The following is a 108,052-nucleotide window of genomic DNA, read 5'->3' as shown; positions in this document are numbered from 1 at the left end:
TTTTGTCAATTTTTTGCCACTTTTTGCTTCTCAGGCACATTTTTTGTCGCTCTTTTGCCGCTTTTTTTGTCAAGTTTTTGTTGCTTTTCCGGCACGTATTTTGTTGCCCTTTTGTCGCTTTTTGTTTCTTTTTTTTCATACTTTTATGTCACTTTTTGCCACGTTTTCATCACTTTTTTGTGGCTTCTCAGACACATTTTTTGTCGCTCTTTTGCCATTTTTTGTCGAGTCTTTGTCAGTGTTTGTTGCTTTTTCATTGTTTTTTGTTGTCATCCTCGGTTTGGTCGCTATTTTGATGCCTTTTTGTGAAGCTGTTAGATTTAGGTAAAGCTGAACTGGAGAAAATGCGCAGGCCGGGGGATAAGAGGTTGAATATTTTGCACCTTAAAGCCACACCGTGTAAGATTTTACCCAAAAAATCAAACTGGAATACAAGCATTTATTTTATGACAGATATTTTCATCATTGAAAAGTACCTCATAAATACAAACAAACATGTGCTTTTGCTGTGAGCGGCTCACGAAAAGAAAATGAAGATGAAAACACAACAAAAAAGCGCTAAAAAGGTGCCCAAAAAAAGCGACAAAAATGACAAAAACTCAACAAAAAAGTGACAAAAGAGCAACAAAAAACTGACAAAAATCCAGCAAAAAAAAAGACAGAAATCCAGCAAAAAAGTGACAAAAATCCAGCAAAAAAGTGACAAAAATCCAGCAAAAAAAAAGACAAAAATCCAGCAAAAAAAGACAAAAATCCAGCAAAAAAAAGACAAAAATCCAGCAAAAAAGTGACAAAAATTCAGCAAAAAAAAGACAAAAATCCAGAAGAAAAAAGACAAAAATCCAGCAAAAAAAGACAACAATCCAGCAAAAAAATGACAAAAATCCAGCAAAAAAGTGACAAAATTGAATCAAAAAAGTAATAAGAAGGTGACAAAAACACATAAGGGAAATAAAAAGTGACGACAATGGCAAAGAGGAGAGAATGCATTTGGTTTTGGCGGGTGGTAAGAGGTTAATCAATAACAGGTTTTGCAACGGTGCTTGAATTACATCAGCTTCTATCAAATCCCTATTACTGCCATTTATTTGGACAGCAGCTTGTTTTGGGATCGCCGCGGCCGCTGTTGCTTTGCGGCTCCATTTCAGCCAGAGTTCATGGATTATTCTGTGTACTTGTGGGTGAACCTTAGGACTATTGAGCAACTGCGACTCTGATGCACAATAATGCTGACCTAGTAATTGTACACCCCGTTTAAGAGAACTGAGAATCGCTTGGGCATCGTGGTTAACCCGTGTTGTGGATGGAGCAATGTGAACTATCAAATAGCAATAATATTTTGACATAAGTGAGAAGAAGGGATATAAAAACAGAAATATAATTGGGACTGGTCGAGAGACGTGACCTGTTGCAGCATTTCTGGTTAGTCACCCCTAGGTAAAGCTCTATGTATTAGTTTACAATACCCTTAGGATTTAGGGATGCATTCAGTCAATATGCAATGCAATTTCCCAAGGTTTACTGACAAGTTAAAGCCAATTATCATACAGTTAATATCCAACTCCTCACCATAAAGTTCTACTCCTACCACTACAAACAATACTGTATTTTAGAGACAGCTATAAACAACATTTTACTGCACAATATATATTATTGTTCAGTAGCTATTGGTCCAGTTGGAGGAGGGGGCGTGGCCTCGCCAAGGGGGAAAATAAGATAAGATAAGATAAGATAAGATAAGATAATCCTTTATTGATCTCACAAAGGAGAAATTCACTTGTTACAGTCGGCGTTCAAGAAGAAGAGTTAATAAAGTGCAGCTGATACAGAGATTATTGCACATGTTACTTTACAAATAGAATATTTTGGTTTTGGGAAGCACACTTTTCCACTCTTTTTAGCCATTTTCTGGTGGAATATGAACTTATTTACCTCACATAAATAAAGTAAAGTGTAACTCGGGCCCATGTGGATATTTTCTCAGAGCAGATTGTTCAGTAGAAGAGGAAAAACGGCAGTTGTAGCTAGCTGTTAGCATTAGCACGATGCTAACATGAAGCATTGTGTTAGCATTCTCCATTATTTATGTATATATAGGCTCCAATGTCCACTCCATGTCTTTGTATCTTTATTTAGTAGAAAACTATGTTCATAATTCAGCGTTTGTTAAAGGGGCGAGATGCAAGTTATTTTTATACTCACTACTGCCACCTCAGGTCTTTTGCGTAACTGCACCTTCTATATTAAGCTCGTGCATGACGGCACTTCGGACCCGACGTAACGCCTTTTTGAGTGACAGTGCGGGATTTTAGAGGCAGTTGTGGTTAATAGGTCGGGGCTCATTACAGCGATGCGTCTGTATCTATGTCAACTTATCATTAACATTTACAAGCCTTACAACCTTCCCCCATAATCTGCAAACCCAGTATTGGAACATTGAAAAGTATAGTAGCCCTATATTGAGGATACTGTAAACTTAAGAACTTAATACAACAGGCCCAGTACCTGATCATTTGTTTGCTTACATTGAAAGCATTGGCAGAATTAAGGTTCAATGGCTAGTTGTGGCCTGAACTCAATCCTGATTTTATTCCTAATTCCCATTTATTCACAGAGACAAGTTTATTAGCACATCTTACAACATTCAAGGAGCTTTAGATTTACATTAATGAGTCTGCTTGTTCACTATCAGTCAAATTAGTAAACTAGAAAAAAAGAGTCTGGTACAGGGCCTAAAGTAAAGTTCTAGGTCCAGGTTTGCAACATTCAATTCCAGGTAAAGACACATGTTGCTACTGTGTGTGAGACATTGTTTATTAGACCTACTTTTTATGGATGTGGGCAGAGGAGCTCATAGCCTGTAATTATAGCCTGCTTTGTTGACATAGTTAGACAAATGCAAGTCATCCGAAGTTTGAAATACAATGGATGTCTGCAATGGGGGGGGTTTGGCGATATTAATATGGCTTCTTGACCGGACAGGCTTTAGACATTCACTGTAGCTGATGAAATTGGGATTTTGTTCATGTTTTTGCATTGTATATACTCAGAGTTAATGTTTAACAACAGTAACCTCTGAGCTTCTGCGCCGTTTGTATTTGTCACTACAGTACTATTGATAATGGAGTGGGCCTAAATATGTGTATATGAAATGTGTAATAGATTTCAGAAGTTTATCACAGGTTATACTAGGCTTAGACTTGGCTATAGCTGCCAATTTATATTGAAATGGGGAATACTGAGATGCTTGGTTAGAGGCCTGTTACATTCAGTTATAATGAGTCAAACACATTGCTTGAATAACTTTTTGATGTATCTATACTTAGAGTAGTTTATCACACAATATTTTTTTTTCTATAGAGTTATCAGTTTGAAGTAACAACACTATTTCTTGAGTAAAACATCTTTTCTTCCCACTGAGTAAATCTGAAGTAAAAAAAATAAAAGGAATCAGTGGTGCATTATTTGAAAATATCAATTAGATATCATATATTTAGGGCAGATATATGTTTTGTCTGTCCCCTAATATCAATATTAAAGCTTTTTTTACACTTATTTAAAGGCATACTGCGTAACATTCTGGACTATAGCGTTGCCATCAACACAAAACATGCTCCTATTGAAAAGCTCGACACAGAAAATGCTATTACTGCAGCGGGAAATCAAAGAATGGAATGGATTTGGATGAGGACCTAACCTGTTTTTTAAATTGATTAGCCATCTTTTCTGGGAATGTTCGTGCACACAAGTATTTTGGAAAGACATCAATATGTTTGTGAATAGAAAACTTAGAATAGATTTACAACTCAACCTTAAAGATGTTTTGTACTTTGTTAAACTTTTTATTATGAATTTCATATTAATAATGGCCCAGTATCATACCCATCGCTGTAAGAACCTCAACCAAAAACCCAAGCTTGTTGTATTTGAATGTGACCTCCTTGTATTATTGCACAAATGCCAAAGCCTTGAAGATAAAAGTTTTATGCAGCGAATTTGCACTGTAAAACTATTCAATTTATTTTTATGTATTTTTGTTTACGTTGAAAACTGAAGCTTTGCACACTTGAGCCTCGAGCCTTGTTTGTGCTAATTTGAATATTTCAAAAAAAAAAAAAAATTCAAATTCAACCAACGAGTCGTACCCACTCCCGGTAAAGTTAGTCATGTTTTAGTAGAGCTGAGCCGCTCACAACAAAAGCTCATGTTTGTTTGTACATTTATGAGGGATTTTTCAATGATGAAAATATCTATGATTAAATAAAGGCTTGTATTTCAATTGTATTATTTGGGTAAAATTCTACACGGTGTGGCTTTAAAGCAAATGTTCACACTCAGACGGCCACTCGAGTAGTATTTTCACCAAATACATTTTTTACTGTAACTGGACTCTACTTCAATAAAACTACTTTTAAAATAATGTTACTTTTAGATTATTTTGTGATGAATGCAATAATGTTGTGTTTCTGTTGTGTGCTCTTTGTATTTTTTCCTTTGTTGTATGTTGGTATAATTTCTTAAAATATTGTGTTTTCACTTTTGTACTTGTTATGCGCCTTAAATAAAGTTGGGAAAAAATAAAAAATAAAGGAACTTAGGTAAATATTTTTGGCCACTAATTAATAAATAATGTTGAAACCCCACAGTAATCTCACAATGACTCCTTTACAGACATGTCATTACTCTCATTTTGCAACATTAGCTTCATGTCTAAAACACACAGTGGCTAAAACAAGCTAATTTTAGCATAGAAAAAACCATAACAATAGCGGTCGTTGCGTTAGCTTATCCTCCTCTTGACCACTTTAAGCCCTCTTACTCACAATCCCACGGACAAACGCGCCTTTTTTATCCCCAAAGCAGCCCGCAAATGCCGCTCTTTTCGCCCTTTTCTGCGCTCGTTTTGAACGGGAAGAGAAAACAAGCTAATGTTTTTTGACAGCGGGTCACGTGACGTCCAGGGCAGTATATCCGCGGCGTAAACACTGATCCGCACAAGCGTCGCAGACCGAGCATCTGGATGGTCGCGCTCAGAAAACGGCTCCTATCCTTCCCCTCTGGCGCCTGACAAACCTCTACCTTCATCGGTTATTTCTTTCCGACTTCAGCTACAGTGTTGGCTAAGTTTGGAGAGGGGAAAAGGGTGGAAGAGCGTGTTTGTTTTTGTTGTCTTTTTCTTCTTCTTCTTCCTTCACCCGTGCGTCGCTGCAGCGCTTTAGCCCCCGGAGCCGACCTCTTTTTTTTCCTTTGACAATTACAAAAGAGGAGAGATAACCTAGAAAGCACGGGGTGGGAAGGCAGTATTAACCTAAATATACTTGCCTTTCGGATTAAAAAATGGATAACCAAGGATCAAAGAAGACATGCTGCGGTAAGGCTGCCATAGATTGCATGGGAAATCTTGCACCTTAGGCTACATTATGTGGACCAGGAATGGGGTGTTATTAATAATGTATTGTCATCGATCCTGTGTGTTTTACAGAGGCTGTCCGGGACTTCTTTACTTCAGCCAAATTCCTAATATACATGGGACACGCACTGTCAACATGGGTAAGTGTAATATGCAATTACCACGTTATTATGTGGGAAAACATTGATTACACACCTCCTTGTAGTTTGTACAGGATTAAGCATTATAAAAACAGTGGTTAATGCGTTTTTCTGTCTACAACAAAAAGCTGTGGGTTATTATGTCATGAGCTATTTGTAGATTTACTCACAGACAAATAAGTGTTACAATCAGGTGGAATCTATTAATGAGTTCTTTGTTATCCCACACTTTTCTGCTAAACCGAATTATTAATTGTTCACCCCGGACCAGGCCTTGAACGGATACATAGATGTTGAGTTTATTTGTTCTAATTTCATTCCCAGGGTGACCGCATGTGGAGCTTTGCCGTCGCCGTCTTCCTGGTGGAGTTGTATGGGAACAGCCTGTTGCTCACAGCGGTGTACGGGCTCGTGGTGGCCGGCTCCGTCCTGCTCCTCGGGGCCATTATCGGGGACTGGGTCGACAGGAATCCACGGCTGAAAGGTAAAGTCCAAGTTCAAGATATGGGGCCGACTCGCTGTGCCGGCCAAATTTTCTTCTTGAATTACAAATGGAGTATTAAAACTATCTGTATGTGACATTTAATATGTATAAAGTAGGGACCGTGTCTGTAAAAGAGCATTAGAATATACACAGTTGGATATAAAGGCTCTCAACATAAAAAGTAGGGGAGGGAAGACTCTCTTTATGCTTTGTTTGCCAACCAGTTAAACGTTATATTCTTCAAAGTACGAGCTTTACTTGTTGCATTCATTAAAATAGGGTCATTTTTGTTCTGAACCGTGTCTATAAACCAGGTTCATGTAATGTCAGTCCACCCTATAACCCCTCTTTAAAGCAAATAAACTCTTGCCAGTGTTTATCCAGAAGAACTGTGCAGAAACTGACTGAAAATGCTCCATTCTGTCTTTTTTCCAATGTTGCTCTATCGATTATGTGTTAACACTAGTAAAGTACTAGTCAATATTTACGAATTAGCTCGAGACGAATGTGTTACCTTTCAAAGTAGTTGTCCCTTGAAACAATCCACACCATTTTCATAATAGGTTGCTTTCACCACATTTAAAAAAAAGCCAATAGATTTAATGGAAAGTGTCTTATTGCAGCTGTTTGGACGCGTTATCTTTATTGGGTCTTTTCACACAAAGCAAAACTGATATGAAGTCCAATTTCTCAACACAAATACACCGTTATGAAGTGATGGCATTAATAAATCACACAGGCTTGGCGGTACAAAAGGAAAGCCGTAAGATTAATGCAGAAAGTTTGTGGAGCTAATCCCTAATGAATAACATGCTCAAAATCTGTTACATGTGTTTGTAAATGGGTGAATCATCCATGTACTCCCCGACTGCACCTAACGCTCCTAATGCCCCTGTTGTCATGCCCCGAGTGCTCCAAATGCCCCTGTTGTCATGCACTTCTTGTTGTTTCCGCAGTGGCCCAGACTTCGCTGATTGTCCAGAACAGTTGTGTGATCCTGTGCGGGGTCCTCCTCATGGTGGTGTTCCAGTTCAAAGAGCAGCTCGCGGCCCTTTACAATGGATGGATTCTGGTGAGATCCCGTTTGCTACATGTACCTGCGTTAGGAATGTTCCCGCAATGCCAGAGCGTCTGTATATTACATTATAATTGAGATCCATAGCTGCAACAAGGGTGTGATTATTTTTGAGGGAGCATCATAGTTAACAAATCACAAAGGCTGCAACTATTTGGTGATATAAGAAATTAAAAACCTGATTTTTTATTTTTAGTTTAATTTACAAACAATGAAAGAGGGAGAACTACACTATAATTGTTAATTGTGGGCAAAACCTTTATGACATCTAAATTCTTTGTCTCTCAACTTTCAGGGAATATTGTCTCAGGGATGTAAACAACAATTACTCAAAAGGCTTTAGATGCACAGGTATTGATGAAATGGTCTTTAAAAAAAAAAAAAAATACTTAAAGGCTATACAGGGTTTAAAAATGTTAAAATTAAGTATTTTCCTCCCCCTACATGTTCCAGCCATGTCCTAATGTGTAGAATGAGCCCAGACCTGTTCACCACAACGGCCTCTAAAATCCTGCACTGTCACTCAAAAAGGTGTCACTTCGGGTCCATGCACGTGCTTAATATAGAGACCGCAGTTACACATAAGGCCTGAGGTGGCAGTAGTGAGTATAAAATGACCAACTTGCATTCAGTCACTTTAAAGACAAAACAAATTTATTCCTGTTCTTAAAGCAGAAGCAACTTATGCCCCTAGAGGCCATAAGCGCACCTGCAGTTGTTGTTGCATGCTGCTTTTTTTTTTACTCATTACTTGTCTGTGAAAGTAATTACTACTGACAGAAAAGACAAAGGGAGAGAGGGATATTGTACATTGTGCCACAAACCAATTACACAATGGAGATATTTTTTTTCATTCAAACTTGGCTGTAAATACTTCTAAATTGGCGCTAGCCCGCAGTTAGCTTTGCCCATTAGCCTGTTAGCTTCTTCTTTGTGATTCTATTAGTGTGTATTGGTGCTCTGGGTCGGAGCAGGGAAAGCTGCAAGAGTGGTTTTCTGGCCAGAGACACCAGGGGAGATGAAAGACCCCCCAATCATCCTATTAACACTTGTATAACCCCCAGGGAGAATACGAAAAGGATTTATTTAGGTAAAACAGTTACTTAGTTCTGCTTTAAGAAAATCGTGTTTAGAGCCTTTTATTCTCTTCAGTTCAGTCTTCATCTTGCAACTTTCTTCCATAATGACGGGAATCCAAAAGGCATATTTTACAACAGCTGATGTGTAAAATGAGCCGGCACACTTCATATGCTTCTAAGGGCCGGCCGTGTCCCATAAAACTATGTGAATCACAAATACTTTGACCTCAATACTGTAACGGCGTTAACTTGCGTGATCTTCTCCTATTATCTCCAGTATGTCCAGAGTTTTTAAAAGCAAAGGAGTGCCCTCACCTCCCTGACCGACCTACGACACAGACTCAATTTGAATGAGCGTTTATCCTGATTTGACTTTACTCTCCGTGACCCAAATCATTTAATTACATCCTGCTGTTAAGTTTGTGGCCGCCCGATTCAGGAAGATAAGGATTGATTTGCATTACAGGAATTTTACATCACTTGACTTGACGGACAAACCTTCTAGATTCAGGAAGTCAAAGTAATAGAGTTCGGGAATATCCTCCGTTACCATGGGGATCCGCCATGTTTGTGGCTGTTAGCATACATTTTCCATAGACTAACATTAGCTAAAAACATTATAAAAAGTGGAGAAAAAAGACGTGGAATAACTCCATAGCTGCTGAGGCGCTACTGGTACATCTGACAGACTGTGGTGTCCAAGTGTTTTAATGTGATCAATAACTCCAGTATTTAACTTTTTAAAATCTCCATTAGTTTATTGTTGCTGCTAATCCCATGATTCTTAGTGATATGACATCACAGTCTTGAACTCTTTTGCTTTGTTGCACTAACACAGAAGTTAGGCCAATGATTATAGCTCTGGCTGTTATTAGGGCTGAAAGATATATCGTTATCGAGATATGAACATTCAAAAAATTTAAATAGAAAAAAGCAAGATATAAACGATATAGATTTTCATCAATAAAACTGCACTCTTTATTATTATGTTTTTATTTTTCTGGAAAATGCTTGGTTTTCACCTAACCCATAGTTATATCGTATCGTATCGATATCGTGGCATGAATATCGAGATATGAAATTTTGCCCATATCGTTCAGCCCTAGTTTCTACCACTAAAACATGTACAATAGGAGCCTCATTTGGGGTTAGGTCACCCCTTAAAGAGAGATTCTGAATCATAGTGGGGCTGTCCTGGTTAGATATGATCAAATCATAGATATAATATACAAATACATGTATTAGCTCTTCTTATGTCTTTAGTTTTAATCTTTTTTTTAAATTTATAAGCAAATATATATTATCAGCAAGTAAGGTTGACAAGATTCAGGTCACAGTTCACATTTTAAACATGCCTTTAAAATCGAGAGAGCACTGACATGAACCTCTACACTAATGCAGAGGTCAAGCATTCCAAAACATGTTTGCAGAGAGCTGAAAATACAGGGTGAGCAGGTTTGACCGATAAAAAAGTTTATTCAGAGGGAGTGCTTTGTTGTTTGCAGAGGTCGTGCATTAACTAAATTACTGCAACCTTTGGGATTTGCAAATGGCGAACAAGAAAAGAGTGGCGTTTCAATCCGATTGTGACTAGATTTTGCAGCCCTGTCATATCACCAAGTTCTAAAATTACTCATTGACAGCAGCCTGTGTTTGTGCATATCAACATGTAGCACACAGTGTTTCCGCAGGGCATTAAAAAGCATTAAAAGTTAAACGTTAATCATTAGAAATCTGTCTAAAACTGGCATTAAATCAAAATTTCACAGAAGATATAATTTTTCCTTAGAGACAGAACCCACAACACTGATATAGATACAGACGGCAACTCGTCATAAAAGGGGGCGTGGCTTCGCCGAAGGGGAAAATAGAATCTTTTGGGAAAATCTTTTTCACTCTTTTTAGCTATTTTCTGTTGGAATATTAACTTATTTATCACATACAAATAAAGTCAAGTGTAAATCGGGTCCATATGGATATTTTCTCACAGCAGATTGTTCAGTAGAAGTGAAAAAACGGCAGTTGTAGCTAGCGCTAGCTAACCGTTAGCATTAGCCCGATGCTAACATGTAGCATCCTGCTAGCATTCTCCGTTTTTTTAATGTATTTATGGGCTGTTGAACCACTTTGCTCCACTACATGTCTTTGTATCTTTATTTAGTAAAAAACTATATTCATAATTCAACATTTGTTAAAGTGTTTTTTGAATAATTAGAGAAAGTTCCGATTTTTACAAAATTGTTTTCCCCCTTAACTGTTTTCAAACATGACCCTATATGGGCGCTGTCTGTATGGATACAGACGGCATCTCGTCATAAAAGGGTGTGTGGCTTCGCCGAGGGGAAAAAATAGAATCTTTAGAGAAACACAATTTTCCACTCCTTTTAGCCATTTTCTGGTGAAATATAAACTTATTTATCACATAAATAAAGTCAAGTGTAAATCGGGTCCATATGGATATTTTCTCACAGCAGATTGTTCAGTAGAAGTGGAAAAAACGGCAGTTGTAGCTCGTGCTAGCTAACCGTTAGCATTAGCACAATGCTAACATGAAGCATTCTGTTAGCATTCTCCGTTATTTATGTATTTATGGGCTGTTGAATCACTTTGCTCCACTCCATGTCTTTATATCTTTATTTAGTAGAAAACTATATTCAGAATTCAGCATTTGTTAAAGTAGTTTTTGAATAATTAGAGAAAGTTCCGATTTTTCCCCCTTAACTGTTTTCAAACATGACCATATATGGACGATTCAGAGATGCCATCTGTATCTATCTATGGTTCATCTATTTTCACTGCATGAATTTGCCTGCATTACAAAGCATTGCATTGACTTTCTGACACCTGTAGAAACCCCGGACACAGCACTGTCCAAAATTCTACATGAACTTCTCGTTTTACTCAAAGAGCATCAAGCGCTGCGCAAATTCAAAACCTCAAACTAGGCGCTACAAGTTGTTGATGTAGTGATTTGTAGCCGGGATGAAGGCGGCTATTTGTCCTAAGCTCTCAGCCTTGTTTTGCCGATGTTGTCTCACTGCATGGGCTTGTTTACACATGTCGAGCTATGTAACTGTGCAGCTGACCACCTCTCAAGCCAACATACTGTATATTATTTAGATTCAGACTCGGGCGACAGACAATGGGCTTCCTGTGTCGAATCCCACTCCTTTTCAAGAACTCGTAATTCTGAAGGGCAAAAAGGAACTCGATGTCGATGCATGAGCGATCACTTCTTCTTTCCCTCTACTGGGAGGGCAGAAAACGTGGGAGAGGTGAAGGGTCTCGCGAGGGGAGTGAGTGTTAAAAGTGGAGGTATTTTTGTGAAACGGGAGATGGTATGTGCGTTAGTCTGTGTCAGCAGCAGCAAAGTCACATGACACACAAAGGAGAGGCTGGCCAGGCCTGTTTTAAAAGCACTCTCGGGATTATGACCCACAAAGGAGTGCACGTAACTCATTATGTTAATATTCTTTCGTAAAACTACTGTTGTATTATTAAAGTCTTAAGGTGGGCATTTAGTTATATATTTACATCTGATTGGCCTTTAACCGTCTTCAATTTTACCTTCTTAAAGTTTCTTACTCTCTCACTCATTATCAATTGTGTTGCATCACGGCTTGTATTTGTGCTGTATCAAGATCCCCATATACAGCCGCTATTACTGTGTTGTGCAACGAGGATCACAAGAAATAGATGTAAAAATAGATTAGTCACTGAGTGTGAAAGTAAAATACAGCATAGGGCTGAATAAACTAATCGATTAATTGACAACTAATCGATTACTAAAATAGTTGTCAACTATTTCAGTAATCGACTAATCGCTTTTCTTAGTAAACACAGACTAAAATAGAGCAAAAAAGACATGACAATTATGTAATGTGGATGAAAACCTACTTTGTTTTTTTAAGTTGGGGTCTGCAGTGTTTTGTACATTGTAAATTTCATAAATATCTGTCTTTGTCTCGTCCAATCAGAAAGTAGAATTAGCACAAATAGCCTCCCACAAACGTTTACTTTAAGTTTACTCCATCAACATGTCTTCAAGCGCCGCCATTTTAGCTCTATGTGATAAAAAAATTGAAAAAATACAATTTCCATGCACCTTTCACAGCCAAGCGATTAATCGATTAATCGTAAAAATAATCGGTAGATTAATCGATTACCGAAATAATCGTTAGTTGCAGCCCTAATACAGCATGTATAAAGATGTGTAGGTTCTTGACAGGAGCCAAAGGTGGGTCACGAGCCTTTTCCAGAAAACATTCATTTTAGGGCAGGGCGATATGGCCTAAAATCTATATCACAATATAAAAAGAAACATCATGATAAAGATATGTGAGGCAATATAATTGACAATGGACAAGTTTCTTCAAAATCCCCGCCTTTCGCCTATTGGGAAGATTAATTCAGTGATATTTTATTCTTTATGTTTAACAATAATTTCCTCGCAAATATGATCTACTCAAACAGGTTTGCATCCTTCACTTCTTTTTACTTTTTAAGCACCTGCAGTCAGTGCTTATGCTGCTCTGACGGAGCTGAGCACAACGATGTCAAAAAATTATAGCACGATAACAATATATGATATGGCCCAACCCTAATTCCTTTTAATATTTAGTTAGTTATTTAGTTATTTAAATTAGTTTAAAAATGTTAAAAGGATGTATTTTCTCCCCCTACATGTTCCAGCCATGTCCTAATATGTAGAATGAGCCTAGACTTATTCACCACAACTGCCTCTAAAATCCTCTCACTCGAAAAGGTGTTAATTCGGGTCCGAAGTGCCGTCATGCATGAGCTTGATATAGAAGGTGCAGTTACATGTATGACCTGAGGTGGCACTAGTGAGTATAAAAATGACCAACTTGCATCTAGTCCCTTTAAAAACTATTAAAAACCATTCAATTAGATTCAGACTGGCAATACATCTACATTTATTCGAAAATTATGACATTGCTCAAAAATTTCTCCTGTATAAGCGTATGGTTTATAACAGTGGTTCTCAACTGGTGGGTCGGAACCTAAAGTGGGTCGCGAGCCTTTCCCAGAAAACATTTCTTTTAATATTCATGTACAGAAAAAGTATATAATCTGCTAAAATGACCGTCATCTGATTGTTTGATCATAATTTCAGCTTATTTGGCTTATTTTACATTGTATTCTCTAAGTCTTTTTAGTATTTGGGTCGCGGCTTGTCGTCCCAGGATGATTGTGTGTCCCGACGCCATAACAGTTCAGAACCACTGGACTAAAACATACACAGTTTTGGCTGAAATTCATCACATATTTTTGCTGAAAAGCTGCCCATTTTGTCCAATTCTCTTTCCTCTGTTTGATGAAATGTCTTAAGATATGAAAAATGGCAACTTCTTTCACATTTTATTAACCTTCTTATCATGTAAAACAATCCTATTTTTTGCCCCCTATTTTTTCTTGTTTTCCCATTTTTCCCCATCATTTTTGCTAATGTTCAATGACTAATGTTTTTTCCCTCTTTCCCTCCATTTTTCCTATTTTTCCCCAATTTATTCTAAATTTTTCCATTGTTTTTGCCTCTATTTTCCCATTTTTTAGCACATTTTTTTGCCCCAATTTTTCCTCGTTTTTCCATGTGTTCCCCCTCATTTTTGCTAATTTTTCAATACTAATATTTTTCCCTATTTCCCCCCATTTTTCATTTTTTTCAATTTTTTCCCCTAAATTAGTCCAAATTTTTCCCTATTTTTGCCCCATTTATTATTATTATTATTTTCATTTTTTTTTACACACTTTTTCCTCATTTTTGCCACAATTTCCAATTTTCCCCCAATTATTCTCCAAATTATTCCCCATTTTTCACACATTTCTTAGAGATGAACCCGAACCTGAACATTTGCAGATCTTCCACACATTAATGTTCTGTTTTCTGGTTCAGCACCACAGACAATAAGGCATGAACAAATAATAGTGTATTGTATTAGGTGTAATCTGACCACTGCCCCAACACTGATATGTGCCTTTGCTGCCATGTTTTTAGGGTGATATTTATGAACATTGTGTCGTTTCAGACCACCTGCTACATCATGGTCATCACCATCGCTAACATCGCCAACCTCGCCAGCACAGCCATGTCCATCACGATACAAAGGGACTGGGTGGTGGTCGTGGCCGGACAAGACAGCAGTAAATTAGCAGGTTTGTCCCATTCCTTTGGTGTAATAATATGTTGCTTTACCAGGTTCTAGCCGGGACTAATCTAGACTTGAGGCTAGGGATGGGCGATACCACATTTTTTGGAATCGATACGATACCGATACTTCTAGGGTCATTTTTCTCGATACCGATACTGGTCATTTTTATCTGGGTGAATGTATTTCAATCAATATACATTTCTAAAACTGGTTATTTTATATAATTAATAGGTACATTGAAATGATATTACTTTCACTGGTTAATTATACAATGTTGGTGTGAAATTAAATACATAAACAAAGTTTGAAAGTAATACTTTAATGACAAATAGAATCTAAACCAGAATGATATGGCTGGGTTAATTCAATCCCCTGCTGCTGATGTAAATTGTCCTTTTATGTTTAACCTCTTAACTCCCGCCTGAACCGAGAGGATCTTTTTCCTCACGTTATCAGATTTTTTTCCATCATTTTTTGTTGGGTATTCAACTAATTTGTGTAACTTTTTTGTCATTTTTTTTGTCATTTTGTCTCATTTTTTTTTCTTTTTTCTTTTTTGTTGTTGTTCATTTTTTAGTCAAATTTTTGTCATTTTTTGGTCAATTTTTTATCAATTTTTTGTCATTTTTTTGTCACATTTTTGTCATTTTTTCGTCAATTTTTTCTTACTTTTTTGTCACATTTCCATCATTGTTTTCATCTCAGTGTTGTTGCTTTTTCACAGCTTTTTTCCAGGAGCTTTTGGACTGGGGTAAAGCCAAACTGGAGAAAATGTGCTCGGTTCAGGTGGGAGTTGAGGGGTTAAATTGCTGCCACGCCTACTTTTTACATATGCAAATTAGTATCGATACTTTTTGCCCAATATCCATACTGAGAAAGTAGCCGTTTGGTATCGATATATCGAAACTGTGTAATCGATCCGCCCCTACTTGAGGCTCTTTTGGGACTCAAGAAGGTCTAAACCACCTCATCATAACCTCACCCCGGGCTAAACCAGGACCATGCCATCGCTAACCCAGGCCTGAACCAGTTCCAGTCAGATAGCATCCAATAATCAGATTCCTCTTATCAAATGTAGGCCTCACGTGACCGCTTTTTATCTGATACGTTTCCCCGTTCAGACTTTGAACCCCGGATGCTGACTCTGACTCTCTCAGGTTTTTTTCCTCGTAATGTTCCAGTCGCTTTCAACTGATTGTCATAAGCTATTTAAGAGATTTCCTCACATGATACTGAACCTTCATTGCTCCTGTGAACCTGCTGAACCGGAGCAGCGGGAGAGCTATCGGTGCAGTAAACCTGAGCCGCACGCTGCTCCGGTGCTGCGTTCACAAGCTCCCTGATCTGTAGGAAAGAAGGAAGTTTTCTTGACCTGATATTGAATGGATTTTGTGAAGAGCTGGTATAGATTTTCAAAAGGAAAGTCCATTTTCTCTACATTTATCCATCATGGCTCCTGCTTTAGGCAAGACACTCACCATGCCTTCAGTCTCTGTGTAAGACTTATGTGTGATGGACGAGTGGTTCCTTAATTTAAAAGCGTTTGAGTGTCTAATGTATTAAATTCGGACCATTTATCACGATTTAAGCCGTCCCTATTTCAGTCAATATAAAATGCATTTGTCTTTTAACGCTCTGTTCTAACTTCCAGACGGTCAAAACCACTTTACAGTTTCATGCATTATTGATTCACTTCCCATAGTCCATGTAGAGCGTGGAGAGTAGCTGTGCCCTGATGCTCAATGTCAATTAAAATGTTTAGGCTTTAACCTCATACCACCCGCCTGAACCAAATGCATTCTGTCCTCTTTGGCCTTTATATAGGCCTCTGTAACACCTCATTTGAAAGCTAAGACCCACAAAACTGATCTTTTTCCTCACGTTGTTGCTGTGTTGTGTCATGTCACCTTTTGTATGTTTTTTTTTTCTATTTTTTTTTTATTTATTTTTTTGTCAAATTTTTGTTGATTTTTTGTCATTTTTTGGTAGTTTTTTGTCACTTTTTGTTGAATTTTTGTCATTTTTTGTTGAATTTTTGTCATTTTTTGTTGAATTTTTGTCACTTTTTGGTTGAGTTTTTTGTCACTTTTAGTTGAATTTTTGTCATTTTTTGTTGAGTTTTTGTCACTTTTTGTTGAATTTTTGTCATTTTTTGTTGAATTTTAGTCATTTTTTGTTGAATTTTTGTCATTTTTTGGCACATTTTTGTCACATTTTTGTTGAATTTTTGTCATTTTTGTTGAATTTTTGTCATTTTTTGGCACATTTTGGTTAAGTTTTTTGTCACATTTTTGTTGAATTTTTGTCACGTTTGTCGCGTTTACATCCTTGTTTTCTTTGCTTTTTTCCCAAGAAGCTTTTTGATTAGGGTAAATCCAAACTGGAGAAAATGGGATCCGTTCAGGTGGGAGTTAAGAGGTTAAGAATGTGCTCTCATACACTGCCCGACCAAAACAAAACAAAAAGATCACACACTCTCATATTTCATATTTTTGCCTTCAGCTTTGATTACAGCCATTGTTTCAGTCAGAGGCAGGTAGTTCTCAGTAGGGCTGGGACGATACACCTTTGTCAATCAGAAACATATCACGATACACAGGGGCCGATCCGATACGTATTGCGATACTGTAAGTAATTATGATGAGTAATACAGTATGCCATCCATCCATTTTCTTCCGCTTTATCCGGGGCCGGGTCGCGGGGGCAGCAGTCTCAGCAGAGATGCCCAAACTTCCCGATCCACACACACTTCCTCCAGCTGTTCTGGGGGGACCCCGAGGCGACACCAGGCCAGCTCGGAGACATAGTCCCACCACCGTGTCCTGGGTCTTCCACGAGGCCTTGTCCCACTAGGACATGCCTGGAACACCTCCCGCGGGAGGCGACCAGGAGGCATCCGAAACAGATGCCCGAGCCACCTCAGCTGGCTCCTTTCGACGTGGAGGAGCAGCGACTCTACTCCGAGCCCCTCCCGGGTAGCTGAGCTCCTCACCCGATCTCGGAGGGTGCGCCCAGCCACCCTGCGAAGGAAACTCATTTCGGCCGCTTGTATTCGCGATCTTGTCCTTTCGGTCATTACCCAAATCTCATGACCATAGGTGAGGGTGGGAACGTAGATCGATCGGTAAATCGAGAGCTTTGCCCTCCGACTCAGCTCCCTCTTCACCACGACAGACCGATACAGCGACCGCATCACTGCTGACGCTGCACCGATCCGTCTGTCGATCTCACGCTCCATCCGTCCCTCACTCGTGAACAAGACCCCGAGATACTTGAACTCCTCCACTTGAGGTAAGGACTCCCCACCGACCTGGAGAGGGGAAACCACCTTTTTCCGGTGGAGAACCATGGCCTCGGATTTGGAGGTGCTGATCCTCATCCCGGCCGCTACACACTCGGCTGCAAACCGCCCCAGTGCGTGCTGAAGGTCCCGGCCTGTTGAAGCCAACAGAACAACATAATACAGTATGTTTACCTTAAAATATCCATCCATCCATCCATTTTCTTCCGCTTTATCCGGGGCCGGATGTTAAAAAGAATGTGTCCAAAGTTAATACACAAAATGCTATTTGACATTTATTGAAGTGTAAGATTGAAAAGTGTATGTAACAAAGCGCTACTGATAAAAGTGCTTCAGAACATAAGTACTGAAAGTATTGTACTGTAGTTGATGTTGTAGTTGATAAAATATTGATACTTGATATTGCAGTATTACCAATCCAATCCAATATTTTGTCCCGGCCCTAGTACTCAGTTACATTTTGAAGACTTTTTAGAGTCTCATGCAGTAGATCTAACTAGGGCTTGACAAAATCAGATCGGACTTGGATCACAATACTTTGTGCTGCAATACCAAGTATCGATACTTTATCAAGAAATTTTAATACTTTTAATACTGTAATACTGTGTTTTTGTGTTGATGCACTTTTCAATCTAACCACTTCTGTAAATGTCAAATGGCATTTGGTTTAAAAACTTTGGACAAATAACTTTTTACACATTGCGTATCGGATCGGCCCCTGGGTATCGTGATATGTATCGGATCGTGACAAAAGAGGATCGTCCCAGCCCTACTTTTACTTCTACTTTCATAATATTGATATTACTTGTGCCACTGTAGTAAACTGAGTCAATTTTAAAATTACAAAAGCTTCCTAAAAATATATGTAGTTTGTGTTTTGTTCCCGTTTCTCTTTTTTTTAAATACATTTTTATGGCAGTTTCTTTTAAATATTAGGATTTTCACTTGATACTTCTCCAAGTACTATTTTTTTACTCTTACTTGAGTAAATATTTTGACTACTCTACACACCTCTGGTTTCAATATTCTTCTGCAATGTTTTTTTTCTTGTACACTGCAAAAAGTGATCATCAAGCATTGGCTTAAATGACTTGAATTGAGGAAATGTTTCTTGTTTTGAGCGGTTTTCACTCATTTAGACACTTTTCCTGATCGGACCAAGTTTACTTTGCTTGTTTGAGGACATTTCAGACCAGTTCTCGGGTAAATCTCGCTTGAAATAAGAAAGTAAAATTGCCAATGAGATAAGACCAATTTTCTTACCCCATTGGCAAAGAAAATGACCTGAAATAAGGACGAAATGTATCGAAACGAGTCAGAAACATCTCAGAACAAGTGAAATAATCTAGGACAAATGCCCAAGAACTTCTTAACTAGTCAAAACAACTAAAATTTGGATTATTATGCTCAAATTGAGATGTTTATACTGATCTAGTTAATTACTTTTTGCAGTGGAGTGTGGCCACTGTGCAAACCCTTCTCCAGCACATCCCAAAGCTTCTCAATAGGGTCAAGATCTGGACTCTACGATGGCCCTGACCGCTCTTAAAAGTGAAAGTAAAGGATGGCTCAAATGTAGAGGAGGCGATAAAGTTCACCTTTTCTTATTTGTTTATTGTTTTACAGACATGAACGCCACGGTGCGAATCATCGACCAGCTCACCAACATCCTGGCCCCGATGCTGGTGGGGCAGGTGATGTCGTTCGGGTCCCACTTCATCGGCTGCGGCTTCATCTCGGGCTGGAACCTGGTCTCCATGTGTGTGGAGTACGCGCTGCTGTGGAAGGTCTATCAGAAAACCCCGGCGCTCGCGACCAAGGCCGGGCAGAAAGACCCAAACCAACAACAGGAGATGAAAGACCTCAGCCCCGTCAGAGGTAGAGAACATGCGCAGCTTTCACATTCACTTGTTCATTTCAGCCTGCTCTTATTCAAGGAGTCGTGTCATTTGACGGCACGTGATTCTCAAAACAAGGGGTGGGGGGACTTTAAGCTCAAATGTTTTATTAGTTTGATGAAAAGAAAAACTTCTCATGATTGACGACCGAAAACAAATCTTATATCTTTAAATCCAAGTTTTGATGCTGTTGGTCCTTGGAGAGCATTTAAGGGAGCGACTTGGTTGTTTTTGCTCAAAAAAAAAAAAAACATTCCCCACATATTTTTCCCTATTTTTTGCCCCCATTTTTTCTTGTTTTCCCATTTTTCATCATCATTTTTGCTAATGTTCAATGACTAATGTTTTTCCCCTCCATTTTTCCTATTTTTCCCCAATTTATTCTAAATTTGTGTGTGTTGTTTTTGCCTCTATTTTTCCATTTTTTAGCACTTTTTTTGCCCCAATTTTTCCTTGTTTTTCCATGTTTTCCCCCTCATTTTTGCTAATTTTTCAGTACTAATATTTTTCCCTATTTCCCCCCATTTTTCTCCCCAAATTAGTCCAAATTTTTCCCAATTTTTGCCCCTTTTCTTTCTTTCTTTTTTTTCATTTTTTTTACACACTTTTTCCTTATTTTTGCCACTATTTCCCCCAATTTTCCTTCATTATTCTCCAAATTATTCCCCATTTTTCACACATTTCTTGGAGATGAACCCGATACATTTGCAGCTCTTCCACACATTAATGTTCTGTTTTCTGGTTCTATATTATATATTTTAGTATCGGTATTGTAAACTGAGTATCGGTATCGAAAAAAAATGTAGCAGCTCATGATTACTATAGCCACATTTCCTGGTAATTGAACTCATGGTTTGACCAATTATCTTGAATTAAACAAGGTGTGTGTCCTGTTTCCAATAAATAATTACCATAATTATTACACTTTAAGTTACTGAGCTATTTCATCCTATTGCTGTGCTATTATTGTGTTAATTTGATCACGCTGCTATATTATTATATTTTATAATGACTTTACACCCCTCCTGGAACCGCCACCTTAACGTGGTGGAGGGGTTTGAGCGCCCGAATGATCCTGGGAGCTCTGTTGTCGGGGGCTTCGGGACATGGTAGGGTCTCACATGGCAAACAGGTCTTAGGTGATGGGTCAGACAGAGCGGTTCAGAAGCCCCTTATGAGAGACCAACAGGCCCGGTTAATCGTGAGGCCGTCCTTCTGTGGACCCACCACCTGCAAGAGGAGCCATAAGGGGCTGGTGCAATGTGATTTGGGCAACTCCAACAGCTGCCCCCGGAAACGGAAAAGTGGAAGAAGATGGATGGATGGATGGATGGATGGATGGATGGATAGATAATGACTTTACAACATCCACGTCTTCAGTGCTGTTTTGTTAATCTAAAAGTTTCTTTATTCTGTTGTTTCGCAGAGATCGAAAACGGCCAGAGCCCCGAGGAGTCCTCTCAGCCGCTCATGATCGACTCCGCTGCGGTGAAGAACGAGTCTCCAAAGAAGCGCGGCTGCTGCTACCAGGTCACCGAGCCGCTGCGCACCCTGAAGGCCGGCTGGGTCGCCTACTACAACCAGAACATCTTCTTCGCCGGCATGTCTCTGGCTTTCCTCTACATGACCGTCCTGGGCTTCGACTGCATCACCACGGGTTACGCCTACACCCAAGGCCTGAACGGGTCCATCCTGAGCCTGCTCATGGGCGCCTCTGCCATCTCGGGCATCTGCGGCACGGTGGCCTTCACCTGGATCCGTAAGAAGTGCGGGCTGATCCGCACGGGCTTCATCTCCGGAGTGGCTCAGCTGTCCTGCCTCACGCTGTGTGTCGTGTCCGTCTTCGCGCCCGGGAGTCCGTTTGATCTCAGTGTGTCGCCTTTCGAGGACCTCTACACGCACCTGGTCGGGGAGACGGTGCTGCCCGAGGCGGAGCACGCTCTGGCGGGAATCGTGACCGGTGCGAACGCCACCACCACGGCCGCGAGCATCACCACGGCCGCCCAGGAGATGCCGCCGCTGCAGTCCTACCTGTCCGTCAGCCTGCTGTTCGCCGGGGTCATCGCTGCTAGAATGGGTGAGTCACTTTGTGTGGAACTACTTCAGTCATGCACAATCCAAGTTATATTTATCCTAATATAATGAACTTTATTCTGTTGAAGAGGGTGCTTTGAAACCCAAACATTTTGTTGCTGTGTTAAAGCCGCTGTACTAGAAAGTGCTGACTCATATAAATCAGTTCCTCCTATCGTTTCCTTTACTTGTTTTATAGGAAGTTATAACAGGCAATAATGTTTTGGCGGAAGTAAAACAAGTCTAAAATTAACCTTTGCTATCACTCCCAGGAAACTACATGCAATTAAGGGTGAGCCTGTGCAAAACAATTAACCCCTTAACTCCCACCTGAACCGAGCACATTTTCTCCAGCTTTACCCCAATCCAAAAGCTTCTGGAAAAAAGGTGTGAAAATAGCGACAAAACTGAGACAAAAACAAGGATGAAAATGTGGAAAAAAGTGACAAAAAATGTACAAAAAATTTACAAAAAAGGTACAAAAAATGAGAGAAATTGACAAAAATTTGACGAAAAATTGAGAAAAATTTGACGAAAAATTGAGAAAAATTTGACTAAAAAGTGACTAAAAAGTGACATAAAAATGGACAAAAAAAAATCGAAAAAGTGATGAAAAAAAATCTGATCATGTGAGGAAAAAGATCAATTTAGTTTTGTAGGTCTTTGTAGGTCCACAGTTTTGTGGCCTACAGGATTTAGGTAAAGCTGAACTGGAGAAAATGCTCTCGGTTCAGGCGGGAGTTAAGAGGTTAAAGAAAAAACAGGTGTAAACAATGTTTCTGTTGGAAAAGCACTGCTTGGTATCATTCCTGTTATTGCTGATATTAGTGTTGTGAATGGAAGCAGATTTAAATTCAGTTTTGCAGTACTCCTGTGAAGCACCTGTGAAGTTAACTTGCTGTTCATATTTCCAATACAAACACCAGTGGTTCTCAAACTATAGTAGAGGTTTCCCTGTTTGTTCGCAGGCTGCTCCTGGTGGTCAATACAGGGAGAACTCGTAAAATTAGAATACAGCTAAAAAGTGCATTTATTTCTGTTATTCAACTTAAACTGTCAAACTAATATATGATAGACTCATTAGTTTGTTCTTTGACCTGTCTTTGACCTGGTTTAGTCCATCTCTGGTGATATGTGCTAATTGAACAGGAGGCCTATGAACTAGGACTGGGTACCGTTCATTTTTTTTCCATACAGGTACTTTAACAATACTTGGTTTACAATACGATGATAGCTGAACAATACTTTTTTCGTTACCCATACCAAAATATTCCATAAAAGACTATTTCTTTTACATTTCTATCATTTATTAGAGCTGAAAGAACCAAGTAACTTCCTTTAATGCCTCCCTGGACCAAACAGGCATCAAAACCTGGTCTCTAAGATATAATATTTTTTTGGCTACCTGCTTTCATTCTGGAAACTGGAACTGAATAAATATTTTTCTGTGTAGCAGGGTAGGGTTTTATATTTAACTCCAAAGAGAAGTCAGATCTGTGGAGCACCTTTCATGTACAAGTTCAAACTCAAAATGCTTCAAAAATAAAATCAACAATCCGACTGACAATTATCCACATGAGAAGGACACGTATTAAACCTAGAGCAGAATCTAATTATGAGCTTTGAAGATTTGAAATGAGGTCTCAAGGAAAGGATTTTCAGGCAGTGAGTTTCAGATTGTGAAGCATAGAAAGCAAACTACTGATACTGACTTTTTTTCAAGGTACCAACTCAGCTCTTTTCTTAACCCAGAGCCACCTCTTGCCCCCGATCATTTGAAAACCACTAAAATACAGTATTTTCAAAGGAGCCCTTTGAACTCTGACCCCCATAATGTCAATGTCACTATATACAGTTCAAACCCTGTTGTAAAAACGAAAGAATCTCGCTGACCCTCCCGTTCTCTCTCCCTCTGATCCTCCCGCAGGCCTTTGGTCCTTCGACTTGACCGTGACCCAGCTCATCCAGGAGAACGTCATCGAATCCGAGCGCGGCATCATCAACGGCGTCCAGAACTCCATGAATTACCTCCTGGACCTCCTGCACTTCATCATGGTGATCCTCGCCCCCAACCCCGAAGCGTTCGGCCTCCTCGTCATCATCTCCGTCTGCTTCGTGGCCATGGGTCACATGATGTACTTTCGGTTTGCTTTTAAGAGCCTGGGCAGCCGCCTTTTCCTCTGCTGTTCGCCGGAGCAAAAAGTCGAAAACGTGGATAGCCCCTCCTCACTTCCTGCCATTGTCTAAACTAAAGAGACTCAATTCTAGTTACATTTTACGTCGTTTCGTTTTTAATATTCCTTCAAACTTTTCTTACTTCGCCTTTGCAAGAGCTTAAGCAACTCAAACTATGCACATTAAACGCAGTAGGAATAGCACTAATGTTTAGCCGGAGAGGATAGAGTCACGGAAAACTACAGCCTGACCAGCCATCGTAATAGAAGCTTATAAACATCGTCGACTGGACTGGGTTAGTTCAGTTGAGGACGTTTCTCTTCTATCTTCTTAAGCTTCTTCTCTTTCTTGTTGACAAGTGACAAAGGCTCCGATGTTAGAGATTTTAGCACCGGAAAGGAGCTAGATTGAATCCCAGTTCTCTGTCTGTCCTTGAGCAACACACTTCATCCTCATCCTGCCAGTGTGAGTGGTATGTCGTAGTCGGGAAGAGGCCGATGGCACAGACTGGCAGCTTCGCTTCTGTCAGTCTGCTCCACGGCAAGCTGTTGTCAAGCTTGTAAGGCCCAATACAAGTGCAAGCCATTATTATAACCACACAAGAATGAAACACGGTCTCAGTTCACCTCATTCCGCCCACGTTTTCCCATTTTTGCTTGTTATCTGCACTTCCGTTGAGCTGACACTAAGTCCCGGTAGAGTGCGAAGCCCGTTCACAAAGTGGAGAACGAGGGCAGCCGTTAAAACATGATGCACAGGAGATTGATGAGGTGAACAGGGACTACAGGACTTCACCAGATCACCTAGATCAGGGGTAGGCAACTTTGCTTGGTGGACTCTGTGTACATCATATACACTGGAAAAATGTCCATCTTATTTTAGATAAATGATCAAAATTCGCTTGAATAAGGTTTTGTTTTATGTTAAATTTGAGTCGGTTTGAACTAATCTAAGATCTGATAAAAACGCTGATGCCGATGGAACAAATAGAAATCTCACTGGAAATCAAACAATTTAACTTTTACTGTAAAAATTATTTATTTTTCACTTGAAATTATACAAAATAATCTGAATTAAGGAAAAAACTTGTGCTTGTTCCATTGGCAAGAATAGGTTTTATCTGCTTTAAGGCCAGACCAAATCCACTCAATCTTTAGATTTAATCTCTTAATTCAAGTAGATTTAAGTAATTTCTTAGTATTCTCTTAGGATTATAGTCTAAAAGGGTGCTCTGCTAAGACATTTTAAGGAATTGACAGTATTTTTCACATTTCTAGAGTACTTCAACAGGCATTTGATCTCTGATTTGGATCATAATATTTCTCAAATTCATCTCGAGGGCCAGAGTTTGATGATGGAGGGCTGGTTTGGGCCCCCGGGACTGACGTTGCCTACCCCTGACCTAGATTGACAGAAACTCTAAAAAAAAAAAGCCAAAAAGACACAAAAGCAGGTCTGAAAAGCTGCGTGTGGCTCTGAAACCATAGGCCAGGAGTGTCAGATATGGCCTCTCCCGCCAACACCAATTATCAAAAGTAACGCCTTTATACAAGCAACAGTATGTGATTACTGCGCCAAAATCCTACAATTACTTAGGAACCCTTTGCTTTGAAAAATCCGACGGGTCCGGCTGATCTGGCTGCCTAACCTGACTCACTACATTCTAGTCGCAGTTTTCTGTCAGTTTAGCTGCTGAACAACATGCAACATTATATCTGGGCTTGCCTTTGTATTTGGTTATAAAATCAGGCTTAAGACACGGCATTCGCTCCTGCCTCAGCTTTGCAGAGTCGACGCACATTATTCGACCTCTGGAAGCCGTAATTTCTCTTGCTTGACATTAGTCGCGCTTCTATGGCTTGCCTCGCTTTCTTTCTTCTCCTTTTCTTAACTCTGGTCGCGGTTCTCATTATATTTAAACTAGGATTTAGTCTCTTCGTTGTGCACATAAGTAAAAACAGTTGTATTTATTCTTCAGGTAATGTTGGAGGTGCCACGATGCGAGTGCCATTTTTTTTTTTTTTTTACTTTTTATCCGTTTCATCAGTATTGTGCAAGTGCTCGGACCATACTAAGCGAATGGTGAGCTTCTATGCACCCTCTGCGCTCGCCTCCGTTACCAAAGCCAAAAATATTAGCCCATAGACTGTTTGTGGTATTCAAGGAAGTGAGGGAAACTTGTTTTTGTCTTTCTAAAGCATTCCAATGTTTTTAACAGCATCAGGTGACAGTAGATGATTGGTGGAGTGTTCATGTCGTCCCTTGGAAAAGGAAAAAAGAGGATTTGTCTTTCAGAGATGAGGAACAATCGAACAGGAAAAAATGTATCCATTAGATCAGGGCCACATACAGGAAAATATACAAACAACTGGGCCACAGTCAGTAGAAGTCAGATATATAACTCCACCTCTATTGTATTAAAGTGAGCAATTTCAATAAAATGTCAACTATGCTTTTAATTGAATATGCTTAAAGTAAAAAAACAGCAGCCTTCATCACAGCTTTATATTAATGGATTTTCATCTATTTCGTATATATTCAATTAAAGCAAAAAAAATGAAGAATAATATTTTAATTTGCAGTGGGCCAATTAAAAGTGGGCCGTGGGCCGCAGTTGGCCCGCGGGCTGTAGTTTGGAAACCCCTGCATTAGATAAAAGTTGAAAGAAATTTGTAGCTAGGGCTGCCTTATTTCAGCACAGGGCTTACCATTAAGTTTATACGAAATAACTTTAAATCTGTTTTCAATTAGACTGTCAAACGAGATTGAATACAAAATCATTCAGGATCAGAGCAAGGCTAAATTGGAACTAAATTAGGAAAATCGTGTTTGAAACTGAACTTTTGCACCTTTTAAAGATGCCGTACATTATTGTTTTTAGGCTGTAAAAAAATTCTCAAACTCAGTCCAATTTTGCAATATACAGTGGCTTCTTGCGATATGGATATTGAGTCTCCAATTATTTAAGTCCTAATTATGTAAAATTGAAAAAAAAGATTAATACTGAAAAAAAATACTGCACTGCAAAAAGTAATCTTTAAATTTTGGCTTAATTTGAGTGACTAATTTCAAGAAATCAGTCCACAGGAATGTTATTGGTTTTTTTACACTTCAGTCAAGTAAAAAGATCTCATTGCTGCTCAAAATTTGATGAAAAATAATCTTCATTTACTTTTTTTAAGATTGTATGTTTTTTTAAGTGTAAAAATCCTGCCAGATCGACAGATTTCTTGAAATAAGTTACTCAAATCGAGCTAAATGCACTTATTTCAAGAAAATTTAACCTATTCTATTATTAACCTATTCTATTATTTTACCTTTTGCTGCAAAAGCCACGAAGAAAAGAAAAAAAAAAAGCGCAACTCACTTTGTCACATTGTGAGAGCTTAGGTGAATCTTACAATAGTAAAAAATACTGTACATTTCTCAAATCTAGTTTCTCAATTTCAGGCAAGAAAATTAGTATTAAAGGCAAACTCAATAAATTAACATTAACATGGAAGAATCTGTAAACATCAACACATTTGACCCTCAGCACATCATTTAAGAAACTGCTGAAACTTTTCCCAGTCAAATCAACTCCTCAACTCTGAAACACAGGCTTTCCAATTCCAAAATGGACGCCATGGCTTCACTCAACACGTTTTCTACCAGCAATAACCGTCTATTTTAACAAGCCAGACGCCGTACTACACCCAATCTTTTTTTAGTTTACTGTGATCTCCTTTGTCACCTTTTTAGTTTTTGATTTTCCAGCCGTGATTGTTGTTACACAAGCACTTTAAAGTAATTGTTGATCAGTACTTTTTTTGCACAATTCCGGCCCCGCTCCCCTCCGTCCCAGCAGCAGCAGCACCGACACAATCTCGAAGAGCGGACAGTGGGGAGTTTAAGAAGATGACAGGCACATATTTTATAACCACCCCAGCGCTGTATTGAGAGATTGTGCAAGTTTTCTGAATATGTTCAAGCAGGCAGAACGGTCAGCAGCCCTTTTACTACAGTACTTACGGTACGGCATTGTCTCATTGCTTCATTTTTAGATCTACACTGCCAGTTCAGGGATGAATTGCCTTTTGTTCATTGTGCCAAAATCCTTCCCTATGTCTCACAGTGATTTAAGAAATAGACCAGTTTTCAAGGCCTTTAAAGGGATATTTCAGGATTTTTGACATAGGGCCTCGTTTCCTAGTTATCCAGTGTTGTTGATTTCTGGAGATATTTTTTTTGTAATTTATGCAGCTCTTCTGTTTGGAGAGTTACGTGGCGCTAGGCTAGTGCAAGGCTAGCGCATTTCTATGGTATCAGCTAGTCTGCATTAAAAAGAGTCTGACCCGCTCCACAGAGCACCTGAGGCAAATCACTTATAACGCCAGACTAACCGTATAAATGTCTGTGTCCATAGAATGATTTTTTAGAATATAACAGACCTTGCATCACATGAATGATCGCATTTTGAGGGACTATTTTCTTGCTGATCACTCCGCCGCCGCGTAGCTTACAGCCACAAAGCTGATGCTGCTCAAATATAAACTCTTTTAAATGCAAAATGGTTCAAATTATTCTATCGACACAGACATTTATATCGTATAAGTGATTTGCCTCAGGTGCACTGTGGATCGGGTCAGACTGTTTTTAATGCAGGCTAGCTGATACCATAGAAATGCACTAGCCTAGCACCACGAAGCTCTTCAAATACAAGAACTGCATGAATTACAAAAAAATATATCTCCAGAAATCAGCAACACTCTGGACAACTAGGCCTCATGTCAAAATCCTGAAATATCCCTTTAAGACTTTAAGACCTATACCTGATTTTCCTGTGAGTGGCCTTCATAACTTTGCATCAGCATTTGTAGCATCTCAGCTCTTCACATTGATGAGTTTCTAAGTGCATTTCACAACTTTCAGGGAGCAAAGTGGTGCAAGCCTAAACTATACTGAACTATACTGAAGGACAAACCTCATTTAATTCCACTGTTAAAGAAATCAGGTATAGGGCTTCAAAGATTTGGAACAAAATGATCATAAGCGTCATTTTTTTTATTGAGATTTCTTTACAACTCAGTCTCTCAGTGAATGTGAACGCCTACACTTGGACTAGGAGACTCTTTCAGTGAGTTTTTGACCTGGTTTAAACTTCCAATGGGCAATAACAGCGACGCTTGTATCATATTTCCTTTGTAACTTCCAGGGGGTTCATTGGAAACATGCCTTCACAGCTGCTCAACGCACACATGTGGCCCGAGTTCAACGGTCACGCCCCGTACAGTGGGGAAAGGGGGGCAAAAAAAAGAAAAAAAACTCTTCATTGACCTGATTGTGCTAAGCCATATTTAGCTTTACATCCAGGAACAACAAAGTACGATATGTTTCCTTCACAAGATGCTTTGTTTCCAACCACTACTACTTTTGTAATACTAAACCGACTCAAAACTTAAATCCAGCTTTTTACAAGTTGGTTGTCTCATTCAGGAAATGATATATTTTTAATGTAAATACTTCAAAGCGTCTGTCAGTAGAAAATGTTAAACTATGTGTGTGTGTTTTTTATTTGTTTTTATATATATATATTTACAAAAAAAATTGTCTTTGAAGCAATTCTGGTTTGCATATGTGAACGCATATGTGCCTGCTTTAATCTTTGCATTTCTCAGTGTTATTATTATTTTACTACAGTGAACAAAAGCAATCAATAAGAAATCAGTTATTTGTAGTAATCGCACTCCACTTTTACTGTACAAAGCCGTTGGTACTGCTTGTAATGCATGACGTCTTGAATAAAAGAGATGTATGGAAATGTTTCTTGTCTGATGACTGTCGGTTAAAGCGGTGGTTCCCGACCTGAGGGGGCGCCTGGGTTTTGTTTGATATAGATGCTTATTTGGGCATTTAAATGGCATTAGAACGCATTAAATTGAACTTGCTTCTGCCTGTATAAGCCCTGCCCTAACTCTTGCATTGGGGGCTTCAAGGAACAAAGGCTGAGAACCACTGGGTTAAAGCATCGTTTTTCATCCGTGGTGTGGGCGGGTTCCAACAGCTAAAAAGGTTTTACACTCAACAACAAAAAACTGTAGCAGGGGTAGGCAACGTCAAATCCGGCCGTCCAGCACAGAACCTCTGGCCCCCAAGATGATTTTGTGAAATATTATTGTGCAAATAAGAGATCAACCCCTTCTAGAACTACCACCTTAACGTGGTGGAGGGTTTGAGCACCGGAATGATCCTAGGAGCTCTGTTGTCGGGGGCTTCGTGCCCCTGTAGGGTCTCCCAGGGCAAACAGGTCCTAGGTGACAGGTCAGACAAAGAGCGGTTCAGAAGCCCCTTATGAGAGACCAACAGGCCCGGTTTGAATCGTGAGCCCGTCCTTCTGTGGACCCACCACCTGCAGGAGGAGCCATAGGGGCTGGTGCAATGTGATTTGGGCAACTTCAACAGCCCCCAAGACCCGAAAACTGAAAAGTGGAAGAAAATGGATGGATGGAATTAAGAGATCAAATACCTTAAAGTTAAAGTACTCTTAAAATGCAAGAAATTGTGTCAGTATTTTAAAAATGTCCTGTCAGAACATCCCGTTTGGTCATATATAATGTTAAACAGTGATTCTCTACTGGTGGGTCGGGACCTGTTTTCAGTGGGTCGCGAGTCTATAGGGAACTTTTATTCAATATTTTCCATCTGAAACTGCATGGAAAAACTGTGTGTTAAAATGAATGTTTTTGGGTTGTTTTGATCATAATTTCAGTCTTAAAGGGATATCTACTGCTTGTTCAACAAAAACATGTGTGGAAAATACAATATTTTTACGATATATGACAAATTACAGTATTTTTTGGGTCCTCAGCTTGTCATCCGAGGGTAATGGCGGGTCCCAAAGCCCTGCCACTTGGGAACCACTGATGCAAAACATTGGCATTTGCAGAAAATAGTTCTTTATTTTAGGCGACAGTGTTGAGGTTCGGCCCTTGGTTGTTTTGGGAATGATGAAAATCGGCCCTCCACGATGCAAACCTGCCTAACCCTGAGCTATAGTCTTCATCATTTTAAAAATAGGGTGAAGAGACAAGTCTCTCCCACAGAAGCTCAGAAGCCAAATGACTTTTTGTTCCTGTCGCTTCCCTGTGGAGGCGTGTCTGGCATGGCCCACAGGGAGGAGGCCCAGAGGAAGAGTAACCTGTGAGAGACAAGTGCTCAAACTCCTTGGAGGACAAAAATGGAAATGTACCAATGGACAATGGGTCAAACCGCACACTAACTACTAAGATCCTGAAATTACTGAGCTACTTAAGTGGACCTAATGGTTTAGTGTCCCCAGTAACTATTGACAGTCTATTCAACAAATACAAATCAAAGTGGATTCTCTCACAAATCTTGCACCATCTCGAAGGCCAAGTCAAACCCCTTGGAGGGCTGCCCGACACCCCACCTCGGAATCCACCCAAAGCTAAAAGAGGTTTGCATGGAGAGGGAAGTCTGGACATCTCTGAAAAGACAACTGCCCCCGGGTCCTCGAATTTTATTTATAGCACTTTTTGCAGATATACCGGCCGCACAAAACCTTTCACAAGGGACTGGCTTCAGCGTGGCACTCTTTAGTGGGGGTTGCAAACAGCATGAATTCTGCAGGGTGCACAAACTCTCTGGACATTTTAGGTTAATATCATGTTTGAAAGAATGTAAAAGATGGATATAAAACCTGATTTCTATAGATACAGACGGCATCTCTGGAGTCGCCCATATATGGTCATGTTTGAAAACAGTTAAGGGGGAAAACAATTTGGAGAAAAATCTAAACTTTCTCTAATTATTCAAAAACTACTTTAACAAATGCTGAATTATGAATATAGTTTCTACTAAAGAAAGAAACAGACACATGGGGAGGAGCAAAGTGGTTCAACAGCCCATAAATACATAAATAACAGAGAATGCTAACTTGATGCTACATGTTAGCATCGGGCTAATGCTAACGGTTAGCTAGCGCGAGCTACAACTGCTGTTTTTTCACTTCTACTGAACAATCTGCTGTGAGAAAATGTCCTTATGGGCCCGATTTACACTTGACTTTATTAATATGTGATGAATAAGTTTATATTCCACCAGAAAATGGCTAAAAAGAGTGACAAATTGTGTTTCTCTAAAGATTCTATTTTCCCCCTTGGCGAAGCCACTCCCCCTTCTATGACGAGATGCCGTCTGTATCTATTGGGAATGTCATGGGAATGTCCCCACTGTAACCTCTTGCCTTTTGGAGGTCAAACACCAAACATTCACATCCCACCATACAGAAAGCTCCCACAGCTGGGCTAAAGTGACAGAAGCAAAGTTGCCAATCTGCGCCATTGTCACTCACTGACAGTCTATTCTTGGCCCATGCACAAGGATGCTCCAGGACCTACTGTAACAACAGCATGCACTGGAGCTGGATTTGAACCATTGACCTTTTGGATCTGTGGATGAATGCTCTAATAACTGAGCCTCAGTCATTCCAAGTTACAGCACCTGGTTTGGTTTTTACCAAGGTCTACATTGTTTGACATCAGATGAACTAAAACCTTCTTAGGTTTGGCTGCATAAAAGAAAACTAATATTGAAAGAATGCTTTGCTTGAGTGTTTGGTTATTGTGGAGCCGTATTCACATAAACTTATTGTCTGTTTGGTCATATTTAAAGAGGGGGTATTATGCTTTTTTCAATCACATAGCACCAGTCTATAGCACACTACAATGATGACCAAACCTTCTGTTGGTCTGTAAATGCAGTAAATTAGAATAACTGCCTTGTATAAAATTGCTCTTTCAAAATGGCTGTAGTGTAGTGAATGTCTTGAAATAGGCCTCTGTCTCTTTAAGAACCTCTGACCCTTTCAGACACGCCCCCTCCACACGCTGTCTGTGGCATCAGTGGGGAGGGGGTTCTGCTGAGGAGCAGTGGTTGGTTACTCGGCTGGTGACCAAAGCTCGGAGGCGTCTCCAGGAGGTGGGGGCGTTCCTAGGAGGACTCAGGCAAACCTATCCCTAAAATGGCCGCCATCAGAGTTTTTACAGATGACTCAAAAATACGTGAATGTGCCAAGGCAACACTTCAGGCATGTTTTTTTTAATGAGGGAATGACATAATAACATGATGTAAAGCTTGAAAAAGTCGATTTACTTTAAATTAAAATTAACACATCAGCATTTTCTGAGTGGACTTCTTTGTGCTATTGACCCAAATCCAAGGGAAACACTCGTTCTTCGTGTTGAAGGAGTTCACATACCACAGACTTAGCAGTTCATTTGTTGCAAAGAAATGACTCTCACTCAGGGCCAAGCTCTCTGACTTTGAGTCGAGCTGCAGAAGCTTAAAACAAAGAGCCCTTTAAACAGAAGCCAATGTTCGAGAGCCTTGACATAACATTGGGCGACAGCTTAACATTTTTCATTCGAGGTCTGTGGCTTTCTTTAATTCCTATTTTAAGTATTTAGGAGTGAGCAGAATTTGGGGGGAAATTGTAAGTTGTTCAAATTAACCTCTTACAGCGGCATTGAGGTCCACGTCTCCATTTTGTAGCAGCACTAAGCCCAGAAAAAATCCTTTCAAGTCACTATAGAAGGCAGATAAGGTGGTATATGTATATAAAGTGCCTCTCTGAAGTATTCATACACCTTGAACTTTTGCACATTTTGTCATGTTTACAACCCTAAACATAAAGATTTTATTTTGATTTTTTTACTGAACGTTCACACACAAGTAACAGACAACGTGAAGTGAAAGCAAAATGATACATGATTCTGTTATTTTTCAAAAAATAGAAAACCGAAAAGTGGGGCGTGCATAAGTATTCATACAGCATGAATTAATACTTTGTGGGACCCCCTTTTGCTTCAATAACAGCACAAGTCTTTTGGGATCTGACTACAAGATTTGCACATGTAGAGACTGACATTTTAGCCCATTCCTCTTTACAAAACAACTCAAGCTCTGTCACATTAGATGGAGAGCGTTTGTGAACAGCAGTTTTCAGATTATTCCACAGATTTTCAATAGGATTCAGGTCAGGACTTTGACTGGGCCATTCTAACACATTAATATGTTTATTTTTAAAACATTCCATTGTAGATTTATCTATGTGTTTAGGGTCATTGTCCTGCTGAAGGTGAATCTCCGCCCCAGCCTCAGTTCTCATGCTGACTCCAGCAGGTTTTCCTCCAAAATGTCCTTGTATTTGCCTCCATTTTTTTGAAAAATAACAGAATCCTGCATCATTTTGCTTTCACTTCACAGTTGTCTGTTACTTGTGTGTGAACGTTCAGTAAAAAAATCTAAATAAAATCTTTATGTTTAGGGTTGTAAACATGACAAAATGTGCAAAAGTTCAAGGTGTATGAATACTAACGGGAGGCACTGTATATGCATGCTTTGAAAACCTCTAACTTTGCTTCTTCTGTGCACTATTAGTCACAATCCTCTCTCATGATTCAGGTTGTCTAGAAAGTTGAACCCATGATAGTACAGTCAGTGTTTTCTAATAAAGATCACATGAGGATATTGCAGCACAGATCGCAGCTCGGCAGGTCAAAGTTGTGTTTGTTTCCAGGTACTACAGGCTTTAAAAATTTACAGTCATTTCAAAGGTGAACTATAGCGCAGATAGGAGAGCCGGGCCTTGGAAGAACGTGCCTGTGAACATTCATGGGACCGTTGGACTTATAAACCGTGTTTATGACGGGATGCCTTACAGTTTTCCTGTGGGTATTTTTGCATTGAACTTCTGATCTGGGTGTGACTGTGAATCAGGGACAAATTGTGCCAAATTAATTACTTGATAAGGATTTATGAGATGACCTACATGGTTGGTATAAAGGTATGAAGCCAGAAGACAATCCACCAAAACATTATGACCATTATGACCACTAAAGGTGAGCAGTTTGTTGTATTAAAAGCAGGAAAAATGAAAATAATTTGAGTGAGTTTGACAAATCGAACTGGACAGTGAGACATGTACAGACGTTTCTTGAAAAATTTGAATATCATGGAAAAGTTTATTTACTTCCATAATTCAAAACGTTAAACTTGCATAGATTATAGATTCAGGGCCCACAACTTTAACGATTTCAAGTATTTAGCTGTTTATTTGTACATAATTTGGGCTTCCAGCTCACAAAACCCACGAAAACAGGATTTAACCCCTTAACTCCCACCTGAACATTTTCTCCAGTTTGGCTTTACCCCAGTCCAAAAGCTTCAGGAAAAAAGGTGTGAAAATAGCGACAGAACTGAGACGAAAACAATGATGAAAATGTGACAAAAAAGTGAGAAAACTTTGACAAAAAAGTGACGAAAAAATGACAAAAATGTGACAAAAAAAAAAAAATGTGACAAAAAAATGACCAAAAATGTGACCAAAAAATGACCAAAAAATTACAACAAAAATACAAAAAAAATGACAAAAAATAAAAAAATTAAAATAAATTAAAAAAATGACAAAAAATGACCAAAAAATGACCAAAAAATGACCAAAAATTATAAAAAAAAATGACAAAAAAATGACAAAAAATGACAAAAAAATTACAAAAAAATTACAAAAAAATTACAAAAAATTACAAAAAAAATTACAAAGAAATGACCAAAAACTGATGCAAAAAATGCTGATAGATGGAAAAAAAAATTGATGACGTGAGGAAAAAGATCCATTTGGATGAGTTTTGTAGATCTTTCAGATGAGGTGTTACACTGGCCTACAGGATTTGGGTAAAGCTGAACTGGAGAAAATGCTCTCGGTTCAGGCTGGAGTTAAGAGGTTAAAAAAATTTCAATACTATGAAGAAATCAGCCCAAATTTGACAGGGCATGAATGTTTTAAACTGAGTTTCACACACACTCATCTACTAAACTCAAAGCACCGGCACAGGTTATCTCCCAGGTGTCATTAAATTACTTCACTTTGGTTCAATTGTCTCAGTTAGGATCAATATGGGGAAGACTGCAGACTGGACAACTGGCCACAAACGTTCATAGCTAAGGAGGCAGGCTGCTCACTGAGTGTCCAAGCAGATCAATGGAAAGTCTAGTGGAAGGGCAAAATGTGGCTGGAGAAGATGCACCAGCAGAAGAGTGGACCGTGGGCTTCAGTGGATCATCAAACAGAGAACATTCATGAATCTGGCAGAGATCCTGAAAGAGTGGAATGAGGCGGGAGTCACAGCTTCAAAAACCAGCACATTCAGACTCACCCGGGAGACGGGCTGCTCGGGTTCCTTGGGTCAAACCGCTTCTGAGCCTGAGCCGATAGGAAGCGTCTCAACTGGGCCAAGGAGAAGGACTGGCCAGAAGGTCCAAGGTCCTCTTGAGGTCCAGTGTGAAGTATCCACAGTCTGTCATGATTTGGGACTGAAAAACGGCCCTGGACTCTGGACCAGCCTGGCCCAAACTAGCGTAAATGCAACACTTTTCACAAATACATATTTAACCCTTAACCGAGTGCATTTTCTCCAGTTCGGCTTTACCCAAATCTAAAAGCTTCTTGACTGAAGAGCAACAGCGTGATGCCTGATTTGAAAGCTAAGACGTACAAAAGTGATTGAAACTTTTTGTCACGTTGTCGCCACATTTTTGTCATGTTTTTGTTGCTTTTTCGCCACTTTTTTGTTGTGTATTCGTTGTGTTTTCGTCACTTTTGTGTCACTTTCGTATTGTGTTTTTGTGGCTTTTTTTCATTGCTTTTTTTCCATTGCTTTGTTGTGTTTTCGTCCCATAAAAACCCATAAAAACCTCATGTTTTTATGGGTTTCTGTTGCTTTCGTGGCACATTTTTCTTCCGTTTTCATCCTCATTTTCGTCGCTATTTTGATTCTTTTCCTTTAAGCTTTTAGATTTAGGTAAAGCTCGGTTAAAACCTCTTAACTCCCACCTGAACCGATCACATTTTCTCCAGTTTGGCTTTACCCAAATCTAAAAGCTTCTTGGGGGAAAAAAACGTGAAAATGGAGGCAAAAAATGAGAAGAAAAAATGAGGATGTAAACGCAAAATGGCGCAAAATAGCAAGAAAAAAGCAACCCGAAAAAGCGACAAAAACTCAACAAAAATTTGACAAAAGAGCAGCAATAAAGTGACAAAAAAGTGATGAAAGTGCAGCAAAAAAAAAAAGAGACAAAATGTGACAATAAATTGAAACAAAAAAGCGATAAAAGGAGACAAAAAACTCAACAAAAGAGCGGCAAGAAAGTGACAGAAATGGAACAAAATGCAACAAAAAAGTGACAAACAGTAACAAAAAAAGTTTGCAAAAATGAGAGGAAAAACAACATATTGACAAAAACAGAGCAACAACTCGAGGAAAAACATCAGTTTTGTGGGTCTTAGCTTTCAAATGAGGCGTTACTCTGGCCTTTAGGCAAAGAGGAGAGAATGCATTCGGTATAGGCGGGTGGTAAGAGGTTAAGGCGGGGGATAAGAGGAGAAAATGGAAAGGCCAGACCGGTGGCCCAAGAGCCAGTTCGGGGCAATGTCCAGTGCATTTGTTGGTAAACTCTGCTTCCTTAAATCCAAGGTCAAAGGTCGAAGGCTGAAGATTGACGTATCATTTTGTAAGTACCATATTTTATTTTATTTTTCTGCAAAAACTGAGAAGTAGATGCTGATTTCTTCACAGTATTGTGAACTGGAAACCCAAATTATGTACAAATAAACAAGTAAATACTGGACATCGTTGAAGTTGTGGGCCCTGAATCTCTAATCTATGGAAGCTTAACGTTTTGAATGGAATTGTGGAAATAAATAAACGTTTCCATGATATTCACATTTTGAGTAAATGTAACTCTGCAGTGGACTCATACATGTAAACGTGCCAGGCTGTTCCGTGGGATAATCTGTTGTCCCAGGTGCACACACAGGCACGCTCATTCTTTGGCCATGTGTGCATGTTTTTAATGGTCGGGGAAACCAGAGCACCTGGAGGAAAGCTGGGCCTGGCCTTGGACCTCCTCGGTGTGGAGTTTTCCTTGGAAAGAGCAAGATTTCCAGTTTTATTTCCGTAGTCAGTCAGTCAGGCAGTTAGTCAGTCAGTGCTCTATTTTACTTTTTAAGAAATGCATCGGCTTCTCTACCACCTCTGGGCCCTGGTTTAGCTCTACAGTAGGTCAAGCCCTTGGTCAGAATCTGTGAAAAGTGAAAAGAAAGTGAAGAGACACGACTTGCTATGAAGACCAGAAACGCATCATCATCTGAAAAAACGAGGAATTGAAAACACAGAGACATACAGTTATTTAAGACTCCAGAGAAACAGCCAACTCAACTTCTTCAAAGTGTGGGAAGAATGAGCTCGGCTTCCCTTCTTCCTCATGGGCAGCAACTGTGTCAAAGTTCATTAGATTATACAACAAAAGATCTGTGCTGCGTTCGTAACCTTGACTCACACGCCTGACTGGAGATAAGTCGTCCGGCCGTCGTGACAATGGAAAAAGAACTGAAGAGGCAGCGGACTTTGGACTCATTTAAATTGTTTCTGAAGCTTTGAATTATGAGAAGAACATTGTGATTTAACCTCTTAACTCCCGCCTGAACCCTTCCTTACCCAAATCCTGTAGGCCAGTGTAACACCTCATTTGAAAGCTAAGACCTGCAAAACTAAATTGATCTTTTTCCTCACATCAGATTTTTTTTCATCACTTTTTTGATTTTTTTGTCCATTTTTTTGTCACTTTTTCGTCAAATTATTCACATTTTTTTTGTCAAATTCTTATCACTTTTTTGTCCATTTTTTCTCAATTTTTCGTCAAATTTTTCTCACTTTTTTTTTGTACATTTTTGTCATTTTTTTGGCAAATTTTTCAGATTTTTCTGGTCCATTTTTTGTCACTTTTTCGTCAATTTTTTCTCAATTTTTTGTCAATTTTTTTTTAATTTTTTTGGTCAATTTTTTGTCAAATTCTTGTCACTTTTTAGTAATTTTTTTCTCAATTTTTTGTCAATTTTTTCTCACTTTTTTCTCACTTTTTTCACATTTTCATCCTTGTTTTCGTCTCAGTTTTGTTGCTATTTTCACACCTTTTTTCCCAGAAGCTTTTGGATTGGGGTAAAGCTGGAGAAAATGTGCTCGGTTCTGGTGGGAGTTAAGGCGTTAATGCAATGTAATGGTCTATTTGGATGTGACCTTACTTTGAAACTCCATATGAGGAAAAAAAAACTAAAACCCACAAACAGCTTCTTATGCTTAGAGGAATTACAGTATGTGTGGGACCAAGGCAGTGTAGCCAAAGAAATGTTTCCCCTCGCCTCACACTTTCCCATATTTACTTTAATTTGCGCAGATTGTGTTAAGCGTATTCATTACTCAGTCAACTCAGCTGCACAGACAAAATGCCTCGATACATCGGCTTCTCCACGACAGAAGTTAAATTCGACTCATCACAATAATGTAGTAATGTGCAAAGTCATTTCGGAGCTGAGGAGCTAATGGTGACTCAAGGTGAGCCTGAAAAATATAGAGCTGAATGAATAACATGAAACTGCAAAATAATAAATTACAGACTACACATAGTCAGTGTGTCTTACTAAAAGAACAATGTGTAAAAGTTTTAACTAAGAAGACAGTCTGAACCTCTTCCAAATACAATACTCAGCACTGATGATCTTTGGCAGCAGAAGGGCCAGTATTTTAACTTAGGCATCTCTATTCTGTAAAATAAAAGTTAAAATACACATTAAAGTGGCAAGTTTGCTTGGTGGAGGGCCGATTTTCTTCATTGTGTCCTTACCGTTAAACGATACCAGTCTGGTATCGGGGAAAAAAGTTTATGCTCTACTGAAAAAGCAGGTGTTTTTCTTTTTTTTCTTTTTTTCAATGTTTGCCTCATTTCACACAATCTTTTATTCTTTCTTATTTTTCACAATTGTTTTTCTTGTTTTCACAATTGTTTACCCTATTTTTGCCCCTTTTTTTCTCCACATTTTAGCCACATTTCCCCCATAATTATTCCCCATGTTTCACACATTTCCTGTCATTGGAGATGAACCCAATATTGTAAATGTGCAGATCTTTCACACATTATTGTTCTGTTTTCTTGCTCTAGACGACACATATTTTAGTATAGATATTGGATATAACGCTACCCTTCCCTATACATGACCTAATCGGGTGTTTTGTTTTGAAATTTTGAACGATTTTACTGTATTTTGCACATTTTTAGAATATTCAAACAGGCATTTGACCTCTGATTTGTGTAATAATATCATCTTCAAAATCATTCAAAAAATCTTGAGGGCCAAAGCTTCTATGCTGGAGGGCCGTTTTTGGCCCTCGGGCCTGATGTTGCTTACCCCTGCATTTAAGTAACTGCTTGACCCAAGTATGTGCCTGTGTAGTACTCACAGTTGTCCTCAGATGTGGCTAGAACTGTTACATTTACTCAAGTACGTGTACTGCAAGTAGTTTTATCATACAGTTTTGTACACCTTTGACTTCTACGAGTAATATTAAAATATATATCTGTACTTTTACTTGAAAACATGTTTTAACTCATGACACTGAGTAAATCTAAGTGACAAATCTTCATTTTGATGAGTAAAAAACATTTGTTTCATGTTTACATTAAATTGCTATTTATCATACTGGGTCAAGCTCGTACCATCTCTGTCATAGTATGATAAATAGCGATTTAATGCTATCCTCTAACAGTGTACTTAATAAGTTTCTTGTGGTATTTTCTTTAAAAATATTATAATATATTATTTGATGTTTTGTTTCTCATCATTTACGTCACAACTGAAACAAATCAGACTTTAATGCTCAGGTACTCAAGTCAAATTTTCTCCAAGTGCTTTTTTACTCTTACTGTATTAACCCCTTAACTCCCACCTGAACCGAGCACATTTTTTCCAGTTTGGCTTTACCCCAATCCAAAAGCTTCTGGAAAAAAGGTGTGAAAATAGCGACAAAACTGAGATGAAAACAATGATGAAAATGTGACAAAAGTGAGAAAAGTTTGACAAAAAAGTGACGAAAAATTGATGAAAAAGTGGCAAAAAAATTACAAAAATGTGGCAAAAATTTGAATCTGATGACGTGAGGAAAGAGATCCTCTCGGTTCAGGCGGGAGTTAAGAGGTTAATCATTTGGGCCAGTACTTTTACTACTACTTAAGTAGAATTATTCTAAAGTAACATTACTCTACACACTCTGATTGACCTATGACGCTCACATCAATATTTTGAGAGTTTCAGCCTGAAAATATTGAGACACCCTGGTCAAAACTAAAAAAAGTATTACCTCCAACTAAAGCTGCGGTGGTTCTTGCATCAAGAGATAATGAGCTTTAAATAAAAGTTGTCAAACAACAGTCCAAACAGATGACATTTGTGAAATATTTATTTAAAAAAAACAAAAGCTTGTACAAAGAGTATTTCAGTTCATGTTCTGTACATACTGTGTGTACACGGTCTTTGACATCAGCAGATTCATGTACAATGGAAATAAATGTCCTTTTGTTCATGTGGCTTTGTCACATGAGGAGAAATATCAGTTTCCAAGTAGTAATAACCTTTGCATCGTTATTACTAGTTATTACTAGTCCAATACATTTATTATGTTATAAATGACAAGTCACTATCCAGATTTTGCACCAAAATAAATATTTCCGGTGTATATTCATGTAGATCTTAACCTTTTAACCTTCAGGAAACCGTCTGCATCCGTGAGACTGATTGGCTTTGGGGTGAGGTGGATATCGCCTAGTCTGAGCAAAAACACAGAAGTAAAGCTATGGAAGGGATCTCACAAGAATGAAATGGACTTGGCTTGTAATTTATGCTTCTTTGCTCCAACATGTAAATCAGCAGAGAAAAATGCTTTGGAATTGGCTCCTTTCATATTCTATTTCATGTTGTTCCCCATTGCCGTTACTTTTCACACACATTTACGGTCGTGACAGATTTTCCCTTCAGTCCGCCAAGCCCCTGAGCCAGCTGTAGTCCAGTTTTCGGAGGCGTCTGAGTTCTTTAGACTGGGCCTTGGTTAGACCCGGGTTGGGCTGGTCTTCGGAGCGGACTTCTCCTGACGCCTGGTCCCGTCTCGCAGAGGCGCTCGGCGTTTCCTCATCCTCAGAATCCGCTTCCTCTTTCTCACTCTCCATTTCCTCCTCGGTCACATTGGTTTGTTCCCTAAAAACATGGGAAAAACATAGACTGTTATGAGATAAATTAGACCTGGGGATTTAAACTCTAAGGCCTGATTTGTCACATGAATTAGTTGGATGCATGTTTCGGGCGCGTGTGCAGAGTTGTCAGATGGAGAAGGAGGGTGGACCCCGATACAAACAAAATACATGGATTTTGGTTAGCTCCACTCTAGTTTAGCTTTCATTGCTCTTTTTTTGAGCAAAGAAGAGACTTATTTTTAATGAATACACGTTGCTCTCACGACACCAAATTGATCAAATTCATAAAATGTCCCTCCCCTGCTCCCCTCTCCCTCTGACTGGAGCGCGGCAAAGCTTTCCTCGTAGGTTTTCTGTGGTTACTCCAGTTTCCCAATAGATTCATCCTCCAGTCAGGTGATTGTAACCATTAACCTGGCTGCACATCTGCACTCCTGCAGGCTTCACCAGACAAATTTACCGACGTGGATCACCGCGTTCCAAATTATGATGCAAATGACATTTTTGTGTTAAATAAAGCAGCTTCAAAATTCTTCAATCCATTAACCCCTTAACTCCCACCTGAACCGAGCACATTTTCTCCAGTTTGGCTTTACCCCAGTCCAAAAGCTGCTGGGAAAAAGCTGTGAAAATAGCAACAGAACTGAGACGAAAACAATGTGACAAAAAAGAGAGAAAACATTGACAAAAAAGTGACGAAAAATGTCACACAAATGTCACAAGAAATTGACAAAAATTGACGAAAAAATGACAAAAAATTTGACAAAAAATGACACAAAAATGACAAAAATGTGATAAAAATTTGACAAAAAAATGACAAAAAAAAAATTGACAAAAAAATGACAAAAAAGTTACAAAAATGAGTTGAATACCCAACAAAAAAATGATAGAAAAAAAATCTGATGACGTGAGGAAAAAGATCCTCTCGGTTCAGGCGGGAGTTAAGACGTTAAACTTGTGAGTGTTGAGAGTTTCTGCTTGGATTTCTTTGTCAGAATAGCCTCCCAGAGCTGCTGTTTGGATGACAACTGCCTCCCACCCTCATAGATGTTTTGCTTGAGGTTCCAAAAGTTCTCAATAGGGTTGAGGTCAGGGGAGGAGGGGGTCCACATCATGAGTTTCTCTCCTTTTATGCCCATAGCAGCCAGTGATGCAGAGGTATTCTTCACAGTATGGTGCATTGTTTGGAAAAGCACGGCTCTTCTTTTTGTACCATAAAAGAAAGTGGTCAGTCAGAAACTCCACATATTTTCACACTTTCAGGAATCCTAAAGGAGCCGACCAGCTCCCTCTCCATGATTCTGGCCCAAAACAAGACACTGGTGTAACACCATAACCTTAAACTCCATGTGCCGATAAAAGTGTATCAGCTTCACTATATTTAACCATGAGAGCAAGAAATGGCCACCGTGTAACATCAGGGAAGTGTGTGCGTCGCTGCATTGACATGGCTCTGATGCTTGTTGTACCGTAATGTGAGTACAGTAAGTTTGAACAGCTGGTCGTGTTATCGCGGCTTTTGGAGCAGAGTACGTGAGCATGACTGAGCGAACTATTAAATACAGTTGAAACTAGAGCGCTCTCGGGTCGGCCCACAAAGTGCTCCAGTATGTGTGAAAACACCATGTACAGGCCAACAGCGGAGTTTAGCACTATTTTGATGGTGGTTAAAACTCTCTCCCATTCATTCTCAATGGTAAATATGGATGCAGTACACTTTTTGACCACCAGCATCAAATTGGGGGCGCCGTTTCTCTCCTTTTAGAAACATCGCCGTTTGGCCTGCGACTCACATGCACTTTTTCATTTGGGCTCTTGGAGACAAAAAGTTTGGGCATCCCTGGTATAGAGCTTTTATTTTGGTAACTAACTTGAAACCGGAAGTATGGTAACTCGCTTTATGAATGGAGAAAAAAAGATGAAAGGAAAACATTCTCGGTTAAAAACGTAAAAGGGTCAAAGGGTTGAAATGTTTATTGTAAAATGTATAATTTGAAAATGCTGACGAAGAAAACAAATGTAATGAGCTGTAATGGTCGAAATGTAATAGTAATGTCTTGCTTAGTTTATGTTGGTTGATGACACGAATGGTGATAAAAGTCATTTATACATCTCTGTAAAAGGCACCAAGTACTGGAATAGTCTCCCTTTATCAGTCAGAGAGACTCCAACTCTGGCCACTTTTAAAGCACGTTTTAAACTGTGGCTAAAGGAAAACCAGGCCTGTGAACACTTTTAGTATTTACTGCATGTATTGTTGTCACATTATGTAATTGTAAATTGTGTATGTGCTGCCTGCCGAGGGACTACAGATGGAAACTAGCATCCCCGCTATAATCTGGCATATATACAGTGCTCATGTGCAACTGTTCATCAATATGCATTGTCCCTATCAAATAAATAAATAAATAAAATAAACCATCAGTTCTGGCTTTCTCAATACTGACTGGATGTTTCACGCCCCAAGACTCTTCCCCTGTTAGTGACTGAAAAATGTGATGTATTTAGACACAAACAGTTGGACAATATATTATTTAAAAAAAAGAAAACAAGTCGGGTACCCCAGGTCACAATGAGTGACTATAACAAAAGCAGCTTTCTGTGAGGCAGGATATTTGGGTCCAGTTTTTTGCCGACTCATCCATCTCTGGAAAAACACATGAAGAAACTGAACGCGAGGAAGTGGTTCACATGACGCAGCAGATCTCATGTTCCACTTCACATTTCCACCACACGTGGACCTTTATTTAACGGGTTGTTCAGTTTTACAGAGTGCAAACTGCTCGGTCATGTTTGCCTTATTTGCTGATGGAGAATACTGAGAAATACATAATAACTCCACAAGCATTTGTAAGCATTTTAAACCAGCGCGTGCAAAATGTCACTGGACTTGGGGTCAATGTTCTCTGAACTTTACATCCAGGGGCCAAAAGCCAGTTCCAGTAAATACCTGCAAATCAAAGTAATGCCCTTTATTGAAACTTTCCGTTTAATATTGATAAGTTCAGTGGAACCTGCAACACACAATTTCTTTCAAAGGAAGAACCGGTTAAACATGGTGAGTGACACACAAATGACCGTGTTAAATCGCTGTTAAACAGTCCTATGCAACAACAAAGTTAACAATATTGCAAGTTGCTGGTCACAAAAATGTGTTTTCTTGCAGGGTGTTAAAAACCGGAAGAACTGCACTGACTAAGATAATTATCTTGTGCACTTAACGTGATCTTTGGAAATACTTAACGTGATCTTTGGAAATATGACGAGAACGTTTGCACTAAAAGCCTCTTCAGGCGAAGAGATAACGAGTGTCATGTCGACGCAACAGTGAATCTGACACATTTGGTTTCTGTTGCAGTTGCACAAAATGTCAAGGGAAAGTGAATAAAAATGACTGTTACCTTTTGTCTGTGGTGGAGATGAGCAGAGACTGAACGAACATAGAACAGAGATAAGACGTCGAAGGCAGGACATGAGCTGGAGTCTGCAGCAGCTGGTGAGGGAAAAAAAGACACCATTGTTAAGGCCTTAAAGTGGACATTTCATGGGCGTAAAAATAGACTTAAACACATTATTTCGGGAGCCTCAGAATTTATTGTTTAATGTTTACAACTTGAAATGTCTAATAATACACGCTCTTGGGCTTGTGAACACTCCTCCTGCTGGCAGACGTGGGAATAACTTATTGAAAACCTTCAGTTTCGATTTACAGCGTGCTTCACAACTTCAGCACGGCCTGATAAACACACTCAGAGCTGATATGTTAGATTATAGGTTTTAAAAGATGGAGGACTGCTTTGGTTTTTAACAATGACGCAATTGTATCCAGAAAGTACAGAATGAAGCACCGACGCCGGAGAAGAAAAAAATGAATGTAGTGAATTACTACTGCAAGTATGTCTTTGATGAGGGATGACATGGTTTAAAGCAAAAAAAGAAGTGAATTTTGCATGATGAGTTTTGTTTAACCCCTTAACTCCCACCTGAACCAATCACATTTTCTCCAGTTTGGCTTTACCCCAATCCAAAAGCTTCTGGAAAAAAGGTGTAAAAATAGCAACAAAACTGAGACGAAAACAATCATGAAGATGTGACAAAAAAGTGAGAAAACTTTGACAAAAAAGTGACGAAAAAATGACAAAAATGTGAAAAAAAAATAAAAAAAAATAAAGACAAATATGACCAAAAAAATGACAAAAAATTGATTTAAAAAAATTACAAAAAAGTTACAAAATTAGTTGAACACCCTCCCCAAAAAAAGATGGAAAAAAATTTGATGACGTGAGGAAAAAGATCCATTTAGATGAGTTTTGTAGATCTTAGCTTTCAAATGAGGTGTTACACTGGCCTACAGGATTTGGGTAAAGCTGAACTGGAGAAAATGCCCTCGGTTCAGGCGGGAGTTAAGAGGTTAAGGCACCTCTGCATTGATATTTCACATTTTGTAATATTAAATCATGTCTATGGAAAAGACACGATACGAGTGAGGACTTCTCTTCCAAGAATTACATTTCTTGCCCAGAGCGCTCCGCTATTTGCAGCAGATTCTGCAAACGTGCATAAACACACAACTCCAAAGAAAACTACCATGAAGATATGCATTGTAGAAGAGGCAATTTGACGGCTGAGCACCACCTCATGACAACAGGTGGAACAGAAGGAGACTTGATCTGAATCTGCTGAATGAAGGTTACAATATTAAATGAAGCGAACCTCTCTAATGGCGGTTGACCCCTGTGGAGGTTGAACCCGATGTGACCCCGCGGCGACCTCTTGACCTTCACTTTGACCTGGTTTCCCCAGCAAAAGGTAGAACGGCGTCATGGCGACGTGGTCATCAATCACAAGCTGCAAACAAAAGCAAACACTGGTTCATAGCAGAGAATGACTCCTTCTTTGTACATTCACTTTTGAAGATTAAGTACCTGTTTGCTGGAGGCCACGAGTCTGTCCTCCTCAGCTTTGGTGGTGAACGTCATGAGATCCTGACGTGAATAAGACACGATTAATCTCCAAAATCATCAAACTATATAGTCAGTATTGAATGCCTTTCCCGGATGAGACGTCTCAATGTTGGACTTAAAAATTGAAGAAGCCAGCCAGAAAACTCATATTGTCTGAGACCTAATGTGCTCAGAGGTTTGGCATTCTTATTAAAAATACTCATGTTACACCAGGATTCATTTTAGCCTTTGATAAATGTGTCACAATTAATGAAACGATTCCACAACTGCCTTTACCAAGACATTTTAATAACATTTCACTCGTGGTTTTGCTCTGCTCTAGGGATGTCACGGTAACCGGTGTAGCGGTAAACCCCGGTAAAAATTTTGACGGTGAAAATTACCGTCTTGTTTTGTGTTTTTATTATTATCTCTGTGAATAACCGCACCCGTGGTGTAGGCACGGTGAGCCTCACCAGCCACCGTCTCATCTGCTGCAGTTTCCGCGGCTATTGTCAAATATAAAGCTACAGGCATCACAAAACTTAGATCAGTTTGGTGCTCAGTCTCCTGCACAGTTGCGCGCTGTGTCGGCGTAGCTTTGTTGTGCAGATGCATTAGCCGCTCCCGCTAGCTACGAAGTAAAAGCAGTAAAAGTTCACTTGTCGTAATATAAAGCCGTATAACTTTCACCTCAGCGTCAGCGCGCTGTCTCATGCGGTTCATCGCCCTCAGTGGTGCGTCTGTTGGAGCGGGGTTAGTTTAATATAATAGATCCATGGGTTAGCGAGTAGACGAGCCTACAGTCAGCCGGCGGATGCGGGCGGCTGTAGCGCTGCTCAGGTGAAGTGAGGGAGCGAGAGGGCGAGCGTGGGGCAGCGGGGCTCACTCGGCCTGGAGCTGGAGGCTCCTACGGCTGAAGCCACAGGGAAATGGCATAATTGTATGTTATAGCAAGTAAGTTAGCGTTTTAGCTGGAATGCTGATGTGGGACTTTGGGTTGAAGGAGAATGTAACGAGTCGCCCCATAGTGCGGCTGCAGCGCCACCGCCAGTACATAAACATGTCGCGGACACCTCCGCACGATGGCCAAGTGCGTTACGGGGCTCCCGGTGGCATTTGCAATAGATTCACTCTCGCCGCAGTATTAGGAATTTAATAATGATGGTATTTTCCCAAATCTGCAAAGCGAAAGCTCACTGAAAGTACAACAACAATTTTCCTGATATAGACGGTTTATCTTCGTTTCTGACGCTATAAATAGTACATGTAATACCCTCGAAACGATCAACACATCGTTATAGTTCCTTTACTTTGATGTGAAAAGGCTTTGTCTGTATTTTTTTATGTAACAAGCACTGTTAAACTGTTTTGAAACTATTTCAGTTTGTGCAGGACTATCAATGCTTTCTGAACATATTAACACACATTTAAAAAAAAAACCGCAATAATACCGAAAACCGTGATAATTTTGGTCACAATAACCGTGAGGTAAAATTTTCATACCGTGACAGCCCTACTCTGCTCACATGTTTCTAGTGTTTTTGCCCAGTTATATTTGTGCAACATTGCAAAAAAAACAGACAGACACATAAAGATCTGGCTCTTTTCAAAAATGGGATCCAGTTCAACGAGCCGAGTTTGGTCACATAAGTCAAGGGGTGTAACGGTTCAGCTCTCACGGTGCAAGACCCACAGTTCGGTGCATCAAGGTGCAAATGCAAAATAAATAATAAGTACTTTTTTTAAATAATTAAAATAGCCTAAATTGGGGAAGGGAATCGTATTTGTATAGCGTTTTTCATATGACAAGTCACACCCAAAGCGCTTCACACATGAAAGGGAGGGGGGGGTTCCATGCTGTTCCATGCCACAGTTTCCCCTGAGGCAGACCGACAGAAGCGAGGCTGCTCACATCTGCACCAACGGTCCCTCCAACCACCACGAACCACTCACACATAGGCATTGGGTGAAGTGTCTTGCCCAAGGACACATCGACAGTCTGCACCTGCAGGAGCCGGGATTCGAACCCCCGACCTTCTGATCATGAGACGACCGGCTCTACCATCTGGGCCACTGTCGCTCCAAAATAAATTGGCAATGCTCTGGGCTCAGAATATAAAACAAAATACAAAACCAAATAGTAGTGTTTTAAAGTAAAGTTACCCAAGTAAAGTAAAGTTTTGGTTTAGCTTTAGACAGCAGCTAAAACACGCACAGAGCAGCGCCTTTAATTTGAGGCTTGTGTTTGGGCTGTACCTGGGCAACATTTTGCTTTTGTACTTTTTTGGAAACAAAGCTTTTGAGGCGGATTTTGACCAGGATCTTACACATTTGCCACATTTCATTACTTTTTTTGTTGGGCAGTCATCTCATTTTTGTCAAATTTCCGTGACTTTTTTGTCACTTTTTCGTCAAATTTTTCGATATTTTTTTTGTCCAATTCTTATCACTTTTTTGTCCATTTATTGTCACTTTTTCGTCCATATTTTCTCAATTTTTTGTCAAATTTTCTCACTTTTTTGTCCATTTTTGTCTTTTTTTTTTTTTACATTTTTAAATTGTTTGGCACTTTTTCGTCCATTTTTTCTCACTTTTTTCACATTTCCATCATTGTTTTCGTCTCAGTTTTGTTGCTATTTTCACACCTTTTTTCCATAAGCTTTTGGATTGGGGTAAAGCTGGGTAAAATGTGCTCGGTTCAGGTGGGAGTTAAGGGGTTAAGTCCTAATAAGACTGAAGTATAGGAGACCCATAAAATAATCTAAGGTCTTATTAAAATCCTAAAAAATGTCTAGATACTCCTCAAACTGTCGTTGTGTGTGAGTTTACCATGTTGGGAGTGAAGTAGTGTAGCTGCGAGTGGTTGAGCCACTGGCAGCTCTCGTCACTGCCCTCCAGCAGCTCCTGCCTGGGGACGAACACGGCTCTGCTCACTCGCCCCGAACACACGGCCTTCTGGGAGAACAGAGGGCGCGGCTCACTCGGCTTAAACACAAACACTGAGGAGAGAAATTAAAAACTGTTAAAAATTGGACTATGTGACGTTGTATATATTAGTCAAAGCTATAGACAAAAAAAAGCTCTACACTCCATGGGATCTCACCACAATGATACCGTTATTTTTATACAATAACGTGATTCTTGCTTGCACTCACAGTCAGAGCTGCCGGCCTGAAAGCAGAAGGCGGCCATGTTTTCTGAGAGCGGATCAGCCAACAGCAGAGTGATGTCCATCGAGGTGCTCCACTCCACTGACGGAAAACAAATGAAGACCATTGAGAAAGTCAGGCTCATGTAAATGTATGTAAATGTATGTAAATGGATTAGTCAACGTATAATCCTAACATAGTCCTGGATAAAGGTAGACAAACATTTTGAGGCCGATGCAAATTTCAAAATCCAGAGCAGTCGATAAACACAGCCTTAAAGCTATAGTCGTCCTGGAACAGTGTTTGTTTAGTCTTGATTTAAAGCTGGGTTCAATCCTGACTCCTGGTTCTGTATTTTTTTTACTTTTCCATCTCTGGTTTAGCAGTTAGAACGATTACCCAAATCTAAAAGCTCCTTGAAAAAAATGTGTTGAAAATCAGACAAAATCAAGAATGAAAATGCAACAAATGAGCAATGAAAAAGTGTTAAAAATGCAACAAAAGAAATCCACAAAACAACAGAAAAGTGACAAAAATGTGACAGAAAAGTGACAAAAAAGTGGCAAAAATGTGACTAAAAAGTGACAAAAATGTGATGAAAATTTGATGAAAATGCAACAAAAAAATCCACAAAAAGAACAGAAAACGCAAAAAAAAAAGTTATGACATTTTTTTTTTAAAAGTGACGACGAAGCAGCAACAACGCAAGGAAAAAAGATTCATTTAGATTACTTTTGTAGGTCTTAGCTTTGGGGGGCATTACACTGGCCTATTCACCTTATTCCGGAGGTTCGCGTGGGCGCCGCCATGAATTGTGCCCGCCCCTTTTCTCCTATGTGTTAACATGGGGCTGGAGAAGTCCACATAAAATCAGTCACTACAGGAAAACAAAGCCGTTTTCAGGCTGCACAGAGAAACGCTGCAGTGTCGACTTGTTGGTGCAAATGAACATTGGACATTTTACACAAATCAATCGACTAAACATCAGATTTGAGCGGAGAATATTTTCCCTCGTTCTCTGTTAAAATGAACGGGCTTCGCACTCGACCGGAAGTGTCTTGAAAACGAGGTGCCGAGACTATGCAAAAAGGGGCAAAAGTGGACGGGGCGGAATAAGGTGAATAGGCTGTGACCTTTTAGATTTGGATAAAGCCAAACAGTAGAAAAGGCACTTGGTTAAGAGGTTAACAGCAGGTCTAGAACTTACTTTCATTCCATAAACTAAGGTAGAGACATTTTGCATAACTGAGGCTTGAAACAATCCTTTGTACTGGGCAGGATTATGAATTGGCCTGAAGCGCCCTCTACAGGCTACAGTGAGAACGACATAATAAAATTGAAAAGCTTTCACTTTCAGCTAACTGTATACTATAGCAAATCTATAAATTAAGTATATAAACGTAGCTTTGAACGGTTATTTCTTAGTCGTGAAAAACGTATAAAATGCAGTGAAACGCAGACGAACTCACAGGAGCAGGTGAGGAGGTTCCAGCAGCACAGTTGGTTCTTGGTTGTGGTGCCCAGCAGAAACTTGGAGCAGCTCAGTCGCCCAAAACAAAGATTCCTACAAACGGCAATGAAAAAGAAAATACAACTTACCACCAGCTTCGAATACCAAGTGACTACATTCATGGGTTTAATCGAGCGGCTCTTCACACGACACATATTTCACTGGATTAGCGTTAAACATTCAGCCTCGGACACCCACAAAGAACAAGTCTGGCTGCCACTACTTAAACATCCTGGCCTGTTGTGCACTGGAAGTGAAATGGACAGTTAACACCCGATCAAAACTATAAATTACATTACAAGTGTCGCATATCAAGTTACATTTTTGCATTGTAGTCCTTAAATGCTTAAAAACTTTGAGAAGTTGTTGCAGGTTTGTGGTGCTGGACTTTGGCATGTGACCCCACTTGACGTGCCCATAGGCGGTGGTTATGCAAGTGTAAAGTGGGCAGCTGTGAAAATATCTGACCACTAATGTTAGTCTTTCTATTCTCGTGTTATTTCACTCACAAAATTACCTTCGGGGGGTCGACATTTTTTACCATGTCTGAAAATTCAAAGCAGATTTGATTCATTTCTAAACATCCCACATTAGATACATTGTAAGAACCACAGTCGAAAACATGTACAGTATAATAACCCTTTAACTCCCACCTGAACCGAGCACATATTCTCCAGTTTGGCTTTACTCCAGTGCAAAAGCTTCTGGAAAAAAGCTGTTAAAATAGCAAGAAAACTGAGACGAAAACAATGATGGAAATGTGACAAAAAAGTGATGAAAAATGTATGAAAAAGTGGCCAAAATGTCACAAAAATGTCACAAGAAATTGACAAGAAATCAACAAAAATGTGACAAAAAAAATGATCAAAAATGTAAGAAAAAATTGAAGGAAAAAATGACAACAATGTGGCAAAAAATTGACGATAAAATGACAAAAATGTGATAAAAAATAACAAAAAAGTGACAAAAAATGACCAAAAAAATTATAAAAAATGGACGAAAAAATGACAAAATGTGACCCAAAAAAAAGACAAAAATGTGATAAAAAATAACAAAAAAATGACAAAAAAGTTACAAAAATGAGTTGAATACCCAACAAAAAAATGATGGAAAAAAATCTAATGACGTGAGGAAAAAGATCTTCTCGGTTCAGGCGGGAGTTAAGAGGTAAAAAAAAAAAAATGTGTTAACCTCTTAACCTCCCCTTATTCGAGTGCATTTTCTCCAGTTCAGCTTTACCCACCTCTTAACACCTATCGTATTGCCTCATTTGAAAGCTAAGACCTACAAAAGTCATCTAAACTAATCTTTTTCATTGCTTTTTGTCGTTGTTCTGTTCATCTTTTGTGGCTTTTTGTCACTTCTCTGTCGCTCTTTTGTGGCTTTGTTCTTGTTACGTTCTCATCACATTTCTGCAACTTTTTCGTCCCATTACTGTCACTTTTCGTCTCTCTTTTGTTGCCATTTTGACACTTTTTTTCAAGAATCTTTCAGATTTGGATAAGGTCAAACTGGAGAAAATGTGCTTGGTTCGGGTGGGGGTTAAGAGAAACCACACGCCTCTTAAAAGGGACTGTACAGAGTTTAAAAATGCTAAAAATTATGTATTTTCCTCCCCCTACATGTTCCAGCCATGTCCTAATGTGTAGAATGAGCCCAGACCTGTTCACCACAGCTGCCTCTAAAATCCTGCACTGTCACTCAAAAAGACGCACGAGCTTAACCTCCAACCACCTGCCAAAACCAAATGCATTCTCTCCTCTTTGCCATTGTGTTTTTGTCACTTTATTTTATGGCACTGGCTACTTTTTTGCTGGATTATTGTCACTTTTTGCTGGATTATTGTCACTTTTGTGTTGCTGTTTTGTCACATTTTTTGCTGCTCTTTTGTCATATTTTTTTGTCTGGATTTTTGTCTTTTTTTGCTGGATTTTTGTCGCTTTTTTTGCTGGATTTTTGTCGCTTTTTTGCTGGATTTTTGTCATTTTTTTATGATTTTTTGTCTCTTTTTTTTTTTTCTGGATTTTTGTCACTTTTTGCTGGATTTTTGTCGCTTTTTTGCTGGATTTTTGTCGCTTTTTTGCTGGATTTTTGTCACTTTTTGCTGGATTTTTGTCGCTTTTTTGCTGGATTTTTGTCACTTTTTTGCTGGATTTTTGTCACTTTTTTGCTGGATTTTTGTCACTTTTTTTGCTGGATTTTTGTCGCTTTTTTGCTGGATTTTTGTCACTTTTTTGCTGGATTTTTGTCGCTTTTTTGCTGGATTTTTGTCACTTTTTTGCTGGATTTTTGTCACTTTTTTGCTGGATTTTTGTCGCTTTTTTGCTGGATTTTTGTCTTTTTTTGGCTGGATTTTTTGTCTTTTTTTTGGCTGGATTTTTGTCTTTTTTTGCTGGATTTTTGTCACTTTTTTGCTGGATTTTTGTCACTTTTTTGCTGGATTTTTGTCGCTTTTTTGCTGGATTTTTGTCATTTTTGTCAATTTACGTCCTCATTTTCTTCTCGTCGTTTTTTTTCCGCTATTTTGAAGAAGCTTTTAGATTTGGAGAATTTGGAGAACAGGAGAAAACATGTTCAGGTGGAAGTTAAGAGGTTAATATAGAAGGTGCAGTTACACATATGACCTGAGGTGGCCTTAGTGAGTAAAAAATGTGGAAAAACTATTTTCTTAGCAGAACACCCATATACAGTGGGGCAAAAAAGCATTCCCCATAGACTTCCTATTGGATTACCTTTTTTGCCCCACTACATGATGTACAACACTGGCATTAGTAGAAAGGTGATGCTTTACTACTCCTACAGTTGGAGTGTCTGGGAACAGGTCTTTTGTTTGCTTGAGTACCACCGTTTCCACTTCCTGTATTCCCAAACCATCACAGACTTTGCTTTTGCTTAGTCGGCACTGGCTAACACTTGAATCTGCGTCCCCATTGACCCTACAGCGCTCCATTTTAGGGGAGGACGACTGCCAGCATTGCTAAGACGTGAGCCACATTGCGAAACAGCCCATCTCGTGCCTGGGAAGCTCGCTCTCACTCTTTTCCTCCTTTAATGCAGCGGTGGCCAAAGAACACACTGGACCGTAGCCAATGTAGTGAAAAGGTGACTTTAAAAGAGGAGGTTTCTAGGGTTTTGAGCCATTTTTGAATCTGCCGGGATTATACTTTCAAATTTCAAAACATCTGCCATATTGTGATACTGGTTAAATCCCCTAGTCTGTTTTGCCCATACCGTATTTCTCCAGGGGGCTGGGACAAGGTGGTGAGGAGGTCCCAGGACGCCAGGCTCCAAACGGTCACCACTTCCTGAAAAGCCACCGCCAATAGAGACCCGTCGGCCGAGAAACTGCAGCACTGAGGAGCCAGGCCGTGATAGGACCCCACGAAGTCACAGGACCACGACGGACATTCATCTGAGGAGGAGAACGAAGGGGAAGGGATTAGTACAGGGTAATGCGCGTCTAGTATAGGCTTAGTCTGCAGGCGAAAGTCTTAAGTCATATTCAGATGATGCAGATGAAAGAGCGCTTTGATCGGTGATTAAAATAGTTTAAGCTCCTTTAGACGCATTTCAATTTGATTATGTCTTCTTTTTTTTTAAATCTATCCAAAAAGAAAACATTTTTATCTTGTTTATTTGAAAGACAATGTGCAGTTGCATTAAAAAGATGGCTACTCTAGATTTACCACTATGATTTTTATTTTTATTAACATTTAGGCCTGAGGTAAATGTACTGCACATGCTGTAAGGAGCAATTTAAAAAAAAAAAAAAGATTATTCAGGCTTTTCAAATTGTTAAGCCTGAAAATACTTTTTTTTACGGGGAAAAACAGTATACAGTTATATTGGCTTAACCTCTTAACTCTCGCCTGAACCGAGAGCAGTTCAGCTTTACCCAAATCCTGTAGGCCAGTGTAAACGCTTCATTTGAAAGCTAAGACCTACAAAACTAAATTGATCTTTTTCCTCACATCATCGGATTTTTTTCCATCACTTTTTTTGTTGGGCAGTCATCTCATTTTTGTCAAATTTTCGTGACTTTTTTGTCACTTTTTAGTCAAATTTTTCAGATTTTTTTGTCCATTTTTTGTCACTTTTTCGTCATTTTTTCCCTCAAACTTTTCTCACTTTTTTGTCAAATTTTTGTGCATTTTTTGTCACTTTTTCATCAATTTTTTCACATTTTCATCCTTGTTTTCGTCTCAGTTTTGTTGCTATTTTCACACCTTTTTTTCCAGAAGCTTTTGGATTGGGGTAAAGCTGGAGAAAATGTGCTCGGTTCAGGTGGGAGTTAAGGGGTTAAAGTGAAGACTCTCAGCTTTAATTTGAGATGATTTGCGGAGGAAAGGATCAGAAATGACAGTTCATTAAAGTGAAACATTAACGGGACTAGATGGAGTTTAAACATTTTAAAATTAAGTATATTTTACCCCCTTACTTGCTCCAGCAACGTCATAATGTGGAGAATGAGACCATCACAACCGCCTCTCACCTCGCGCTGTCACTCATAAAGCTGTTAATTTGTGTCCGAAGTGCCGTCATGCATGAGCTTAACCCCTTAAATCCCACCTGAACCGAGCACATTTTCTCCAGTTTGGCAGGAGAAAATGTTCTGGGAAAAAGGTGTGAAAATAGCGACAGAACTGAGATTAAAACAATGATGAACATGTGGCAAAAAAGTGAGAAAACTTTGACAAAAAAGTGACGAAAAACTGACAAAAAAAATGACAAAGAATTTACAAAAAATGTACAAAGAAAAGACCAAAAAATGTGAAAAAAAAATGTGTCAAAAAAGTGACAAAAAATGACAAAAAAAATGATTTTTAAAAAATGACAAAAAAATGATTTTAAAAAAATGACAAAAAAGTTACAAAATGAGTTTGAAATAGATCTGATGACGGGAGGAAAAAGATCCATTTAGATGAGCTTTGTAGATCTCAGCTTTCAAATGAGGTGTTACACTGGCCGAGGTTAATATAGAACCTGCAGTTACGCGCAAGACCTGAGGTGGCAGTAGCGAGTATAAAAATGACAACTTCCATTCTAGTCCCTTTAAGTCTTTTTCAAGCATTCAGAAGATTTAAGAACTTTAGACAAAGAGGTACCAAACAAAAACTGCTATATTTGGGTCAGTATTCTATTTATGGAGTAGCTGTATGCGTATGAAGAATCAAGATCAAGATTCAAACAGAACACATTTAAAACGCATTATGTACTATAGGCATGAAAGAACCCTAAAAATGTTAATCTCGCAGCCGTTTACCCTCAGCGTCAGTGGGAGCGGCCAGAGCCCAGGCCTTGAAGTGCCCGTCTCTGCTGGTGGAGACGACGAGGGTGGTCTGGTCTGGGCTAAAGCTCAGGTCCGTGATCAGGTCTTCGTGTGGAGCCGAGACTGTGGTGTTCAGCACAAAACTGCGGGTGATCCAACCAGACAAGAAGAAAAACACGATCAGCTGAGTCATGAAGGTTGTTGGCAAACCGTAGTTCCTGTGTAAAACTCTTGGGCTATTTTTGGGGATTGAAACAGAGGCCGAGCCCAAATCAGAAGACTACGGTACTCTCAAAGTGGAGAAACAACTTTAGTCTAAGGCTCTTTATCTTTCTTATGGAGGAGAGTTATTTTCAGCTACTACATAAAACAGATCTACCTACTCATCCTACATCCTACCTCTGCGTCTGCTCGTCAAATGCCCAGAGTTTCAAGTTAAACTCCACTTCGGCAGCGTTCTGTTTTCTTTCCTCCACAGTCGCCAGCCACTTTCCACCTGCGTCAAAGTCTGCTTTAACCACGTCGAACTGGTCCAGGCCGGCCTCGTGGACGTACTCCTGCTGCACTATGTCCAACTGTATCCACACGAGAAAGACATTAGCAATCAGTAATTAGTAATAAGATAAAAAATTAATCGATTTTTCACCCTCACACCAAGAATCTTGAAAAAAATAACTATTCCTGTATCTAAAACCAACCACTTTGTGCCCACTTTCAATGCATCAATAAATGGTCCTAATCCTGGGATCTTTCTACTAGTGATGCACGATAATGCCAATTTGAACCGATAATGACACCGATAATTATGTATATATATATTTGCACTATATTTTGTGACAAGAACTCAATGTAACAGTTCACAGTTCTGCCCAAAATGTATTAACTCTACCAAGCAATATACAAGTGTATAAACATAAATCAAATAATGAGTTTTACTTTGGGTTTGAGTCGCCACCTTTTTCTAAAGCTCTGTTTTTTTACAGTTCCATCATCTGAGCAGGTCTGACTCTGTTCATCTGTGTCACATCTTATTAAAAAAAGAATATTACTACTACTACTTCCTTCCTAGTATTATTCTTTTTGTTGACATCATACTAATGAATTCTTATTTACAATACTGGAATATAGACAGTATTACAGTATTTCACTGAGTCTAGAGGCGTCTCTGACATGAGAGAGAAGTGATGCCAGATCTGTGACAGATTCAAGTATGACTAATAATCTGATCCTACAGCACAAAAACAAGACTCTCTTGCATTGAGCTCATTTATGCATTTGTGCCTCATGTGGTAAAAAAAAAAAAAAACATATAGCAGCGTGGCTCATTTCATCAATGTAAAACTTCTCTCGTTCATAGCGCTTCAATCGCGGGACTATCGTGTTTATTTGATCAGAAATACGAAGATAATACATGGGTGCTCTTCCTTCACGGAGAGCGCCTGCACAGCTGTTTCGCTGGAATACTCGTCATATTTTTCAGCTAAAGGCGTGCAGAAGTCGGCCGTGGAGAGCGTATATCTGCTGCTGTAAATGTGCCGTCCTGAGTCTGCAGCAGCTCCGGGCTGCAGGACGTGCGGGGCGGCGCCGCCGCAGCGAGCTGGAGCCGCGGATTCAATGTAATTTGAGCTTATAATTATCGGGCGAAATTTTTTTTAATCGGCTTTATCGGGGATGGCGCCAAAATGCCGATAAATGCCGATAATTATCGGCGGACGATATTGTCGTACATCCCTACTTTCTACCCATATACTGTATATTCCCCTCCCCTCTACATGTCCAAATAATCTCGGTTTGGATTTTGCTGAGTGAAAAGTCGTGATGAGCTTACGTTGTACAGAAGCTTGTCTCTTTGAAGGGAGTAAAACTGCAAATGTCCCGGTTTTCCATTCAATACCAAAGCTTTACTGCGAGGGTCAACTCTCAAATCTGTCCTGCACCGGTCACCTGCAAAACACACACAAAAAGGGAATAAAGGTTAGGTTTTCTTTAAAATGAAGTATAATCCAATCTGTGCCAAAGTGTAGACAGTATCGGTTTACTTACTTTTTACCAGGCCTTGAATGACAGCCGACACTTTGACGTAGCTATGGATGATGGTGATTTCTGAAATGGTAAATCATAGTTAGAAGGTAATGTAAAAAAAAAGTCTTGAGAACTCTTCCTCTTCTTGTGTTAAAATGAACATAATCCGGTTTAAGGATATTCCCATTGAGATTAAAAACCTATTTTTCAAGGGAGTCATTGCCAAGAGATAGATAAAGATATAACATAAAAGATATAATTCAGTTACAATCCAAAGAAGTCGTCTCAAGTACTTTCACTCTGGACTTAAAAACGTTAAATAGATTCAGTTCAGTTATTATACGATAGACTTGTCAAACTGTATGTATTAGTTTGTCCTGTTTGTATTTTTAGGACATACAGTATGTTCAGGTCTTGCCCATGTCTGCAAAAATTCTGGGCGTTCATGTACACAGTTATTATCCAGGTATCCAGGCATTATCCAAATGTAAAAGCTTCCTGAAAAAAAGCTTTTACATTTATTAAAGTAATAAAAACTTTAATAGTTTCATTGGCTTTCAAATGAGGCGACACACTGGCCTGTAGGCTGTAAGAAGCTTTTCCAGATTTGGGTAAAGCTAAACTGGAGAAAATGCATTCTGTTAAAGTGGGAGTTAAGAGAAATATAAAGAATATGTCCTGAAAAATAAATAATAAACTAATATAACAAAGGAATGACTTAAACTGTGTCAAAAACTCCCCAGCACATTATTTGCCTAGTAGCCACAAACGGTTTTGTTTCCTTGGATAAAACGCTTCACCCACCACACGGTTACAGTAAAAGCCATTAGTATCTGCCCACTCCTTTTTGGCTGATATGTTACTACAGTATAATCAACATAGCAGTGGACCATGTGCCAAATGGGAGAATAACAGATCCAGATATGAACATCAACCTCTTAGCTCCCGCCTGAACAGAGAGCCTTTTCTCCAGTTCAGCTTTACCCAAATCCTGTAGGCCAGTGTAACACCTCATTTGAAAGCTAAGATCTACAAAATTAAATTGATCTTTTTCCTCACATCAGATTTTTTTTCCTCACTTTTTTTGTTGGGCAGTCATCTCATTTTTGTCAAATATTCGTGACTTTTTTGTCACTTTTTTGTCAAATTCTTCGTATTTTTTGTCAATTTTGTGTCACTTTTTGGTCCATTTTTTCTCATTTTTTCGTCAAATTTTTCTCACTTTGTCAATTTTTTTGCCATTTCTGTCATTTTTTTGTAAATTTTTTGTCACTTTTTAGTCAATTTTTTAGTCAATTTTTGGTCACTTTTTCGTCAAATTATTCAGATTTTTTGTCAAATTCGTATCACTTTGTCAATTTTTTGTCACCTTTTCGTCAATTTTTTCTCAATTTTTCCTCAAATTTTTCTCACTTTTTTGTCAAATTTTTATCCATTTCTGTAATTTTTTTATAAATTTGTTGTTACTTTTTCGTCAATTTAAAAAAAAAATTGTCAATTTTTTGCTCACTTTGTCGTCAAATTATTCGCATTTTTTGTCAAATTCGTATCACTTTTTTGTCAATTTTGTGTCACTTTTTCGTCCAGTTTTTCTCAATTTTTCGTCAATTTTTTCTCACTTTTTTGTCAAATTTTTATCCATTTCTGTCGTTTTTTTGTACATTTTTTGTCACTTTCTCGTCAATTTTTCCTCACTTTTTTCACATTTTCGTCTCAGTTTTGTTGCTATTTTCACACCTTTTTTCCAGAAGCTTTTGGATTGGGGGTAAAGCTGGAGAAAATGTGCTCGGTTCAGGTGGGAGCTATGGGGTTAAGGATCGAGCCTCTTACTGTTGTCAGAGTGCGACGTGGAGAAGAGGGATCCATCGGGTGAAACGGCGATGTGTGTGATGGCGGCTCCGAGACGAGGCAGAAAATCCCTCTCCGTTTCCTGGTTGTATCTCCACTGAACCAGCACCGACTCCACTCCTCCGCTCAGCAAGTTTGTGCCTGGAAAAACAGACGAAAACGGTTTCAAACAGAGACTTTAAAACAAAAAGGTGTCATAACATGTTCTCAGGTGTCGCTTCTAATACCTTCTGGGGTGAAGCACAAGGCGCCGACTGCAGCGTGATGCCAGTGAACGGTTGAATACGTGTACTCTTTCTTATGATCGAAGTTTCTCCTGCAAGATAACACTCTCATAAGACCATATTCAAACATGTTTTTTCCATCACTTTCTAAAAGATCTTCGCCAAATAGCTGAAAAAATACATATCAGTGCATCATGAAGGCCTTGATAAATCTTTTTTATTACTATTATTACTCACCACAAGCGTATCTGTCCGTCTTCATGCCCTGTGGCGATGCAGTCGTCTTTAGGGTGACAGGTGACGCACATAAATGTACTCTTTGTCCCTTTCTTCTTGTTGTCTTTCAAAGAGAACCTTCAAAATAAATCAGAAATTCAAATCATTTTTACCTCATTTATTGTTTATACCAATTTCTCATCTATCATTTGACTGGATTTTATTTTGACAATTAGCTGTTGAATTAAATGTCTATGAGCAGCAACTTGGTGATTTTTTTCTTTTTACTATATAGAAATAAAGTGGATAAGATGGCAAAATAAAAACAGATTGGCAAACGTTCTTATTCATGAAACTTTGTTCATAAAGTTGCTCAGTTTACCTGTATGACTTCTGTTTTTTGAAGAAGAATACCTCCAGCTGCAGGCCGTTGACTGAAGCGATGTATTGACCCTATGAAGAAAACAAAACAAGTATGATCATAAAGCTGCAAACATATTACTTTCTCAAGTCTCAAATCACAAAGCACTGCTCTCTTGGGTCCAAAAATGTGGTTTGTGCAAGAAACAAATTGTGAAAAAGCTCAAATGTGCCCAGTGCTCTGACAGAGAGAGTGATTGACTCCGCCCAAGAAGTTACTTCCTGTTTTGATCCAGCACACCAAAATAAAAGCACACAGCTCGTCTCATTGATTAGTTCAGCAGGTACTTGCAACATTACAGGATTATAATTAAATACACACATTTCAAGTGTTTTGTCTGTTAACCCCTTAACTCCCACTTGAACCGAGCACATTTTGTCCAGTTTGGCTTTACCTCAATCCATAAGCTTATGGAAAAAAAGCTGTGAAAAAGCAACAAAACTGAGACGAAAACAATGATGGAAATGTGACAAAAAAGTGACGAAAAATTGATGAAAAAGTGGCAAAAATGTCACAAGAAATTGACAAAAATGTGACCAAAAAATGTGACAAAAAAAATGTGACCAAAAAATGTGACAAAAAATGACAAAATGTGACCAAAAAATGACAAAAATGTGATAAAAAATGGACGAAAAAATGACAAAAATTTTACAAATAATTTTACAAAAATGTGACAAAAAATTACACAAAAATGTTACAAAAATGAGTTGAAAACCCAACAAAAAAATGATGGGGAAAAAAAAATCTTATGACGTGAGGAAAAAGATCCTCTCAGTTCAGGCGGGAGTTAAGAGGTTAATATTTAGGCAGAAAGAAAGTTGAACTAATGAACTGCTGAACTAATGAATATGATGGTGCTTTTATTTTGATGTGCTGGATCGAAACAGGAAGTCACTTCTTGGGCGATGTTGTTATGATTTAAGTTATGCACAGGGTCAATTTGGGAACTGCGTGCAAAGTGGTTTTGACAAATGAATCCAGTTTTTGTCTCATCAATGAAGGAAAACTGCAACACAGGGGTCACTTCAGGTCATTCGGGATGTTCAGGTCGTCAGCTGATCTCATTCTTTGGGCACATAGTGTTGCTGAACCTAGACCTTACCAACTGCAGCAGCCCCACGTCAGTAGTAGTTGTAGTAGTTAGTTAGTTATATCTAGGTGCTGACTTTCTTTTGGTCAGGCAGTGCATGCATTACATAGACAGACATTTACTCGTCATTATTTGTGAACATACCGCTCCTCCGAAGCTGATCGCCCCGGGGTTAGCGCTGACGTCTGAGAGAACAGCAGAGAGCTCCTGAGCATCGACTAACTGCTCCCCGCTCTGAGGCAGATGCACCGCAACCAACTGGAATATCTCTGTGAAAAATATACAATCATAAATGACAATATCAAGGCCACCTGCCCAATATAGAGCTCCGAACACCGCGGTCAGAAGATGAGCTCTCACTCTTTGTTTGGAAGACATTGATATTTGAAAATCTCTAACATGAAGGATATCCCTGGCGACTGAGAAAGCAGCAAAATTAAGTCAATCGGTTTATGACATACCTGATCCTTTGTCATTCTTCGCTGGTATAGTGAGAAACAGGAATCCATCATGGCTTCCACATGCATGAATTGAGTAAATCGGAAATCCAATTGTAAAAGTCTGAAAGAAAAGAAACGGAAAGTTATCTAAGGCTCCGGCTTATCACACATGAATATTGTGGTTTTGTATATTTTATTCTGAGGCATTAATCTGTCAATATTTAACAGAAAATACATCAGCCTTACTATACCTTAATAAGAATACCATCACTGTAGTCCCACAGTCTGACAGTGCCATCTACTGAGCAAGAGAAGACCTGCAAAACAAAGTGCAATTGTGAAAACGAAGCTGAGCTGTAATCTCTCTACATAATTTGGTATTTTAACAAGCCTAAATTAATGAATTAAAGGGCCTATTGAAGAAGAGAACCAGCAGGCAAGTTCAGTGATTCAATCCCTTACTTTAAAAGGTGCATTATGCAATTATTTATCTGGGGGGAAAAAATGTGCTATCTGTGCATATTTGACCCTGTAGTGACCCAGGGGTTAGGCCTGGGGCGGTAACCGGATTACAGCCATACCGCGGTCACGTGACGCACACACCACGGGTCTGAGTTCCTCACAGCCATCACCGCCCAAAAACAAAAAAAATTGCCTTTAAGTAAACGAAATTTAACCCGAAAAGGAACTAATAATAAATTCGAACAAGTGTCTCAAAAAAGACCAGCCACAGGTGAAAATAAAATGAAAAATCAGCCGCCCTGAGCAGGTGCAGCAGCCACATATCAGGCCTACGTGAGCGCGGAGTGTGTGGGTGACGAGAGACAGCTCCATTTGCATATGAGCAGGACGCATTTCCTTAAAGTTTAGACTGGGCTTGTTCAAGAGGCGACGCGAGGGCAAACAATTAAATCTGACCCGCGTCTTATTTTCCATTTAACAAAAAATGTTTTGGCATTATCCAAGACGCTCCGATCCGCTACCGTCACCTCAGAGCGGCTGAAATGTAAACACGGCTCTGTAAACCGGTGAAAAACGGATAAACTACGAAGACAAGAGGCTGATCGTTGGACGGACTGGCAGATTTGACCAAACCGAAGCACAAGGACACTCGTGCGATCGTGTTTTCTGACTTTTTCACGGATCATCATGGAGGAGCAGGACTCTTCCTGGTCCTCGGCAGGTGGACAGTGTGTTTCCCTTCTTCATCAGTACAAAGAGCCTGGCAGTAACTTTAAGGTAAGGAACATCTTTATGGATGTGTTTACAAAGCGGGTGATGAAGCGCGAGTTTGGGGAAACTGCACCAGGCTGGCACGAGTGTTCAACCGGTCAACACGCGTGTTAAACCTCGCTGTCTGGACTCTAACTTAGCCAAATAATATCAGAACAATTCATTTGACGGGTAAATGTTTGCTTCCTTTCTCCTTTCACTCAATCTGATCTGCATTTGTGGGAAATATAAAGATACAAGCGCAGAGTTTCTTTGCAATGGTCGGAGTGAAGAGGCTGAAGTTGAATAAATGATCACGCGAACATGAGCTTAGAGTGTCCTAGAGACCACCATGATGGAAAGTAAAGCCGCCATGGGTCACAACAAGGTCAAATACTCACAAATATCAACTTTTTTATTTGCATAAAAGTTTGCATAATGCAGCTTTAATTCAAAAGAAAGGTGACCGAGTTGTAATTATTGAACTTACTGACAAAACTACAAACTGGTTCAAAGAGAGATGCCTTTTCTAACAGTACAATTGAGGGGTGGGGGGGGCTGTGGAAGAGCATAACAGCTCAACTGATCAGTATACAGCCTCTGACTCCGATTTTCGTAGTTTTGAAGTTTTTGAAGTTGTGTCGATGTGAGCAAATATACTTGTTTTTTACATTTCCCTTTTATTATGGAATGTGCCAAGAATCCCAGAAATCTTAGCGGTTTCAGTGCACTTTCTGACTCAAGAGGAGTGGGTTAATGGGAAAACTTCTCCGTAGGGTTGGGCGATGTTCCCTTAATTGGCCGTTGACGATGTTTACAGTGAACCATCGATGATATCGTCCATTTCTCATTATAAGCATTTTTTTAAGACATTTCCATAGCCTATATATAAGCTGCATATTACTATGTATGTTAGGAAAATGTGAGATTGCAGGATAAATGGATCTAAACTAAACATGATCTGAACAGTCACGGAACACGACTTTTGCAAAAGAAATGTGTTAAAACTCGTGCGTAAAGTCTGAGAGGAGAAAGACTTAAGAGCGTCAACTGCTCAATACCAAGGCTCTTCTCACACTAATACGAATGTAAATCGGAGCTTATTATTTGCATTTGCTCAGTTTTAACGTAATGTTTAAGAAACAGTGGGTGAACGGGACAACATTTAGAAGTTTGCGTCGTAGCTTACGTTTTTGAAGCTGCTCCACGCGCCGCCAGGTCTGTGAGCTCGTAACTTCGTACCTCCTGCACCGCCTCTTTCCCCCCTCTCTCTCTTCTCTCGGTCCTTCGTGAGAATAATCTAAACCCGTGCGTGCTCATCTAGCTCCAATGTGAGAGCCATCTCGTCATTTTAAAACGGTTTATAAGTTTCCATACGCAGCAAAGCAAAGCAAAACCACGCGCTGTTAAACTCTGAGCTGCAGAGAGAGAGAGAGCCCCGCGCGTCAGAAATAGAGCAGCGCTGCGTCTTTACGTTAAGAATTACGGCTAACACATCATGGCTTCTGGCAGGTACTGAAACTAGCGCGCATATTAGTTATATTCGTGATTTAATTTACAGTGCAATCCCTGCACAGTTTGAAGGTTTACAAGGCCTACAAAAGACCAGCGCGTGTTTCTGACAGGAGGGGGCGTGGCATCACGATGGTGGCTCTCCATCGTGATGTTGCCCGTCCATCGGCACAACCCTACTTCTCAATTACCTGCAGATGGTTGGACGGTCGCAGTACGAGTCCTGTAACGAGGTCTGTGTGTCCGAGCAGGTGGTGGACGCACTCCTCTGTGGAGGCGCTGAACACTCGGACCCCGTCTCCGGATACGCACAGCAAGAACCTGCACAACACAGTGATTAGTATCAAATATGAGATTCGGAGCTCAATACTTTCTAACAATCTAACTGATTCTTCACTACTGTCAGATCTTCTTCTTCATTACTTTCGGATCTTCTTCACTACTTTCAGATCTTTTTCTTCATTACTTTCGGATCTTCTTCACTACTTTCAGATCTTCTTCTTCACTACTTTCAGATCTTCTTCTTCACTACTTTCAGATCATCTTCTTCTTCACTACTTTCAGATCATCTTCTTTTTCACTACTTTCAGATCATCTTCTTTTTTACTACTTTCAGATCTTCTTCACTACTTTCGGATCTTTTTCTTCAATACTTTCGGATCTTCTTCACTACTTTCAGATCTTCTTCTTCGCTACTTTCAGATCTTCTTCTTCGCTACTTTCAGATCTTCTTCTTCTTCTTTACTACTTTCAGATCATCTTCTTCACTACTTTCAGATCTTCTTCTTCACTACTTTCAGATCTTCTTCTTCTTCACTACTTTCAGATCTTCTTCACTACTTTCAGATCTTCTTCTTCTTCTTCACTACTTTCAGATCATCTTCTTCACTACTTTCAGATCTTCTTCTTCTTCACTACTTTCAGATCATCTTCACTACTTTCAGATCATCTTCTTCACTACTTTCAGATCTTCTTCTTCTTCGCTACTTTCAGATCTTCTTCTTCTTCACTACTTTCAGATCTTCTTCACTACTTTCAGATCTTCTTCTTCACTACTTTCGGATCTTCTTCACTACTTTCAGATCTTCTTCTTCACTACTTTCGGATCTTCTTCTTCACTACTTTCAGATCTTCTTCTTCACTACTTTCAGATCTTCTTCTTCACTACTTTCGGATCTTCTTCAATACTGTCAGATCTTCTTCTTCAATTTTATCCAATGTTTAATTTTCTCCTCACCGTAGTTTTTCGGCGGTACTAAATGGCTTAATCTAATGTCATCTAATTGTGTGCTGACAGCTGCACGTTGATAACAAGTCTAATCACTACAAATCTAACTTGCGATACAACAATAAACACAACAAAGATAACTGGCACTGACACAGTAAAACAATATGTTGGAATGATCTTTATAAACAAAACGCGTGGAAGTGGATGAGACGAGTGTAATGTAAACAGCGCTCACGCCGCTAATGCTACATGCTAATACCGGTGCTAGCTTCGAGTCAAAATATCCAGAGAAAACAAGTTAACGCACGACCTCCGTAAATCTACGCATCACCGGTTGTAAAAGTGACCCATACCGTGAGTCGTGAGTGAAGACAGGCTGCCTGAAGTTGATTTTGCTGCCGCCTCGGTGAACCACGCGGATCTCCCCGTGTTCAACCATGTTTGTATTTTCTTCTTCACCTTTGACCTCTTCTTCTACTCACTTAAGTAAACGCGACTGCAACGTTGGGCTTGATCACTGCCCCTACCGGTCTGTGGCGCAAAATCAAAATGATTATAATATCCATGGGCCAAACCCCAAAATCTGGCATATCGGTACCGAAAAGGTGGCAAAGGCTATCGTTGATTTTGAAGTAGGTCCATGTCTGATGTTTATATTTTTGTATGAAAGCCTTTTCAGAGTTACAGCTTTATCATAGTTTTCAGCTGTTGAAGTGAACCACCGCCATGTCAAAAAAGTCGCTTTTAACACTGGCCCATATTTTGGCTTGGGCCATTTCCAGCCCATTAGATACTGATTTACACCATTGTGTTTGGTATCATTGTAAAGAAGACATTTTCATGTTTCATTTGAGCCCAAATGTACTACGCTGTGACTATTACCGTGGTAACCAAACCTCCTCAAACACAAACCTGAGGACGTTTTTTCACCATTTTCACAAAAACAGTTTTACTATGTTTAACGCTGTTTCTTCAAGGAACATCACAGAGACAAATGTTTGATACTGGGCAACTCTCTAGACTCTGAGGATTCAGGAAATGTATAACATGTCAGAACTTTCTCAGCTTAAGGCCTCGCTGTGAGCCACGAAGTAAAAGAATGTCCACCTCACATGAGCCTTTCCCATTGAAATAAGCCTATATCTGCCATTTTAAGGTTGGAACAGCTGGTGAGACTTTCTGTCCAGGACAGGCCAATGCAACTTGAAAATACATTTATAGAAATTACAATTATTCTGTATAATATAAACTGTATCCTAAATTGTAAAAAAAAATATCCATATTATGTAGCCTACACAATGCACTCACTGACAGTCTCATTCACTTTCACTCATTCACTACTGAAACCATTTTACATTTGTATTTGGTAAATAAATAACATTTCTAGCGATATAACATTGCAGACACCATTATCTTTTGCTTCTAGAGAATTGTGCAGTCGAATGGCCAAAAAGAGCCAAAAGCTAGGTGAGAAGTACCAAGGTGTTCTACCATACTAGAACTGGATTCTACAGAAAATGAACTCAGGGGACATGAAACGAAAAGAACAACATTCAAACTCTACACAGAAAGGTCCCACATGGCCTGGGATATCGAACCCAGGAACGTCTTGCTGTGAGGTGACAGCTAGACATTCAGTCACTCTTGAATCCCCTTGTACAAAAACCATTATGCTGATAGAAAAGGGTGAAGGGAATACCTTTATGTCCAAGAAAACACACAAACTGCAGTTGGTTAGACAGTTGGTTATCCAAGAACCAAGCTTTTCCTGCAACAGTTGACAATGGCGACTCGTGACCAATGGCAATGTTGTGTTTTCTTCCAACCAGACTCCGCGACCGGGAAGGGGCGAGGGAGAAAGGTGGTGTAAGAGTGGGGGTGAATTACGGCTGAGTACAGACTGGAAACATAGCAGGACCGGCTTTACATCTTTTTTTCTCAGACACGGACCGTGGTTAACTCCAGTTTTTAGTTTGACCTGATAGAGCTTATAGAAGCCCATAACACTAAAGGAAGAACATGAGGCAGCACGATGTAACCTAGGAAAAGAATGTGGGTCTTGTCTTGTTTGGAGCAGCGCTGTCCTTGCGCCAGGTGGAAGATCTGGCCCAAAAAGTGTTGAATGCGCAGGAGAGATTGCATGCCCTCAGTGGTTAGTCTTAGTGCTTAGCGTTCTCTTGCCTCTCAGCATGAAGTTCAATTAGGTGTTTTTGTGTGGAGTTTACATCCTCTTTTTTTGGGGTGCTTTGGTTTCTTCCATCAACGTAAAAGATGCACAGGAGGATAATCCTCTAACTTGGTGATTCTGAACATGAGCATGGCTGTCCACTGCTCCTGACATGTTCCAGGGGCAGATGGATGGGTTAAATGGTTAATTATAGCAAAGGGACAATAACGAACAGCTTTAATCTGTGGCTCCAATTGAAATGCATTATCTGAATTACAGTTCACAAACAGTTGTAAAAGTTCGGAATATCCATAAATCTTCACTTCGTTGTCTTCTTCTGGACCTCGATCCCTACTCTGTGCATGTCCAAATCTAGAATCAATCAGCCTCAGACCCTTGTTCTTCTGCATTGTCCTCACCACTTCCCTATGCATACTTGCTGTTTTTCATCTCCTCATACAACATTCATGTGCAACTTGTTGAGTCTAGTCTGAGCATATGAAGTATCTTCAAATACACACATTTCAACAAAAGGACTCTAGTGATACAGTCCTTGTGCTGGATAAAGTATTCTCATGCTACAATTTGCATGTTCTTTTTTCACTCTACACTTGTTGAGGTGTTGAGATAAAATGTGCACAAGAGGAAACAAGAGATAATCCCAAACAGGAATGGTTTCAGAGTTGGAGCCTGCTGAGCTTCCGAGAGACAGTTTTCTAGTTGCATTTGACTGGGCTTGATATAACTATTGTCAGCCTGAGGTGACACTGAACCCTGCAGAGGTGGCACAGTCCAGGATGACAACTCAATAAGTGCCATCGCCAAAAGATTTGTTTCCAGCATATTCTGAAAAGCATGTAGACTAATTCAGGATATGGGTTTGCTATCTGCTAAGTTATGATGGGAAAAGCAGCGGCTCTACTCTAAGCTCCTCTTAGTTGACTGAGGAAACTCCTTTCGGCCGCCTGTATCTGTGATCTTGTCCTTTTGGTCATTGCCCACATCTTATGACCATAGGTGGGTAGAACATAGATCGATCAGTAAATCAGCTCCCTCTTCACCACAACAGTCACAGTAACAACGATCGCTGCCGATGTCGCACTGATCCGTCTGTCGATCTCACGCTCCATCCGTCCCTCACTCGTGAGCACGACACTGAGATACTTGAACTCCTCCACTTGAGGCAAGGCCTCTCCACCGACCTGTAGAGGGGAAGCCACCCATGGCCTCGGATTTGGAGGTGCTGATACTCATCTCACTTCACACTCGGCTGCAAACCGCCCCAGGGCAGCTGAAGGTCCTGATTTGATGAAGCCAACAGAACAACACCTGAGATCCTGGGGTTCCCAAACCGGACACCCTCCGGTTCCTGGCTGTGTCTTTAAGTTTTGTCCATAAAACTAATAAGTAAACTTTTGTTTAGTCATTTATACAGCATATTTCATGTGCACAGACTCAATATGCCTGGGAAGAAAATAAATAAATCACACAACATAAAAAATAAACTCAAATACGTTAATACAGCACATACACACACACACAAAAATAACAAAACAATCCATTTACAAAGAACATTAAATAACTTCAGAAAAGCTGGAGAAATTGTTTAATCAAATAAAAATATGGACTGTTTTGCTTAGTCGACTGCCTCTGTGATTTGGTTCTGGATGACGCTAAGCTGTAGTTTTGTGTTGACTCTTCATGTCCTGGTTTTAACACCTCACACCTCACCATCTTTATACTACTATATTTGATTTATTAGTAATAAATTAAAACAACTTTACTGAAATGACCTAACAAAATTATTTACTTTATTTATTTACTAAAACGTGTGGTTTATGGCAAATTCAGCTTCAGAACAGAGCACAGTTTTCTACAGCAAATACATTAACAACTAAGTGTAAAACAAACACATATGGTATTTTTGGCATAACCATGTGGTGTCTACAAAGACAAACCATTTTAGACAAATGTACAGGACTACATATAGTAGTGAAAGAAACAGAATGCCATTGTGTGTATGGCATAGTATATGATAAATAGCTATAAAATGTAAAATATATGAACAACTTTTTGGTAAAAATACTGTTCTTCTCCACAAATGTAATTTCAAGTTGCATTGGCCTGTCCAGGACAGAAAGTCTCACCAGCTGTTCCAACCTTAGAATGGCAGATATAGGCTTATTTCAATGGGAGAGGCTCATGTGAGGTGGACATTCTTTTACTTCGTGGCTCACAGTGAGGCCTTAAGTTGAGAAAGTACTGACATGTTATACATTTCCTGAATCCTCAGAGTCTAGAGAGTTTCCCAGTATTAACCATTTGTCTCTGTGATGTTCCTTGAAGAAACAGCATTAAACATAGTAAAACTGTTTTTGTGAAAATGGTGAAAAAACGTCATCTGATTTGTGTTTGAGGAGCTTTGGTTACCACGGTAATAGTCACAGAATAGTACATTTGGGCTCAAATGAAACATGGAAATGTCCAATGATACCAAATACAATGGTGTAAATCAGTATCTAATGGGCTGGAAATGGCCCAAGCCAAAATATGGACCAGTGTCAAAAGCGACTTTTTTGACAAGGGGGTGGTTCATTTCAACAGCTGAAAACTATGATAAAGCTGTAACTCTGAAAAGGCTATCATACAAAAATATAAACCTCAGACATGGACCTACTTAAAAATCAACGATAGCCTTTGCCACCTTTTCGGTACCGATATTTGGTCTGGCCCATGGACTGTAAGTGTTTTAGGTTGATTCAACAGAAAAAAATAAGTTTGTTATAAATATATTTTTGAACAATATTGTGTCAGGTACATAACATTTAAAAAAGGGTCGGTAAAAGTTAAATGCAAGTTATACATCACTATTCTAGCACTAATTATTAATTATGATTTATTGCATTCACCCCTTCTGGAACCCTGATAGGGTCTCCCATGGCAAACAGGTCCTAGGTGACGATGGATGGATGGATGGATTTATTGCATTCACCTCATTAGATCTTAATTGGTCTTTTCTGCAAAGTGTTGGACAATACGCTGCTGGTATAATTCACCCATTTCCCATAAACGTGTGAAGAGTGTCCATAAAGGAAATAAACACATGTAGCCTGTGAATAAATAGTCCAAGGTCAAGATGTCTCAAAATAAAATTAAATAAGAAACGGTTCAGCCTTTACTGTAAGTGCATATTTATTTTTTTAATATCATTACTAATATTGTACAATACATATATATTTAAGGCTTGTAGTGAAATTGATACAGCCCATTGTATCAAATACAACATTCTGAATATATGAAACATTGCATAGTGTAAATAACTTTGCATCGAAATGATTTGGCTGGTTTTCTATTTGGAACAGGTAAAAACAAAATATGGCAATAAATGTTCTTAAAAAAGTTATAAATATAGCAAATTGCCAGCATTTCCTCTCCTCTCCCCTCCTTAACAATATCTATGGATCTTCTTGAACAATCAAACAGCAAATAAGAGTGTATACTGTGCATATAAGAGCTTTTCCCCCCCAGTGCTTCCAGTGATGAGGTATATACTACATATATTCTGATAGCAGCGTGCAAAGTGGAAAACAACTGTAATACAAGTGCCTTATTTTCCACAAGAGACTTAAGACAGCGGTGTGCATAGTACAAATGATGGACAAAATCAGCAAATAAACATTGATCAATTCCTTTTCCCATTGTGATCCATTACAGACAAACAGGATTTTGTAATATATCATTTGAGGCACAATGTGCATAAAAATGGTGAACAACATTTGATGTTGATGCCGTTAAACTTGCCTGTAGTGGGTGTATACATATACTGTACTTTACTAATGGCAGTTTTTACAGAAAAGTACAGCTACTAGTGGATTCTCTCGCAGTTTCTAATACTACTTTCACTGTTTGAAACAAAGTAATCAAAGTTGAAAGATAGTGTATAGCCTTTGCTAGGGCTTCTTGGGTGGGGAAGTTTTGCCATACCCAACTTGCTCCATTCTTTACGGCCAGCATCACCCACTCACAGACCTTTGCCCACGGGACACACGCATATAACAGATATCCCACTGCAGCCACACCCAGGATGGCAGCGATCTGGAATCCAATTGGAGCTTCTCTGAACCTGCTCCACAGAGATCTGTTCTGCAGCAGGTCGTTGGTGAAGCATGAACCGCCGTTTGCAGCCACTGCCCGGTCGATGGTGTTGAGCAGATCTTGGACTTGGTTTTGGTTGTTTCGGTAAATCTCCCCCTGGTTTCTCCAGTATCGATTATCGACCACATGGCAGCGGTTTCCACATTTCTGAAGCAGATCTCTCAAAGCATTATTCTCACGAGCCCAATCTGAGATCCTCATACCGGGGGGAAGGTTGTCTCCGTGAGTGAACACCACAGTTGTGTATCTCAAGGCTTCAGGTGAAAAGTATTGCAGGATTAAATCAACCACAGCCTTTTCTTGTGCCGTGTACTTCTCCACCTTCAGGACCAGGAGGAAGGCGTGAGGTCCTGGGGCGCACTCTTCCAGGCAACGCATGATTTCTGAACTAAAAGTGGAGCTGTTTGGGTCGGTGTCAAAAAGTCCTGGGGTGTCGATGAGAGTCAGGCTCCTCCCATGGACTCTTCTAGTGACAGGCTGACAGACGCTGGTCTGAGAGTTTGGGGAGTGGTTCACTGTAAACACACGATCCTCTCCGAAGATAGCGTTGGCCAGGCTGCTTTTTCCTGTCCCAGTTTTCCCCAGGAGGACTACACGCCTTGTGCCTACAAAGAAAAAAACATTATTATAGATTTATAAACATCCACATTACATGTATGAAGGCAAAAGTTAGAACACCAGGGATTCTCCTGGAACTTCACATCAAATCAAGATGTTTTAATTATGGAGCGGCACAAGGTTTCCAAAAACTTTTCAAAATTTTTAATCAAGATTGTGAAGGGAAAAAAAAGTGTATTTTGCAAAGTAATCCCAATCTGAATGGTCGCAGAGGTGTGGAGCAAACACATGTCACTGTGATAATGGTTGTAAGTTCATATTTTACTCTCCCCTCATGTCCGTATGTGCACAAACTAAGAAGAAGAAGAAGAAGAAGATCTTTATTTATATAGCGCCTTTCACAGACATATAGTCACAAAGCGCTTTACATGAGACAGTTGTACATTCACTCCACACTTGGTGGTGGAAAGCTACGTTTGTAGCTTCAGTTTCCCCTGGGGGAGACTGTCAGAGGCGCTTTCGCGACTACACACGTCTAAACTAAATCTGAAACAACGTGGTGTTTATCCTGCAAAACCATAACCAGATCTAAAAACATCACTGGCTATTTTACCGGTAAGTGACGTGAGTTTCCAAAGGTTGAAAAGTTTATCTGAAAAGTGCAGACCCACCCTTTCCGTAAACAAACCATGAGGCTCACTTAATTTCGTTGAATTCAACAATTCTTGGCAACAATAGCCAAACACGTACAGATTTCGAGCAATATAAAGCTTAGCCTTGCAATAACAGGCCACTAAACCACGCCGCTGACCCTCTCTTTTTGCACCTCCAGCTACACGTGCGTAAATCAGCCGTAACAACAACATAATAGACCTTCAATGGTGCTTTACATTTTGCACACATTTCAGGTTTTCTCTGACAGCAGAAAAGACATTAACAGGTGGAATAAAGGAAAATCGCTCCAGGACTTTTACTTACTTGCCATTGTGTCGCCGAAGAAAAGGCTTTGAGGACAAAGCCTCCTCCGCACTCCCGAAGTTTCAGTTTCGATTTGACGCGCACTGTGGATCTGCCTTAACCCCTTAACTCCCACCTGAACCGAGCACGTTTTCTCCAGTTTGGCTTTACCCCAGTCCCAAAGCTTCTGGAAAAAAGCTGTGAAAATAGCAACAAAACTGAGACGAAAACAATGATGGAAATGTGACAAAAAAGTGAAGACAAATTTATGAAAAAGTGGCAAAAATGTCACACGAAATAGACATAAAATTGACGAAAAAATGACAAAAAATATGACAAAAATTTGATAAAAAATTGACAAAAAAAGAAAAAATAAAATATATAAAAATATTAAGAAAAAATGACAAAAATGTGACAAAAAATGACCCAAAAAAATTACAAAAATGTGACAAAATGTGACAAAAAATGACAAAAAAGTTACAAAAATGAGTTGAATACCCAACAAAAAAAATTATGGAAAAAAAATCTGTTGACATGAGGAAAAAGATCCTTTCGGTTCAGGCGGGAGTTAAGAGGTTAAACTGCAGTTCCGTGAACGAGCAGCAGGGGTTCCTTCACTGTGTGTCAACCTCTTAACCCCCAACAGAACCGAGCACGTTTTCCCCAGTTCGACTTTACCCAAATCGAAAAAGCTTCTTGAAAACAGCGTCAAAGTAGCGACAAAAATGAGACATAAATGAGGAGGAAAACGCAGCAAAACAGGCAACAAAAAGTGATGGTTCTTAGCTTTCAAATTAAGCGTCAGTCTGGCCTATAGGCTGAAATAGCTAAAACTATGGAGGAATTATTCATATTTTTATCGACTAAATTAAAATTGAAAGGAAGAAAATAACCTCAACTTTAGAGAGAAAGAAGTGTGAAAGATGTGAAAGACTGTAGTGACATATGAGAAACAAAACATGAACTCAAGTTGAAAATCCGAATATTTCAGATGAAAATACCATGAAATTAAATAAAATTAAACAATTCTGAAGAATAAAGAGAAACACAAGCATCTACTTTTAATGTTGACAACGCTCCCAGATTGACTATAGGCTCATAGGCTAAGTAAGAGAGATACATTATTATATCACTCCTGTAGAAGTAAAAAGTACTGTGTGATACTCCAAAAAGTCTGACCAAAAAACAGACTGTTGCTGTTCAACGCTGTGCAAATTAAAGTCCAATCGATCTACTGTCAATGATCCACAATGTGTAAAACTGAATGTGAAACATCTGCACCTCAAAGCCTTTGCTTTGTGGACAGGATGGCAGGTAAGAAAAAATCGTGGAGCTGTTTTCCTTTATTCCACCTGTTAATATCTATGTGGTTACTATACACTATGTTTATTGATGTCTTTTTCTATTTCTGCTGTCAGAGAAAACAAAGCCACAAACATGGATATTTTTTGAAAATGTTAATTTAGCGTCAATTTATAATTTTATTATTTAACGAATTATGTTGTTGTTACTAATTTGAGAGAGAGCGCTAACAGAGCAGGGTTTAGTTGCCTCATTGTGCACAAATCACGCATGTCAGTCGGGTTTGGGTCGGGCTTCAAGATTGTTTTTCTGTCATTATAATCTTAAAATCTTATAATCTGTCATTATAATCTTAAATAAAAATCTAAGCTATTGACTTAGTCTATTGGAAACAAACTGTGGTTACTCAGGGTGCGATTTGTCAAAACAAAACAGAAGGGGGGAAAGTTACTCAATCACTGTTCATGCTGTTGAACTTGAAACCCAGTGTTGTAGGATGTGTTTTTGTACAAACAGAGAGAGCTCCGCGCTTTAGAGCAGGGGTCGCAAATTAAATTTCACCAAAGTCCAAAACGGTGGCGGCTCCAGACAATTTCGATTGGGGGGGCAATGGGGGGGTCCTAGTCATTTCAAGGGGAGTCTCATGAAAACCAACAAAAAATACAGTGGACACGCCCAATAACTGCATCTTACTGCATTATTGCAGTTTGCAAACAATATGCTTGAACTTTAATTGCCATAGCCCATGACAAAATAGTAGGTGCAGCAACGTTCATGGGGCATCGCAGAGAGTCTTATGTTCATACTTTTTTATTAGTGGAATAAATTATTAATTATTTTTAGGGCCGGGAATCGATAAAAAAAAAAAAAAAAACTATTTGAATGAAATGCCTAGAATTCACTTTGAAAAAGGCCAAAACATTTCTTTTAAGCTCAATGCTCTCCGTCTGTGAGCCTTCCCTTGCTGTGCTGGTCCTCACCTAGGGTCACCAGTTCTGTGACACTGAAAAGCAGGACACTTGAGGTCAAATCAAAAGTGAGGACACATGTGAAACCAACAGATGCTATTATTATAAATAATGTTCCATCCAATTAGAATTTACAGAACATCAATGTTGTTGCATTAGGAATAGAAAATATCATTAGCATTAAAAATAATTTACATTTTATCAACTAATGACTGATCTACTAAGCTCTGATATATGCATTTGGTGGCAGCAGGTCTCTATGGTAACGCTGAGGGGAGGGGCTGACTCACTCTCTCATTTGGTACATGTGCTTTGTGAAGAAAGTCTCTTCCCTTCTGTTCAGTGCGCTCGCTCCTGCGGTCCAGTGCGCAGAGCTGCCCCTGTAAGCAGCAGCTGACCGCGGGACTAACCCAGCGCTATCACAGGAACAATATCTTTTTTTAAATTATAAACTGGCTTTACAGTTGCTTTAAACGTGTGTAAAGTGCAATGCTTTCTAATTGGAAAACTAGCTTGTTTTGGCGCCCATATATCGAGGTGCACCTACAATGGCGGGCAATGGCGGCCTCTAGTGTCGCGTTCATAAAGCAGTGCAACCAGCGGCCATTGGGATGAACGCTTTTGCAGGATAAATGCCACGTTGTTTCAGATTTAGTTTGTGTACATACGGAATAATAACAATCACATTAAGTAAATTATGAACTTCTCAACCACAGTCACATGTGTTTGCTCCCGACCATTCAAACTGTGATTAAAATATGTTGCCCCCTCGAAATCACCAGGGAGAATCAGTTGGCTTTTCAGAGTTTATTTCGAGCTCAAATATTACAGAAAAGAAAAAGGGTAAACATAGGTCCCCTGTGAATAAAGAATAAAATATTTTTTAGCGTACTATGGATAAAGTTAAAATGGATAAACAGATAAAACGACACTTACACGCCCCGGATGTAACAAGGCTTAGGCCACGGCCCGACTACTGCGCCACAGCTTCTGCCCTGAGGCTGTGGGCCTAGCTCTTTTAAACTAGCATCAAAAGGTCACGTGCTGGACGCGCTTCCGGTTTCAATTAATAAAAGACAGCGTTTAATTTAGCGAAAAGATGAATAAATACTGTTATTTACAGTGAACCATTTACCAACAATAAGAAGGCGCTTAAATACTTTGTCGAAAATGGGCTGACAACAAATACGCCCAATTTTTATATCAATCTTGATTCAAAATGCTGGCCGATAGTTGATAATTGGTATAAAGATTTTATGATATTCAGTGCTTAAATTAATTGAAAAGTTAAGACTTATTGTCATAAAAATTATTGCATCTCTCCTTAATTGAAAAATTAAGGAGAGATGCTAAGAACTAACAACCTGAACTACTTATCTTTGCCTCCGTGAATTAAATGTGTTAGATGATTTTTTTTTATAAATCTATAATGTTTAATTTTTGCAGACACGACGCGTGTTGTCCTCCTGGGGAAAGCTGGGTCTGGAAAAAGCAGCCTGGCCAACACTATCTTCAGAGATGATCATGTGTTTACAGTGAACCACACCCCAAACTCCGGGACCAGTGTATATAAGTCTGTCACTAGAAAAGTCCATGGGAGGAGCCTGACTCTCATCGACACCCCAGGAATTCTTGACACCGAGCCAAACAACTCAGCTTTTAGTTCAGAAATCATGCGTTGCCTGAAGGAGTGCACACCGGGACAAGATGCCTTCCTCCTGGTCCTGAAGGTGGAGGAGTACACAGCACAAGAACAGGCTGTGGTCGATTTAATCCTGCAATGCCTTTCACCCGAAGCCTTAAAATACACAACTGTGGTGTTCACTCATGGAAACAACCTTCCCCCTGGTGTGAAGATCGAAGATTGGGCTCGTGAGAATCCTGCTTTGAAAGATCTCCTCCAGAAATGTGGAAACCGCTGCCATGTGGTTGATAATCGACACTGGAGCAACAACGGTATTTTTTTCTGGAAACACCAAAACCAAGTCCAAGATCTGCTCAACACCATCAACAAGGCAGTGGCTGCAAATGCCGATTCATGCTTCACCAACGACCTTTTGCAAAGCAGATCTCTGTGGAGCAGGTTCAAAAAGGTTCCAGTCAGGTTCAAGATAGCTGCCATCTTGGTTGTAGCCGCAGTGGGATGTCTGTTTACCTGCTACCAGTTGGGCCTATTAACCAAAGACGACTTAATAAAAGTTTTTGCTTTTATAGCAAACCTGGAACCATTTATTAAATCCGCAGAAAAATATATCAAGATCTTTTACAATGTGTTTTAAATAACAAACTCATAAATATAGCCGCAAGCGGCGATTATTGGCCCTCGCCGACCGCCCTGCCCAAAGAAACGTGTCTCCCTCAATCTAAAATTATGCTATTGCTACTGCTTTTATGTTTGTCAGTAATTCTTATGTTTATATTTTTTATGTGTCAAATGAATTATTAATTACTATTAGGGCCGGAATCGATGTTTACAAAATAATTGCAAATCTAATTATAAATGCTTCATGAAAAGCCTAAAATCTCCTGACTAGAATTTACTTTGGCTTTGAAAAAGGCCAAAACATTTCTCTTAAGCTCAACGCTTCCGGAGCCTTCCCTTGCTGTGCTGGTCCTCAGCGAGGGTCACCAACCTGCAGATATTATTTTAAATAATGTTACATCCAATCAGAATGTACAAAGCATCAATGTTGTTGCATTATGAAAATATCATTAGCATAAAAAAGAATTTACATTTTATCAACTAATGATTGATCTACTTCAAGCTTTTTTAACATTATGTGGTCATAATATAGCCCATTCATTTGGTGGTAACAGGTCTCTATGGTAACGCTGAGGGGAGGGGCTGACTCGCTCTCATTTGGTCCATGTTGTGAAGAATACAAACAAACAGAGTGATGAATGCGTGGTACCTGTCTCTTCCCTTCTGCTCCGTGCGCTCGGTGTGAGCGGCAGCTGTGCGGTCAGAGCGCAGAGCTGCCCCTGTAAGCAGCAGCTGACCGTGGGTCATGGTGGACATTGTGTCGGTCAGCGACAGTCACGAGTCTAAATGAACACGCGGTTTTCTGTGACCAGATCCTGATTCCGCTGTGGAGTTTACAGACTTCCATCCGCCCGGTGCCCTTTCATTAAAGTCGCTGCAACTGCTTTCTCCCTCTGTCAGCCCCGCGCTCAGCGAAGCCTGACACCAACTGGATGGAGAGGAAAACCACTGGGAATTGACAAATTGATGGTGCAGTAGTGTACTTCAGATGGGAGACAGAGGAAGGAGCTCAAGCAGCCTAAGACTTGACTGGCTTGAGCTACTCCTCAACCAAAAGAAAATGAAAGACAATTTGGCAAATGGAGTTGAGTTGTCCCAGCGTCCTTTTGTCCGGAGTCAGGCCTGGAGCTGAAGGAACTTTTATAAAACTTGGCACTAAATGATCTTGTTTGCTGTTTGATTTTGAGATTTACTGTTGATGTTGTGATTTGCCGTGTGTATTGTGTTTTATATGAACAATTTTAAGTTTTATGAGATTATTGAATGGTCTATTTTGTATGACCTCTTTTTGAATATAAAAGTTGAAAAATATAAAAGTATTTTAGCATTTTTCGCACATTCATCTTGAAATGAATGCAGACTTGTTCATATACTGTATGCATGTAATCTTTGGAAATCTACATGTTTCAATTTAACTTCAGCCTGACATTTATATAATAAAAAAAAATGCATGAAATGGTTGAATCTGATCTTTACTTTGTGCACAGGATTTGAAATTTGTTAAAACCATGAGGTCTCTCAGGAGCATCAGGGACCTTTCAGGGTTTATGCTCATTTCAAAACATTTATCATATGATTCATAACAATTTATTTTAGTTTATTATGTAATGTATGTATAAATATTGACCAAATACATTAGTCGCTCCTGTCTGAATATTTTAGGTGATGCTACTTCAATATAAGCTCAGATGTTGTGTATAAAAGCAGTCTACTTCGCCTCAACCGAATGCATTTTGTCTAGTTCAGCTTTACCCAAATCTAAACGGTGACAGCCTCGGCCAGTGTAACACCTCATTTGAAAGCTAAGACCTACAAAACTCATCTAAATGGATCTTTTTCCTCGCGTTGCTGCAGAGTTGTAGCCACTTTTTTGTCACATTTGTCACTCTGTCTCTTTTGTTGCGTTTTCATCCTCGTTTTCATCTCATTTCTGTCACTATTTTGACACTTTTTTTGAAGAAGCTTTTAGATTTGGGTAAAGCCAAACTGGGGAAACCGTGCTCGGTTCAGGTGGGGTTAAGAGGTTGAAAACCAAACCAGTATAAATGGAAATCATGGAGTTTCATAACAGGCAGGGCGACCTCAGATCTGATCAATCTGAAAAACAATAATCAAACCTCCATCTGAACCGAGCACACTTCTCCAGATCAGCTTTACCCAAATCTAAAAGTTTCTCGACTAGCACAGCCTATAGGCCAGTGTGAACCCTCATTTAAAAGCTAAGAATCATCACTTTTTGTTGCCTGTTTTGCTGCGTTTTCCTCCTCATTTATGTCTCATTTTTGTCGATGCTTTGACGCTGTTTTCAATGTAATGGGTGGTACCTCGGGGTGTAACCACACTTTCATTTCACTTTCATTTCACTTTGTTTTCTATGTATTTTTATGTTATTATGGTTGAGCGCTAAAGTCAGTTTTCGTCTGCAGAGTAGAGGTTAATTATCATAAGAAGAAGCGAACGAAACAAGAGAAAAAGAAGCATGATGTTTAAGAAAAACACAAGGTAAAAGTTTGACAAGAAACGAACGAAACAATAAGAAAGAAGAAACCTGAAGCTATTTCCTTTCTCGGTACTCAGCCAGCGAGGTATTTTGTCTGTTTTGTAGAAGTATTTTGATTTGCCAATTGTCTTTTCTTGAAGTTAATTGTTGTCTTGTCTGTGTTTTATAGTTTTCACGGTGTGTTTATTAAGATGAAGAAAATAAATTCATCAGTAGAGAAAGCCACTTGTGTCTGTCGTACCTGGAGGAATTACACGGGGTGTCGCTGCTGCCCCTCGGCCGATGACGGGTCAAACAGGAAGTGGCCTGGTTGCCGCAAGGTGCTAGTTTCAGTGGGCGACCAGGGAGACTGCTGGGCTCACGCTATGCTCATCCATGCCAGGCGTGAGGGCTGAATTTGTTTGGTGAGTGATTTTTACAATGCCTATATGTTGTTTGTCTGATGTATGGTAGCAACAATGCTTGGTTTTAATTGTTTATTTTAATGGTAAGGCTCCGACGCCAACCGTCAAGCCGATTGATGAGCAGACTGTGCGTGGGGTGAATTTTAGACCATCCATCCATCCATCCATCCATCCATCCATCCATCCATTTTCTTCCGCTTTATCTGGGTCCAGGTCGCAGAGGCAGCAGTCTCAGCAGAGATGCCCAAACTTTCTGGTCCACACACACCTCCTCCAGCTGTTCTGGGGGGACCCCGAGGCGACACCAGGCCAGCTCGGAGACATAGACCCACCACCGTGTCCTGGGTCTTCGACGAGGCCTTGTCCCACTAGGACATGCCTGGAAAACCTCCCGCGGGAGGCGACCAGGAGGCATCTGGAACAGATGCTCGAGCCACCTCAGCTGGCTCCTTTTGACGTGAAGGAGCAGCGACTCTACTCCGAGCTCCTCCCGGGTAACTGAGCTCCTCACCCGATCTCGGAGGGTGCACCCAGCCACCCTGCGAAGGAAACTCATTTCGGCCGCTTGTATTCGCAATCTGGGGGCCCGCCCTCCTGTGGACCCACCACCCGCAGAGAGATCCGTAGGGGTCGGGTGCGGAGAGGACTGGGTGGCAGTCAGAGGCAGGTGCCTCGACGACCTGGTCCACATGCACAGAAATTTGAGACATTCTTAACAATATTAAAGTTGTTTAAAGTAAGTCTGGTGTGCTTATAATGTTCTATTTTTTTGTCTGTTTTTACAGTGTTGCTGCCTGCTGTCCTTGTAGTTTTGTGTTTCTCTCTAGTTGGTCCGTCCCGCCCTCGTAGCCCATGCTTGAGAGTTCATTCTGTAAGGGCGGACTAACTAGTGTTTTTCAATAATTTTGTTTGTTTTGTTTTGTGTCACTTCCCTCCAAAAACCTGCGTGAGTCAGACTTAAGCTGATCCAATCGCATGTGGTGTGTTCACATTGCAGTGTTTTGCGGTGCGCTTGCAGAGCCTTTTCAATATTGCATGTTCGGTTTTTCAATATCGCATGTTCGGTTTTTCAATATCGCATGTTCGGTTTTTCAATATTGCCTGTTGTTGGGTTTCCGGGTTGCCCGCATTATGTTTTCAGTTCATTTGGATCATATAAGCGCTCTGTGGTTCAGTGGGCAAAATGGGCTGTCTCGTTATTTAATCCTGTAAGAATAAATAACGTAAACTTTTCTTCTGACTCTGTTCGTTCATATCTCGGCATAGTAACATCAAGTGAAGCTTTTTCGATTTGGGTAAAGTCGAACTGGAGAAGCGTGCTCGGTTCAGGTGGGGGTTAAATAAGTTGACGCTTTACATTTTGCACACATTTCTCGATTTGTGGCTTTGTTCAAGGCAGGTTTTCTCTGAAAGCAGAAAGAGAAAAGACATCAACAGGTGGAATGAAGGAAAATCGCACCAGGACTTTTACTTTTACCTCTTAACCCCCACCTGAACAGAGCACGTTTTCCACAGTTCGACTTTACCCAAATCGAAAAAGCTTCTTGAAAACAGCGTCAAAATAGCAACACAAATGAGACATAAGTGAGGAGGAAAACGCAGCAAAACAGGCAACAAAAAGTGATGGTTCTTAGCTTTCAAATTAGGCGTCAGTCTGGCCTATAGGCCCTGCCTGTTATGAAGCTCCATGATTTCCATTTATGCTGGTTCGGTTTTCAACCTCTTGACCCCCACCTGAACTGAGCACATTTCTCCAGTTTGGCTTTACCCCAATCCAAAAGCTTCTGGAAAAAAGGTGTGAAAATAGCAACAAAACTGAGACGAAAACAATGATGAAGATGTGACAAAAAATGACAAAAAAATGACAAAAAATGACAAAAAAAATGACAAAAAAAGATCCATTTAGATTAGTTTTGTAGATTGTAGGTCTTAGCTTTGAGGTGTTACACTGGCCTACAGGATTTGGGTAAAGCTGAACTGGAGAAAATGCTCTCGGTTCAGTCGGGAGTTAAGAGGTTAAAAGGATAAAGTAGTTCAAACTCTCGATCCTCTTCTGAAGCGCACGCACGAGTCAATGAATATCTCAGAAAACGAAAACAAATACTTTTCTTATATATATATTCACGTTTAAAGGGGGGCAGCTTCACTCAGCTGCACCTTGAACAAGCAGCAGTAGTTCCTTCACTCTGGGTCAAAATAGTCCAGTATGTTCGATTTAGCTTTTGTTTTGCTTTTACACACAAAACATCTGACCTTATATTTATGTAGCCTGTCACCTAAAAACATTCACAGGAGTCACTAATGTATTTGGTCTATATCTATACATACGTTATAATAAACAACTAAAATAAGGACAGAAACCCTTATTCATTTTACAGTGCATGTCCCATTTCATGCATTTTTTTTATTATATAAATGTCAGGCAGTTGAATCGAAACAGTCCATAAAATGAACATTTCAAAATATTACATGCATATATGAACAAGTCTGCATTCATTTCAAGATAAATGTGCAAAAAATGGTAAAATACTTTTATATGTTTCAACTTTTATATTCAAAAAGAGGTCATACAAAATAGACCATTCAGTAACTCTCTTAACCTCTTACCACCCGCCAAAACCAAATGCATTCTCTCCTGTTTTTTGCTGGATTTTTGTCACTTTTTTTCTGGATTTTTGTCTGTTTTTTGCTGCCCTTTTTTCACCTTTTTGTTGAGTTTTTGTCATTTTTGTTGCTTTTTTTGGTCACTTTTTAGCGCCTTTTTTGTTGTGTTTTCATCTTCATTTTCTTTTTTATCGCTGTTTTGAAGAAGCTTTTAGATTTGGAGAATTTGGAGAACAGGAGAAAACATGTTCAGGTGGGAGTTAAGAGGTTAAAACTTCACAACATCAACAGTAAATCTCAAACAGCAAACAAGTTCATTTAGGCTCCATTCACAACATTTCCACACAGCTGATTGGCACTCATTTTAAACATGACAATTGTTCTGTGAGTGCATGTCCATGATTTAAACAAAACAACACAGAATGCATCGATTTATGGTTGTTTTCTGATCAATACGAAATAAAGGTTTGTTGCTTGATTAAAGATTTTAACACCGCAAGAAATGAACACATAAGAAAGACTTTCCTTAATGTCATGAGGAATTACTGGATAATTTCATCCAACTCTGCTACAATGCATAAAATGTTAAACTTTATTTTATTAAGGTATATAATCTCTTGGTGTCTTGGCTTTATCATTATAGAGCGCAGATTTTCACATGTGGCTTTGACCATTGCATAGACCTTTTATCATTTCAGTCTCATCTGCAATATTTACAGAATATTACAAGAACCACCTGTGGATTCCCTTATAGCTCCAGATAACGTATTTACTTCTCGAAACAATAACTGCAGCTGAGTAAGATACAAAATAGCATTTTTAACGTCGTCTGTGGTTTGTAGGTTTTGCCCAATCCGACCTGTTCCATTCTTTACCCCCAGCTTCACCCACTCACAGACCTGTGGCCACGGGACACATACATTTAGTAACAGACATCCCACTGCGGCGACACCCAGGATGGCAGCGACCTGGACTCCAAGTGGAGCCTCTCTGAACCTGCTCCACAGAGATCTGTTCTGCAGCAGGTCAGTGGTGAAGCATGAACCGCCGTTTGCAGCCACTGCCAGGTCGATGGTGTTGAGCAGATCTTGGACTTGGTTTTGGTTGTTTCGGTAAATCTCCCCCTGGTTTCTCCAGTATCGATTATCAACCACATGGCAGCGGTTTCCACATTTCTGAAGCAGATCTCTCAAAGCATTGTTCTCATGAGCCCAATCTTCGATCCTCACACCGGGGGCAAGTTGGTCTCCGTGAGTGAACACCACAGTTGTGAATCTTAAGGCTTCAGGGGAAAAGTATTGCAGGATTAAATCAACCACAGCCTGTTCTTGTGCTGTGTACCTCTCCACCTTTAGGACCAGGAGGAAGGCGTGGAGTCCCGGGGCGCACTCTTCCAGGAGGTGCATGATTTCTGAACTAAAACCGGATTTGTTTGGGTCGGTGTCAAAAAATCCTGGGGTGTCGATGAGAGTCAGGACCATCCCATGGACTGTTCGAGTTTCAGACTTACAGACACTGGTCCCGGAGTTTGGGGAGTCGTCCACTGCAAAGATGTCACTGTCTCTGAAGATAGTGTTGGCCAGGCTGCTTTTTCCTGACCCAGTTTTCCCCAGGAGGACAACACGCCTTGTGTCTGCAAAAAAATGAACAATATAGATTAATAAACATAATAATCTAACACATTTAATCGATGGAGGCAAAGATCAGAACACCCTGGACTTGTAACTTTGCAGTTCATTTTACAGCTAAGTATTATAAGATCGGTATACCAATTACCAAATATCGGCCAGCGTTTTTGAATCAAGATTGATATAAAAATAGTACGTATATAAATCACAATTTCACTGGTCACAGTCTGCAGCAAACAACATGTGACTGTGGTTGAGAAGTTCCATCATTTACCCTTCATGTGATTGTTATTAGCCTGTATGTGCACAAAGTCTGAAACAACGAGGCAAAAGCGTTCACCCCGAAAACCAGGAATTTAACCAGACCAGATCTAAAGACATCACTGGCTTTTTACTGGTAAGTGACGAGAGTTTCCAAAGGTTTAAAAGTGTATCTGAAAAGTGCAGAGCCAACGCTACAGTAAACAAACCAGGCTCACTTTATTACTTTCAATTCAGCATTTCTCAGCAATAATAAGCAATATCTTGAACCACTAGTTCAGTTACAAACTTCGAGCAGTTTAAAGCTTAGCCTGGCTTTCAGAGCTAGACTTTCATGTTGTTGTTGTTTCCCCCTCATTGATTTATGAATATGATCCAAGTTTTGCGCACAGTTTAAGATGTAGCCAAACCACGCCCTGTTAGCGCGCGCTCCCTCTCTCTCTCCCTCTCTCCCTCTCTCTCTCTTTCTCTCTCTCGCTCTTTCTCTCTCTCTCTTCCCTCCCTCTCTCTCTCTCTTTCTCTCTCTCTCTCTCCTCTCTCTCTCCCTCTCTCTCTCTCTCTCTCTTCCCTCCCTCTCTCTCTCTCTTTCTCTCTCTCTCTTCCCTCCCTCTCTCTCTCTCTTTCTCTCTCTCTCTCTCCTCTCTCTCTCCCTCCCTCTCTCTCCCTCCCTCTCTCTCTCTCTCTCTCTTTCTCTCTCTCGCTCTTTCTCTCTCTCTCCCTCTCTCCCTCTCTCTCTCTTTCTCTCTCTCGCTCTTTCTCTCTCTCTCTTCCCTCCCTCTCTCTCTCTCTTTCTCTCTCTCTCTCTCCTCTCTCTCTCCCTCCCTCTCTCTCTCCCTCTCTCCCTCTCTCTCTCTTTCTCTCTCTCGCTCTTTCTCTCTCTCTCTTCCCTCCCTCTCTCTCTCTCTTTCTCTCTCTCTCTCTCCTCTCTCTCTCCCTCTCTCTCTCTCTCTCTTCCCTCCCTCTCTCTCGCTCTTTCTCTCTCTCTCTTCCCTCCCTCTCTCTCTCTCTTTCTCTCTCTCTCTCTCCTCTCTCTCCCTCTCTCTCTCTCTCTCTCTTCCCTCCCTCTCTCTCTCTCTTTCTCTCTCTCTCTTCCCTCCCTCTCTCTCTCTCTTTCTCTCTCTCTCTCTCCTCTCTCTCTCCCTCCCTCTCTCTCCCTCCCTCTCTCTTTCTCTCTCTCTCTCTTTTCGCAGCTCGAGGCTACGACATGTGCGCAGATCAGTAACAACAACAACAACAACAACATGACAGACAAAGTTGACGCTTGTTGACGTTGTTGAAAACAAGCACTCCGCAGGCGCAGAAGTTTCACATCGATTTTACGCGCACCGGATGGCAGCGCAGTTCCGTAAACAAGCAGCAGTGGTTCCTTCACTGTGTGTCAAAACAGTACAGTCATTTTTATTTTTATTTTTTCCACAATTTAATCTGTTGTCTCATTTCTGTTTCTTTTGAGTAGACCGCTTTTACACACAAAATATCTGGCCTTATATTTAAAGGCACACTGCGTAACATTTTGGACTATACAGCTGCCATCAACACATCCATGGCCGTCTCTACACAGAAAATGCTATTTTGGCAGTGGATAAGCAGAGACTGGATCTGGATGAGGACCAAACCTTTTCAAATCTCTGATTCTGCTGCCTTTAGTCACATCATCTCTTACAACCAACCAACCCATCCCCTATTCATAAACCTGCAAACATTGAAATTCTATGATTTAGTAGATTTGTATACAATAAAAATGATGTTCAAAGTAAAAAATAAACTTGTGTCACAAACACTACAATATATGTTCACCGTCAGACAGAGCCGGTATGAGCTCAGAGGAGTGGAGATGTTTGTAAAGAAAACATTTCAAACAAACACCATGAGAGTTTGTGTTTCTATTAAAGGGGTCAATCTCTGGAATAACTGTACAGAGGATCTCAAATTATGTCCCTCTATCTTCCACCTAAAGAGAATGTATAAAAGTATTATACTTGAAAAATACCTTAATTCTGTTTACTAGTCTGTTTAAGACTGTCAACTTACTTTAAAATGTAATAATATATATATGTATATATAATAAAATCCTTTTGAATGTCTGATGTTATGTTGGAAAGTTAACAAAAACACGTGCTGTAAGTTTAAAAAGACAAGGGTAGGCAAAATAAGCATTAGCTTCAGCCTATACCTTTTCGGTCATTTTTGTATGTTATGTTATGAAGAAGTATACTTAACTGAATGTAAATCTTTTGTCATAATTTTGACCGAATAAACTGAACTGAACTGATCTCCACGGAGACGAGCTGGAGACGCACCCACTCCCAGTAAAGCTACAGTCATGTCTTAGGCGAGCTGAGCCGCTCATGTAACGAGGAAATGTTATTTATTGAATTTAATCAAAATGTATCCGATTATTAAAATCATAATTAGCTTTAACCCCCTTTTTATTTGGAGTGTATTTTGCCTGGCAGAGGTGATTTCCATGGCTACGCCCTTTGCTCCTCCCCCTTGACTGCTGTGTGATGCGACAGCGGTATGTAACTGGTTTGGCTCTGTGATTTTATGATCATTTTGGAAATTTTACTCAACTTTATATCAGTTAAATTTGTTTTATCTGTAACATAACCCTGCTAAATCTATGTTTTAAGTGATTATTTTAATTTTGGAGGATATACAGTGGGGAAAAAAAAGTATTTGGCCAAAATCCAATAGAATGTCTGTGTGAAACTGACCAAATACTTTTTTCCCCCACTGTATATTGTCATTTGGTCAAGTTTAGATGTTGTAAATCGTTGTCAGTTAGCTTGTCAGGGGAGTAACTGCCATAGCTCCATACAGTTAATACTTTGTAAATAGTACTCTTGTATCTGGTGTGGTGTGTTTAGGGGCAGAAGAGTGAATCAGACCACCTGTAATCACCTGTCCTGGTTATGTGTGATTTCAGAGATTCATATAAAGCCACAAAACCTGTTCGAGTGGTCTCATCATTGCAGCCTGGGTCAAACTTCGAGGGGTTACACTCACAGCAAATGTTTGTTTGTACATTACGGTATGGAAGCCCCGTGAAGCTGCAGCAGGTAGAAGCCGTGGACGGAAGAGGCGGAGGCGGGGTGGAGGCGGGTCGCAGCACAACTGGGAAGCGAACGAACCATGATTGCTGGGGCTTAAAAGCGGGACCGAGGGCGATGATTGGCTGCTACGGAGGTGCGGCTCTTACACTGATGGGCTGAGGTGGAGGTGTGGCCTCTCGGAAGCGATCATTGACTGGAGGTATGTGATGCTGAAATTAGTCCACCAGGTTGAATTGACGCCTAGGCTTCATTAGTTGCCTGTTTTTAGAAGAAAGGGACACACTTATGTATAATATTGGTAAATCCTTTATACCTATCTCTTTTTTAGTGCTCTCTTTATTGTAATAATGAACCTAGGCTATTTATTTGTACTAATTTCATTTTCATTTTTAAGAAAAAATGTGTTATAGAAACCACCCCCCTGGTTTCTCCAGTATCGATTATCGACCACATGGCAGCGGTTTCCACATTTCTGAAGCAGATCTCTCAAAGCATTATTCTCACGAGCCCAATCTTCGATCCTCACACCAGGGGGAAGGTTGTCTCCGTGAGTGAACACCACAGTTGTGTATTTTAAGGCTTCAGGTGAAAAGTACTGCAGGATTAAATCAACCACAGCCTGTTCTAGTGCCGTGTACTTCCCCACCTTCAGGACCAGGAGGAAGGAGTGAGGTCCTGGGGCGCACCCCTTCAGGCAACGCATGATTTCTGAACTAAAAGAGGAGCTGTTTGGGTCGGTGTCAAGAAGTCCTGGGGTGTCGATGAGTCAGGACAAAAAATGACAAAAAAAATGACCATAAAAATGACCAAAAACTGATTTTAAAAAAAAAAAGACAAAAAAGTTACAAAATGAGTTGAATACCCCCCCCCCAAAAATGGAAAAAAAATTGATGACGTGAGGAAAAAGATCCATTTAGATGAGTTTTGTAGGTCTTAGCTTTCAAATGAGGTGTTACACTGGCCTACAGGATTTGGGTAAAGCTGAACTGGAGAAAATGCTCTAGGTTCAGTCGGGAGTTAAGAGGTTAAAAGGTTAAAGTAGTACAAACTCTCGAGCCTTGAGGCGTCCATGTCCTCTTCTGAAGCGCACGCACGAGTCAGCGGCGCACGGCATAAATGAATATCTCAGAAAACGAAAACAAATATTTTTCTTATATACACATTCAAGTTTAAAGGGGGCCAGCTTCACTCAGCTGCACCTTGAACAAGCAGCAGTAGTTCCTTCACTCTGGGCCAAAATAGTCCAGTATGTTCGATTTAGCTTTTGTTTTGCTTTTACACACAAAATATCTGACCTTACATTTATGTAGCCCCTTGCACAAAATAAAGATCGGATTCAATCATTTCATGCATATTTTTTATTATCTAAATGTCAGGCAGTCGAATTGAAACAGTCCATAAAAATGAACATATAGATTTCAAAAGTTTACATGCATATATGAACAGTCTGCATTCATTTCAAGATGAGTGTTTTCAACTTTTATATTCAAAAAGAGGTCATACAAAAAAGACCATTCAATAACTATCTTAAAACTTAAAATTGTTTATATAAAACACAATACACACAGCAAATCATCTTTTTCTCTTTTCGACAAAGTTAATGTCCTTCTTCACAACATCAACAGTGAATCTCAAAACCAAACAGCAAACAAGTTCATTTGATTGGCACGAGTCACTAAAAGTCCTTATTTTTAACATGACGCTCGAATTATGGCTGTTTGCTGATCAACAAAAAAAATAAAGGTTTATTGCTTGATTATAGATTTTAACACTGCAAGAAATAAAGACCTAATTCTTTTATGTCAGGAGGATTTACTGGCTAGCTTCATCCTACTCAGCTACAATGTATATAATGTTAAACTGTATTCTGTGTAATCTCTCGGCGTCTTGGCTTTTTTTTATTATAGAAGCCAGATTTTTACATGACCTTTTATCATTTAAGTATGAGAAGTTATCCAGCCTCATCTGATTTTACAGAATAAGACAAGGACTACCTTCCCTTACAGCTCCAGGTTGTGTATTTACTCCTTGATACAATAAGTGCAGCTGAGCAAGATACTCAACAGCATTCATAACGTCGTCTGTGGTTTGTAGGTTTTGCCGAATCCAACCTGGTTCATTCCGTACCACCCGCTTCACCCATTCACAGACCTGTGCCCACTTCACAGGCGCATATAACAGACATCCCACTGCAGCTACACCCAGGATGGCAGCGATCTGGAATCCAGTTGGAGCCTCTTTGAACCTGCTCCACAGAGATCTGTTCTGCAGCAGGTCGTTGGTGAAGTGTGAATCGCCGTTTGCAGCCACTGCCTGGTCGATGGTGTTGAGCAGAGCTTGGACTTGGTTTTGGTTGTTTCGGTAAATCTCCCCCTGGTTTCTCCAGTGTCGATTATCGACCACATGGCAGCGGTTTCCACATTTCTGAAGGAGATCTCTCAAAGCATTATTCTCATGAGCCCAATCTTCGATCCTCACACCGGGGGCAAGTTGGTCTCCGTGAGTGAACACCACAGTTGTGAATCTTAAGGCTTCAGGGGAAAAGTAGTGCAGGATTAAATCAACCACAGCCTGTTCTTGTGCCGTGTACCTCTCCACCTTCAGGACCAGGAGGAAGGCGTGGAGTCCCGGGGTGCACTCTTCCAGGAGGTGCATGATTTCTGAACTAAAACCGGATTTGTTTGGGTCGGTGTCAAAAAATCCTGGGGTGTCAATGAGTTTCAGGCTCCTCCCATGGACTGTTTGAGTTTCAGACTTACAGACACCGGTCCCGGAGTTTGGGGAGTCGTCCACTGCAAAGATGTCACTGTCTCTGAAGATAGTGTTGGCCAGGCTGCTTTTTCCTGACCCAGTTTTCCCCAGGAGGACAACACGCCTTGTGTCTGCAAAAAAATGAACAATATAGATTAATAAACATAATAATCTAACACATTTAATCTATGGAGGCAAAGATCAGAACACCCTGGACTTGTAACTTTGCAGTTCATTTTACAGCTAAGTATTATAGGATCTGTATACCAATTACCAAATATCGGCCAGCGTTTTTGAATCAAGATTGATATAAAAATAGTACGTATTTTAATCCCAATTTCACTGGTCACAGTCTGCAGCAAACAACATGTGACTGTGGTTGAGAAGTTCCATAATTTACCCTTCATGTGATTGTTATTAGCCTGTATGTGCACAAACTAAATCTGAAACAACGAGGCAAAAGCGTTCACCTCGAAAACCAGGAATTTAACCAGACCAGATCTAAAGACATCACTGGCTTTTTACTGGTAAGTGACGAGAGTTTCCAAAGTAAAAGGTTTAAAAGTGGATCTGAAAAGTGCAGAGCCAACGCTACAGTAAACAAACCAGGCTCACTTTATTACTTTCAATTCAACATTTCTCAGCAATAATAAGCAATATTTTGAACCACTAGTTCAGTTACAAACTTCGAGCAGTTTAAAGCTTAGCCTGGCTTTCAGAGCTAGACTTTCATGTTGTTGTTGTTGTTGTTGTTGTTGTTGTTGTTGTTGTTGTTTCCCCCTCATTGATTTATGAATATGATCCAAGTTTTGCGCACAGTTTAAGATGTAGCCAAACCTCTCTCTCTCTCTCTCTCTCTCTCTCTCTCTCCTCTCTCTCTCTCTCTCTCTCTCTCTCTCTCCTCTCTCTCTCCTCTCTCTCTCCTCTCTCTCTCTCTCCTCTCTGTCTCTCTCTCCTCTCTCTCTCCTCTCTCTCTCTCTCCTCTCTCTCTCTCTCTCCTCTCTCTCTCCTCTCTCTCTCTCTCTCTCCTCTCTCTCTCCTCTCTCTCTCTCTCCTCTCTCTCTCTCTCTCCTCTCTCTCTCCTCTCTCTCTCTCTCTCTCCTCTCTCTCTCTCTCTCCTCTCTCTCCTCTCTCTCCTCTCTCTCTCTCTTCTCTCTCTCCCTCTCTCCCTCCCTAAAATATTGTAGGCTATGAGTATTAGGTTGAAGGTTTTATTTTGGGTACACCAATTGCACCCTTGTGATTTAGATATTACGCTAACTTAGGAGGGTTAAGCGCAGCCGCCATTTTGTGTTGTTGCATCGCGTAGTGTTTTGTAAGCGCTTAAACCAGTGATGTGACGTTCACAAACGAATCGAGTCTTTGTTCGTCTCTTCACTGAGAACGACGGGAGCCGAGTGGAGCCAAGTCCCTGTAGAGAACTTTAACTCTTTTTCTTTTTTATTCCTCTTAGCGCTTAAGTTGTGCATGCTTATTTTGCGAAACAAGTGTGACTGCAGGAGTGGGATGGAGAGAGGAGTGACACAGGGACAGACCGCGGGACTTGAGCGCGGCCTGCGGGGAAAGGGTTTAAGAGCGCGGCTCTGGGGAAACGGAGAGAGAGCGCGCCCGAACGTTCCCAGCGCCAGCTCTCCCGGGCCATGGGAGAGAAAAGGTGCACGGGGACGGTGATTGACGAGGCGGCTACAGGTGCCCCGACACGAAACATCTTCCACCTGTTCGCTCAGCTCCACTCCGCTCTTGGCCGCCTCCGAACGGCAGCGATATCACCGCCCACTGCCTCCCCCGCTCCGGTCACCTCCACCGCTGCTGCTGCCCCACAGGGAGCTCAAAGTGAGCACGCATGAAGCAACGAGTTTGAGAAATAAAAGTCCTAATGAAATAATAAACAACTGTTTAGGGGCAGACGAGCCCCTAAACGAGGAGATTGCGTTGAAGTAGACACTTCTTACATTATCTACGGGTAGAAAATGTCGGCTCATTGTCGTTTATACATATATATGACCTGTAATAACAATTAAAGGACAGAAAATGTTTGACCCATCTTCCAAAAGTGACTGTCATAAAAAAGTCATAAAAAGTCATTTGTAAAACAGTTTGTTCAAAAAGCTGAACCAAGCAAATGTAATTAATGTTCAGCTATTGTGTAATTTTATAATTTTATCATGAATATACGTTGCACTTTTTTTCTTAACTTATTTACTAAATTCACAAGACTATATGCATTTTAGTCTGTTAAAATTGCTGCAAAAATGACAGACCATTTACAATTAAGTATTTTTCTGCGTCTCATCTGCACAGGAGCCGTCCCCCACACCAGTACTAGGACGAGGACTCCTGTTTGCTGGTCATCTCCATTTGAGGAGGTCGGTCTATGCATTATTTGAAAGGCATAATGTTATGTAACTTTATTGTGCCAACACATTTTCAAGAATATATATATATATATTTATATATATACAGCTTCATTGGCTCCCCGTACAACAGCGCATCCACTACAAAGTTCTGCTCATCCCCTACAAAGCCCTCAACAACCTGGCCCCCCCATACCTCACAGACCTCCTACAACGCCACCGCCCATCCCGTCGCCTCCGCTCTGCCGACTTAAACCTCCTCAAACCCATCACCAAATCAAAGCACCGAACCCTGGGGGACCGAGCCTTCGCCATCGCCGCCCCCGCCCTCTGGAACTCACTCCCCATCCACATCAGAAACTCAGACTCACTGGCCACCTACAAAAAACTGCTCAAAACACACCTGTTTCAGCTCACCTACAACCAACAATAGCTCTGCCATTTTTGTTTGTCTGTCTCACTTGTAAAGCGTCTTTGTGTTTCCTGAAAAGCGCTATATAAGACCTATGTATTATTATTATTATTATTATTATTATTATTATTTAAATTACTACAATGTCTGTACATACTTGTTTACAGTTAAATAATTATTTTGCAGGCTTCCATGAGCGGTACACAGGATGCAGGTATACACCATGTGTACTGAAGTTAGTGATGCTGTTCCAGTGGACGCGCTCATTAAAGAACATCAGGTATGAGTGGGCTTGAAAATAACCATGTCTTTGTAGTGCTTGTGCTCTTAACTGTAAAATCTCTTATTATATTAGGTATGGTATTAACAACCGCCAATTTTACATAATTTACAAAACTTAACTGTTCAGATTTGAGCAACATCAATGCTATTAATCATTTCTCTATTTGATCTGTTCTTTATTGGTTCTCCGGGTTCCTGATCAATGGCCTACATAACATATGTGCATCTTGTAGTTTTACATTTGATCAGAGCCAATAAATGGATCTTTTCTGACAAGCGTGCGAGCTGACAATGGGCTCTATTCACACAAGTGACACGTGACTTCAGACTGGACTCTCTAGGAGGCACTGCTCTTCCTCTCCCATTATTTTCCTATGGAGGATCAAAAGTGTCTCATCCAAATAAATGAATAGTTCTAGATTACATGGCAGGCTGTAAGTTACTGACAGTCAGTGTTATAAACATCATACTGGATGTAAAGGCTTCACTGAAGGACACATCAGTGTTCCATCGTGGTAGATGTTTTTGTCCTCAAGCTAAGGGCTAACTTTTTTCTTCGGTCAAGTATTTACATCCAACATAATGTTTTTAATATGTACCTTCAACTGTTCATGGGTAATTCACTGTCCATGGAATCTAGAGCTTTTCATTCATTTGGACGCGACACTGCTAATCCCCGATGAGGAAATAACGGGAGAGGAAGAGCAGCGACTCTCGGAGAACCTAGTCAGAAGTCCCTCATATAGAGCCAATGATGTACTATAATGCATTTGAAAAACATCTGCAAATAAGCCTTTGGATGTTATGTACATAACATTGTTGTTTTCTTGTACTGTCCCTGTCAAAGAAACATATAAATGAATAAGGGTATTGAACAAATATTAGAAAATGAACTGAAAGCTGAAGATATTAGAGTTGCAGGAGAAATATGTTTTTATTTTACCCAAAAACTAAAATTAGTTCTATTGTAGTGCTGTGCAAGACCTGAAATTTTGCTAAAGATCAATATCATGTAAATACTGGAGCCAGTCCTTTTGTCTAAAATTGGTGTGTGTATATATATGCTGCTTTATATTTTGATTAACAAATACCATAGGAATGTATCATTTTATAACTTTAGTTTACAAAATGGGGGAAACCAGGCTTTTTCATAGAATGAGATTTTGAGATTCTGGACATCTGTACTTTCTCAGAGCTCCCCTTTAATACATGTATTTTCAGTGTTATCTACAGCTGCAGTAATGTTGTTTACAAAAACCTCATATTATAAAGTTAAAATACCAGTGGCTCATTCAGACTCTGTTTGACCTGGTTAAGGCTTAGTTTAGCCGGGTTTAGACCCGACCATGACAATCATTGCATTATTTGTAAATTCTAATACGTGTTATTCCACTCATGTTTTGCAGATTCAGCAAGATTTCCGTGTGGAGGAAGAGCCGATGGCAGTCGTCGTAACACCCATCGTGAAGATTGAGACAGATCTGCATTCAATGGTTCAAGACTTTGCAATTCAGACTCATAACACCCTCAACATGAAGTACCCAAAGAAATGTGAACGCACAGTTGAATTCATCCTGAAGGTACTCATGGGACTGGATAACAAGAAATGAACACAAGTCACAGGGAGACTGATACGGTGATTAGTATGCTGTACCTTGGCTGCACAGTTTCATGGAGTTGCTGTACAGTTTTATTTTTGTTCATCCAATTTTGCTGTGCAAGTGTTTTGAAAATGCATAACAATGTGGCTAAATACATTATACTGCAGTTTTAACACCTTTTCTCAATGTTTAACCAATTTGCTTATGAACCTTGAGCCAAGAATTGAAAAATTAGAAGGTATGAAATGTTGCTTTGTGTACTGTGGGAAATTGATGATTTTTAGCTAATGTTATATTTTATAATGCTATTGAATGTTTTTTATGAGTTTAATCTGTGTGCTTTAAGTTTCAGTGGAAAACCAATCTTTTCACACGCACATTGCTGTAACAATACCCCATTTCTCGCTCTTGCATTCTTTTGCTCATATCTATGGAGACGTCCAGGTGCCAACACCAGTGTGGGCAAAATAACTCCAAATAAGGCATCAGGAAGACACTTCTAGTGGAAAACTACTGAGAGAAAAGCTTGGTGACCTTGGCCTAAGCTCAACTCATCTCCTATCTCTTCGTGAACGTCACATTTTTGATAATATATATTGTAAGAGCGCAGTTAGACGATGCTTTTTCCGGGACTGCCCCGCTCGAGCACCGTGTGTGTATTAGTGTAGGGACTTTAGCGCTCGGAGAATCTGTGTTTAGAATTGTAATTGTTATAGGGAATAAATCTTCTTTGTCTAAAGCTACTGAATTCTGGTGGTTTCTCCTCGGACCTTGGGATCAACGAACACGCTTGGCGAGACCTTTTTGATACTTTAATACTTTAAACTTAACTGTTTAACTGTGTTTAAATTGATCTTATGGAGTCAGATCTTGTGTAAATTAGAGTGCTAATATTTCCTGTAAAATCGCCTACAGTACCTACATTACTCGTATTACAAAATATTGCAATTTGCATTTGTACATACAATGTCTATGGTAAGAAAAAAGTAAATTAATCCAAATGTGTTTAATGAAATTAATCAATTTAAATGAAATCAATAAATGGCATTGATTAAGCCATTAAAACTATACTGGTTCAATGATTTTTTTTTAATTGGCTCATATCTGCTAATGAAGAGTTTTAAATTGACTCAATGAACCTTTGAACATTCAAGTCATGAACATTTTTTTGTTGAACCAATTTAAAATATTCACAGTTACAGATGAAACATTTATAGTTGGACCAATGAATATATATCATTATTATTACTAGTAAAATGCAGATGTAAATGATTTCTAAACATTTTGCAGATTAAGCCAATGTTTTATTTTTCTCAGTGTAGGTAAAATGGTAAATTATTGTAGATTTATATGAAGTAGATATATATGAACTTTTGTGACAGGCCTACACAAGAGCATGCATGTATTTGCATAAATGTATGATAAGTTTCATCAGATTTTAACATTTGTAACTTTATAAGCACTTGTATATTTTTTTTTTACTGGAAAATTAAAATGCCTTGACTATAACTGTCTCTTGTCACTTGTATCTATCAGGAATTACAAGTAGATGTTCTGTTAACTTACTAGTGTTTGTGCAATTTCTGCCATAAACATTTGAGTTCTTTTAACATTAGACTGTAAGTGGTACCATTATTTAAAAATGTAGTATGTTGTGCTATAGTAGAAAATATATTTGGTTTCATTCAACTGCAGTGAATGAGTTGAAATTTGTTCATAACTTAACCTGATATGTTCATAGAGCTCAAAACATTGTTTTCTTTTGACATTCAATTATAAGTCAAAGATGTTTTTAACTTAGCCTCGTGAGTTTTAAAAACACACACACTTGCGTTAATATGAAGAAGCAATACAAGTTTATTGTTGGCACAACAATAAACCAACATGTTGGTTTGTTAAAACTGAAACTGTTAAGTTGAAACAATTCATAGCAATGCTTTATGAACCATTTATAACTTACTGGTTTTACTTGATTGAAACAATATCGGTACCTTCAATGAGCTCAAATCTTTATGGCAGAAATTTAACATAGACTTTTAAGTTGAACTGCTATATTATTTATTACAGTATTTTTTGTTGGTTTTCATGAGACCCCCCCTTGAAATGACTAGGACCCCCCCATTGCCCCCCCAATCGAAATTGTCTGGAGCCGCCGCTGTTTTGGACTTTGGTGAAATTTAATTTGTGACCCCTGCTCTAAAGCGCGGAGCTCTCTCTGTTTGTACAAAAAGTCACACATCTTACAAAACACTGGGTTTCAAGTTCAACAGCATGAACAGTGATTGAGCAACTATTGTGTTTTTTTGACAAATCGCACCCTGAGTAACCACATTTTGTTTCCAATAGACTAAGCCCATAGCTTAGATTTTTATTAGAGATTATAATGACATTAATAAGAAAAAGAAAAAAAATCTTGAAGCCCGACCCAAACCCAACTGACATGCGTGATTTGTGCATGATGAGGCTCCTAAACCCCACTCTCTCTCTGTGCAACTACTGTGCGCAATTAGTAACAACAACATAATTCGTTAAATAATAAAATTATAAATTGACGCTAAATTAACATTTTCAAACAATTTCTGTTTGTGGTTTTGTTTTCTCTGACAGCAGAACGAGAAAAGACATCAATAAACATAATGTAGTAACCACATAGATATTAACAGGTGGAATAAAGGAAAACAGCTCCACGATTTTTTCTTACCTGCCATCCTGTCGACAACGCAAAGGCTTTGAGGTGCAGATGTTTCACATTCAATTTTGCACGTTGTGGATCATTGACAGTAGATCGATTGGACTTTAATTTGCACAGCGTTGAACAACAACAGTCTGCAGTTCTGTGAGCAGCAGTGGTTCCTTCACTGTGTGTCAGTTTCATTTGCAATCTCTTTCCTAATTCTTTAAGCACCGCTTTTGTTGCCGTCCTATTTTCTGCACTTTGCTTTTGCACATTTTGCACACTTTTACACACAAAATATCTGACATTAGCCTTTAAGTAGTCTAAAACCTACAATAAACTTTTAATATCGGACTAAAATCTTGTATATTTGATCTATGTCTAAATCTGAGTGTAAACCGGAGTTACTAACTTATCAGCTAAACCCTTATGAGATCTACAATCTACAACTATATCTTCTTCTTCCGAGAGCCCCCAGACTTGTAGCACGGAGGAGGCGTCACAAGAGGAGCTACAGGAAGCAAAAAAAGGGATAAACAAGCTGTGCAGGAGTAGGAGGAAGGAGGAGGTGAAGCTGACCAGTGCAGGACACCACACTCTGAGACGGGGACAAGCCCAGGAGGCGGTGCACTGTTTCAGATGATCAGAGGAGACAGAGGGCAGCTCCAGTTTCTCCGTCCTCAAAGGTCATGCGGGTCAGGTTGACGAACAGTGGAAAAGGGGCAAAGAGGTACTCCGGTTTCCCCTACCACTTCAAACCATGTACAATCAGTGAGTCCTCCAGCCAGGTGATACTGACCTTCAGCCAGGCACTGATGTCGCCCGCTGCTACTCACGGGTCGCCCCGGCGGCATCGAGGGACGGGTCAAATGCAGAGGACAAATTTCCACACGGGACAATAAAGTATATAAAAAGAGTGGTGCGCACTGAATGGGTGCTGCTGCCGGATGCTCTCTCATCGAATGCAATTTCTCCATCTGTGAGATCAATAAAGTATCATCTATCTATCTATCTATCTACATTTTGAATTAAGTTTTAGTCAAATTTAGATAAATCAGCAGAAACACAGGGGAGAAACAAACAAAACTACGGGACAGACAAAGCCCCCTTAACCTCTAACCTCTGCAATGGTCTGGTCCACATAAAGCCGCCTCCAGCTCTCTCAGGCCTGCCCCTCGCCACAGCTCAGCTCTTAAAGGGACAGAGAAAAACATCAGATCCAGTCTTGTGTACATGAACTTAAGAGTTGTTACGTGACAAACACTGGGTGAATTTTCATGTGAAAAAGCGAGATACAACTAAGATTCCATTTCATCTATAAATCTAAGTTATAAGTACTATGCCCACAGTGCTTCCAGAGGCACAAGACAACTTTATGACTTTATTAATATACAACACATATTTATCATTTGATTTATTGTTTTCTGCTCAATGGGGAAAAAGTTATTGCTTGTTTGCAAAACATATGATGACGTCACAATCTACAATAAATATCATATAGCCTAATAAATAAATCGTATTCTATGTTTTTGTATTGGAGATTTACATCCATCCATTTTCTTCCACTTGTCCGTTGCCGGGTCGTAAATCACATTGCACCAGCCCCTCCTGCAGGTGGGTCCACAGCAGGACGGCCTCACAGTTAAACGGGCCTGTTGGTCTCTCATAAGGGGCTTCTGAACCGCTTTTTGTCTGACCCGTCACTTAGGACCTGTTTTCCAGGGAGACCCTACCAGGGGCACGAAGCCCCAACAACAGAGCTCCCAGGATCATTCAGGTGCTCAAACCCCTCCACCACGTTAAGGTGGCGGTTCCAGGAGGGATATATATCCAGAAGTGACTAATGTACATGGCACAAAATAAAGATCAGATTTCAACCATTTATGCATTTTTTTATTATATAAATGTCAGGCTGCAGTTGAATTGAAACAGTCCATAAAAATTTAGATTTCAAAAGATCACGTGCATATATGAACACGTTTGCATTAATTTCAGGATGCATGTGTAAAAAATGCTGAAACACTTTTCTGTTCTTCAACTTTTTTATTCAAAGAGAGATCAAACAAAATGGTGATTGCAATAACTTAGACTTAAATTGTTCATATAAAATATATATACACAATGCAGAAAGCATCTATTATTGTTATTTTATGATCGATAAAGAATAAACGTTTATTGCTCGATTACAGATTTTAACACAGCAAGAAATGAACACATAATAAAGACTTTCCTTAATGTCATGAGGACAATTTTATTTTATTAAGGTATATAATCTCTCAGGGTTTTGGCTTTATTATAGAGCCCAGATTTTCACATGTGGCTTTGACCATTGCATAGACCTTTTATCATTTAAGCAATAGTATAGAAGGTTATCCAGGATCATTCAGGATTTCACAGAATATTACAAGAACTACCTGAGGTTACCTTTACAGCTCCAGATAACTTATCTACTTCTTGAAGCAATTTTGTCACTGCAGCAAGATACACAACAGCATTTTTAACGTCGTCTGTGGTCTGTAGGTTTTGCCAAATCCAACCTGCTCCATTCTTTGACCCCTGCATCACCCACTCACAGACCTGTGCCCACGGGACATACGCATATAACAGACATCCCACTGCGGGTACACCCAGTATGGCAGCGATCTGGAATCCAAGTGGAGCTTCTCTGAACCTGCTCCACAGAGATCTGTTCTGCAGCAGGTCGTTGGTGAAGCATGAACCGCCGTTTGCAGCCACAGCCCGGTCGATGGTGTTGAGCAGATCTTGGACTTGGTTTTGGTTGTTTCGGTAAATCTCCCCCTGGTTTCTCCAGTATCGATTATCGACCACATGGCAGCGGTTTCCACATTTCTGAAGGAGATCTCTCAAAGCATTGTTCTCACGAGCCCAATCTGAGATCCTCATACCGGGGGGAAGTTGGTCTCCGTGAGTGAACACCACAGTTGTGTATTTTAAGGCTTCAGGTGAAAAGTATTGCAGGATTAAATCAACCACAGCCTGTTCTAGTGCCGTGTACTTCTCCACCTTCAGGACCAGGAGGAAGGCGTGGGGTCCCGGGGCGCACTCTTCTAGGCAACGCATGATTTCTGACGTGGAGCTGTTTGGGTCGGTGTCAAAAAGCCCTTGGGTGTCGATGAGAGTCAGGACCCTCCCATGGACTGTTCTAGTGACAGACTGACAGACACTGGTCCCGGAGTTTGAGGTGTGGTTCACTGTAAACACACGATCATCACTGAAGATAGTGTTGGCCAGGCTGCTTTTTCCTGACCCAGTTTTCCCCAAGAGGACTATACGTCTTGTTCCTGAAAATAATTAAGCATTATAGATTTATGAACATAATAATCTAACACATTCAATCTATGGAGGTAAAGATTAGAATATCTTGGATTCTCCTGGAACTTCACCTCAAATCAAGATTTTTTAATTATGGAGCGGAAAGACATTTATGATAATAATTTACAACATTTCAATGAGCCTAATTTAAAGGCTAAATTATGCATTTTTTATACCAATAGGCCAACATTTTAATTCAAGATTGATATAGATGTGGCTCATGGTTAAGAAGTTCATAATGTACTGTTCCGGCTAAACAACGTGGCATTTATCCTGTAAAAGAGTTCATCCCTAAAACCAAGACCAGATCTAAAAACGTCATACTTTCATATTGTTTTCTTTTCCCTTTCATTTGATCGATTTATAATAAGTTTGTGCACAATGTAACAGGCTCCTAAACCGCGCCGCTCTCGTTTTGCAACTCTACTTATATTACATGTGAGCAAATCAATAGTTACAACAACACAACAGACATTAAATAATAAAATGATAAGTTCACGCATACATTTCTCGGTTTGTGGCTTTATTCAAGGCAGACAAAGAAAAGCCATCAGTAAACATAGGTCTACTGAGAACCACAGAACTATTAGCGGGTTGAATATTAAAAACACTCCACGACTTTAACTCACCTGCCATCGTGTCGACGTGGAAAAGGCTTTGAGAACAAGGCGTCGTCCGCACACACAGGTGCAGATGTTTCACTTTCGATTGTACCAGAGCTGTATTTTCCTATACGCAAATTACGCAAGATCAAGGCCGTAGCCAGGATGTAAAAAACAGTGAGGTCCGGATAATTCTTTAAACCAGGGGGCTGGGGGTCCACCCAAAGGAATTTTTTAAAGATTCAGATGTAATTTCCTGTATTTTAAGTGATCAAAAACAATTTTGTCTCATCCTTAAGCTGTTTTCAAAAAATGCTTTTTGTTGCACCATTTGGGACCAGGAGCCTGAGTGAATGTGTGAGTGAGTGGATGGTGGTCAGACATGCAGATGGGGCAGACTGGTTGCCTCGCTTCCATCAGTCTGCCCAAGGGCAGCCCCTTACTTTGACATGATGAATATCACAAAATAAAATATCTATTTCATCCATTATTACTGTGAAGCAGGTTTTCCAAACATTTTTACTTGCCTGAGTGAGAGGCAATAAAAATGTCTTATCCTAAATAAATACTAAAATATTAAATGAAAATGTCCGTTTTTAATTGTTTTGAAAACGAGGCTGTGGGTGTGAACGGGTAAAGCTGAGGGTTTTGCTTTGGCTCAATCTGAACATCAGACTCTGGTTTGGACACTGCGCTCTGGCCCCGCCCCCTCTGCGTCGCCCTCACTGTCAAACCACTGGTCGCTACAAAGGTAAATGCGCTGGTTTAAGCTCTCATTAAAGTGAAGATCATTTATACGCAGGACAATCTTTGTATGAGACAGAAACAAAGTGAGCGGCAGAGGAGGAGAGCACTGATGAGAGACAGACGCTTCTCCTTCTCTCGCTCCTCAGATCAGAATGAGGAAAACTCCTGTTAGAAATGAAGTCACCGTCAGTCTGAGGCGCGCGCACTGGCTCCTCTCTCTTTATGACAGAAAGCAAAGAAACTGCATCTGGATCAAACTTTGGCGGGTTCATGCTAAAGGCGCTGCTGTTGTAGTGAGGCTGACGCACAGCCGCGCGCCCGCCTCCGCAGAGTTTTACGCACTCGGGTCCAAAGCAGCTCATGAGGTTCGGTTTTAGAGTGGACACCTTTAGGTTCAGAACAAGCTCATCCACGTCTGAACTAGAGGCTCTCCCGCCTGTACTAGCGCGTGTGAATGTGGTAGTACGCACTTCCGCTGGCAAACCAATCACCGCTAGATCCGATGCTACATTAGGGGCGCACCTCACCTTCAGCCCTAGGGGACGGAGCTGCTGCCTTTGGCCGGCTTCTCGTGCCAAATACGCGATTCAGTTGCACAAGGCGTAAGGCCACGCAACTGAACCACGCTTTCGTCGTATGCGTCTTTGGTAAGTTTCCGTGTGGTTTTTATTCATTAAATCTGGTCGATCTGTCCTAAAACCGTGCTGTTTGTAGCATGTTGGCGTCTTCTTGAGCTCACGCCTCTGCCGTGCGCGGGCTCTACCTGCCGTCCCCGTGGGCTGTGGCGTGGGAGGTTTTTCCTCGCTGTGCGTATGCTGTGCAACGCGGTCGTATTGAGAGAGGACCGGGCGAATCGTGTGCGGAGTGCTTCAATTGACGGTATGTTTTCACAGTGCTTCCAGGAACCAAATGTATGCGTGCTTCTCCTTCTAAAACAAGTCATATTTTCATAGGATCCTGTACCTACCTCCCCTTTTTCATATGGTCGTGGTCGTTTCGAACTGCTGGTCGCTTGGTAAGCGCCCACCCGGCGCACAAGTTAAAGCTGCGTACGAACTGAACTCAATTGACCAGGGCGCTAGGGCTCCCGCACCTGAGTGCGCTCCCCGCTGGTCTCACGAACTACTCCTCCACAAACAAAGTAACAAGGCTATCACCATCTGCGTGGCCTTAATACGCAACGGCTGCTGTAATACTTCGTTCCTATCCTGGTTTCCAAGCGGCGCAGAGGATCATGGGAACGGAAAACCATCTATACCATAATGTAAACATAGGCAATACACATTACGCAATGAATCCTGATCTTTCGACAGTTTCACTCAAATAAATAATAGTCTCAGCAAGTCATTGAGAGGCATTGGCCTCAAGTCCAAGTTAAGTCTCGAGTCACAAACAGCAAGTCCCGAGTCAAGTCTTTTTGCAGCTTTGGTCAAGTAAGTCTCAAGTCCCTAAAATTGCGACTCGAGTCTGACTCGAGTCAAGTCATGTGACTCGAGTCTCCCACCTCTGACTCACGGGCTAATTCTCAGTAGTAAGATAGAAACAACCGTCAGGTGTAGGTTTCAGTTTTAAATCAGCGGTTCCCAAACTTTGGGTCAGGGACCAGAGGTGAGAGAATGGGACCATTTGCCATATAACATTTAGAAAAGTGGGGGAAATAGACTAGTAGTAGTCCAAAATCCCAGTCTCACGGTGGCTTAGTGGTTAGTGATGCTCACACAGGGAGCAGGACCTGAATTGAGGTCATTATGTTCCCCTACTGCCCTGCACTAATGCACAGTGAAACTGTTTTTGACCCTAAATGGATTCGCTCATCATCATTATGATAGTACAGAAACTCTGAGCTGCCAGTGTGAGTGAAACATTTTTGACTGCACTTTCTCGTTCGAATGTAATACCAAGTCGTTATGACTTATCGCCAAATTGTTCTAACGTGTTGCCAATGTCGTTTTAACGTGTTGCCAATGTCGTTCTAACGTGTTGCCAAAGTCGTGTGAACGACTTTTTAAGCCCAACGCAGACGCTTGACGGTGCGGCAAAAGAGCCGCTTCCTGTGATCCAGACGCGGTGCCGCGGGGTAAACACATAGGCCTACGTTTTTGACCTGCTGCAGAGGCACACACGGGTCTCGGCTGTGACAAACAGGGAGACCGCCGTACACTTTGTTTAATGGGATGATGGAAGCTGTAGCGGCCAAAATGCCCTGTGCAGTGTCCGCTGTGGCTGTAGTGTTTTAAGGCGTCTCGGACGCGCGTCTTCCAACAAAGTCCATGAAAAATACTGTGTTCCAAAAGAGGTTTTATTGGCATTACCTTTAGCCATCCACAAATACACAGCTTCACAGACAATAAACTCATAGACACGGTTGAAAAACTGTATACCTCTACACTGCAACACCTGCGTGCCCTTCCCTTCCCCCTTATATAGGGCAAGTAATCAATCACATATGATACACACAGCGCCACACAGTGGCAGGAGGCTAAAGGACAGATCAAAGCATATATGGCTCCAACAGAAGCAGCGGAGACAGAACCATCATCAGAGCTCAGGTGGAGCATGTAAAACTCGCCAGCCCCCTGTTAACCTGCAAAAGAGAGCCACGATTTCTCTCTCTCTCTCTCTCTCTCTCTCTCTCTCTCTCTCTCTCTCTCTCGCGCAACACAGACATACGTGTTTTATTTTATTAATGATAAATGTATAAATCACGCGTTTAAAGCACCACATAGTTTGAGGAAAAAGCCTCTGAACTGAAGTGCCCTGACGCGCCGCCTGTGTCGAAATGGATGCGCGTCAGATGATGTGCCGCTGCGCTCTGCTGTGCGTTGGGCTTTTGGCAACTCGTTAGAACGACATTGGCAACTCGTTAGAACGACATTGGCAACTCGTTAGAACGACTTGGTATTACGTTTGAACGAGTTGTCATCTACGTCGGAACAAGTTGGCAATACATTGGAACGACTCGGTATTACATTCGAACGAGAAAGCGCAGTCAAAAATGTTTCAATCACACTGGCAGCAGTGAGTTGCCGTATGATAGTACGCACATTGACAGTAGATCGATTGCACTGTCAATCGTTTGCATTCACTTTATTTTGTACAATTCTTACTTACCTGCCATCCTGTCGACGAAGCAAAGGCTTTGAGAACAAGGCGTCCTCCGCGCTCTGCAGGTGCAGATGTTTCACTTTCCATTTTACACACTTTGTGGATCATTGACTGGACTTTAAGTTGCTCAGCGTTAAACAGTTTCTCACTGCAGTGGCTCCTTCACTGTGTTTCATTTGCAATCTCTTTCCTAATTCTTTTTAAAACTGCTTTTGTTGCCATCCTATTTTCTACACTTGCTTTTGCACATTTTGCACACACTTTTACAAAATATCTGACCTTGGCCTAAGTCGCCTTAAACCTAAAATACTGGATCAAAGCAGGTGTAAAATAAACTT

The 108,052-nt window shown here is 40.1% G+C and overlaps 3 protein-coding genes across 5 annotated transcripts; 1 reads left to right on the top strand and 2 right to left on the bottom strand.

The window, feature by feature from the left end:
* The first annotated feature begins 4,987 nt into the window (after window positions 1-4,987).
* On the top strand, window positions 4,988-24,461 carry slc40a1 (solute carrier family 40 member 1). Its single transcript, XM_079563432.1, has 8 exons — window positions 4,988-5,371; window positions 5,483-5,550; window positions 5,875-6,034; window positions 6,991-7,106; window positions 14,239-14,365; window positions 19,289-19,540; window positions 20,987-21,637; window positions 23,561-24,461. The coding sequence occupies exons 1-8, from the start codon at window positions 5,338-5,340 to the stop codon at window positions 23,878-23,880; spliced, it is 1,728 nt and encodes a 575-aa protein (XP_079419558.1). The 5' UTR covers window positions 4,988-5,337; the 3' UTR covers window positions 23,881-24,461.
* A 16,932-nt stretch (window positions 24,462-41,393) lies between these two features.
* On the bottom strand, window positions 41,394-67,500 carry wdr75 (WD repeat domain 75). Its single transcript, XM_079563398.1, has 21 exons — window positions 67,384-67,500; window positions 65,994-66,123; window positions 63,330-63,395; window positions 63,100-63,199; window positions 62,783-62,907; window positions 61,510-61,580; window positions 61,149-61,265; window positions 60,915-61,003; window positions 60,670-60,828; window positions 58,861-58,920; window positions 58,646-58,761; window positions 57,217-57,392; window positions 56,812-56,960; window positions 54,780-54,960; window positions 51,508-51,602; window positions 50,045-50,140; window positions 49,719-49,888; window positions 46,869-46,928; window positions 46,657-46,791; window positions 45,345-45,436; window positions 41,394-41,947 (listed from the first exon to the last, which is right to left on the bottom strand). The coding sequence occupies exons 1-21, from the start codon at window positions 67,467-67,469 to the stop codon at window positions 41,728-41,730; spliced, it is 2,493 nt and encodes an 830-aa protein (XP_079419524.1). The 5' UTR covers window positions 67,470-67,500; the 3' UTR covers window positions 41,394-41,727.
* A 5,334-nt stretch (window positions 67,501-72,834) lies between these two features.
* On the bottom strand, window positions 72,835-107,774 carry LOC306967468 (GTPase IMAP family member 9-like). Of its 3 annotated transcripts, none has more exons than XM_079562520.1 (2): window positions 107,721-107,768; window positions 72,835-73,957 (listed from the first exon to the last, which is right to left on the bottom strand). In XM_079562520.1, the coding sequence occupies exons 1-2, from the start codon at window positions 107,725-107,727 to the stop codon at window positions 73,044-73,046; spliced, it is 921 nt and encodes a 306-aa protein (XP_079418646.1). In that variant the 5' UTR covers window positions 107,728-107,768; the 3' UTR covers window positions 72,835-73,043. The 3 variants fall into 3 exon arrangements, 2 of the variants coding, with proteins under 2 accessions (XP_079418646.1, XP_079418647.1); XM_079562521.1 differs by lacking the exon at window positions 107,721-107,768 and adding an exon at window positions 74,889-74,954; XR_013793194.1 differs by lacking the exon at window positions 72,835-73,957 and adding an exon at window positions 92,663-92,735 and having other exon boundaries at window positions 107,721-107,774.
* Between the last annotated feature and the right edge of the window lie 278 nt (window positions 107,775-108,052).

The sequence above is a fragment of the Gobius niger genome (genome assembly GCF_951799975.1).
Source record: "Gobius niger genome assembly, chromosome: 9".
In the NCBI taxonomy this organism is placed as follows: Eukaryota; Metazoa; Chordata; class Actinopteri; order Gobiiformes; family Gobiidae; genus Gobius; species Gobius niger.
This window is presented reverse-complemented; position numbering and strand designations above follow the sequence as displayed.

Bases quoted from the DNA above. Each gene is read 5' to 3' on its own strand.
- slc40a1 (XM_079563432.1), top strand. From the start codon at position 5,338: ATGGATAACCAAGGATCAAAGAAGACATGCTGCG. The intron at 5,551-5,874 runs GTAAGTGTAATA...TTTCATTCCCAG, and splicing joins GACACGCACTGTCAACATGG to GGTGACCGCATGTGGAGCTT. The intron at 21,638-23,560 runs GTGAGTCACTTT...ATCCTCCCGCAG, and splicing joins GGTCATCGCTGCTAGAATGG to GCCTTTGGTCCTTCGACTTG.
- wdr75 (XM_079563398.1), bottom strand. From the start codon at position 67,469: ATGGTTGAACACGGGGAGATCCGCGTGGTTCACCGAGGCGGCAGCAAA. The intron at 66,124-67,383 runs GTATGGGTCACT...TGTGTTGTGCAG, and splicing joins GTCTTCACTCACGACTCACG to GTTCTTGCTGTGCGTATCCG. The intron at 54,961-56,811 runs GTAAACGGCTGC...TCTCCTCCTCAG, and splicing joins CGCTCCCACTGACGCTGAGG to ATGAATGTCCGTCGTGGTCC.